Genomic DNA, 144179 nt, shown 5'->3' with positions numbered 1-144179 from the left:
TATTTTGTAGTTTTTCGTTGTGGGATATCGCTCATGCACCTTATTCAGAACCCATTGGATAGGTCATGTTCAAACAATAAGTAACATGTTTATAACAAATTTTTATGCGCAACGGATAACTAGGATGAGAACGTTCTGATAAATCTATGTGCGTGTTGGGAAGAGGGTAAATATCGTTATGAGAAGTGCGAAAATTTCTGATTTTTTATCAAATTTCCTTATAGACAGTCCTCATTCAGGGCCATATAGTATGCATCTGGGAAGAGAGGTTATGATTTACGGAAGCCCATAAATTATCAGGAGATTCATTAAGCATGACGTGAGTTAATTCACCAGTTATGAATCGTCACACAACCATGAAAATGATCGCTGGGTACAATCCCACAATGTTTTGACACAGTGAAAAGTAGTATTCTGCAGTGCTTTCTTAATGAACGCTTCTTTACGAAATACTAAGAATACGAGTACAACGATAATATAATCAAGAACAGACCGATGTTCCAGGATGGGGCTGTAATATTGCAATGGTAAGGATATGGGGATCCGGGAGTGGTAAACGACTGAGCCCAAATTCAGCAGAAAAATTTCACAAATTTATTTCTAACAAACTATTTACCTAGTACAAACGCTGATAATTTCAGCACATGTAATTATCATGTTAAGTAGTTGTAAGATAATTATTGAATTGTTTCAAAGCGCCAATAAATAAAGCTAAATTATAAACATCAAAAGGATTAAAGGTGTCAGTGACCAAATTAAACAGTCACACAGTATAGCATAAAAAAATTATCTAAAGGCGTCATAATTAAATAAGGCATAGAAAACATCAGCGTAGTGTAAGGGCCCAATAATGTAACATCAAAAAATTTAATAACTGACAGAGTTAGAGCAACAATAGTTAAATTACAACCTACTACGCAGTTAAATTACGTGTAATACGAGAAGGCAGGTCAGTAACCGACTAAGAACGTCAAGACAACATCCAGAAAAAGTTCATTCAGTATCTTATATAAACATATTTACATTCAGCACAGGTCCCGATAGGCCGTCCCACCAGTTTTAAATAGCTGCAATAAAACAATAACGTTTTACAGCTTTAAAACTGGAAAAAACAACAATATTGCCATACGTACCACGATCACAGAAGATATTAAAATTCAGTTTAATAGAGCATACCCGTCTTGCTACTTTCTCACAATTTAACAGCATAAATGAATTTATTAGAAGGGTGTTCGATAAACAGTTAACTACGTGATACCTTCAGCCGAATGGCAAACATTTAAATCGAGTGTCAGCTCAGGAAGTTCAAAACAAAAAGTGTTTATGGAAAGATGCCGTCCAGGAGATGCAATATTTACAGATAAATTTAAATAAAAGGAATACACACAAGTTACCACTGGCACTCCCTTTGGAATCTTGACTAAAAGGAACGAATAAATCTGACACCTTTTACCTCAGTGGTTAGTACTTGATTACTCAACGAGCAACGCAAACACGAACACGCAAATGATAGGGCAGCCAAGCTCCCACAAGCACTATTAAGATTGTCCCATTCAAGTAGTACGCTCACTCGTCTTGAGCACAACTGTCCTGTTAAGAAGTAATGCGACAGACGGGGCTCATCACTAACTTCAGTTGTATGGTGATGATGACTGCCACAGTGGTCTCGCAGCAGGTAAACTTCAGTGAGGTAGCTTTGTGGCAGCAGTAGGGTTTGAATTCAACTTATAAGAATGCTCCAAGGCCATCAATAAAAACGCCACGAAGGAACCGATGTCCTCATTTGTGGCTACGCACCCCGTAGCTACCTCTCTTCCACGGCAGTCTTGACGTGTTCGCTGCTGCCAGCAGATTACCCATCCAAGGTACAGCACATGCCGCTCCTTTCTGCATTGTACTTCCGCACCGTTCCAACACCGACCCATGCGGTACTTACGTGCTATCACAACGTGCGAGGGATAGTCTAGACACCCAAAGTCAAGGTACTGCCGCTTTCTTACCGAACAGCTTGGGTGAGGGTGAGGGACGATATGAACGTATCAATCTCTTCCCCTTAAACCAGAAACCAGGGTGGCCAGTCAAGTTACTTTAATTCACTATGTAGCAGCTTCTGAATCGGCATTACCTAATTTCATCTGACTTAAATGTGCTCCGATTTCCTTGGGCGTTTTAAGATCTTTGAGCAAAACACTGACAGCAGACAGACGCTTAACGACCTTACACAGCTCCGGGAAATTTGAGGAAATGTTGTCTACATGATCCTCTGCATCTATTTTGCCCTCAGAAATTCTTTACATAAACGAAGTCCCTCACCATCACTGCAGTCTCATCTCCCCCAGTTCTGCCTATGAGTCTCTCTGTGATATGTAGGAGAAATGCTATTTTTCGCGGCATCCCATTTAGCTCTGATATCCTTATGGTCAATATGCTCAGGTAACAGATCATTCAACGACCACATGCCGGGTGGCGAAGTAAAATAAAATACAAACATTAGTTTGGCAGCCGATATATAAGGTGCCTTATGGTTAGCGAGATAAAGGCATGAATAAGCCATTTCATTGATTTATCCCCACATTTCTACAAAAGCGAATGGTATATTACGAGAGATTTCGGATTCCTGTTAATACGTTCTGCAAAAGACGGGTGAGGGTGATACAGTGTAATCGTCACCTGAGAAATGCCAATACGAAAACTTTTTTTTCGAATTCAGTCTACATCTACATAATTACTCCGCAAGCCACCATACTGTGCGTGGCGGATGGTACGTGAATCACTACTGGTCATTTCCTTCCCCGTTCCACTCGCAATCAGAGCGAGGGAAAAATACTACCTATAGGCCTCTGCATGAGCTCTAATTTCTTGTATATTATCTTCGTGATTCTTGTGCGATACGTATGTTGGCGGCATTTGGATCGTTCTGCTGTCAGCTTGAAATGCCGGTTTTCTACGTTCTCTCAGTAGTGTTCCTCGAAAAGAACGTCGTCTTCCTCCACGAATTTCAGTTTGAGTTGCCCTAAGCATCTCAGTAATACTTGCGCGTTATTCTCTAACCCACCGGTAACTAATCTAGCAGCCGGCTTCTGAATTGCTTCGATGTCTTCCATTAATCCGACCTGGTGGGGATCATACTTAAGAATACGTCGCACTCAAGTCCTATATGCGGTCTCCTTTACAGATGAACCAAATTACCCGAAATTTCCCCTATGAATGGAACTTGACCATACGCCTTGTCTTCTACAATCCTCACATGATTGTTCCATTTCATATCGCTTGGCAACGACACTCCGCCGGGCGGGATTAGCCGAGCGGTCTGGGGCGCTGCAGTCATGGACTGTGCGGCTGGACCCGGCGGAGGTTGGAGTCCTCCCTCGGGCATTGGTGTTTGTGTTTGTCCTTAGGATAATTTAGGTTAAGTAGTGTTTAAGCTTAGGGACTGATGACCTTAGCAGTTAAGTCCCGTAAGATTTCACACATTTGAACATTTTTGGCAACGGTACTCCAGCTAATTAAACGTCGTAAGTTGTCAGGCATCACAATAATACTGCTGTATCCGAGTATTACGTGTTTGATTTTCCTATTCGTATGTATTAAAGTACATTTTTCTGTAGTTTGAGCCTGCTGCCACTCATGACAACAGCCAAAAATTTGGTCTAAGTCATCTTGCATCCTCTTACAGTCAATATACAGTTTTCCGTACACGAAAGCATCATCAGCAAACAGCGGCAGACTGCTGCCCACTCCGTCCACCAATCATTTATAAATGCAGAAAATAATAGTGGTCGTGCCACACTTCCGTGGGACACTCCTGTCGATGCCCTAAACTTGCAGATCCTATTACTTAAGAAATCTTCGAGCCACTCACATATCTGTGAATCTTTTCCACATTCTCGTACATTCGATAGTAGTCTGCAGTGCGGCGCCGTGTCAAATGTCTTATATGCCTTACATGGCGTAAGTGTGGAAACACTGTCACTTCTAAAACTTCTGGAGGATCAAATTAGCAAATGTACCTCTAAAGTGATGGATACTAATGGCGGTTATCATTCCTTTACCCGACATCAATTACCACTAAACTATAACTACTACCAATTTTGGTGTACGGCGGGAACTCAAATAATTAATAAATTGTTTTTCCGTAGGCTGATGTTCCTTGTTGGAGTACAAAAAAATCCTTCTTCTGTTAGTGTTAGGCTTAGCGGTCTTACATGCTTGACATTGGCCTACTAACTTCTTAAAGCTTTTCCAGTTCAGGTGTTTCTTAATTTTCATCCTGGTTTAATAAAGCCCCAGGCGCCCCTCGCTCAACGAACGATGAAAATAACAAAACACAGCAGGGAGCAAGCTTCCACCAATACATATCTTTGTTTCCAATCATAACGATTACGGTAACATAGCACCCCGTTCTCTAAGTAATAACCTGCATTCTGTTATCCGGCTCCACCGAATCTGTTACATATCTTTTATTGCATCTCCCCATAACATCAAGAATACGGTTAAGGAATCTCAGAAACAACTCCTGCGGCTACGACAAAATCCGGTGCCTTTGCTTCCTTGGCAGATTCCAGCATGTTCTACTGAAACATTCAACCAAGTTCTTCTGAGGCTTACTTTTGTGATCCCATGGATATGCGCTGCTTCAAACTGGAAATCCAATATTAGGACTGTCCAACGGGCAAGCCTTCCATTCTAACTGGGCCTAGGAAGAATTCAGCTTGTAACTTTCTCCTTCCTAATCGGTCTTCTGGATTGCAATATAATTGACCGTGATCGCATATGCCTGACTAAATTTTACAGTGAGTAAGGCTGCCGTTACCAAAGGAAAATAATACTGATTGGTAGGAGGAAAGTGTACAATAGAGCTTTCTGAAGGAAGAATTTATTCTAAATACTGATAACAATTTTGAAATGGGAGGAATTTAGTGCAACAGCTTACGAACCACACATGGGGAAAAAGGGTACCACGTAATACTTCAATACAAACAATACTGTTAAAACAAGAAGTACTGGTTAACAGAAAAAGAATAAGTAAACGGTCGCCAGTCCATTAGCGCAATGAATATCCAGAATCTTAAGAAAGGTAATGGCAAAGAACATTAAGCAAATAGTCAATGGCATGGCCACAGAAGGTTGTCACCCTTTTTCACAACACAACAGTTCACGAGTAAATAAATGAATCAGAAAGCACTGAGTTTGCAATTACTCAGTCTGAAATACTAAATTTTGAAAGTAATGTTAAATGAAGTTGCTGGTCAAATAAATGACTGATTGTAACTGAAACTTAGTGTCGTAAAAAGTTACTTTCAGTAACCTCAGCATAACATAATGGAAAATCTGGAAAATGCAAACAATTTAATTTTAATTATTGAAAGACTGAATTAAATACACTGTAGGCAAATGAGCTATCGATTTACTTTTAACATAACAGTAAGGGACGTCCCAAGTCAACAGAAGTGACTCGCTAAGCTAAATACAGAATAAATGAAATTGCGCACTCTTGATTTGTGCTATATCTTTAGTTATTACTTTTGCCAGTGAAATTTTACGTTACTTTAAGTGAATGAAGTTAATACTCAAAATTGCAAATTAGTTAACCCTCTATTTTGCAGTACAAAATTTTGGAAATTTGTGGTAAGTTCCTACGGGTCCAAACTGCTGAGGTCATCCATCTCATGGCTTACATACTACTTAAACTAACGTAAATTAACTTACGCTAAGCACAACACACACACGTCCGAGGGAGATCTCGAACCTCCGATAGGGGCAGCGACGCGAATCGTGGCAAGGCGCCCCAGACCGCCCGGCTACCCCGCGCGGCTATACAATAAAAGAATGGACTGTTACTGAGGCAGCAAAATTTAGATTGAAACTGGTCATTAGCAAACAAACAAAACTGACAGTAAGTAATAAACCATTTTTCATATTTTTGTGATACTCGGTGGTTGCATGGAAAGGAAAGGGACCCTGCTTGGCAATAATGTCCGAGGACAACAAAGACGCCTTGCAAGTTTTAACTATTTTAGATTATTAGTGACGAAAATTATTAAAGTATATGAAAGAAATGCCACTGGGTAATGCCTGAATAATATTAGTTAACGGTTGGAACGAAGTCTTTCGCGTCGGTATTTATATGTAAATCATTCTCGGTTTTTGCGGCGTCAATTCGGGATAAAATCTCAAGCTTTCGACGATATCCTCCATCGTCATCGTCAGGAGCTCCTGTTAACGGTCTTACGATGTTTTAGCCGTGTGGGTGACGAAGAATGTAGCCGACGAGAATGCTGAGCTGTGGCTGTTGCTGGTTGAGAACCACGAGTCGTCTCCAGAGGCAAGGATAATCTACATCTACATCTACATCTACATCTACATTGATACTCCGCAAGCCACCCAACGGTGTGTGGCGGAGGGCACTTTACGTGCCACTGTCATTACCTCCCTTTCCTGTTCCAGTCGCGTATGGTTCGCGGGAAGAACGACTGTCTGAAAGCCTCCGTGCGCGCTCTAATCTCTCTAATTTTACATTCGTGATCTCCTCGGGAGGTATAAGTAGGGGGAAGCAATATATTCGATACCTCATCCAGAAACGCACCCTCTCGAAACCTGGCGAGCAAGCTACACCGCGATGCAAAGCGCCTCTCTTGCAGAGTCTGCCACTTGAGTATATTAAACATCTCCGTAACGCTATCACGGTTACCAAATAACCCTGTGACGAAACGCGCCGCTCTTCTTTGGATCTTCTCTATCTCCTCCGTCAGACCGATCTGGTACGGATCCCACACTGATGAGCAATACTCAAGTATAGGTCGAGCGAGTGTTTTGTAAGCCACCTCCTTTGTTGATGGACTACATTTTCTAAGCACTCTCCCAATGAATCTCAACCTGGTACCCGCCTTACCAACAATTAATTTTATATGATCATTCCACTTCAAATCGTTCCGCACGCATACTCCCAGATATTTTACAGAAGTAACTGCTACCAGTGTTTGTTCCGCTATCATATAATCATACAATAAAAGATCCTTCTTTCTATGTATTCGCAATACATTACATTTGTCTATGTTAAGGGTCAGTTGCCACTCCCTGCACCAAGTGCCTATCCGCTGCAGATCTTCCTGCATTTCGCTGCAATTTTCTAATGCTGCAACTTCTCTGTATACTACAGCATCATCCGCGAAAAGCCGCATGGAACTTCCGACACTATCTACTAGGTCATTTATATATATTGTGAAAAGCAATGGTCCCATAACACTCCCCTGTGGCACGCCAGAGGTTACTTTAACGTCTGTAGACGTCTCTCCATTGATAACAACATGCTGTGTTCTGTTTGCTAAAAACTCTTCAATCCAGCCACACAGCTGGTCTGATATTCCGTAGGCTCTTACTTTGTTTATCACGCGACAGTGCGGAACTGTATCGAACGCCTTCCGGAAGTCAAGAAAAATAACATATTTTCTGGGTCTCATGAACAAATAAAGCGAGTTGGGTCTCACACGATCGCTGTTTCCCGAATCCATGTTGATTCCTACATAGTAGATTCTGGGTTTCCAGAAATGACATGATACGCGAGCAAAAAACATGTTCTAAAATTCTACAAGAGATCGAAGTCAGAGATATAGGTCTATAGTTTTGCGCATCTAATCGACGACCCTTCTTGAAGACTGGGACTACCTGTGCTCTTTTCCAATCATTTGGAACCCTCCGTTCCTCTAGAGACTTGCAGTACACGGCTGTTAGAAGGGGGGCAATTTTTATGATTGCAGCTTCCTCCGTCTATTCACTCCTACCGTACTCTCAGTACTCGCGGGTTAACGAATTAGGTGCGCCTACACTGACGCCATCATAGCTGCACAGCGTCTGCAGGAGCGCCCAACAAGCACTTCTGCACTCTTTCACGATTCAAGATGCTCTGCTTCCTCCCAGCTCGCAGCGCGATAGAGATTCTCCATACGCAAAGACATAAAAACGGTGCAACTACTGCTATTTCGTAGTTGTTATCGATACATTAAAATAAAGTTCCCTTGGCTGTTATACAGCAATTTACAATAATTGGTTTATAATTATAATCAGTTATGTACAGTCACGAATAAATACACTGTTACATCCATTACATGTTAACTGTAGTTCCTATACTAAATCTTACGTATTCAGGATCAGAAGTATAGTACAAGTTATTAACGTATATTAAATGGCGTAAAATTTTCGATGGTGCAGAAGGTATTTTGTCTGCATTTTCAGTGTTACAAACTCAAAACATGATTATCAGTTCATAATCTAATTTTATTATGCTCTAGGTAAAACGTGAACTTACCTATTGCAATCAAACGGCCAAAGCTTCAAGCTCATAAACACAGTAATTTATTACAGCTTCAGACATGGTTCTCTAAACATAAGCGAATGGCCACCACTTTCCATCACGTTATTGCAACAAAAAGGCAGACTTGGGCGCGTTTTTCTACACAAGAAACGGCAAATTGAAATCTATATTACCCAGTACTGGAGCTCTGCTCAGTGCGTGTTTCAAGGAAACAGAGGCTACCTGTTGAGAATTGTCCCATTGTAATATCTCATTTTTCCGCCGCAGTTGACGATCGGGACCGCATGTTGTGCTAAATCGGGAGTTAATTTTGTAAAATCATTTATCATGCCTCAGATTTGCTATGAGTTTATGCCTAGAAAGATGTCTAGTACAGTGCTCGATCCAGGAACCGATACATACGTAAATTTTCTCTCCGGTAGTAACTTCATAGATTTTAAGAATGCCCACCACCAATAACGCTGTTTCTTTGACGTATGCCCTGATTTTGATCGCTTGCTAGTTCCTGTGGAGCGTTGTGAAGATGATACCACAGCGAGTCACATCACTTTCACAAAATGGCACCCGCAGTATGTGGAGGTGTATGAATTTGTAAGCTAAAATGACTCCAGTCTCATTCATTTCGAACCATATGTTGGAGATAATCTCGGGGTAAGTGCTCTCTGAGCCTGAACAACTTGCAGTGACAATTTATGAGATTTATTGCTCGAACGTTCCAGTGACCATCTCGTAGGAGTATGAGACATTATACAAGGAGGGATTTGAATGTCACATTTGTTGGCTGCCTCTGGATAGAAAACTGGAAACTTCACGTAGTGAGCATTGTTGTCCAGCGGAGAAGTTCCGCAGTGCTGATCACAATGCGCCCAACTTTAAGTACAAACTGTCGCAACATATTCCCATCTTCTTTCACAATTTGAGCTGATATTACACTCACTTTCATGTTGAGCATTTGGGTGATTTCAGGTTGAAGAATGAAAAGGTCAGTGTCATACCTGACAGGTCCGGCCCCGGTAGCTGAGTGGTCAGCGTGACAGAATGTCAATCCTAAGGCCCCGGGTTCGATTCCCGGCTGGGTCGGAGATTTTCTCCGCTCAGGGACTGGGTGTTGTGTTGTCCTAATCATCATCATTTCATCCCCATCGATGTGCAGGTCGCCGAAGTGGCGTCAACTCGAAAGACTTGCACCAGGCGAACGGTCTACCCGACGGGAGACCCTAACCACACGACATTTCATTTTTCATACCTGACAGAGAAGAAAAATACATTTCATTTACCAAGTGATATACTTCAAGAATAGTACTCCACTTCCTCGATTCGCTACGATCAATGCATGCACGTCTTCAGAAACTTGCTAAGACAAGGTGTCAGGAGGACATGTATCTCACCAGATCCCCATATCCCGGAGATTGAAGTTTCAGATTGTGATGAAGAAGGGCGTTTTTCCATATAAATATTTGGAATCGATGGAGAGACTCCAAAAAACCATGTTTCCCAATATAACAGCATTCGGCAATAAACTAACAGGCACTGCCATAACTGATGCCGGGTATACGCATGCGGTGAATGTTCAGCAGGAGCTCAGTGTGTCTAATTTAAAGGAATATACTAAATTGCAGATGGAGACAGATAAGCACCTGCTCGCAGATGCTTTTGAGACACTCTAAGCGTGTGCCTGGACACACATTCTCTGGATGTTATCTTCTATTACAGCTCACTAGAGATTTTGTGCGACACAAGGTACAAAAGGCGTATGTCAACATTGAAGTGTTGACCGACGTAGATATGATGGCTTTTTCCGAGCGCGGGTTTCACGAGGGACTTTGCCGTGTGTCCACAGGATCCATCATGTGGCTGCTCGTGCTGGTAGGGGAAATGCCCTGGAGGCAGACGTGGAATATCCCGCCGGTTTGCTTGGCATACACGGCTACTCGCCACTGTATCCGGTGCGTTTAGTGTCGCAAAATGTTTCCGTTCCCAAGCTGATCACAAAGCTGAGGAATAGGTGGAGATATATTGCACATTACAGAAACCTCCAGGATGTCTCATATTGGTGATGAAACGTGTCGGAATCATCCGCGGTATCTCATTTGATAAGAGTCCCTATTCGAAGAAGTACATTGATCTAACTGTCGAACAGTGGGCTCTTGCGACATATCGTTTTGAAAAAGATTTTTGGAAGCTGTTGGATAATTCAGCTATCAGCAACACCAAGGAGAATATTAGAATCCGTCCTGAATTTCATCTAGCTTGCTTTTGGGATGGGCGTTTTCGAGCAAGAAGTTACGTCACCAGCCCAAATTTTAAGTGGGCTGGAACATTCGATAAAGAATTAGCCGCTGTGGAGAGGAACAAGGTTTCAGTGTTCGCAAAGCGTGTGTATATCGACATGTGTAACGGACCTCTCCGAACTCCAGGTGTACCAAAGCCACTGCAAGATTGCAAAACAAAACTTCGCTGATGTCAAGTTACTTTATATGGATGCAGACGGTTTCAACTACTGAGTGAATGACTGCGAACCTGATGAAGTAGTAAGGTACAGCCCCAAGGAATTCGATTCCTCTGGACGTGCTGCCGACAGTACAAAGTAACACCACATTGGCCTGATGAAAGAAGAGGCGAATGGCTCATAGGCCGATGTGCTTATAGGGCTCAGATCCAAAATGTATGCATGCAGTATAGATGCAGATGCCATCCAAACAAGAGTTAGGGTGTACATTATGCGGCCTCACAGGATTTCACGTTAATGAATTACAAGGGGTGTCTTCCCAGTGGCATTGCCTCTCCGCAAATGGTGCTTCAAGCTGTCTTTCGGCGGCGGGGCCATAAAGTGCATAATGCACTGCAATTTAAAGTGGGTCTGACACGCGATGATAAGCATGCTTCATGTGTGCGGATGAGATTGGGACCCTCCCTTTCTCACAGTATTAGCTCGAGAATCCTTGAGTGTGTGTATGTACGTATTTATGTATGTACATGTGTTTGTGTGTTTATGTGTATGTATGTAAATGACTACACACTGGGTGGCTGGGGGTAGGGGGAGTGGGGTATGAAGTGAACAATGCACTACAACTTACAGTCGGTCTGACACGCCATGACACGAACGCTTCATCTGTGTGGATAGAGTTTGGGACCCTCCTTTCACACAGTATTAGCTCGAAAATTCTTGAGTGTGTGTATATATGTATGTGCGTGTATGTACGTAAATGGGTACACACTATGTGTACTTGTATATAGCATTGTTATTTGCACGCTGCACATGTTTTTTCTTGTACACTATGAACTGTATTAGTGTGATGTCTGTCTCTGCATATAACAAGCAGTCTCTTTTTTTTTCGTACAAACCGGAAAAGGTATTGTTGATGATAATAAACCGTAAGTTAAATTATTGTATCGGTGCTATTCTTTACAAAAGACACTACTCCTTTCACTATGAAGGTTATTGTGACAAATAAAGTCATTTGTACACTGTTCTAGCTGATTTATACTTACACTGTGCCCACACAAATAGTCAATAAGTTTTACACTGTTTTCATTTAGCCCAACTCATCATACTGCAGACGTTGATATCTTTATCGATATTTTCGCAACCAAGTCACCAAACAGAATAATTTACGCTGATCAAATTTTTACACCTGGTTATCTGCCCATGATGTACCATTTATGAATTATTCGTTGCAATGTCCAAAGAAAAAACTGCAAGTGGTCACTTTTAGAGATTTTCAACGCTTGAATATGTCTGAGCTTACAACTGACGCTTATCATATCTCTTGGCAGGGAATGACAGGAAATAACTTTGACATAAATTATGAAGTATCTAATGTTACTGAGAGACTCAATAATTTATACGAAAGGCATACTCAGATAAAAATTGTAAGAATCAGGAGAAAACCTGCACCATGGCTTACCGATCAACTCAAACACCTTATGAGTATCAGAGGGCCAGCACACAGGAAATATAAACGGCACCCGACCTCCAACATGCTTCTCGCGAAAAGAAGACTACGCCACAAACATAGTCAATCAGTGAGAAATCCAAAACTCAGGTACGTCCGCTTTCACACCCCTTCCGTGTTGTGCAAAAATCTACGAGGCTGCGAACAGACAAACCTTAGTCTGCAGCTGAACACCTAGTATCTGTTGGAAATGTAAATGAGTATTTCGCCACGCCTACATTTCTACCTGACCAGCCCATGAGGATGAAAACCATTGAATCCCTCTAAATTTTGTCTGCAGCCGTTAAGCTATAAGACAGTCAGAAAGCCATTTACGCGAATTCGTTCTGCATCTACAGGACACAACATTACAATACAAATGGTCAATTTCTTCGTCGGTCCATTACTGCCAATATGAACTTATATTTTCAACCTTGTCTGACCTCCAGCAGCTTCCCGATGGCCTAGAAGCAGGAACTCATCAAATCCCTACTCAAAAAAGAATCTGCCAAAGACCATTCTGACTAAAAGCCCATTTGTTTCTATTAGCATTATCTAAGGCTTTAGAATGCATAGTTCACGATCAGCTGAACTCTTCCTTAATTTCAAATAACCTTCTGGATTAATAATAATCTGGCTTCCGGAAAAAAGCGCAGCATTGCTACCTCTTTTATAAAAGTAACTGACGACCTAAAACTAGCTAAGGAGAAACAAGAGACGACTATTAGGTGCTTTTTGGATTTCAGCGAAGCTTTCGACGCTGTCGACTGCTATGTTCCACATTTACTCAAGCGCTGATTGTTCCACTCGTACCCTACACATAGCGCATAATGATGCGAAGAAAAAGGTCACAATGGAAGAATGTAGTATCAGGGGTCCCATAATGATCAGTACTTGGCCTGTTAATTTTCTCATTATGTGTTAACAATGTGTCGATTATCATCTCCTATTGCCAATATCATTTGTACTTTGATGACTTGAAGTTATAGTTAAGTGCAAGTCCAACAAATCGGCGCACACTAATCCAGAACGTAAATGCTGACTTAATTGTTTTATTACAATGGGCGCAGAACGTAAGTTTGAAACTTAACCCATCTAAAAGGCTAGCATCTTACTCGCTGACAAAGGACTTATTACTCCTCAGTTCACAGAATCTCTTCCTACCTCATTCCTCAACAGCACAAAAATCACCTTTCCTTCTTCTGTGAGACATTTGGGGCTAATACAGTGCCATCACCTAGACTGGACTGGACACAAACCGCAGTCTGTAAGAAGGTACCAACATCAGTTTATTCATTACATAAATATAAAGAAGCATTTCCTCCCCAACTTAAAAGGAACCTCGACGAGTCACTAATACTCCCCATTATTGATTATGGTGAACCTATTGTCCAAGAAATTTTGTATAAGAGCTCATTTCGGCGGTATCTGGCGATGAATGCTTGTGTCCGACACCGTGGTGGTGTACGCTATTTCGACCATGTCCTGCCACCTATAACTAACTATCATAGCCATGTGCCGATAAGCGTCGAGATTATCATAAAATGTGTTTGCTTTGTCGTCTCCTCAGTCATTGCACTCCTTTCTATTTACCTGCAGCCCTTACACTATCAACAACACAGCAGAAACACACGTTCTCAGCAAAGTAAAATACTCTCTGTACCACTACACATTGTGATGCTCTGTAAATCATTTTCTGTATCAGGAACCTGACGTTGCTACAACCTTCCTCAAAATATTAGAGAAATTAAAGTCCCTTCAAACTTCAAAAACTAGCTAATGGCCCACCTTCTGTCCCAATAACTATCTCTTCTTGCATCTCATTCTCATCCATTTTCTTCTCCCCTTGTCAACAGAATTCTCTGTTAAAAGTCTCTTCCTTCCTAGCAACCACCGTCACTTTTATTTCAATTCCCTCCTATTTCATTATCACTTCCACTTCTTCTAATATCAAACAAGAATTCGAAAGTGCTAAACAAATCAATTTCATTATCAATGCCCCCAAAATTTTATTAATAATATTATTGTTATTATTACTACAAATGATTGCCTTTGATAATAATGCAAATGATAATTATTGAGTTTCTTATGTAATAACTAATTAAAATCATTCTTGATTATTTCATTATTTTATCATAGTTATTAGTGTTACTATTGTTATTATTATTCTCGTCAACTATTATTTCTATTAATAATGCAAATTATTATCATTATTATTAATATTGTGATCGTAATGTAATTTTTTTTTTAATGTGTTCTTCCTGGTCAGCTGTAAGAGAGAAACTTAAGGATCTTATCTGTTCAGGCTAAATAAGCAATAAATAAATACATAAATATGTAAGTCTAATATAAGGTTCCTGGTTTAAGGGTGCCAGTTACTCAGTCAGTAAGTTTAACTGAAAAATCTGGCAGAGGAATTTACCCAAAACAATAAGCATTTCCACAAAATTTTAATAAGTAAAGTGATTGACAATTACAGTATTTTCAAAAGGTGGTCATAAGGCAAAATTTGCCTAAAACGGTAACCATTTGCAATAAATCCACTATCACATCCTGACCGTCAACTTTAATATAATACTGCTGAGGTGAAGTGAATTCTTGAATCCCTCTCAAGCAGAAGACCAAGATCTAAAGTACAATCTACTACTAAAGTGAAAATTATTGTGAATGTGTTCTGAATTATTACAATTCCTAGTTTTAAATGCAAACGGTCTTGGATCCTATAATTTTTGGACCTGGTACTAATTGCGTACACAATTTGGAATCGGTAACTGACCAAGTAAATAGGTTTTGGGAAGCTTTGGGTACTTGTATAACCCCAGACATTCGCCTAAAACTACAGCTTCTAACTACACAGACCTGGTCTGCAAATTGCGTGTGCTCCAGTTCCACAGTAATCTCTCCTTTTGTAGACACAGTCATCACTCTGGGGGGTATTGCATATCCACCACAACTTGTTTCATATCCAAGACGCGATTGTTTGTTTCCCAATGGAACTCCAGTCAGAACCATGGAAACACAAGGTACTAGCTTCACCATGAGAGGTTCTAGCGTCGACACCAGCTGAGCTCACATGTAACAACAGCACCGCTGTCTGAAGCACTACTCTGCCCCCAAAAATCATGATGTCCAAGCATGAGGCAGACGTCACTCCGCAGGGCAGGTATGTAGGATCGGGCCCAGCTTCTCTATGCCAATACAGTTTCCTGAGCCATTGCGAGCAGTTCTGACACAGAGCAACCACCCAGGTTTATACCAGACAGTTCTAGTAGCCATCCAATCTGGAATATAGCTTACCACAAGCACTACAAGCACCCAGATGTCGTTCAGAGAACTTCACATCCTCGAACTTGGCGTGCCATGGGACCGGTGCGTCAAGACCGATATTCCTGTACGGCACTTAGACTATCAACTGTGCTCAATAGTTGCCGCCATTATGCGACTGAACGACTTCGTCTCTCAATCAATAAGTGCCAGGATTAGGATTTATTATCCCAGTAACAAACGTGTTCAGTGACTCCCGTCGTCATCACCCATTCTGTGAAACATACTATCTCGCAAGCACTTTTACATGGACAGAAACGAAATATTATTGTTTATCTACCATTAACTTGCAGATGATATGGTAATATGGGGTGATAAAGAGGTAGATGTACAGTTAAAACTTGATATGTGGAAGGAAATAATGAAAAGGTATGGATTAAAAATAAATAAAGATAAGAGTGAAGTAACGGTATTTGGAAGAGAGAAAGGGATCAACGAAAATATTACCTTGAATGGAGAATCCCTCAAAGTGGTAGAAAGTTTCACTTATTTAGGGAATGAAACATCTAGAGATGGATGAATAACTATCGAAATTAATAGGAAGTTACAGAAGGGAGGCAATTTCTACCAAACAATAAAACACCTGATTTGGAATAAGGAAGTTTCAGAAAAAGCAAAACTCCTTATGTATATGAATTATTACTTCCTTATTGTCACCTATGCTGGAGAAACATGGACAACGACAGACAGGGTCTAGAGTAGACTCCAAGCGGGGGAAATGAAATTTCTCAAAGAAGTTAAGGGAAAAACAAGAATGGGCAGAGTAAGGAATGTAGAGATTAGAAATGACCTTAAACAAGAAAGTATGAGAGAAGAAACTGAAAAAAAGAGATTAAGATGGTATGGGCATGTTAAGAGGATGCATGGGCAGAGACTTCCCAAAATTATTCAAGAACTAAAGACCTAGCGGGCGCCCAAGAACATGGTGGAAAATGGGAGTGGGAATATCTGTGGAAAGGAGAAGTGTGACCTGGCAGCAAGTGGAGGAAGAAAAGTGGTGGGAGGACCGAGCCAAATGGAGAGGACCCGTCAGCAACCAGACCCGGCAGTAGCTGGAGCGGGATCCGGATAGATAGATAATGTGTGGTAGAATTTGGTCTCTTCTGGAGTGACACAGTTAGTCAAGAAGGACAGTTTATCTGTATGCATCTTGTATTTTTGTGTGACATTAAAGTATACGGTAATTGCATATTGCCTGGTGCAAATAGTTAATGAGTGTTTGCTGCTACATAGGACACTTCAGTACTCAATTGTACAAATATGTAACTAGTACACTCATTGCAACATTCGTATGTAAAGCAATCACGACAGGGTAACCCCCACATGTACTTGTACAGCTGATTGTGATACTTTCACAGACTGACTACTACATTCATTTAATTCCTGAGAAAATTCAACTCTTGCGTCACTCTTGTCGTAATGGAGCATAGTTACATTATTCTCAAAACACCCACTCCTGACTGAAACCAGCATTCTGGTGCTTAAATGTGGTTGCTTATAGCATTCCTCGTGCGAAGTGGTAGGAAAATTATCAACTTCTTGCACCATTGTCTCTGTAATGTGCCTGTAGCATTTCTGATTTCGTGGCTGTTCCTGCCTGATATTGCTATCCACCTGAATTTTGGTAACTGGAATTCTACTGTTTATCTCGTCAGTGTAGCTACTTCTTTATCATAGTACAGTGATCTAGACACATCGCAATTGCAAGACTTGTCTGGCAGATCTGCTTGGCATCACCATGCAAATTGTGTCTTCTTTTGTCACCAATGTGAGCTTATTTATTGTTACCAACCAAAAATTTGCCAGACGTGCTGGACCCTTTCTGTCATAAAGCAAACTATTGGTTCCTCCTTTCACTTCCTGTATAGTAGAAACTAAATCCAACGGACATAACTTTCCCCAGTTTGATTATGAGGACTCTGATCCGTTTCTCCCTTAATGCAAGCAAGTATTGCAGATACACGTCTGGGACATGTTTTACTGGGTTCACCAGACCAGCAACAACAAAATAAATAGAAAGCGTGCTTTAACCTAGCACAGTTTTGCAATGGCTTCATATTAGCGAAGTTGCTAAATTTCAGGCAAAATATTTTAGTAGCCGTAACTCCGTAACTAAACATTTGCGGACCTATGTTTATATGAACTTTTTTCTTTAGTTTTACATGTGGAATAACATATTAAAATATTTGAATATCTTCGTAAATCACCCTGTATATTTTCAAGTATTTCCTCAGATTGCCTTACTTTGGACTGTATAGCTCTGGATTAGATACTTCTTCGCGAAGTTTCTTCTGATAGCCCTTTTGCGAGAAACACATGTTCAAAATTTTCGTTGCTGTTACAAGATTTTGCTGCCATTTGTGGTCCCAAAGTCGCCCTTGAGGATTACACTGGAAGGACTGGACACCAGGGTATTCATTCACCAATTGTCATTCATTAACGTTGCACACAAAATAATTTATTCATAAGCAGTTTCAGAACCAAAACTAACAACGAACTTTACATGAAATTATAAAGATTCTCTGAAGTCAAAGTTCAATAAATTACAACAAAAATTCAGCAATAGAAAGCTTTCAGACAGAAAAACTGTGATTCAATTCAAAAGAACTTCAAAATTTGTTTGAATGACGAACAGCAACCCCTTAGTGGACGAGAGATCGATAAGTAATCATGTCACATAAACCAATTAATAACTTTAGGTGAAGTCGCCAGAGGTACGAGGATTCTTGAGAGGAGGTACAATAACACGTCTTGGGATAGGGCAGCTCACGGCTGCACGGAGATGTTTCGGCAATCTGTAAAGATTTTGTGTTGCTTTGCTTCAGGCGGTACAGATGTCCGTCGTCCCGCTCACATCCAGTTGTGCTCACTCTGCGGCTTGGTCGCTCTGCTTTGCTGAGGACGCAGCCCCGTTGCCGTGGCCCAGTGGCGACAGCCACGGTGAGCCACGCTAGCCCAGCAGCGATATCTTGGATGACGGGCGCGCGCCTGCCTCTAAATGACAAGTAACACCGACCCACCCGCCGCGACGGTCGAAGGCGGATGTCCTTTGCAGTACCCGGGATGCGATCCCCCTCGACCCTGGCAGAAATCGACCGTGCGCGGGAAGCCCTGGTGTGGCTACGAGCCTCTTGCTAACTCACTCAGAAGGTCGAACTGGAACTGCGGTCCGCCATCGGAGGGCTCATGTGGCCCCCCCCGTTTAGGGCACTACTGTTGTCCAAGAAAGCTGTGATACTAAAGACACTGGTGTTAATTCATTGCCCCCTATTTATACTCAGCATGCGCATGTGTTTTGGGAATCCGCCTTTTCAAATCACGTACTGACACACCTTAGGTTAGTGACAGTGCCTTGGTTGTGATGGCGGTTTGCGGGAAGAATTACTAGCAATGCTGCTGAGCACGCCGTTTAGACAATTCTTGAGTCCATGTCGGCCCGACGTACTTTTGTGCTTCACACTGCAACGTTGTCAACGTGCATCTTGAAACAAATACTACCCAAAGCTAATTAAAGACACCGTAAAACATACAGCATGTCCAACACAAATCACCACCATCGCTGACAGCACACCAGCAAACACCACTAAGGCAAAAAGCATTGAAAGAGCCTGTGACAAAATGAAGAATAACTGCGCGTCATCCCAAAAAGATCTTAAAATATCTCCCAATCAGTGGCAACACCAAACCACAATACATTTAGTTCCACCGCAGAAACCACAAACGAATCTAGCACCAACAAGAAACAATCTTCACAACGTTACGATAATTTAGAATTTAACTTACTTTTAAGCAGACTTGAGAAAAAAAAGAGATATTGCAGGCAGCGCAGCGGATGCGACTTAGACTGCACCATCCAAAGGGAAAGGGTGATTCTCTCTGTTTCCCAGTAACTGAGCAGACAGAATCATCCTAAGGACAGAGGACATTCTTATATCAGCAGAGCTGCTGCTCGATCTAATGCTCCAGGTCAGCTGCACAGATCTGAATCATTCCACTTGCACAATACATATGCAGATCATATAAGCGCACATGATCGAACATATTTCGATTACACACAGACAGGCATTAAATGCTTTGTACACGTAAAACATCCACAGCACACGGACTCAAAATGGATATATTACAACATGGCACACAAAATAGAACCACAGTTAGTGTAGAAATCCCAAAAATAGCACAAGACCCTCAGGCAAACATCATGTGCTTACAAGAACCCTATAAAAGAAATCAGCAACTAGTATGTTTACAAATACATGCCACCATAATAACTGGTGAAAATGTCTAAGGCTGCTATAGTAATTTTAAATAGATCTTATAAATTAATTAAGGTAACACGGTTATGCAGTCAACGCTTAGTTACTTCAGAGGTAACCTGTGGGAACGTTATATGGATGACGCCACCATACACGTCCAACACAGCAATCAAATACAACTTTACACAGACCACATCAGAGACCTAACAATGTATGCCAGATGCAAAAAATAAGTGTCAAGTGCTGACATTAATTCAACATCCACCCCCTGGAAGTCAAGCAGAGCAGATAACAGAAGACGCCTAATCACCGGCCTAATACAAAACAGTTACATGTAATGAAGATAGATTTACCTATACCAACATATGAAGGGTTTGATGGTACAAGCAGTAATATCCACTTTACTCTAGCAAATAATGCAGCAATGCCATACGTAACAAACAGGTCTGTGTACGAAAGTATAAGCAGTGGTGACCACAATCTCATAACATAAATACTAGCATACTTTGAGAACACAATTACCAAAACACACAGCAGACACTTTGTGTACCAAAAAGCAGACTGGAACAAATAAACGGAAAATATACAACAACACGATCTGGAAAATATCATTAGATGTTTTGTTTACAGACCACACAAACTAACAAAGGAAATATAACATGTTGAGAACACATCAATACGAACGGCGAAGAGTACAAAACGCTCACCAATACCATGGACCAACTAACTCACGACACTCAAACAAGATGCCACACGCAAACGAAAATTATATCAAAGGGTGACTCTACAGAGAGAGAGAGAGAGAGAGAGAGAGGGAGAGAGAGAGAGAGAGACTTTAAGCTTATAGGGAGACTTATACAGACAGAACTGGCACAACATGCATAAGCAACAATGGGAACGATTTGTAACAACACAAACTCAACAAAATATATGGGTGGCGCCGAACAAAATACTGGAAGAAGACAAAAACCCCACTAGTTCAGGCGACGCTAAGACAGGATGACGGTACGATGACCAGGAGACTGAGGAATGTAGTAGAGTTTCTGCTGTATCAGCTGCTCCGTGACTACGTCATCGATATAGACACGCAATATCACACAACACTAAGAGAAGACCTACACACGACATACAACACTGCTACTGTCATCTGTCCTTTTGGGCAAGAAGAGACTGCGCCAACAATCTCACAAACGAGATTTTATTAGAAAATCAGCAGAATGGGATCCTTCAGACCCAAAGACGTACAGGCCAATATTCTTAATAAACACTCTACCATCCTAGTAAAGATTCAGTAGAAGTTACTGTGTAAGCGTTTGCAAACCCACAAATCTCTCAGAGGCATGAGCCAACACCAATTCGTTTTCAGAAGAGGGAAATCCATAGATGACGCCGTCAACCATACACATAGTTAATACAACAACACAGAACTGCGCTATGGCAATAATGATTGTCATTGCTGGGGCTTTCGATAACCTCTGGCGGCTCGCAATGTCTCAATGTTTAAGACATCTGGAGGTACCGCGATCACTGTACAGCAGTTTCCTAGAATACTGTAAAGACTGATTTTTCTAGTGGCAGATGGGCAGCCGTAAAGTAATTAAAAGAAATACCGAAGGCTGTCCTCAACGGTCGATCTGCGGCCCCATCTTGGAATATAACAACCCTCCTACAACGTCTATATGGGGATGACAGGTCAGATAGAATTTTAGCCTACACTGATAACCTATTAGTTATAGTTATTGTGAACAGCAGAGCCCAGCAAGAAGAGAGAGCCAGTGGAATACTAAAAACAGTTACACATTGGTGTCACGACAACAAACTGAAGATAGTCAAAGGCAAAACAATACACACATTTCTGAAAAGGTCGCTCCAGGTAAATCTTTCAGTTAAAATAGGGGACACAAATATCAAACGAGCACATGTTATGCGCTGTCTTGGTACACACATAAATGAGAAAATGAATCTCCACGAACACACAAGGTTAACAACAGACAAAGCAGAAAAATGCTACATAAACTGGTGAGGCTAAATTCAGAACAGTACAGACTAAGTGTACCAGTCATACGGACATAACACTGTGCATTCTTCGAATCAGTACTCAGTTCGCAGCTAGCGCGTGAACACACAGACTGAACTTTGTCACCAACAAAGCATCAGTCAGATCAAGGCAGAGAAGTGTCCTATTTAGGCTGACTGAAACATTCGGCACCATCTCAGTGGATGCACAACGTGTGGTGCTCGGAATACGCCCCATAGATATCACGATCAACTACAGAGCTAAAAGGTACTGGCTAAAGATTAGGAGACTAGAAGAGATACATTCAATAACTGCTGCACCGATGCAGACTACACGCCACCTTAAGTTGGTGTCTGCATTCATGGCAAGGTGAGTGGGATGCAAGGGATAAGGAATGTATACTGCACGACTTCCTCCCTAACATAAACGAATGCTTGAGAATGAAACCTTTTGATCCCAGCCGCGGTATGGAATGTTCCTTAATTGGACACAGACCTTATCCCACGCAACTAAGCCGCGTGGGTCTGGGACTGACACCTAAATGCACACATGCGGCGGAGAACACACTATATATATATATATATATATATATATATATATATATATATATATATATATATATATATATATACCAGTAAGAGACGAAAGAAAATGAGCTCAACTAAATGCATCCACAAAGGATGTTTCGAAAACACTTGAAGAGTACCTGCGGACACGACATAACAAACATTCCTATATGCAGCAAAACAACTATCACTAGCGGATGGAGAGTTACACCCACAGTGACAGCGAAAACAGTAATTCTGAAGAGGAATAGGAGGAGGAAGACGAGATGTAACAGTAAATAATACGCCTAGAATTATCATTCAGACGTAATTTGCGAAAATGCACTGACAAGTTATACATATCAGTTAAATAGTAGTTGTTGATGTTGTTGTTGTCTTCAGTCCTGAGACTGGTTTGATGCAGCTCTCCATGCTACTCTATCCTGTGCAAGCTTTTTCATCTCCCAGTACTTACTGCAATCTACATCCTTCTGAATCTGCTTAGTGTATTCATATCTTGGTTTCCCTCTATGATTTTTACCCTCCACGCTGCCCTCCAATACTAAATTGGTGATCCCTTGATGCCTCAGAACATGTCCTACCAACCAATCCCTTCTTCTAGTCAAGTTGTGCCACAAACTTCTCTTCTCCCCAATTCTATTCAATACCTCCTCATTAGTCATGTGATCTACCCATCTAATCTTCAGCATTCTTCTGTAGCACCACATTTCGAAAGCTTCTATTCTCTTCTTGTCCAAACTATTTATCGTCCATGTTTCACTTCCGTACATGGCTACACTCCATACAAATACTTTCAGAAGCAACTTCCTGACACTTAAATCTATACTCGATGTTAACAAATTTCTCTTCTTCAGAAACGCTTTCCTTGCCATTGCCAGTCTACATTTTATGTCCTCTCTACGTCGACCATCATCATCTATTTTGCTCCCCAAATAGCAAAACTCCTTTACTACTTTAAGTGTCTCATTTCCTAATCTAATTGCCTCATAGTTAAGGATAGCGAATGGTAGAATAAATGTAGTGTCAGCTGCTGGCGATCTAGCCATTGTTGCACGCGGATGAATACCTAACATTAATGCATGGGATTGGCAATACTGTTTCTCTACTACTACTTTTTTTTTATTACTGGCGGTCAACAGGTCGCAGGAACCATTCCGAAGTATTCACCGACACTCACAATCAGTGATAGCACTAACAAATCTCTCCTTCAGCATATCGTCTTTTTACATTCTTTTTAAAACAACTAAATTTTATTTATGTTTTGGCATTAAACTATCGCTATTTTAAAAAGGTGTTATTATTTCTCAAATCTGCAGATAAAAGCAAAACAAAAAATTACAAGAAAAGATCACAAATGAAAACTCTAAGACGCAAGAACTTTTTTTAAAACATCAGGTAACAGATCCTTAAATCTATAATATATAAAGTACTTCAATATGCACAAAGTTATTACTGATGAGCCCGCGTCTGAATTACGTGTACATTTGCAATCCACTGCCGCAAATACTGTAACTACGTTATGCGCTGACACCGCTACATATCAATTAACAAAGGTCGAAAGAATGGTACTTCCTAAATTTATGTACAACTGTTAACAAGCCGCAAGGGGTGGCAACCAAACTAATAATAATTTGCCCCTAGAAAAACAAGATATTGGCAACAAAGGGCAAGAATACAATCCAGGAAAACTAGGGGATCACAACCCCTGCTTGCTAAAATAATCTTGAACAACACATGAATCTGGCAATTAGCGGAGAGAAGAGACCCCACACATTAGTGAATACCACCGGCGGCCAGAATGTGAAACTACGACGGTAAAAGAATATACCAATATCAACATACAACACGAAGTACGGTAATATACAAAATTAAAAAACTTTTTTAAGACACAGTCCGCAGCTCGTGGTCGTGCGGTAGCGTTCTCGCTTCCCACACCCGGGTTCCCGGGTTCTATTCCCGGCGGGGTCAGAGATTTTCTCTGCCGCGTGATGACTGGGTGTTGTGTGCTGTCCTTAGGTTAGTTAGGTTTAAGTAGTTCTAAGTTTCAGGAGACTGATGACCACAGATGTTAAGTCAGTGCTCAGAGCCATTTGAACCATTTGAACCATTTAAGACAGATTTTAGTGAACGCCCGGAGAGCACGGAAATATAGAGTGCAGTCAGCAACAGACTGGATGCTTGTACTCAGAAAAGGCAAAACAACAAATACTTAGAATGATAACATGTATTCAACATCGTGTTTTCAAGGTAACAATGACGGTGAAACAACTGAAACCCTTATGCGGAAAACTTGAATTACTATTCAGTGCCACTGTGAACTTAAATTAAAATAGGAAAAAACAAATTTTGGAACTCCCCATTTCCACTTAGAATCATAATAAATTTATGGAGAGAGAAATCAGTAAGTTGACATATTCTGCTTATGCTCATTCAGTAATGTCATATGGAATAATGCTCTGCGGTAACTCATCTTTAAGAAAGAAGGTCTTCGTTGTCCAAAAACGTGCTGTAAGAATAATATGTGGTGCTCACCCACGATCATCTTGTAGACTTCTCTTTAAGGAGTTGGATATTCTGACAACTGCTTAGAAGTATATTTATTCCCACGTGAAGTTTGTTGTAAATAATCCACTACAGTTCAAAAGGAACAAATAAGGTACATAATTACAACGCTAGAAGAAAAAATTACATACATCACTCAACATTAAGGTTGTTTTTAGCACAGAAAGAGTGCACAATGCTACAACTAAAATTTTTACCGCTTACGTAGTGACAAAAAATGTCTTGCAAACAGTAAGGTAAAATTGGAAAACAAATTGAAAAAGTTGACAACTCCTTTTATTCCGTAGAAGAATTGCTATGTTTATAATATGCAAAATGTGGTGGGTAGGAATTGCTAACTCAGTCTGTGTATCTCGATTTCATTTCAGGAAAAAAGAAAAGTAATTATATATTAATGTTTAAAGTACAAACAGATGTGCAAATTAATTTGCAATATGAATGTAAAATGACTCGTTCCACATCAAGACGATTTATCGTGCAGAATGATCCATTGAACATGAAAGTAACTAACGGATAGTAACACCGACCCAAGCAATAGATCAGGAATATGAATTCAGAGTTCAAGAGCAAACTGTACTTAAAACAACTTCAAGGTAAACACACCTGCAGACGCAGAGCCAGAAAACCTGTTCAAATGAAACTAAGTAAGGCACAAAAAGCATCTTAAAACATTTCCAAGAGTCCACGTCTTGGCAGGTAAGTAAAACAGGTCCACAAAGCAACAGTCGTCACCGGGCCTGGAGCGCCTAGACTCGCTGGCCAGTCCAGAACACACCACAAGTACTGCCGACGGCGACCAAATCGACGACCACTTCGCGAGGCACTTGCTAGGCCCTTACTGCACTCGTCTCTCTCCAGCGACCCCTTTTTTCTCTGCCAGAGCACGCCACCTCATTCTCAGGTCGCAGCTGACTACCAAAGATCAAACCAAAGGGCAGTTGTAGATATCCAGAGCATCGACAACTGAATTTTTATAACCAGCATTGTACTGGATATCTTGTCATTGTAGCCACTTTCTTTCGGCAGAATGCTGTGATCTAGGCACACTGCAATTGAATTACTTGCCTGATAAGTTCCTTTGACATCGCCATGGAAATTGTGGTTTCTTGTGCCACCAATATCGGCTGATCATTACTATCACATTCCATAGTTTGCCTAGCGTACTGCGCCTTTCCTTTGAAGGGGCACACAAATGTTTCCTGCCCTCACCACTTCTAGTATAATATTAATGAAATCGATCAATGACATAAATTTCACTAGGTTGGTTCCAGTGACGTTGATCTGTTTTTTCCTTAATTCAGAAGGTAACTTCAACTTACGTAATTGTAAAATAACTCTGAGAAATGGCTCATCCCAGTACCTGGTTTTATTAATATATATTCTGAAGTATTCACATAGGTTGCCTTGCTTTAGATTGTACAGCTCTGGATTAATCACTTTCTTGCAAAGTGTTGACTGAAGATCGCTTTTGCAAGGCAAGCATGTTCAAAATCTTCGTAACTACTGCAAGATTCTGCTGACATGGTGGCCCAAAGAGAAGTTTCCCCTTGCACACACATGCTAATAAATCATATCCTTTGTATGTCTGTTAAAGGGTGTGGTAGAAGATGTCAAATTTATCGTATGAATAATACAAATAGGTGTTTGCATCCTGTATCCAGTAGAAATATCTGGAATTGTCTGAGTCATATTAGTTTTTTTTGGAACAATATTAATGTCAGAGTAGGTGCAGCCCCCATGCAATATATTTGTTCCATAGAATCCTGAGTTACTGACTTACAATGCAACTGTTTTTGTTCTGTAGTAACTGTGGGTAGAATGCCACATCATGTCAATATTATGTGCAAGTGACTGCATTTTCGCACATTTTTTTGGCACATCAGCAATTTACTTTTTAACTGATTTGGTGTCTTCAAGGATGGTATTTCACCATTTTTTTCAATATCTCGATCTATAGTTCCTTTTAAACCGATAAGTTTGGTCTGGACTTGCCCCAGATTTTCTCAGAGTGCACTTCCATCAAGACGCTAGTCACTGTTGTTGTACTTTCTGTTTTTCTCTTAATACAGGATGCCCAGCTTAAAAGTGCAGTAATATAAAATGTAATAACTTGAGAAGTAATTGAGATCTTTACTGACGGCATCTTTATACAAGTATGGTACCTTACGATTTTTTACACACGTAATACACCTTAATACACACACAAGACAGCGCGACAGATTTCTAATCTGTATTCAACTTCTCTCCAAGTGTTTTGCAGCATTGCAGGCATAACATTTATGACAGCTACACGAATCCGATGGGGCAGATGTGGTAGATCATGAACTGGCGTCTGACACACATAATTCTTAATGAACCCACACAGAAGCAGCTTGTCTCATTTCTTGACTTTAAAATAAGAGAAACGTCGTCAGGTGGTCGTTGTACCAAAGTGACAAACTTCAGCTTCGCAACAGGAAGCTCACAAAACGCCATGTGCAGCGAAGTAATGTAGATACTGTTGTTCCATATTCGCTATGATGTGAACTCTTGCAATGGACTACATCTCAGACTACATTAATTTTTAAGGTGGAAGAAATGGGTCATTAGCTAACTGAGAGAGTGATTCATAACTTCTCTCTCCCTCTGTTTCACACACGCACACACACACACACGCACACACACATACATACACACATACACACACGCGCGAGCTCTCGCGCACTATTCACTAACAAAATATAGTGTCATAATGCATCTCGCAACAACATCTACGAAACGCAATAAAACTAAAAAAAATACAATGTGCCTCATATAAAACCCGAACATTACAAAATATAATGCAACATAGGACAAACAGTACATAAAACTGGTTAACTTTATCGCAGGGGGATACTACAAGTTCTTCTGCCATAAATTTGAGACCCCCAACTCCACTCACATTAGTGCCCACTAAACGAGTGCGATATCAACAATGCAGCAAATACAGAAAGTAAAAATGATGGAGTGTGTGGTGATGTAGGTGTAGCATCGTCGATGATGTGGCGTTTGAGGGAGGAGAGATACCCTCACCAATCCCCTAAGATGTGACATCTCTTGAAGTAATAACAATGCATGTGTTGTAATAACAACCGCATCAACCATTAGTAATGAAAATACGAGTATAAACCAGGAGAAAAAGGACAAAGTCACTGTAGACGGTGACAAGATCAGCAAGGCAAGTACGCTTATGACAACATATAAAGCCATAAAAACTAAGTGCGGAAGTAAAATTAATTCTCACAATAATGACAGTAAACAAGACACAAGGGTAGAGGTGCATAAACAAATAGTAGGTAACTTGAAGGACGAACAGGTATATAATTATAAACAGGACGTAACAGATTATAGAAAGTCTGAACTGAGCAACACACAGAATGAACAAGTACCAACCAGTTGTAGAAGGCTTGAACTGAACTTAGTTGGCTCGATCATAGCTATATTCTTCAAATTGAGCAAATATTATACAAGAGAAGGAGGATTCCATTTGCTTCCCTACAACGATGTAGATGGACACGAAAATCTTTCTAATGGAGAACTTGTCCGCTGATGGAAATGAGCTTGCTGACCTCCTGAGGCAGGTCTACAGGTGGCGTTCTGAAGTTCCCAACATGTAGAAAATTTACAAAGGCCTTGTTAGGGCTCATGGGAGTGTGTACATTGACCTGCAGCAGATGAGAATGAAGCGCTACGTATATACGAGGCAGTCATAGGGAAGTTGCAGCTCAGTCTCATGAAGAGAAGTAGCGTAAGTGCAGAACTCCCCAGAGTGAATCAAGAGCTTAACTTTCGTGAGCCTTCAAGGACCATACTATAGAAATGGGAAAGTAAATGTTTGTGCTCTGCCCCACCTACACCCCCCACCCCTTCCATGGACTAAGATAAAAGGAGAGAGAGAGGCTATAGTTTCTATAGTGAAAATGGACACGAAGTAGCATACTACAGAAATGACACAGTTGTGAAATAGAATTGTGGCAGTTACCAAGGGTACAGACACATGCATACTGGCGTCATTGTATGCCAAGTACTCCTAGAGGTTTCAACCATAGAGAGACATGATTCAACAGATAGCAATTTACTCAAGAGGGAACAAGATGATCTTGAAACGTCCCCTTAAAAAAATTATAGATGACTGTGTTTAAACTGACACACAATATTTTTAGCGCAACGCAATCTGACTTTCAATAATCCCTACAAAAGAATGGCCCTGACTAACATTTACCTATACCTTTCACAAATCACTTACCTCACCAAAGATCTTCGTTACTCGAACTACTGCAATACAGCGAGCGCCACTACTGCCAGCTAAATAAAAGATTCAAACTACTGAAGGCACTAACTACTGATAGGCATAGTTAGAGAACAAACAATGTATTTACCTTACTAGTGTTCAAAAGTCATAATATATATAGCAGTTCATGACATCCAGTCTTACAAATTTCAAAACTCCGCCGTCTCTCTCCCCACATCCACCACTGCTGGCGGCTCACCTCCAACTGCTCAACGCTACGCGTTGTTCACATCCATCTGCCCAACACTACAACGGCAGACAACAATGCAAACTAGCCACAGACTGCACACAGCACAGCCAGTGATTTTTCATACAGAGCGCTACGTGGCGTTTCCAATAAGAAAACCTAAACAGTCTACTTACAATCTTTGCATCCAACATCACTGTCTGATCCATCTTGTGTCATTGTGGTCACACTGATGGACGAAGTCAGATCTTCAGTGGTATTCTAAGTGCGATCAAACCGTACATTTTTAACAGAGAGGGAAATCCTTCTACATATATGTGAAATGCAGGTGACAATAGCAATGTAGAAACAACTACATAGCTATAAATACTGAAAAAGATTGGGGTGTACATTTGAATCTAACGAAAAGCGATCATAATGCAATAATCAGTGACACAGAGACTAAAGCGGATCAGGCACCAGCATCGCAGAAATATGTATTAAGCAGGGAAAACAGGGAGAGGATTGAAAACTAACTGAGAAATAAACTTATAGATCGCATAGATGAAAGAGTATGCCTAAGGACACACGGACGTCAGCAAATATTAGAAACTGCCCAACGAAAGTACATACCAACGTTCGAGAAAGTAGACCATATTCACTCGGAAACACTGCGCCTGGTCTCACTACAGTTAACCCTATGTTCAATAAATTTAATAAATGATGCCATGTGAGTGGGACGGGCGCCAGTAGGCTGGAAAATATCTAACGCAGTAATTATTAAAAAGGCTCAGCTAGGAATCCATTATAATCAAAATTAAACCGACTAATTTCTTTGTTAAATACACTGCCAAAGGCCCATGAGAGGCTTCCATGTAACGATCTTCAGGCTCACAGGAAACTCCATGGTCTTAGTCAATATAAATTTGGCTTTACACCGAGAAAATCCATTGTCGACGCAGTTAATCGTATGGCCAGCGATGTTTGCACGATTTCGAGAACTACGGGTGCCAAGATTCCTGTATAGTAGTCCCCGAGACTATTGGCAAGAGGGAAACTGCAAGGTATCAAAAGGATTAGCAAAGAATGTCGAGAAGGTTCTATCTGCGAATCCATCTTTGGGATATCGCAAATGAACCTCTCTTGAATTTAATTGAGGGAGATGAACGTTCAAACTGGATCGTCGGGTATGTTGGTGATCTGTTAGTTGTGTGGTATTAATCAACACAAGAGCAATCTTAAAAAACAAAGCCGACAGTATGCTACACATAATACAACAATGCTGCAACCAATAAAAAAGGCTCATTATAAAGACACCCAGAAGTTAAAATCAACAACACAAACACATGTATTGGGGACGGGGGATAACACACCGTCGAACGACATAGCTTCAAGGAACACATACAACCATTGCCAAACAATGGCGGAAGTATAGTTCACGAAATAACGACATTAAATTTCACACAATGCAGACTACCACTTACAGATGTAAGAAGGTACTGCTGTGCACTTTTTGAGTCGGTATTGAGCCTTGCAGCTAGTACATAGGCAGAGAGACTCGTTCTTGTCATGAACAAGATCACTGTTGGGCAGGGGCAGAGAAGTGTGCTGCTCAGAGTATCTCGGGTGTTCCGCACCACATCAGTCCATTTTCTGTACGTTGTGCTTGGAATATACCCGATCGATATACCACTTACAGATGTAAGAAGGTACTGCTGTGCACTTTTTGAGTCGGTATTGAGCCTTGCAGCTAGTACATAGGCAGAGAGACTCGTTCTTGTCATGAACAAGATCACTGTTGGGCAGGGGCAGAGAAGTGTGCTGCTCAGAGTATCTCGGGTGTTCCGCACCACATCAGTCCATTTTCTGTACGTTGTGCTTGGAATATACCCGATCGATATAACTACCAGATATCGGGCTGCATCATACTCGCTGAAGATGGGTGGATCTGAAAGAGTGTTGCAGATCACTGGGCAGCGCATAGAAATAGACTCCAACTGAAAAACTGGCATGTGGATACTTGGAAAAAAGAGTAGGACGAAAGTGATAACGGCTGTCGAATCTACTCATTTTCTCCCAGTATCCAGAAGCGCTTACGGATGCGCCGTCAATCCCATTCTACGCATGATTAATTCTGACTGGACACTGCCCTTTACCTATGCACTTGGTGCACCTGTCGCTTTCAGAAAACAATCGCTGCACGTGTGGGGAAACTGGTTCCCAGAACAGTTTATATAAAAATGCATTAGATACAGGCAATTACATAACAATAGAGAACACATAACAGAAACAACAGTATACAAAGCACTGAGGAACGCAAATACATGGACACAACTGAAACAAACCGCTAACATCATTTCAAAAGCGGAACATGGCATGCATACAGCCTCATCAGTTCAGAAGACGTAGAAGAAAAATGTAAGCCGACATAGATAATTCGAATAGCTCCACTTCTGATAACGAAATGAGTGGCTGGAACTACACTGAAACCACATAGACACACAAAACACACCCAGCATAAAACACATAAAACATACAAAGCAAGTAACATGAACATTAGGTAAAGATGGAAACTTATATCTCAATATGCACGAATGTAAATAAAAGTAGAAGTAACTATAATAGTCAATGGATAGATATTGTTCGAGAATCCATGTTAAATTTGTACACGTCATTGTTAAGAAGTAATGCAAATAAACACATCATTGTAATTTAATAATATGAATGTAATTCATATGGACTATGAAAAAACATACAGACACGCAGAGGTAATTCAAACAGCGTTAATTTAGAACAGCGAGACATCACAGATATTATGCAGTATATACAATATTAATATGCATAATACTTAAAAAAACTAGTTTTATCATATAAATGCGTTTTTACAAGATTAATAATTAGATTACTTGTGGTTTGTTATGTCTTTTTACAGCCACCTAAGGTTTTTATATAATTTAATTGGATTACAGCCACACAAAGTTTGTTTACTTACTATACAGTACTAGTAGTACGCTTGTTTTGTATCCTAACAAATATTAAATCAGGACGTTAACAAACAACACCGACATATCTTGTGTTAGATGTGCTTGGAGTGAACAAATCGAGTTTTGCCAAGGAGTGATGTACTAACATCTGTAGCACCACATACCGTCTCTCCCCCTAGTGTGGTAACTTCCTTTGCACGCTTTGTAGTCCTCTAGCGGATACAGGAGAGGTGAGTAGATGTGATTCATGGGCAGAGAATTCAGCCATTAACTTGTTCTACATATAATATCAAATAGTAAAAGTAATACACAACTTTGCTTGCTGTAGTTATAGCGTCGGCTACTAAAAGTAGACTTAAATGTTTTATAGATAGAAAGGTTTACAATGTAGTCAGTCTTCAGTACAATGAGTATTCATTAGATAACGAGCCCTGACCTCTAAGAAAGTCTCTAAATGTTATGAAATGGCAAACACCAAAAATGGGGTCTGTGTATCAATGTTTGAAACTTAACAGACACACCGATGGACCTCGGGAGAGTGGATGCTTGCACATCACCGGCAGTACCAAAGTGTTCGTGGCTGCAACCTCGTACTGCGGTGGCGGCTGTAAGAAATGCGTCGGCGTGACTGGCGGGACGCGTTTTTTGAAGTGCGGCCGACTTGATGGTGGCCGATACCACACCCAGATATGTTGGTGAAGGGACATCTATATCTACTCTTTCGTGTCTTCTTTTCTTTTCTCTTCAAAAATTGGCACTAAATTTGTAATTCTCTACTTCCAGATCAGTGTATTTCTTCTTTAAAGAATTGGTATAACAGCTATAAGTAAATAAAAGATAATACCAAAGAGTAGGCAAAAGAAATCCACGCAGCCCCATCTCCACGTGGAGCTGTATGGGCCACAGTGCCCACAGCCTCAACTGCATAGAAAAATTCTGCTGTGCGATGGTGGCCGTGGGGTTGGCTGAGAGGCCTGTTTGGAGCACTGTGACCTGCATGAATTAATAAGGTGGCAACCCTAGTAGTCAAAATGCTGTTTGGATAAAAATGCCGCTTGTGGACTCCACATGAAAAATGATGTGCGTTTACGTGAACAAAGCAGTTACGTCCATTCACAAACAGTACCAGCTACTGCGAGCAGACACAGAATACATTCTGAATTATAATACTTGTGGAAAAACCGCCAAAAACCTCCTAGTTACGACTCAAGTTATTACATTTTATATTATTCCATGTTTAACCTGAGTATCTTGCACAGTTCAAGTTGTTTGTTAGCCTTTTCTCCCCGTTCATGTAATTTCGTGGAAATTACTTTACTATTTTGCTTTTCAGAAGTCCATTTGAAAAATTCTTCGGAGTGTTATCGTCTATGTGTGTCAAACTTCTTCATTAAAATTCTTCCCGCTCAACTTAAATATCATTTATTACCTACTTTTTGGTCAGTTTCCACTAGACCTGTCTGAACTTCAGTCATTGTAATCTGCACTGACGAAATAATTCCTTCTTGCTTTAGTACAACACTCATAGTTTGGTTCAAAAGATCTATTTTCTTAAAAAATTCTGCCTTGTTATTGACCAGTCGGTCACTTGAACCAACGGTTCTGCTCCTTTGGTACTGTACTCAAACTTACCTAATAGTTTGTTTGCATCCATCTTTTGTTGTCTGGTAAGTTTGCATAAACACAAAATAAATATGATCAAATGTCCTGTTTTTTTTTGCTCCTGTGAATTAATTAATTAATTAATCACAATTTTCGAATTTTAATTTTGCAAGCATGTACACACGATGGTGTCTCAAAATGGTGTCTAACACAATGAAACAATCTAACAGTGATCTGCGTGCAGGAAACTTCCACAGTCAGAGAGAGCCATCTTGATTTTGAAATATCTTAAATAGTTGTTTCTATTATTACTGGCCAATCAAACACTAATATAGGCCTGTTTAATTTTGCACCAACTAAACTTTCACTAAAAATAACGGTCATTTGAAAATTGGGTTTTACAATTAGCTAATTCGTTACAACATTGTCATTAGTTTTCTGCCTCTAATCTTTGGTATATACTACGACTTTGAAGATATTCTTCTCAGAATCATTGCTTCCAGTCATATGTTTCTGTGCATTAATCTTGATAGATGATTTCATGCAGGGAACTTGTCTAAACGACAGTATTACAAAAAAAATTTTAATACCAATTAACGATGGAAGATTTGTTTGGAGTTTTTGTGGTGAATAACATGGTTTTTTCTTATCACATAAAATAGAAATTCATTTCTTGGTTTGTTACCATGAGATCGTGGTGCCTATTTTTCAGTACATAACGACAAATCTGAATGAAAATCAGAAAATTCTGCCTATTTCTGATCTACTTCTGAAATGTATCCTACATCAGCATCATATTTGCTTTCTTCCACATCAAAAGTTTCAACAGTTGCTGGAGAGAGCGATACAGAAACGGACGCTGGAAGATACTGCATCATTACCCAGCTGTAAAGACTGTTCGCATCAAGATATGTAATATAAGATTTGTCAGTAGATAACTAGCTATGAAACTGTTGTTTGCCATGACAGTCTACATGACCAATGAACAATACTGGCTCTAATGCCTCCTTCAATAAAGTTGTTCATTGTCAGTAACAAGCTACTATTCTGTTCGAGTAATTTCCAGTGCAGCAACCCATGACAAGCAGATGAAATAGTGTAATGAACAAGATCCAGTTCATATGTTTTCAGACAAAGGCTATAAAAGCTTTTGAATACATCAACAAATAGTAGCACATCAATTTTTGAACACAGAGCAGAACACTCCTCTAGCGCCTTACATTTGAGCAAATGCGATACACTGCATACCCTGTGGTCCTCGCTTCTTATGTTACATTCACAGTTTAGAACACTTTCAAGTTTCGCAGTTCGAGGTAAATGATCTTCTAATAAAAAAGACTCAGTATACACTTTTATGATGGGCTAAATTAAAATCATTATCATCAGGAATACAATTCCTCATTATCCTCAGTTTGTACAAATTAAAACTACGATACACAGATCTCAAGGAAACTTGTCAAAATATGAGACGAATCCATAAATCAGAATTTTACATTTCATCTCCACTCTTCGTTAGGTTACTAAAATACAGTGCGTAAATGATTTATACTTCTCCATATCCGATGGCAGCACAGGCGAATTATGATTGGGACTGTAAAACAAGATCTATATTACAAGTTAAAGTAGGCATTTGCAGCACCCCAGTAGGCAGTAAAAAAGGTGGACCTATCTCTATGTTTAACATCCCCTTTCTTAAACAGTTGTTGGCAGATATGGCAATCCTCTGTTGAGTGAAATGCTAATTCTTCTTCAGGAATATTTGGCACTTAAAACCTACTGACTGTCTTCGTAATTACATACAGTTTTTCAGCGAACCATTTCGCAGAGTTGTTACATCTGTAAAAACTAAACTCTGAAAATTCTTTGCCGTAGCTACACCATATGTAACAAACTGTACTGGATGGTGTATGGAAATGTACTTGATGGGAATACGAACCTGAGCTATTGCTACCACGGCAAGTAGCAAATGGCTCTAGCATGTGTTCCATACACAGCATAAATTACAAATGGAAAATGTAGCATGTTGCTAAACTTTGTAAATTGTATGTACAAATTCCTGCCACCAGGCATGATACTGTGGAATGGCTTAAACTGTGTCCAGTCAGCTCACATACTGTTATGGAGGAGTGATGAAGAGTAATGCTGATATGTGGTAGAATCAAATGGTTTTTATGCGACAGAAATGTTATGTATGTGTATTAGCAACCTGCAACATTAATAGATTTACATTACTCTTGTGGAAAAGGGTTGGAATGCTCAGTTAGTGGTACAAAAATTACTCTCCACCACAGACCATTAACACGCTTGCGGAGTATTTGGTAGGTGTAGACATAGATGTAGATGTAACGTGCTTTGTGAAATTTTTTCTCATCTTTCTCGTCTACTATGACCATCCATTTGTAACCAAAATACTAGATACTAAACAAATTAACAGAGACATATTGTTCTGCTTTTAGAATATATGTATATGTTTCAGCTTGGTAGCAAATGGTTACTGAGAAAAGTTTAACTTGCTTGCATATAGTCAATATGAAGACAGAATGTGCATTCTTATTTACAGGATACAAAACAGCTGCAACTGATCACTTCAAACAGGCCTCTCATTTGAGTGATCGTTTATTACTGAGTGTTTATTTGTTATCACTTTTGGCAGTTTTCTGTATAGTCCTCCATATCACCCTTTATTTTAATTAACATTAAGTTGAATGGTTTCTTTTAATGACCAATCAGACTCTCTCTCTTCTTTAACATCTTGCCAACAACAGTAGTGAAATACCATTCATCACTGATTCTGAAAGGCATTCAACCTACATTTTTTATTATTGGGAAGATTTCCTTTATGTCACCTGACGTATTCAAGAGAGAATTGCAGACTGGTGAAAAACTGATTTTAATTGGTTGGTTGATTTGAAGCTCTCTGTTCTCATAGACGCAAAAATAGGCATTCAAGAAGTGTCACGGGTCCTTAAACCGAATTCGATCACCTATCACTCCCGTATGCTTCGACTAAATTAACATCTTCGTTGTCCATCTCGCAGTCACGTCCCCTCCCAGCCGCTTCAGATGCTGCAACATTGAATAGAAAGTACCTCTATTGTCTTCCGTTACAGAAAGTGGTAAGTAGGTGAGACATGTAAGATTGTCAACAGTAATTTCAGCCTTGCATATTGGAAAGCTGTGTGTGTGTGTGTGTGTGTGTGTGTGTGTGTGTGTGTGTGTGTGTGTGTGTGTGAGAGAGAGAGAGAGAGAGAGAGAGAGAGAGAGAGAGAGCTCAAACGAATGAACATGGCTTGTTGGAATACCTTTGGAGTTATTTACATTGAGGCGACAAATGTCATGCGATACCTCCTAATATCGTGTCAGATCTTCTTTTGCCTGACATAGTGCACCAACTCGACCTGCAGAAATACCGAGCATACAGCCTGTATAACTCCGAAAGTGTTGCCGATACAGGATTGTGTGCACCAGCTGACCTCTCGATTATGACCTGTTGATTGTTTCATGAAAAGCACGCGTGGTCCAGAGATAGCATCCTTGGTTAGTGAACAAAACGTCATTGGTCCTGAGCTCGAATCCTACTAACGCTTAAATTTTGATTAATAATCGGCATTGGCAGCCGAAGACTTCCAGCATAAGAGGTAAACCTCATTCTGCCAACGTCTTTGTCAAAGAGGATGGACGAACAGACAGAGGATCAGGGCGTACTCTTCTCCTTAGGGTGGGAAACTGGCCTTAAAGGCCGAAGAATCAGCATTGACCAATGGCAGAAGGCCATGGAAGCCACTACATTAAAGGCACATAACGTGTATCCACAGGACATGTGGCCTGTAATTGAAAAGTGTCGTGATGATCTCTTCATTGGCAAAAGATTTCGGAATAGTCTCCCATTCGGATCTCTGGGAGGGAACCGCCAAGGGGCAGATGACCATGAGAAAAAGACTGAATAATCAACGAAAGGATAACGTTCTACCAGTCGGGACGTGGAATGTCAGAGGCTTCGACATGGTAAGGATGCTAGAAAATCTGAGAAGGGAAATGCAAAGGCTTAATCTAGATATATCAGGGGTCAGTGAAATGAAATGGAAAGAAGACAAGGATTTCTGGTCAGATGAGTATAGGGTAATATCAGTGGCAGCAGAAAATGCTATAACGGATGTAGAACAATAGGAAGGTAGAGCAGAAAGTTAGTTATTGTGAACAGTTGTCGTCTGATAAGAATCGACAGCAAACCAACACTGACAACAATAGCACAGGTATACATGCGACGTCGCAAGCTGAAGTCGAAGAGATAGAGAAAGTATGTGAGTATATTGTAATGGTAAAACAGTATGTAAAAGGAGATGCAAATGTAATAGTAAAGGGGACTGGAATGCAGTTGTAGGGAAAGGAGTGGAAGAAAAGGTAACAGGAGAATACGGGCTTGGGACAAAGAATGAGAGAGGAGGAAGATTAATTGAGTTCAGTAATAAATTGCAGATAGTAATAAGAGTACTCTATGATATTTTAAAATAATAGCAAGTGGCAGCAATAAAAGTGGAAGACCATGAACGACTAATTGGTTGGTTGATTGTTTTGGAGGAGGCGACCAAACAACGAGGTCATCGGTCTCATCGGATTAGAGAAGGATGGGGAAGGAAGTCGGCCGTGCCCTTTCAAAGGAACCGTCCTGGCATTTGCCTGAAGAGATTTAGGGAAATCAAGGGAAACTTAAATCAGGATGGTCGGACGCGGGTTTGAGCCGTCGTCCTCCCGAATGCGAGTCCAATGTGCTTACCACTGCTCCACCTCGCTCGGTAACGACAAATTATTATTGAGAAGTATGAAAGGTACATTGCAGAGTATTGTCATTTTTGTTTTACATGTGTGGAGAAGTTGCAATAAAGACATAGGCGTAATCGAAGGAGCAGAGCAGGGGAGGGGATGGGTGGGGGGGGGGGTCAGGAGAGAGTGCTTGCCATCCTACCTTACAATCAGAGTACACGGTTATTAACCGTTACAGAATTCTCGTAAGTGATTTTTCTTTATTTATAACCCCCTCCCCTCCACTCCCAGATCCGTTTAGGCCAAGTACAAATGATCGGTTGTATTCTGTTGGTTAGTTTCTAGATAAGGGTGTTTATGTGGGATCCTTATCACTATCAACAGTACACAATTTTTATTCACTGCAGAGTTCTCATATTCTTCTGGAAGTCATTTCGCGTGATTCCGCTAAACATCTTGTTTAAGCAGTTTTGGCTCACGTGGCTTGCAGCGTGAGGAGACTTGAATCTGACTTTGCTCATTTATATCAAAACTGACACAACTTTAGAGTTGTGTCCTTTCACCGGAAAAATTTCTGCGGATGGTCGTGACTGAAGTTATTAAAATAAATTTAACAGAGAGGAATAACAGCATAAGGGAATAGACGTCAATGTAAAGTATTCTTACAGGACTTCCCATCTAATCAAAAGTAAAGGAAATATAGTTTTTCTTTTGTTTGGAATAATATACAGAACGCACGGCACAATATACTTATTATTGAGAAGCACATCTAAGAATAAACTGATGAATATGAGTATATAGATAATAGTACCTAACATCAAAACAAGAGAAGAGTACAAGCATTACTTCTCCACAACAAAGAGGTAACAATTAATCCACACTGTCCTTTATATACTTTCGCCAGGCGGTGTACACTGCCATCGAAGCTCTGTTTCAGACTCGCTATTGAGTGCATAGTACAACTCGTCATAAATTTTCACTCATGTTTTCTTAACTCTTCTGACGACTGCAATAATCTCCAATAAATGTGCATTAGTTTAAGAAGAATAAATGCGAGGGTAACGTGAAGAGTTCTTGAGGGTGAATTTGTTTGTTAAAAATTATAATAGTTCTGAAGCTTTTTGTGATAAATCCTCGTATAAAATTCTTTTTCTGTTCTAGATGCATAACTTTTGATGTGCACCGTCTGCAGCAGATGACAGCTGGGCTCGCCATATGTCTTTGATACACAAGCGGTGTGACGCTATAAATGGAGTGCCGTCACTTGGAGGACGCGACTTGCGTGCACAAGCAGTGAATCAGCAGTGAAAGAAACACGGTTCCTTTGTTCTTCTGGCTGGAATTATGGAGTGGAGGAAGAATAGAGACTGCCCCAAGCACCGTTTTCCCCTCTTTGACAATAACTGTTTGATGTCTTCTTTTGAAGAACGTTCCGTTCTAGCAGTTGTCGCCAGCTTTCATTAAGGTCGTAGCCATTGACCTTAATAAACGCACTGGTGCAGTTGCAAATATTTAACGTTTCGTTTAATGTAGACTCCTAGTGCTGCGGAGTGTGGAATAGGGTTTCGATAGCTTCAAAGCGAAACCCATGTCCTTTCATAAGAGTATGAAAACTTTGTGACAGTAGATCATCTGTCATTAAACACAGCATTTCTTTAGTTTTTCGTGATGGACTGAACACTGTCCTAATGCCATATTTGCCACGATACACTTTGCGAGGGGTAAATCAGTAACTAGTGATACTATGAAACTTTTAAGGACTAGTCGAATGAAAAACTACGTGAGAATTGCCGCGCGTTCAGCACACTGCACCCACCCTAATGCAGGACTTTGTGAGAAAATGAAGACTAACGTACTTACTGTAAGAATTTTCATTCTTTTCACTAGATTGTTTCGCACTTCTACTTATTTCCACACCCCATGAAATTTGTTCCTGTTTTGTATCATTTTCAGTCCAACCAAGAAGTTGTAACTAGAAATGAACGATTCCGAGCCCATTCAGAATAGTAATTCAGGGAGGGAATTACGCTCTACGCCCACATTGCATTACGATTAAATGCATTGGCTTTAAAGAGGTTTACATCGAATAAAAATTTAAATTTTTTATGTTTCCTGCTATTCATTTTTTGACATTAGGTGCTGGACTTACATCCCACTCCCAGTTGCAAAATGAGGCCTAAATATCAACTGATTGATATTTAAACCATTTTGAATGATCGAGAAAAACTGATATTGGCATTTTTCTTCGTCAGCATTCAATAATGCAGAATAAATTTTGCATAAAGCTATCTCCTATTTACTTCTTAATGTAAAATAAACATGCTTTCTTCTACACGTCTTTGTCACCAACTGGTTCATAGGCCATTAACTGTTCAACTATTGTGAAATTGAGGGACATACTTCACGTGGATTAACTTCACATTTTAGTTAGGCAATGGAAGCCTGATGTGTTGAAAAGAACGAAAAATCGTAAGTTATGTACAATCAGTAACTTTAGATGAATTTTTATCAGAGTTATGCTCCCAAAAAGGAAGAATTTTATAATGAAAATATTTCAGTTTATCGATTAGAACGAAATGCACACAACATGATTTCTTTAAATAGCTCTATAAACAGAAATATTTAGCAGATTAAATTGACGACTTAGATTTATGGACGACACATTCGAAAATATAAAAAAAAAATACTTTGCGCCACGGAGAGAAGTTTTTAAGTTTTCCTCGTATTCCTCAGTAAGTCAAAGTAGCCCAAATTTTATGGCTGTAGGTAGACATGTTTTTAGAAAAATGTGTGGACTCCTTAGAAGTGTGTAGTTTTTACACAGTATGAAACATTTCAGAATTCTGTAAAACGACAGCCCTATTCCGAGAAGTGACCACTTCACACAGTTATGGACTGCATAACAAATAAATAGTAAAACTTAATCTTTATCTACAGGGATTTAAAAAGTTATAGTAACTGCCAGTTTATACTGATGAACAAACTGTGTGAGAGTAAGCCAGTGAGTATGCATTTGCAACAAGAAGGATACTTTTTTTGTTATTGGAAATTTAGTATTTACGTAATAATTATTGCTGCTACGTGTTGACTTTCTGTAAAGGTGGACAGCTAAAATTTAATCATTGTCAATATTTGAGACATGCACAAGGAAAGAGGGAAATCAAATAAAACATGGTCAAATGTACTAGAAAATAAATATAATTATCAGTATCAAAAGCAAGCCACTAATCATTTTCAGTATCTCGTGACAAGGATATATTAAAACTGACATTTACATTACAGCTGCAAATGATACAGTTCTTTAAACAGGTACTGGTATTGTTTCACACTGACACAAACGAAACAATGATGTGCGACTTAAAGTTAGGCACTGTTAGCTTACGTAATTGCAAAGTAGAAGTAACAAATTCCGTCAACGTGGATTATATTTGGAACTGAAGACAAAAATTCTTACTAATATAAAACTGCTGTTTCATAATAGCGGCTGCAACTCATTACATTAATGCACTTATCAAAAACAGTTATGCTTGTACAAACAGAATGCACAATTGTAATCGGCCAACGTTAGTTGCACAATTTGTCGAATAATCCGTTTAATACAATTGCAGTTATATTTTCACTGCTTTTTTTTATAACAGCGTCAAATGCGTTGTCATAGACACTTCAGACAACTCCACATGATAGCTAATCACCCACACTGTAAGGAAAAAATTCGAAGACACTACTATTTATCTCCATTTGCGGCATAAGTGTATTTACGGAGAATGAAAAAATTAGTCCTACACATTGAATCAGTGGGTACAGATGTTTTCTGACAACTGCAAATTACATCTGATCTGTTTAACAAGTATATAGTTTTCTCACAATAGCACATCATCCAGTCAGCGTCACCTTTGTATTTATTGTACGCTTTGGAAACTGGTAAATATTTGTACGTCGATGTGTTGCGTGTCGAAAGTCATTGTTGTACACGGAATGTAGCAACATAAATACAGCGAGAAAACACACATACACACACACACTTCTCAAACACACGACATAAACACACTAAAAGAGCTCTGATATAGGAACTTGATTCGCAAAGTCCGTATCCACCACTTCTGTCCTTCGCAGTTCATGCATACAGTTCAACAGCTACAGTCCGGTTGAACTAGATATTCTCCTCGGCGCAGTAAATGGTCTCACGTTTAATGATCAGGAGGCGTACACGCCGGCACTACATCGGGAACATCTCTCGCGCAGACGCTACAGCAGTGGATCCAGTTTTCAGTCCACGGGTTTTCGGCTGTAGTTACATCAGTCTATACGGTGTTGATAATGTCAACAATACTAGCGTAGCAACCAGTTGCTAGGCCGAAGAGTGAAAAGGCAGCGATAAAGATGTCTTTCCACATTCTCCAGCGCTTCCAGCCGAGGCCCTCGTCCCAGAAGACGACGATCTCCAGGATGGGTGGGCAGAAGAGTCCCAACACGGACAGGAAGACAGCTCCCACCAGCGACACGATGGGTTGCAGCTTCGGGATGGCCACCGCTATTGACACTGAAACGGAAAAAAAACTGTAGTTTGCTGCATAGGCTCTCGGCAATGTGATTTCTGGTGTCAAGCGGACTTGGCATAATGCGTTATGGGATCACAGTGTTATCTATACAGGGTGAGCCAGAACGCCAGCGATAAACTTTCAGAAGTGGTGGTATGCACCAAAACTAGAAAAAAATCCCGTAAGCATGGGCTCTAAATTGCATACCTGAAGAGTTCTGAGAACTTTCCCAGTAAAAGTAATGTGTTTCACAGTATCAATGATGAAAAAATACTCATAGCTTTTAAGGTACGTATATTAGAGCACATGTTCCATGATAATTTTTTCCTTGTTTTGGTCCACACTAGCGCTTTTTAGATATGGAAATCAAAGAGCTGTCAGTAGAAACGTGTCTAACAATAGCGAAGATGAACAAGTGCTCATAGCTCTTAAGGTATTCGCTTTGGAGCTCATGTTTACTGAAAATTTTTTTCTTGTTTTGGTCCTCTGAAAGTTTGCCGGGAGTTCTGGCTTACCCTATACACGGAAACGACTACGTACTACTGACACGGTAGTGTCTTTGAGTGACTGTAGGTGAACACAGAATGATTTGGATAGAATTTATGTTTGGTGTGATGAATAGCATCTTCCTCCACCTGTGGGAAAATGTAATCAGGATGAGTTGGAAAAATCATCCTGTAATATTCGAGTACAGTATTAGTGGTGTTCTGCTTGACACAATCACTTCGATTTTAAATCTAGGTGTAACACTGCAAAGCAACAGGAAGTGGAACGAGCACCTAATTCCGGTTGTAGGGAATGCGAATGGGTGACTTCGCTTTATTTGGAGAATTCCATGTAAGTGAAAATGTCTATATATGAATGGTTCAAATGGCTCTGAGCACTATGGGACTTAACATCTGTGGTCATCAGTCCCCTAGAACTTAGAACTGCTTAAACCTTACTAACCTAAGGACATCACAAACATCCATGCCCGAAGCAGGATTCGAACCTGCGACCGTAGCAGTCGCGCGGTTCCGGACTGAGCACCTAGAACCGCTAGACCACCGCGGCCGGCTCTATATATGAATGAGACAGCATGCAAAACACTTGTAAAACCGATTCTTGTGTACTGATCCAGACTTTGGCTTCCCCACCAGGGCAGATTAATGGAAGACACCGAAGTAATTCAGGTTAGTCCTACCACATTTGTTAGCGGTTATTGATTGGCGGCTCCATGGCGTGTTGTGTGCACCACGACCAATAAGTGAATAGTGGAAGAATACGGCCAATGCTGATTTTCCTTCCAATTCTGTTAGCGGTTGGTTTTATCAACACGCGAGTATTGCGCATATATGCTGTGAACCGATGGGAATTGGAAGAAATGCATGTTTGCTGTCAGCAACAGAAAATTATTCTTTGCTTTCTACTCTTTACTGTCGTAGCGATCGTCTTCAAAGGAAGAAAGAAATACTGTTCATTATATGGATGTGCAGATCCACTTTCCATTGGTTATTTTCGTTACCACCTTAATGATCGTTCTTTTTTATCATAGAGAAGTCAGTTTTGTGTGGTTTTCAAGTTATTTTCTAAACATTTTATGGCTGATGGTTTTAAATTTATCCAGTGGAAAGTGGAATTACATACCCGTCTGATATACATCTTCTTTCCTCCTGTGAAGCTGGTCATTACGACGGATACCAGTAAAAAATACAAAATAGACCTGTGCATCTGATGGCCACCATGCAATTCGTCAAATTCCCGACAGCCGTGTCAAGTTATCTCATTAAACTGACAGCTACATGGAAATCTCCTGATGGAGGATGGCGCTCATTTCACGAAACACTGCTGAGAAAGTTTAGCGAACCAGCATTTGTGACAGACTGCAGAATAATCCTACTGTCCCCAACAAACGTCTTACATACGTAGTGCGGACCCTAGTTGAAGATATCAGGGCTTGTACAGAAGTAAGTCAGTTGCTTTCCGTCCCTGCATTTGCTAATGGCAGGAAGGGGTATAACAGGGAGAGAAAGTACCCTCACTCATGTACCGTATGATGGCTTTCGGAGTGTGTATGTAAATGGGGAAGTAGAGACGGTATCATTACTGGCTCTGAATTTTTACTAAATCATCAGACGTTTTGAAATAGTTACGTAGTAACAAGTCAACAAAAGAGAAAAGAAGTGTTTTATTGTATCTGACTAAAGTAAACTTAAGAGGAAGACGAGAGCATTAGAGGTGTACATGGACTGTCAATAGTTTGGTAGTTTGTTGCTAAATCTTTTTCTCCTCGTTAGAATCACGATTTACGAGAAGTATTAACAAGAGCATTATGCGACTTGTTTAATGGAGTGACCAGCAATTTTCCTTACCTGAAGCGAGGACGACGAAGATGCGAAAGACGTACTGGACGATCTCGGCCCTCTTAGGAGAGACCTTCTCCAGGATCATGGAGAGGGCGATGTTGTTGGGCACCATCACCGCCAGCCCGAACGTCACTAGCGTAGCCAGCGCGATCAACACGTTCACCGACTGCGCCAGGCTGCGGTCACAAGAGAGGGAAACACGTCAGCAAAGCACAGGTATACTCACAAGTCTCGAAGAAAAAGTAGAAACGGAGCCGACGTGTGAGTTCCTGAGCTGTCTTATCTCTCCTGCAGTGTGTATGTAACAGGTACTGGAAAGTGCCTGTCTTGCATCCAATCAGATACTACTGTGAGTCTACCAGACAGTCGCATCTGTCTTGCAAGCCTTAAATTAAGGACGATCAGCGATCGCGTCGTTGCCCAAGAACACCAGCTTATTTATTTGTGAGCAAACCTTTACTTGTAATTAATATGAATGCTCTGAATGTGACTGAAAGTTCTAAAATTTCTTTATTTAAAAAATGTTATAATATGTTAGTTCAGTATGGGAAGTGATGAATTGAATCAGATCATGTCTGCAGAAGTTAATAACGATGTAATTTTGGTGGGAACGGCCTTCAGCCAAAGAAAAAGCAGACAGTGGCGGAACACTGCGGGAGTCAAGTGGAAACTGGGACTTTTCGAGTGAAGAGACCAAGGAAGCGATCTGATACTTTGTGTCGTTGCTGGAGGTAGGCAGACCTGCCTATGGTAATCTGCGTGATTTAGTCTTACAGGTGATTGGCTCGGGGCGGTGAATGCCCCCTACAATACTCCAACTTTTGAAGGCATTCTAACTTACGAGAGATCCGAATATGCCACAGAGTAGGATTCTAATTTTTTCCGCTTGTATTACGGAACCGAGGACAGGCAGAATATTAGTTACTGTTCTTCGTATCGCGTGTGATAATTTATAAATCGTCATGTTCAACTCTGAACTATTTGAACTAGTCAGTCATTCACGTATTGTGAGCATGAAATGGATTTAGTTTTCCGGACTCTTCGATGACTTTTTAGTTTGAAGATTTTGTTACCGTTATCGAAAAGTTCTAGACGTAACTTTAATGCATTTCATAAAGATATTTTCTGTCTGTCTTCCCGTTTATTTCAGATGTCTTTTCTTGAATAAATATTGTTCGACATAATTCTCTGTCGTCTAAACCAAATACGGTTGTTGGAATAGAACCCTACTCATTAGATTATTCACTTAACTTTTATTTCGTATTTCTGTATATTTTATTAAGTCCGATTTTAGCCAATGGAAGGACTGTTTGTCTGCGGGATCACAGATACTGTTTACTATTTGCAGTGAGTTCGATGTGGCTCGACGCCGGCCGGTGTGGCCGAGCGGTTCTAGGCGCTTCAGTCTGGAACCGCGCTACCGCTACGGTCGCAGGTTCGAATCCTGCCTCGGGCATGGATGTGTGTGATGTCCTTAGGTTAGTTAGGTTTAAGTAGTTCTAAGTTCTAGGGCACTGATGACCTCAGATGTTAAGTCCCATAGTCTTCAGAGGCATTTGAACCTTTTGTGGCTCGACCCTATGACTACATCGAGCTATTCTTTTTAAATAGAGCAGCGCGTAGCCCGACAATCAAAGGTACGAACAGTATGAGGGAAAGTCGCAACTGGTTTACTCGTCTGGACTGCTATTTGGAAGAGCAACTATTCAGCATCAACTGTTAGGTACCGTCGCAGTGAAGAACTGTCGTATTTTACAACCGAGGAATAAAAGAATGTCTATTAACTCTTCACGCACAGTTTACGAGTACATATTCACAGTGTGGTGTGCACGATGCACGTCTGCTTCAGGACACCGCTCGTTTTTGTTGCAACAATTTTTGTTGATGAAAATATAATTTTGCAACAACTCTGTATCATTTGCCCACCCCTTTAGCTGAGTGTTTAGCGCGTCTGACTGCCATACAGAGGGCCAGGATTCGATTCCCAATAGGGCAGGAGATTTTCTTTCTCTGGGAGTGGTGTTGTCTTTATTATCATTTCATTTATTATGAACACGCAAGTCGCCCAACGTGGCGTCAACGGAAAAGACTTGCAACTCGCCGGCCAAACTCCGCCAGGTGGAAACTTCCGACCATCAATGCCATACCATCGTTACAATTTGTATCGTTCGAAGGTAATGATTTTTTTCCATATTGTAATACCGAATCCGCTAGATGCTCTGACTTTGGTAAGACTTTTTTGTTATTCTTGTAGTGCAATTCTGTATCGTAAGAACTATGAAATTTGAGTATATGTAGCATGGATGTCCTTGTGTTGTTCATAATATCATATACGCTTAAGCCTGTCAATACGTGTATCTATGAGCTGAGCTGAATATGTATTGAAAGCTACTTTAAAAAAAAAAGGACTTGGCTAGCACTTTGATGGGTCACCGCGTGATGACAAGTGGGGTGCACTCAGCCCTTGTGAGGTCAGTTAAGGAGCTACCTAACTGAGAAGGGTACCGGGCATGACAAGTGGGGTGCACTCAGCCCTTCTGAGGTCAGTTAAGGAGCTACCTAACTGAGAAGGGTACCGGGCACGAAAACTGACAACGGCTGGGAGAGCGGTTTGCTGACCACATACCCCTCCGTGTCCGCTTCCAGTAACGCCTAAAGGCTGTGAGGATGACTCGCCGACCGGTCTGTTCCGTTGGGCCTTAAGGCCGATGTTTGTTTTTGAGACGTTTGAATAACATCCTCTCGTAATCGCCGGTCTTCTATAATTATTCGCCAGAGACGAAATTTTTACATTTAACAAGATGGTGCAGTAGCTTGATCTGTTGGAAACGCCACTCCTGCATGCAGAATGGCGTTAATAGGAAGCCGTCATCCCTGCATACGGAGACATTTGAAGCAATTTTCAAACATGCAGTGCTAAAAAAATGTGTTGGGAAAATTTATATACACGGGCAAATCTTGCCTGAATGTGTTTTCATGTGTTTCAGAAGACTGTGTTTTCACAGACCATTCATCCACCAACACTTCCAGTTACTTAATATATTCTAGCAAAGAAACAGAATTCCTATCACTACATCACAATGTTGCGCAAGACAGTTTTTTCTTTTTTGCTTCATTAGTCTTATGGGGCTGTTCTGACTAGACAATCGCTTTGATTAAAAGCACTGGTATAAACTTTTCTGATTCCAGAAGCGCTAAAACGCAAACAGTAAAAACAGATACTAAATTCCATCACAGTGTTTGTCGATTGTCTGTATCTTCACACAAACTAATGTAACCGAATGATTACTGTGAACTCAACCTTCGACATGAAAATGTGTGTATGTTAATGGTTTTAATGTTTTAACTTACATTTAGTGTACTGATGATGGTCACACAGTGACCGCAATCTGGATTTTGCTATAAATGTTATTTGCCCACCCTTTACTACTTTAGTTACTGATGAGTTACGTTACAGTTACCAACTATTGTTACGAGTTCTTAGAGGGCTCAGGATACACTTACATCTCATTTAGCGGCAGGTTTAGAGTGATGCTATCCATGGTGTCCTCGCCATACTTCCAGTAACCGACGAAGCCCATCATGGCGTACAAGCCGACGACGATGGAGAAACCGATGTTGAGCACTCCAGGGCAACCTAGGAAATGGCTCGGTTTCTTCATGCTGTTTTCTACCGGCAAGACCTGTAAAAGATACAATGAGATTTCTGCACTGATGCAGCAGCCAAGATTCATTAAGATATTTTCACTTGTATTTTATACAAAGTGGTCAGAAACAGTGTGAAAAGATGGTGAAGGTGTTGCAGGGTAGGTTATACTGAGAAATAAATGTTTAAAAATTTCGATACGTTGCGTCGTTTATGAGTTAATTAGCAGGCTGTCGATGGCGCAAATTTTAGCGTCCCGCCAGATATAAGTAGTGTCAATTGTTCTCATAGCGAAGACGATTGCGTACGAGACTGCTCAGCATTTGACTCGGGTTCCATTCTTACTTCCGTCCCATGTCAAACTATTGTACCGCTCTCTTGTTCGGTTTTGGGAAACCAAACGAAGAACGCGCTAATTTCAGTGCTAATTAACAAGGAAACGACGCAACGTATCGGATTTTTTCTTAACAACTTATTCTCAGCACAATCTACGCTGAAACACCCTTACAACTTTTCAGATTGTTTCTGACGACACTCTGTAATGCCTTTGGAATAACATTTCCAAACAAAAGACAAGTCGTTACCAGACGTACGTAATACCCGTAAGCACTGCCTATGTTGTGTAGACATCTGCAGAGTGTTAAACTATTATTTCAGATTCTTGAACACCATATTTTCACACAGAAGACTCTTGTTACTTTGTAATGGACTTACAACAGTTAGATAAGTAGGTGAACCATATTTACAAGTGACAGGGCTCTGCAAGCAGACAATAAAAGCTTCCAAAAACGAACGCAGTGAGTGACAGGAAATGCAGACTGAGAAAAATTTAGAAGTCAGTTGTCCAAGAGAAGGCTTAAATGCTCTTTTGTCTAAGAACTGAGACTTCACGAGACGGTTTTAAAAACTAAATCTGTTGATATCATGTATCTTTCTATAAAAGACAAGATTCCTGAACATATGTATTTGAAGTGTAACAATATCTTACTCGTTCACTATCCTCATATACTTCCTCTATCTCTTCATCTTCTGCTTGCGACGTCGGTGTTGATTTGCTTTCGATTCTGATGAGAATAACTCTACCACTAAACTGCTCACAGTAACCCACTGTCTGCCCTTACTTCCTATTCATAGCAAATTTCACTCCCGTTATGCCTTTTTTCGCAGCTACTGATATTAACCTATACTCGTCTCACCACAAGTTCTTGTCTCCTTTCGATTTCACTTCACTGACCTCCACTATATCTAGAGTCAACCTTATTATTTCGCTTCTCAGATTTTCTAGCTTTTCTACTACGTTAAAACTCCTGACTCACCCCACTCAGACACACAGAACGTTAACTTTTCTTTGGTTATTCAATATTTTTCTCATGGTCACCTCTCCTTGGCAGTACCCTCCTGGAGATCCGAATGGTGTACTATTCCTGAATCTGTTTTCAATGGAGACTTCATCATGCCACTTTTTCAATTACAGGCCACATGTCCTGTGGATACAGCCGGCCGGAGTGGCCGAGCGGTTAAAGGCGCTACAGTCTGGAACCGCACGACCGCTACGGTCGCAGGTTCGAATCCTGCCTCGGGCATGGATGTGTGTGATGTCCTTAGGTTGGTTAGGTTTAAGTAGTTCTAAGTTCTAGGGGACTTATGACCACAGCAGTTGAGTCCCATAGTGCTCAGAGCCATCATGTGGATACACACTGTGTCTGTAATGCAGTGGTTTCCAGTGCCTTCTGCATTCTCAAGCCGTTCATCATCGCTGAGTCTTCCCCTCTTAGGGTCAGTTTCCCGTCTGAAGGCAAGAGAGTCCCGTAAACCTCTATACGGTCCTGTGACCCTCTTTGACAAGGCCGTTGGATGAATGAGGATGACTTCTTATACCGGAAGTCTTTGGCCGCCATTGCTGGTGATTTTTATTCAACATTTAAGCAGTGCCGGGGTTCGAACCCGGGACCGAGGAGGTTTCGGTTATGAATGAAAGACTCTACGTCTATACCATGGGCGCGTTACACTTAGTTCTTAACCATTGAAATCTAGCCAGGCCACGGTTTTCCAGTCGGCTAGGGTCCAACGGATATGATCACGAGCCCGAGAAAGAGACGCTGCAGGCGATGTCGTGCTATTAACAAAGGCACTAGCGTCGGCCGTCTGCTGCCATAGCACATTAACGCAAAATTCTGTCGGACTGTTCTAACGGATATGTTTGTCATATATCCCACATTATTTCATTCAGTGTTGCTTATCTATTAGCGCTTACAACTCTACGCAACTGCCGCTCCTCTCAGTCACTAAATGAAGGCCGGCGCCCAGTGTATTGTCCGTGGTGAGAGGGAAAGCCTGAAATTTGGTGTTCTAGGCACGCTCTTGGCTCTGTGGATCTCTGAATACTGAATTCCCTGAAGATTTCCGAAATCGATTGTCCCATGCGTCTTGCTCCAACGACCACTCGGCATTTAAAATCTTTAAACTCCCGTCGTGTGACCATAATCACGTCGGAAACCATTTTACGGAAATCGCCTGAATACAAATGACAGCTCCACCAATGCACTGCCCTTTTATGGTTTGTGTACGTGATACGGCCGCCGTTTGTATATGTGCTTATAGCCGTCCCGTGTCCTTATTACTTCAGTGTATGCAATACATGCACAATAAGTAAAATTTCTTTATTTACTGTGTTTCTGGTGTTGCAATCTTAAGGGCCAGGAGGGTTGAGTCTGTTTCGCGAACCCCTTCTCAAAAATTGTTAGCTTTAGGACGGAAGACTTCGACTCACCACGCCGATGCACTCCATGGCGAAGATTGCAATGCTGAAGAAGATGGGCAGCTGTGCGACAGTTGCGAAGTTCTTGCGCTCAGCGATGTCCGGCAGGTCGCAGAACATGTAGTAGAGCGTGATGCCGCAGCTGATGCCCACGGCCACGTTGGCCGCGTGCGAGAAGGGCACCAGGTACTTGAGCTCGCGCAGCACCCCCAGCACAAGCAGGATGGGCAGCGGCATCAGCAGGTAGTAGCGGATGTCCAGCTCCGCCATCGCGGGCACGTAGTACCTGCACACCTGCCACGCAAACACCCGTTCAGCACCAACGGATTCGCCAATAGACGAGTACACAGGAAATACAGGGAGAAAAACGTCATCTACAAACTGTGCAGAACTCATATTGCAATTATAATAGTAAGAGTGGGCATAAAGCGGAAGCAATAGTCGGGAAGACGGCAAAAGAATTACAGCCATTCCACAGTGTTACTCGGTCTGTGGATTGAACAAGAAGCAAAGAAATCTAGGGAGTTTAAGTTCAGGAGCAGGAATAAAAACACTGATGAGTCGAATCAAATCAGGTGATGCTGAGGGAATTAGATTAGGAAATGACACACTTAAAGTAGTAGATGAGTTTTGCTATTTGGGAACCAAAATAACTGATGATGGTCGAAGTAGAAAGGATATAAGCTGTAGACTGCCAATGGCAAGGAACGTGTTTCTGAAGAAATTTGTTAACATCGAGTATAGATTTAATTGTCAGCAAGTCTTTTCTGAAAGTGTTTGTCTGGACTGTAACCATGTATGAAAGCGAAACGTGGATAATATATTGCTTACGCAAGAGGAGAAGAGAAGCTTCGAAATGTGATGCTACAGAAGAATGCTGAAGATTATATGGGTAGATCACGTAACTTGTGAGGAGGTACTGAATAGAATTGGGGAGAAGAGGAATTTGAGGCACAACTTGACTAGAAGAAGGGATCGGTTGGTAGGACACGTTCTGAGGCATTAAGGGATCATCAGTTTAGTACCGGAGGGAAGCGCGGAGGGCAAAAAATTGTAGAGGGAGACCAAGACATGAATACACTAAACAGATTCAGTAGGATGTAGGTTGCAGTAGTTCGTCGGAGATTAAGAAGCATGCACAGGATTCAGCAGCATGGAGAGCTGCATCAGACCAGTCTCTGGGCTGAAGACCACAGCAACAGCAAAAACAACAACTATCCTTGATGACTTGGTAATTCTGACAGACACGGCAAATGGATGGAAAATTAGTTGAAACTTCAGACAGAAAGAGGCAAGAAGCTTTTGATTTTCGATGCTACAGAAGAATACTGAAGAGTGGATGGATAGATCGAATTACTCATGAGGAATTGGCAAGGAAACTATAGCACAACGTGATAACAAGAAGTGGTCGGCTAATAGAAAACATCCAGAAACATTAAGGAAATGTCAGTTTGGTAATAGAGGAAAAGTGGAAAGAAAAAGAATTAATTAGGAAGGTCAAGTACTCAGGTTCTATTGGATATTGGTTGAAGTAATAGTAACGTCGAAATGAACAGGCTTGCACAGGATAGACTAGCATGGTGAGTTGCTCAGACTAGTCTTTGGAGTGAAGACAACAAAAACAGTAACAACACCAGTAACAAGTCAATATTCTCGTTAAGTCAGTGACCTTTCTACTTTTCTTGTACTAAGTTCTTCATTTCTACATAAACTGAGGTAATGGTTTCACATCAGTGTCTACAGGATGTTTTCCAGCAGCAGAGCAAACTTTTCACTATCAAAAAAGAAGTCGCCTGTTAGTAAAATGATCAAGAGGTGTTTTGTTTGTATCGCTCCAACCCTCCCCGTGCCTGCACTGTTTAAGGTTATCTCTAAGATAATTCATCAGGTTACCTTCCATTCCGAATGCTGTTGCACGCAGCGACTGTTATATTGATTGTAAATAATAGATTTCAGCTATCAGTCGTCCTTTTGAAATTTTATTGACAGATCTAGATTTCAGCTAGAAACTTGCCATTCCCAATGCACTATCATTTTTGATCAATGCATGTAATGCCTATTGGTCAAAAATGGTAGTGCATTTGGAATGGCTAGTTTCCAGCTGAAATCTAGACCTGCCAATAAAATTTCAAAACGACGACTGAGAGCTGAAATCTATTATTTACCGTCTAAGACAGTTGATCACTGTCAATAAGACTAGAAGTAATCAGATAGAAAGACAAGGAAAGGAGAGACAGGCTGATAGTGACGAAATTACAAATTATGTTTTCACTGTTCCTCTCGGAATCTTACTTCAAGAAGCCAGCTATTTTTAAAGCAGCTTAGATATGTGTCATCTTCTGCATCATTTTTGTCAACATCGTTGTGATGATTAAGGACGGACCGTCAGCAGTTTCTAAGCACATCATTATATCAGCGTGGCTTTGATAGTACCGCAGCCCTTGAAATCCGTACTTATTGTTTCTCTGCTTGTTTATTAATAACAACCTTTCGAGGTATTTCTTTCACAAGAGCAGCTCCCTTTAAATGGCCTCCTTAGTGACGACATCGAAATCTTAGAGACAACAAAATTCTTAACAGATATTTGGACAAGATAAACGTTACTCAACCGGTCATATGAGTCTCAGAAGCATTTCGATTGGGACGAGTACTTTCCTTGTATGATAGTACCAGTTCATGATACAGAAATAGGTTACCTCTTCTTATCGAGGCAGTTGCTATGTCTCAATCGATCATGATATCAACGTATTGCTCAGTACTAATGTTTACCTGTCACTTGCTGTTTGAAAACACCAGAGAGGTATGTATCTCTGAGTATCTCAAAACAGTTTGCTAATTTTCTGCTTTAGATGATTCGAATATTTTGCTCTAAGTAACCACGAACGAGAACATTTGAAAGCAGCGAATATTAATATGTGCTTTATATATTAAAAAAAGCGTTCTATGAGTGATGTAATATGTTTCATTGTGCAGAAACTCTTTTAATCTTCTGGTAAACATGAGATGATTTTCTATGCGTTGTGTACAAAGTTCCGCGTAGTCAGCGCGTACACAACTTTCCCAACAGAGCGCGCCCCGCTAAGCGGAACAGCGCAGGCGCAGCGCTCGTCCGTCTCCGCACTACGAGATGGCACTGTCTTAGAGACGGACCAAATTCTGCTTCCGCCGATCCGCGTATTAATATGTAACGCAGCCAATGAGATTGCTGGTAACGTAGAACCTTTTCTCCAAGTGGATCACACTCGCGCAGTGATACCTGAACGCTCGAGGTATTATAACGAGTGTACAGTCCTCTGATTAGTCAGTCTGCATTAGTTTGCCCCAGTCTGCATTAGTCTGCATTTGTCTGTACCAGTCTATAGTCAAGTTTCAGGCTGCGCCTAATAAGATTATCATATTCCTGTACATAGCCAAGAAGAAAAATGTATAGACACTTTGTCAAGTATCAGAGATATGTGAGAATAAGATTAACGTACCAAGACCAAAGGATCTTCGATTGTCAATTGTAAATAGCATCCAGAATCAAGTTAAGTAAGGTTTATGATTATTATTATTTTAATAATTGTGTGTGAAAATTAATCAAGTTCTGTTTAAAGTTGGTCACTATCAATCTGCTACTCTAAGCGTGCAAGTGGCATTTCTATCGTCTGACCTAACGGCAGAAGATGAACACGCCACAATAAAACCACGATACACATTGCTGACACTCGCCTACTTCATTAGAGCGACAAGTCAAATAATCTGATGGTGTGTGTACCGAAGGTCTTACAGAACGTGCACCACACTATGGTTACTGAGTACGATGCATCTTAAGAAGCCACAGAGACCACAATGGCTCCTTGCGTGTACAATTTCGCCCTTAAATAACGAATACAGCTCGAATTTTCACATTTCACTGATCACGATGTCAGTATGTGGGGGAAACGTTATCATAGCGTCAAATCGTGCCAGCAGAAAATATAATATGCAGTGTCGAACAGGACAGTTCTATATAACTTCTGTTTTCAGTACATGCAGTCGTCTAATTTCCTTCCAATGTCATTATGAACTACGAATGTAGATGATTAAGAGGGTATGGCGCCACAGAAGTTCAGTGTCGAACCAGCTTCCCTTTTCAATCCGGAAACAATAAACCTTAGCAAGAGGAGGGACCATTCGAAATAGAGTTGTTCCAACATGAGTCAGTCGTGAAATATGCGAGTCGGAACGATGGAGACACAAATCATCAATCAATCTGATTGATTTCCGTAAAGTGATTGTGGAGAAAGCGGGTGAAATCCACCTTCTGGAAATGAATTTTTTTGGAGAAGGGGCAATTTTGTGACCGAATGCGCTACAACAAGACTCGTGCAAATTTTCGCCGAATCTACCACGCCCGGACTAAGTTACAGGTAATAAAACAAGTGCTAATTTATGACAGAAACGCAGTTAAGTCTCAGCGCGTAGAGAAACAGAAATTTTGCAGTTATTTTCCGTTAATGATAGTTTATTTCCTACGTATTGTTGCAGGACTTTCGTTTATTGCTCTTGTAATTTGCTTTGCATGGTACATAAATTTTATTTCTATCTGCTATAACGATTTGTGTGCTGGATCTAGAGTTTTAGTCTTATGCTTCTAAATTTTTAAAAGCATGTACGCTTATTCATTTCTATTGCAAGATTGAGCTAGGTAGCGCAGTGGTTAGCCCACTGGACTCGCATTCGGGAGCAGGACAGCTCAAATTCGCGCCCGACATTCCAGATTTAGATTTCCCCTGACTTTCCTAAATCGCTGAAGGCAAATGCCGGGATGGTTCCTTTAAAGGACAAAGCCGATTTCCTTCTTCATCCTTCCCTAATCCGAGCTTGTGTTCCGTGTGTAATGACCTCATTGTCTATGGGGCCTTAAACATTAACCTCCTCCTCGTCCTGTTATGTTGCTAGGTTTGCGGTCCAACCGAACGCACACACACACACACACACACACACACACACGACTTCCCCCTCCTCTCCCCCCCTCGTCCACGCCCACTCAACTTAAATCAGAGTCAGTCATACAAGTGTCGATATCAGGAGCTTGGAAACATGGAAAATAGTTTTTACGTGTAGCAGTTGTGTTTACAAAATGCAATTGTCGTGTGGTATCAGTCATTAGCTCTCTAACAAGTTGATATTCTAAGCCGGAGGTCTCGCGCTCATTTTACGTAGAATGTTGTGTTCCTGAGTGGTGTAAGAGAGTCTTCATATTTGGATTACGACAGCAGACTCACCTGCTGTACCGAAGTGGCGAGCAGCAGCAGGTACACGGACGACGCTCCGTAGTAAGATGACAGGATCCCGACGTTCACGAAATTCCTGTGAAGAGGACTGCGTGAGTAAATCGAATACCAAAATAAGAGCTGCGGCTGACAAGCAACGTAATTATTCGGAGTAAGTACGTTTAGCGTCGCTTGAGTAAATGAAACACCTGTAACTAATACTAAAATCACAATTAAATGACTGAGATCGTTAGTGGTTAGGGCATGGCACTTACGGGAGGTGAGGGTGTAAAGCGCGTCCTCCCATCCAGATTTATGTTTGTCGTGGTTTGCCTACTTGGATAAGACTGATGCTGGGATGGTTCCTTTCAAAACCACGCTGCCGATTTCTTTCCCTATTCTGGACCTATCTGTGATTGTGCTCCGACTTTAATGGCCCCTTCCTCCACGGGTTGCTGAAGCTTAAGATTCTGTCTTCAAGGGAATGAAGAAGTAAGGAAATAATTTGAAAGTGAATTTTACAAAGCAGAGAATATACACTGATGAGCCAAAACATTATCACCACCTGCTTAATAGCCTGTTTGTCCGTCTTTGGAGCAAAATACACACTGATTCTGCGCATCAGGGATCCGACAGTTTGCTGGTAGGTTCGTAGATATATATTATATTTCAGTGCACAGGTCATGTAATTCGCTTAAATAAAGGGCCGCTGGTTTGCGTATGCGGTGATGGCGCCCAATAGCGACCCAGATGAATTCTATAGGATTTACGTCAGGCGAATTTTGTCGCAGAGGCGTCATCGTGAGTTTACTGTAATGCTCCTCAAACCACTGAATAACTGTTATCGCTCCGAGGCACGGACAATTATACTGATGAAAGATGACGTCGCCCTCGGGGAAGACATCAAGCTTGAAGGAATGCAAGTGTTTCGCAGCTGTCAGCGTGTCTTCGATTACTGACACAGGTCCCATGAAAGCACATGATAATGTCTCCCATAGCATAATTCAGCTCGCACCAGCCTGCGTCCGAAGTGCGCTGCACATCTTGAGCCACCGTTCACTTCGATGACGTCTTCTGTGGACACGACCATCTCCCTCGTGTGTCAAAAATGTGATTCAATGGAGGAGCCGACACGTTTCCTTCGATCAGCGACAGAATCCGGATGGTCCCGTGCCCATTGCAATCGCAACCGCCGATGTCGCTGGGTCAACGTGTGAACACGTAGGTATTGTCTGCTGCGGAGTTCCATTTTCAACAATGTACGATGAATGATGTGCTCTGAAACACTTGAGCGTGCACCAGCATTGTGCTCCTTCAGGAGAGATGCCACAGATCACCATCTGTCCCACTTTGCAGAGCAGATAAGCTTCCAGACAGTGCTAATGAACAATTAAAATCGTGTCTGTTAACATTGTTCATCTGATGATACGCTGCTGGGCACTTACGTTCGCACGACACAGAAAACTTTTCGTTTAAGTCCCTCTATTCTGCTGGATATGGCATGGATGACGGAGTCAACGCTGAGTGAAGAATTTGTCCACTCCACCCTAAAGTGCTTTTTGTATGACCTGTTGCGACAGAGCCCTTCATAACTCTGCATCTATAAGGAATGGCTAACTTTTGCATTGTAGTGAAATTTGTCAATTTAATGTTGTGGGGGTATACGAAACTCTATAACTGAACCTTCTAAGCATTAAATGTTATATCGTATGTGTATCTCCTTGAAACACGTTACCATGTCGGGAAGACGTTTAATCCTAAATGCAGAAGGCGCCGCTGATCACTATTTTTAAATTTTTACGTGAAACGTCTTACCGATTTGCTCACGAAACGAGACACTGCAAATGTAGTTCGCAGCCGGGCGGGGTGGCCGTGCGGTTCTAGGCGCTACAGTCTGGAACCGCGTGACCGCTATGGTCGCAGGTTCGAATCCTGCCACGGGCATGGATGTGTGTGATGTCCTTAGGTTAGTTAGGATTAAGTAGTTCTAAGTTCTAGGGGACTGATGACCTCAGAAGTTAAATCCCATAGCGCTCAGAGCCATTTTTTATTGTAGTTCGCAGAAGTATAAAATGAAAAGACACGCGCAACAAAGATAGTCGCGAAAGTGTGTAGAGTACAGATGAGAACTACAAGACATTAGTTGTTACTAAACTACTACGATATTCTCTTCGGAAGAAAAGGGCTATGCTTTAAAGAAGACTTTCAGATATTCTCTTTATCTTTGTATGAAACATGTAACCGGGTGGACATATCAGTTACCAGAAAGCTGTGCGTTTGCTCTTTGCCCAAACAGCGTGTGTCGTCTGAACCGTTTACTGTTCATGTTTCAATTCTATATAAGGATACACACCAGTAAAGTACCGTCTGAATGATTTCCTAATTATATTTCCGAATCTAAAACCCTCAGGGTCTCCTGATTTAATAAGACGAGTGTTTAATTGCGAGAGATGTCTCTCCTTCTTATACGAGACATGAAATCATCTTCTCACACACAAACACTATACAGATGCCATTTCTGAATGGAGGAACCAACAGCTTACATATTCCTTACAGGCGGAATGTAGAGAGCGTTACTTCTACCCGTAACATGTTGTGCCAGATTCAAAAGGAGACCTTCGGTGTAGCGCCATTGTATATAATCCCAGTGAGGGAATGTTTTTACCGAGTGGTGTTGTGATGGTATTCGCAGTTGCATAAGCAGAGTTAAAGGCTTTGCAACAAGTTCGTCATTTCTAAAGAACGGTTTCCGCAGTTCGTTCCATGATGGATTTCTCCTGATCAGTACAAAGAGCGGTTACCCAGTTTCTTTTTGCAGAAGGGGAGCATGCTTCACATATTTATCGCAAGATGAAAGTAGTGTACGGAGAGCAGTGTTTCATATGGTGTACAGTATTCTCGAGGGATCAGCGTTATGAACATCTTCAGTAATGAGTCCCGCCTCTAACTAAGGCCCGGTGACCAACGAAGACATCTATGGAGATGCCCCGGACGGCGGTGGGTAACGAACCTCACAGTCGCCCGCAGTTCGGCCCGACAACCAAGTGTGATGCTATTTCATTCGATATCAGGACTCTTTCCGTTGTCATCCGCGGCGCCTTAACAGGACAGAGGTACAATGCGATACTCTATGAGTCCCGTTTTGTTGCCCTTAAAGGCAAACCATTCTGTGCTTGCATTTCGGCAAGAGACTAACCGTCGAAAGACGGCGAGAGCTTGTCTTCGTGCTTGCCAAACCCTACCTTGGACAGCAAGATCGCCGGATCTCTCCTCAGTTGATAACGTTTGGCGCATTATAGGCAGGGCCATCCAACCATCTTGGAATTTTGAGATCTAACGCACCAGTAGGGCAGAATTTGGCACGATGGTCCTCAAATAGAATTCCAAAAATTGTCATCACTCCAAGCTGCATAACTGTTTGGCTAAGGACCGGAGGTGGACCAACACGTTGTAGACTCACTCAGTTTGTGTGGATCTTCTTCTAGAATAAATCATACAATTTTTCTGCGGTAGTAATCATTTGTTTGTCTGTACATGTACATCACATCTATTGCTTTCCGTCCCATTCGGATAATTCCTACATGACGCGTCGGTTTTCCTTCTCTTTTTTTTTAACATTTTGTTCACTTCATGACAACCAGAAGTTCGTTACATATCGACTTCTTTGTGTTATAATTTTATTAGTCAGCAGTTTATACACTTTCGAGAAGAAGAATTCATGAAACGGAAACATCACAGTTGAGTTAAATGCTACAGGTTTCTTTAGAATCACTATGCAGCGGTAGTTGCATTATTAATAGTTATTAAAATTATTCTCGGTTCGATACGATTACTCACTTTGCGAACGTAGAGTAGGAGCGGAGGACTGGAAATCTCGAGGTCTTGAAGGCCGCCTCCGCGGTCTCAGCGAAAGCGAGCACTGGCACGCGCTCCCGCCGGCACAGCTCCTGGGAGCACCGCACCTGCAAAGCAACGGACCCTGGTTCAAATCCAATTGGTGGCACCACCGCGAGAGACCGCAAACGGTGCACCGACGATTAACGACTACTGACATTCTAATGTCGTCAAGTTCGACCCAGGCCTGTTAGCTACCCATTTTTATCTATCGGAACCTGAGCTACATGCAGCTGAAATGCTAGCATCGTAGTCCGTCACATAGAATGTCTATCAGCAAGACGCGTTTGAAAGAACATTTGGCTTGTGAGTAGCAGTTTCCTCACTCGCACATCTGCTACAAATCCGAAAGCTGTAAAATTAAGTGTGACCCTCGCTGTAAAGAACACTGCTTACTGCTTTTTTATCACTACTGTATCCTCAAAGCAAACCAAGTTCTCCTACGAGGTTCTGCAGAGATTATTTGACAGACCTACAAGCTTCACACTCCTCGAGATGTATGTTAGTACTACACAGCGCAGGATATTCCGCATAGCCCTCGTCGTCATTAATTTATTTCTCAGTTCTAAATCTTACGTCAGATTTTCCAGTTATTAGTTTCTTCCCATTATACGTACCTACTGCATGTTTAGAAATTTGCTGAGTTCACTTATCTTTTCCATCACAATTCTTTAGCATTGTAAGTAAGCTGTTTAGGTTTTTTTTATTGGTAACGCCACGTAGCTTTCTGTATGAAAATCACTGGCTGTGCTGTGTGCAGTCTGTGGCTGGTTTGCATTGTTGTTGGCCATTGTAGTGTTGGGCAGTTGGCTGTAAACAGTGCGTAGCGTTGCGCAGTTGGAGGTGAGCCGCCAGCAGTGGTGGATATGGGGAGAGAAATGGCGGAGTTTTGAAATTTGTAAGACTGGATGTCATGAACTGCTATATTTATTATGACTTTTGAACACTATTAAGGTAAATACATTGATTGTTCTCTATCAAAATCTTTAATTTGCTAATTATGCCTATCAGTAGTTAGTGCCTTCAGTAGTTTGAATTTTTTATTTAGCTGGCAGTAGTGGCGCTCGCTGTTTTGCAGTAATTCGAGTAACGAAACTTTTTGGTGAGGTAAGTGATTTGTGAATGGTATAGGTTAATGTTAGTCAGGGCCATTCTTTTGTAGGGATTTTTGAAAGTCAGATTGTGTAGCGCTAAAAATATTGTGTGTCGGTTTAGTGTCGATCAGAATAGCTAAAGAGCGAAATGTCTGAGTGCGTTCAGTTCTGCTCAGCTGTTTGAAACTCAAATAATGTAAAAGATTTATCAGCACAGTAATTAATTAATTTTTCTAAGGCGACGTTTCAGATGTCGATCCTTAGCCGAGGATACCTCACTGAAATCTTCTGATTCTTTTCTTGTAGTTTGTGTAATTAGTGTAGCTATTGTTTATTGCTAGCGCATAATCATAGAGAGAATTTCCTTTGTAGTTGTAGTTTTTCATTGTTGTACAGTAAAACAGTTGTGGCATGCATGTAGATTTGCACCTAGTATTTCGCAGCTGCGCTTGCAATTAACTACACTCCTGGAAATTGAAATAAGAACACCGTGAATTCATTGTCCCAGGAAGGGGAAACTTTATTGACACATTCCTGGGGTCAGATACATCACATGATCACACTGACAGAACCACAGGCACATAGACACAGGCAACAGAGCATGCACAATGTCGGCACTAGTACAGTGTATATCCACCTTTCGCAGCAATGCAGGCTGCTATTCTCCCATGGAGACGATCGTAGAGATGCTGGATGTAGTCCTGTGGAACGGCTTGCCATGCCATTTCCACCTGGCGCCTCAGTTGGACCAGCGTTCGTGCTGGACGTGCAGACCGCGTGAGACGACGCTTCATCCAGTCCCAAACATGCTCAATGGGGGACAGATTCGGAGATCTTGCTGGCCAGGGTAGTTGACTTACACCTTCTAGAGCACGTTGGGTGGCACGGGATACATGCGGACGTGCATTGTCCTGTTGGAACAGCAAGTTCCCTTGCCGGTCTAGGAATGGTAGAACGATGGGTTCGATGACGGTTTGGATGTACCGTGCACTATTCAGTGTCCCCTCGACGATCACCAGTGGTGTACGGCCAGTGTAGGAGATCGCTCCCCACACCATGATGCCGGGTGTTGGCCCTGTGTGCCTCGGTCGTATGCAGTCCTGATTGTGGCGCTCACCTGCACGGCGCCAAACACGCATACGACCATCATTGGCACCAAGGCAGAAGCGACTCTCATCGCTGAAGACGACACGTCTCCATTCGTCCCTCTATTCACGCCTGTCGCAACACCACTGGAGGCGGGCTGCACGATGTTGGGGCGTGAGCGGAAGACGGCCTAACGGTCTGCTGGTCCGTAGCCCAGCTTCATAGAGACGGTTGCGAATGGTCCTCGCCGATACCCCAGGAGCAACAGTGTCCCTAATTTGCTGGGAAGTGGCGGTGCGGTCCCCTACGGCACTGCGTAGGATCCTACGGTCTTGGCGTGCATCCGTGCGTCGCTGCGGTCCGGTCCCAGGTCGACGGGCACGTGCACCTTCCGCCGATCACTGGCGACAACATCGATGTACTGTGGAGACCTCACGCCCCACGTGTTGAGCAATTCGGCGGTACGTCCACCCGGCCTCCCGCATGCCCACTATACGCCCTCGCTCAAAGTCCGTCAACTGCACATACGGTTCACGTCCACGCTGTCGCGGCATGCTACCAGTGTTAAAGACTGCGATGGAGCTCCGTATGCCACGGCAAACTGGCTGACACTGACGGTGGCGGTGCACAAATGCTGCGCAGCTAGCGCCATTCGACGGCCAACACCGCGGTTCCTGGTGTGTCCGCTGTGCCGTGCGTGTGATCATTGCTTGTACAGCCCTCTCGCAGTGTCCGGAGAAAGTATGGTGGGTCTGACACACCGGTGTCAATGTGTTCTTTTTTCCATTTCCAGGAGTGTAGATATTATTTTCAGTGCTATGTTAATGTGTTCTCTTATTTTTGCTCTTCAAATTGTGTTTTTCTGTGTTATCGTGTGAAATACTGTGACAATAATGGCGTGTGAAAAACGTAACACTAGGTTCCAAAGTAAACTGAGAAATAACAGTGAAGACAAAAGCAGCGTGTTGGCGCCACCATGTAATGAATTAACTAATGTACAAAGTGGTAATTTGATAATTGTGCATAGCGAAATGGAGCAGGCTGCAAATAATGGTGCAGGCAGTGAAAAAATTAGTGAACAGGGAAGCATTATCGATCGATCGGTAGGCAACTGCTTGCCTCAGGAATCCGAAATGACAGGACACAATCTTGCAAATACCGTATATTCAGGTTTTGCGTCCTCGCCGTTTTCTCAAATAAGTCAAGACACATTTTCTGCTTTTCAAAATGCGAATATAGCCGGTTCAAATGCATTGCCGAATAGCACTGAGGAACATGTTTCAGACACCAGTGCATTTTTATTACAATTAATGCAACAAATGGAACAAAATCTTGAAAAGTTAGACACAATGGAACAACACCCGAAACAAACACAGCAACAGTTAGACACAATTGAACAAAATCAGAGACAAACACAGCAAAAGCTTCAAAAGTTAGACACCACACTTGAACAAACACGCGAAGATTTAACTACTGAGTTACATAACATTGAATCTAAATGTCAAAATGTCTGTAATGACGTAAAAACACAAATTTGTGATCATTTTAAACCTATTTTTTCGCGGCATGAAAATGCATTACAGAATCACGAATCAGCCATAAAAGAACTGCAATTTATTGATCATAAAAATCATGAGACCTAGCAAGCTAAAATTGACTCAGTTGCACCTACCGATTCGGTTACGCAACTTGCAAAAACTCAGGAAAACTTAGAGGACACTTTAGATACGATTTCAACACAAATGGACACTCTGAAACTTGGTTCAGAAAAACACACTGAGGAAATAAGTTCACTATCGGAGAAAGTAGCCGAACTTTCAGATCAGTTCACTAACTTATCTACAAAGGTGGATGATGATCTGAATGACACAAGACCTGCAGCCTTCACTGACACAGAAGAGTACGAACAAATTACGAAATTCAAACAAAATCAGAATCAAATTCATACGCAACACCAAAGAGAAATCCGGGAAGTACAAGATCAGTTGATACAGGTAAAACAAGAATTACATATTTCAGAGGACACTCGCATTCCAATAGGGGAAGAGGGACATAGAAATACGGAACAGCCACAAAATAATAACACAGGGCACTTCGGAAATTATGAAAGAAATTGGCAAGGTACACCGATTTTTGAGATGGAACCGCCGAAACGACGTAACAATGACCGATATGCGACTCGCCGACACGATGATTTTGACTATAAGCTGTTCATTACTACATGTAAGTTCAAAACATTTAAGAATTCTGGCAACGGCATTCATCCACAAGCGTGGCTTCATCAATTCTCTCATTGTTTTCCTCCCAACTGGTCATTGGAGCACAGATTAGAATTTATGTGTGGCTACTTAGAGAATGAACCAGCTGTAAGAATGAGATCGGTCATTCACGATTGTCACAGTGAAGGAGAATTTTATCATGCCTTCCTCTCATCATATTGGTCTCAAGCTACACAAGACCAAGTAAAACATAGCATCATAATGATGAAACATTTCAAACAATCGGAATTTTCTAGTGTTGTCAAATATTTTGAAGACATGTGGCACAAGAATCAGTACCTGTCAAACCCATACAGCCCCTCAGAACTCATCCGCATTTGCTTAATCAAATTTCCTGAACATTTGCGACATATTATTTTGGCAGGACGTTGCAATGACAACATTGAAGCTTTTCAGGGACTCTTACAAGAATTGGAAATTGTTACTGACAATCGCGGAACGCGAAAAAAGGAGCACGACAATTACAGGTCACATCCGTCACTATTCCGCAATGACAGAAATAATACATGGACACGACAAGGCTAATCTTACAACGTAAATCGTGACCAAAACAGACACCACCCGTACGACAACCGTTGGCAGAGTAGTAATAATTACAGGGAAAGATCACCTCTCCACAGTAATGAGTATCACATAGACAATCAGAGAAACTGACAATATGGGAACCAAAATAATTATTATCAAGGGAGACAGAATAGCTTCAGACCAACGGTCCACCACGCAGTTACGATTTCGGGAGAAATTCTCCACCACATGACCGACAAACAAGAAACTATGTAAACTACCGACAAAATGACAGACCTGAATTCCATCAGAATTGGCGAGCTTCAAACATGGCAGGGCCTTCTCGTCAAGGTGAATTTGTAGAAGTTAGGTCTCCTAATCCCAATAACGACGCACGCCAACAAAGAGATAGCAGACAATGACTCGCACCGCAGGCAGCCACGTGCGCCGGCTGGCTCAAAGAAAATTAATGTAGACGCTAACCTTGAGAAAAATTTTAGCATTCCTTACCGACGTATACAACATGATAATTGCATTGAAGTTGAAACTCTGCATACTTGGAAGAGTAAAGGATTGCACCACATTTCACATGTAAAACCGTTTATTGAGAGATAATCTGCTTTTTAACTTTGTCTTTGCCATAAAATTTTTCACTTCACGCTACTAGTACTCTTTGTCAGACTTAGAAACTGTTATCATGCAACAATGTTTTGAAGTTAACTATCCAGTCTAGAACCTAGCGAACATATTCAGACAGTAATTACGAATGCATTATTATAGTGAACAGATGACACAGTGTTATTGTGTGTGTACATTCTTGCTTGTTAGTTTCATGATTGTGTAATGAATATAAGGCTCACATACTTAGAACGTTTACCAGTAATGGTAATGAGATTTTACTGCAACATTTTGGTTTACTTGAAAATACATAATGGATTTAAAGTGCTTTCTGAGAGATATCAGATGACTCAGTGGTTAGTTTATTTGACAGCTACACCATTATATCACGACGCTACTAATGTGTGACACAATTTACATTGTTGCTTTTGTGGTGTATCTGTTTTATATCTGCACAGTTTTTCATTATTCTTCTGGAATGGAATACATGTTTTAATAGTAACTTTTGTGATATAGCTAAAATGAGACAGCCTTTTTCGTAGCACAACAATACGTTACAGTATAGTACTTTCTTGATATGGTACTGTACGTAATAACCACGATATCTATACTCATAGCATTTCGCATTTGTTTATTACGAGGTAAGTACATTGACTTCTACGGAACTTTGCTTACGGACGACGACAATTACGACACTTGGCACGTTTTTTACCCTTAAATAATGACAGAGATTATCTTACAACAAGATGCACAGTTTAGTGCTACAGTACACGTATTTGAGTGATTAAGGTTGTACTTAAACATTAATTTTTAAAGGTTTTTGAATTACAATGATACAAAGGTTTTCCGTGATACATTTCATTCTATTGCTGTAACCTGTAACACCTGAGGGTATAATTACATTAATCCTCAGGGGGGTACACGCCTACTTTGTGTACCATGTGTTTGGCAAGCACAAGGAGCCCTAGCTAATATGGTATTTGCTTATACAACTTTACACATCGGTACCATATTCCTCTAACACAGAATTACACAGCTATCTGATTATTTAACAGAGAAAGAAACATTTTTTTTTACTACGTCAGTGACAGATGTTTACGCAATTACACAGTTGGATAACTTCACACTTATGAAACTGTATTTTGTATGTACTTTGTGAACTGTTCATATTTTTTCAGAACCATTGTGATACTATGAGAGCTTTGAATAATGTATTTGGTATGAGATCATGATTCTTAAAGTACGTTTGAGGTAGATGACACTATTGAAACGAGCAGTGAATATTTTTTAGGGTTTGAAATTATTGCAGAAAGCTACGACGTTTCTGAGATTTGGCTGAGATTTTATGATGTTATTATTACGATGACAATATGTATTATGCTGTTGAGGTATGTTTATGATCAATAAACTGATGCTATATGAGGAATTTGATTATGCTACGTATTTATTATGACGAAATATTGAAGAAGTGTCGACGAATATGTATATGTGTAATAAGGTAAGGAATAATGAGTAGTGGTTAGGGACTCTGATTTATGAAAAGGATGTTGGAAACCAAGATTCGTACTTTAAGAGTTATGAAATGTGTGTAAATGTGTGAATGTATCACAATGCTGGCGAAAATTTTTTGGACACTGTTATATTTATAGGATTTTGTTTCTATACATTTGTAACTTTTCGACCTGTGAAATTTTTATATGAGACTGTCACTGTAGCGGAAACTGCTGTCGTAAATATTTCGGTAAGAAAGGTAAGTGACCGTGACGTAATGCGTTGTGAGCGGCCAGGTGTGCCAGCTGCCTTGAGTAAAAGCCATTAGGTGGAGAAGAAAGAGGCTATTATCCTAGCTATTGACGTTTCTTTGTAGAAAGCATCGCAAATACGACACACTCAAACTTGAAAACATATGATTATACTGTGGAGCTCTTAATTTATGATATTTACTAAAATGCCTAATGAAATGATGAGAAACATTTTACATCTATTGTCTTTCTAGTTGAGAGAATTTTTTTGCCTTTGGAGACACCATTTGCCTAGTGAATGACGTTTCATATGTTGCTTTATATATATATTTGCTCATTTTGTTTAATATCTACTTTCTAGCTGCACTGCAGCATTGGTTAAAATAAAATTTTATGGATGTACTAATATAAATATTTTACGCCTACAGATCCAGTAAATAATAACTTTATGACGTACTTAAAAAAATAACGATGGAGCACAAAAAGACATTTCCCTTCACAGGAACTGCATACAGAATTTTCTTTTCAAGTACTTTGTAATTTCTTTTGTAGAATAAGTTGTGGTGCACCACTTTAATTACATAGACATTAAGATGTGAATAGACATTTCCCTTATCTGCATTGTTGTCTTTAGTATACCATTTTTTTCTTTTTTTTTTTGCTTGTGGGTTTCTCATGATTAGATATACGTTATTGCATTTGCTGCTGCTGTTTGTCAGGTATAGTGTTACTGAATTTCACTTTGTATTATTCTGTTAAGCCAGTTTTACTGCACATTGCCTTATATTAGTTGTAATATTGCAATTGCTTTGCTAATTTAGATATACTGCTGCTTGCTTTGCCAATTTGCAATTTTTTGTATATTGCTGTTTGTGTTAATATGTTATGTATTGCTGCATTGACTTGTCCCTTAGTTTATGCATCTGAGCTTAGTCGATTTAAGTTAGCCTAAGATGGGGTAGGCTATATAAGAGAACGAATTGTGATGAATTGGAAGAAATGCATTGAGAAGCTATAAGAAAACAGTTTGGCCAAAAAAGTATTTTGAAAGAGGATATGAACAGAAAAGTAGGGCTTAGGGACAACAGGTTTAGATAGGATTTTCTTAGAAATAAATTATGAGGTAAGATAATGGAAAATAAATGAGGTAAGAAATATGTGAACATATAAATACAGAAAGCATGCTTGGATAGGATTTTTTTGGTGGAAACAAATGTTGAAATAAGACGGAAGATCTATGGAATGAAGTTTTGGGTTGGACTGCACTTCCAAATGTTACACTGGAAACAAACCCTGTCCTTTCCTCCTGCATTATTCTGCTATGTGTTTGTGTAATCTTGTGTATTTGTATTTTTCCTGTCTTTATGTGTTTAGCTAATACGACTTATGTTGTAGAATTTTTCTAGTACTAAGCTACATTCACTATGATGAAGAACACTGTTATCCTCAAATATAATTTGCATTAATAATATGTTATTTTCTTTGTAAAGATGTTTATAGACATTATTAATTCTGTTCTGTTTCAATGCTCATGTGTGAAATTAATGTTTCGAAAACTATTCTCATTATTTTATATATTTACTTATGTCATAATTCCAGTAACACTGATGTATATGTTTATTTCTATTCTTTTGTAAAGCCTGTGTTACTACAAATGTTATCTGTACTGTTATGTTCTTTAATTATGTATTTTGTACCTTTGTTATTGTATTCTTATGTTATAAAATTGTAATTGACACCAGTTCACCAAATTAAGTAACTTGTAAGCATTCATTTCACTGCACATATTTCTGCTGGTCATAGTATATGCACAAGATGTGAAAAAAAAGAGGACGGTTAGTGTTTGGATGTGTGTTAATAATTCAGCAAGGGACTGATTAACAGCATTGCTGGTTCTAAGGACAATTCCAAAAACTTGGTGAGTGCACAAGTGCTGGTTTATGGACTTGCTATATTGTCTGCATGACTTTCTAAGGACAATTCCAAAAACTTTGTGCGTGCAAAAATCATGGTTTATGGACTTGCTATATTTTCTGCAAGACTCTTCGATGGTGATTGTGCACCCGCACAGTCGCAACAGATGGCTGCTAGCCGTCTCTACAAGGACTACAGTGGGTCAGCATCTTTGATGGCCCACCAATACCATTATTTCTACAAGGACTGCAGTGGGTCTGCACCTCTGGTGGGCCACCAATGCCATACTCTCTACCAGGACTACAGTGGGTCTGCTCTTTGATGACCTACCTACCAATATCCTTCAAAACTTCGACTGACTCTGCTGTGGGTTTGCTCTGTTGTGGCCCATCACCTGTCTGCATATCAAGAGTCAGCACTGTCTTCCCGTTGGAAGGACAACACTACTTCTTCAAGATTGCATGGAAATCCACTACTTCCATGTGCATTCTCTTTTACTGCTCAGACTTTGAGGAAAAAAAACACTGCAATTTTACTGTGATGAACGATCAGCACTGTCTTTATGGACTGTGAGAAAATTTTAGCTTTGATTTCTTTATTATTGTAATTGTGAAAAAATTTTAACGTATATGTGTTGGCCAGTGCCCACAACAATTTGTAAAATTTTTTGTGGGGAGCATGGGGGCTATGTAAATAAGCTGTTTAGGTTTTTTTATTGGTAACGCCATGTAGCTTTCTGCATGAAAATCACTGGCTGTGCTGTGTGCAGTCTGTGGCTGGTTTGCATTATTGTTGGCCATTGTAGTGTTGACGTTTCAGTGTGATCATAGATAAAGGAGAAGGCTGTTCGCTCTTAAGCCTCGCAGTACTGTACATGAGGGGGTGGGGTGGTGGTGGGGGGGGGCGATAATTAATGCCCACCTTCTGAAAACATTGTAATCTGGTCAGTTACTTAATATTTTAAAATTTTCGAAAAACTAATTATTTTTTGCAATTAATACTTGTACAGTATTCCATAAATGTTTAAAATTTTTCAGTTACACCTAACCCAGAAATTTAAGTGATAGTAGCAGATGCCACTTTCCACTGAATTTAATGCTCAATATCTTCAAGTTCAGGACCATGTTGTGAGTAAAAGTCGCAACAGCTGACAACATTTGCATTTTTTAATTTTTTTCTTGGTAGTCATGATCCCAACTGGGGTACAAGATGTTACTGAAAATGCACTGGATTTGCTGTGAACGTGCCAAAAGATATTTTCAGGTTCTGGCCGATACATACACATCAGTACCTTTTAAAATGTATGTTATTAACATAACTCAACAACAATCATCAAATCTTCTTTTTTTAAATTTGTTGTGTGGGGTGAAGTATTACCCCCTTTCCTTTTTAATATATGGACTCACGTAATATACGCTATCGGAGAAACTTAAACAGCGTAGTAAATACACTATGAAATGTCACTTTTAGTATACTCTTTCTGCAAGTCTCAACACCCCGCCAGTTCAGCGTCATATACATCCTACCATCTGATCACATACACAAAAATCAAGCCCAGGTATTCGTAGGACAAAATTGAGCTTCTTCGGTTACGAAGACGATGAGAAGTTTCTCTTGACGGAAGGTTCTGGCGAATATTGTCAAAACTGAATATGCGTCACATCCTTAACGTAAAACTGGTGTGTTGCTAAGTACGTCGTTAGTTGAAATAAATGAGTGACTAGGAACATAGTCAGACGCTATCTGCCCGTTACGTCTTTGTGCTAGAGCTACCAATAAGGTTTGCCACTGCAGACCGAATCTAGGGCGGTGCACCTGTTTTTGTCCTTCGGTTTGGATTGTCAATAAAACAAGAAGGAGAGGACGTTACTGACTGCTCTGCAGAAAATGAGGCAGAAGTTTGACAAGTTGCGACTGATTCACTTTCACAAACGAAGCTAAAAGTTTTCGCTTCAAGAAAGAAAAGAGGAACAGAGAGAAAAATAGAAAAGAGGGACAAACAGCAAAAAGGTGGAGCGGAACTACAGAAAAACCTTTAGATACATGGGCTCGAGAAGGCTACACAATAACAAGGACAAGAACTCTCGGCCTTGCAGAGGCATGGTGCTTTATTTTTTGTTATTAGGGGTGAAGCGTTAAATTAGTTTGTTGTATTTAGTTTCTAGTACACGACATTACGAAGTGGGCCTACTTTCTAGTACACAACATTACGAAGTGAGCACGTTCTGCGAGTTTCACTTCAGTCGATGACCTGAAAAGTTGGATTTTCTCACTTAGAGATTGGTTTTAATTGTAAAAAAACCGTTCAATAGCCAAGATCGCACACAACATTTCTTTATTTAAAACAACCGGTTGCAACAGACTTTGCTGTCATTTTCAGGTCTTAAAATCTTTTTATTGTAAAACATGTTCATTTTACTCTGAACCTCACACATAAGATGCCATATCGATTAAAATCAGCACATTATAAAAGGCTTCTCATCGCTAAAATAATTATTGAAAAACATAAAGCACCTTGTTCAAAAGGCCACGTCCATATGCATATTACTCACCGATGCTTGTTACATCATACAGACACGGTATGCAGAACCACATCTGTTTACATATGGTGGACGTTTTTTAAACAGTGCAAATCCACTTTAAATTGCGTAAGGTACGCAGTAGCTAGCATCATAGACGTATCAGAAGGAAAAGGTGTCATACAATTCACTCGAAAAATTAGCTATGGGAATGCTTTGTGCAAAGCGTGCGCCGGATTTAATGAATACCAACCGAAAGAAAATGCGTAAAATTATTTCTCAGCATTGTATAGTGATTTTAGAATGTAACAGAATGTATTCACGTATTTGTCACTGTGGATAAAATACAGGTTCATTACTTGACGTTGGAAATTAAATAGCAATCATGCAGTAGTTAGAAACTATTAGACTTCTACCGAAATATGCCAAATCGATTTAGTCAGCCGGGAAAACTGCAGACACTGCCAGCATTTTACTCTTAGCTGCTTTGCGAAGGCTGAAAAAAATCACTATTATTTTGCCAATGGGAGGTACACTTCGCAGATCGTGGCCACAAAGAACCGGTGACAAAGAGTACTCATAATATCCTACGTCTTCCAGGAAGCGTTGCGACAGCTTCTTCGCCACCGTTTCCTGGAAGTATCTGTCCGTACCTGGGCATATGATGCGCACCTTCTAGCCTTGAGACTGTAAGAGCCAAGGAAAGTCCCCCCCTCCCCTCCAATTACGTAAGGACTGTAACAAGAAAAACAATATCTCAAGAATCGTCTTGCGCATGGTCCGTGCTTCACGAATAAACGATCAACAGTAGTTGTGTCCTTTATTTTTTCTTTTCTTTTCTTGTCGCCGTTCTTGAAAATGGAATCCTGTTGACTACGAGGACAGAGGATTTTTTTTTTCGTAACAGGGATCATTATATTTGCAACAGACGCATCCACCCAAGCTCTGGCGAGTGGCGTTGAATAAAGTTCAGTAGTTTCAGAGTGTTAAGGTAGGTTCAGACGGACTGCTGCGATATTGTGTATCTCGTGTACCTCTTTGATCAAACAAATGAATAACTCCAAAGTTTACTTATCAATCCCTGGATGATAAAATACAGTTTTTTTTCTTTAACAGACACCTAATTTCTTCTCGCTAGAAATTAATGCTGAACCCTCTTCGATAGACTTACTCGCGGCGGAAGGAGTTACGATAGTTACTTGTAAAGTTCTGTGTCTTTGGTTTCTCGTAGATGACTTCATGATTGCTTTCCTTCATCCTATAAATTTAGATATGCGTCATTACTGGCGGACACTACACTACAATTAAGTCCGCGTGTTTCTGTTTACGGAGAGTTTTGGTTATTCAGCCATATTAAATTGCTGTCAGACACATTTTTGTATAGTACCATTTTATTAATAGAAATTGTGTTTTATTATTTGCGCATTGACCTAAAAACGAGAAATATTTTGCTGTCTAGGAACTGGTTAAGACATAGTAAAACTGTGCTCTTAGATTGCTGTTTCCTAGCTAGTCCCTTACCGTCTAGAAATACACTGAGGTGCCAAAAGTCATGGGAACCGATACGCACAAACACAGGTGGCCGTTGTATCGTATATACAAGGCATAAAAGGGCACTGCATTGGCGGAACTGTCATTTGTATTCAAGTAATTCATGCGAAAAGGTTACTGACGTGTCTATGGCCTCCTGACAGGAATTAACAGACTTTGAACGCGAAACGGTTGTTCGAGCTAGTCGCATGGAACATTCCATTTTCGGAATTAGTGAACTCCATATTCCGAGGTCACAGTGTCAAGAGAGTGCAGAGAATAAATAACGCATTTCAGGCATTACCTGCTGCCACGCATAACGCAGTGGCTGATGGTCCTCATTTAACGACTAAAAGCAGCGGCTTTTGCTTTGAGATGTCAATACTACCAGAAATAATCGTAAAAATCAACGTTACACGTACGACGGACGTATCCGGGAACCACCTTCTTAATAAGGCGCTGTGCAAGCTGATGGAGGCTCATAATGGTGTGTGCTGTATTTACGTGAAATAGACTGGGCCCTCTGGTTCAACTGAACCGACAACTTCAAATGGCTCTGAGCACTATGGGACTTAACTTCTGAGGTCATCAGTCCCCTAGAACTTAGAACTACTTAAACCTAACTAACCTAAGGACATCACACACATCCATGCCCGAGGCAGGATTCGAACCTGCGACCGTAGCGGTCGCGCGGTTTCAGACTGTAGCGCGTAGAACCGCTCGGCCACCCCGGCCGGCGAACCGACAACTGATTGGACGGCTGCTTGGACGTCCAAACAACGATGGAATTAGTGTGGATGGCAATACGCCATGTCACCGGGCCGGAGATTGGTTTGAAGAACATTCTGCACTCAGATCGCCCGACATGAGTCCAATCGAACATTTATGGGACCTAATCGAGAGGTCAGTTCGTGCACAGAATCCTTCACTGGCAATACGGTTAAAGAGGCAACATGGCTAACAATTTCTGCAGAGGAGATCCAACGCCTTGTTGAGTCCATGCCGCCACATCTAGTCACTGCACTACACCGGTCAAAAGAAATCTGACACGATACGAAGCGGTATCTCATGACTTTTCTCACCTTTATGCATAATTTATGCACCGTCTTTTGTGACAGTAATAAAAGTCTTGTTTGGCCTTACGTATTTCGTCATCCAGTGTTATGTGAAGCCCAAATCATGGAAAACATTTGCTGAACTGTTTTCACAAATGTTTTAGATTTTAATTGTTATGGAAAACCTCCAGCTAAGTTTACAATGGATACAATGGATAACAAAGTGGCAAAATGGCGCGAGAAGCGCTGCGTAGCGAATAAAAATGGTAGCTATATGTAACGATCTCGAACAGCAGACTACATTGGTCGAGTGAAAGAATGCCTCGAACACGATACGACGCAATCTCAATATTGTTTCACTGTGCAACTGGAAATCTTGTGATCATAGCATCGAAATGTTACTAAAAAGGACCTTCATGTAAGTCCTTACCAGTTTACTGTTCTCCTTGAATTAAAGCGTATAGGTGAACTTGAGACCTTGAGTTCTTCCGGTGGTTTCCAAGTGAACTGGAATTAGGACTTTTGGATCCGCATTTTAATTTCTTTATATGAGTCTGAGTTCAGCCTGTCAGAGTGTGTAAACTCATATAACATGCGTCATTACGCAAGAACTCTGAAAAGCTGTAGGGTGTCAGGCAAATCCAACACCTTCCATGAAAACCCTGACATGATAAGCAAATCCAGTAGTATGTCACATAGCTCCGAATAAATCGTGACATTAAATTTGCCAAAGTAATACGAGTAACGAGTGAGCAAATGGAATACCATACACTAACACAAGAATGCCTAAATGCATGTCATACCTTCCCACTGTGACACAGATGCAGTTCCGAGGGGAGAAACGAGAACAGAAGCCGAGAGCAGAACTGTGTTAAGCTAGGATGCCCTACGATAAGGGACGGAATGGACACTCACGTCTCCAGCTAACCACTAGGACCACCCCAGCTGCAAGTTTTAGCATGAGACTTTTTCGCGTCTCTGTTACGCTAGGACCACCCCCCCCAGCCCATATTAAAAGCTACAGCCCTCCAGAAGAACAGTATAGATCTTACGATAACACTAAAAAGGACCACACCAGCTGCAAGTTTTAGGGTGAGATTTTTTCGCATCTCTGTTACGATGCAAACCTTAAAAACTTGCCCCACCACGAAAAGTAACTTTCAGTACAAGTTTGAAGATTAATTTTATTACCTGTAAATAATCAGCACAATATTTCAGGATTATGTTGCAGATAAGACCGTCAGGAGGAAGAAGAATGAAGAGAGAGGAAGGTGGGAAAACGAAAGTAGTTTCAATAATAACAAAAACAAAATAACACCATTGGTACCATAGATTAAGATGATGGGATATAGCATAGATAGTCTAACAGCATGAAATGCTAAAATGCTATACACCACGACACTACACAAAAATAAAAAACGAATTTGAGGATTCTGGTAGACATTAAGACTCAAAATATCTTAGAATTGTAACATGTGTAAGTAGGCTGTTTATGTTTTCTCTATGTAAGTAGTTTAGGTTTTTTATTGGTAACGCCACCTCTGTATGACAATCACTGGCTGTGCTGTGGGCAGTCTGTGTCTGCTTTGCATTGTTGTCTGCCATTGTAGTGTTGGGCAGCGGCAGCTGGCTGTGAACAGCGCGTAGCGTTGCGCAGTTGGAGGTGAGCCGCCAGCAGTGGTGGATGTGGGGAGAGAGATGGCGGAGATTTGTAATTTGTCATGAACTGGTATATTTATACATGATGATATCAAGGTAAATACATTGTTTGTTCTCTATTAATATCTTTCATTTGCTAACTATCCCTATCAGTAGTTAGTGCCTTCCATAGTTTGAATCTTTTATTTAGCTGGCAGTAGTGGCGCTCGCTGTATTGCAGTAGCTTGAGCAGCGGAGATTTTTGTGAGGTAAGTGATTTGCGAAAGGTATAGTTTAACGTTAGTCGGGGCCATTCTTTAGTAGGGAATTTTGAAAGTCAGATTGCGTTGCGCTAAAAATATTGTGTGTCAGGTTAAGCACAGTCTTGTATAATTGTTGAAAGGGGACGTTTCATATGTCGACCCTTAGCCTAGGATACCTCACTGGAATCTTCTGATTTTTTGTTGTAGTTTGTGTATTTAGTGTAGCTTTTGTTTATTGCTAGCGCGTAATTGTAGAGAGAATCTCCTTTGTAGTTGTAGCCTTTCATTGTTGTACAGTAAAACAGTTGTGGCATGCATATAGATTTGCACCAAGTATTTCGCAGCTATGCTTGCAATTAACTAGATATTATTTTCAGTGCTATGTTAATGTGTTCTCTTATTTTTGATCTTCAAATTGTGCTTTTCTGCGTTGTCGTGTGAAATATTGTGACAATTATGGCGTGTGAAAAACGTAATACTAGGCTCCAAAGTAAACTGAGAAATGACAGTGAAGACGAAAGCAGTGTGTTAGCGCCACCGAGTAGTGAATTAACTGATGTTCAAAGTAGTAATTTGGTAATTGTGAATAGGGAAATGGAGCGGGCTGCAAACAATGGTGTAGACAGTGAAACAGGTAGTGAACAGGGAAGCATTATCGATCGATCGGTCGGCAACAGCTCGCCTCAGGAATCCGAAATGACAGGACACAATTTCGCAAATACTGTAGATTCAGGTTTTGGGTCATCACCGTTTTCTCAAATAAGTCAAGACACATTTTCTGCTTGTCAAAATGTGAATGTTTCCGGTGCAAATGCACTGCCGAAAAGCGTAGAGAAACAGATTCCAGACACTAATACATTATTATTGCAATTAATGCAACAAATGGAACAAAATCAGAGACAAACACAGCAAAAGCTTAAAAAGTTAGACACAGTGGAACAAAATCTTAAAAAGTTAGACACAATGGAACAAAATCTTCAAAAGTTAGACACCACACTTGAACAAACACGTGAAGATTTAACTACTGAGTTACATAAAATCGAATCGAAATGTCAAAAAGTCTGTAACGACGTAAAAACACAAATTTGTGAGCATTTTCAACCTATTTTTTCGCGGCATGAAAATGCATTACAGAATCACGAAGCAGCCATAAAAGAACTGCAAATTATTGTTCATGAAAATCATGAGACCTTGCAAGCTAAATTTGACTCAGTTGCATCTACCGATTCGGTTACGCAACTTGCAAAAACTCAGGAAAACTTAAAGGACACAGTAGAAAGACACATGGAGGAAATTAGTTCATTATCAGAGAAAGTAGTTGAACTTTCGGATCAGCTAAATAATTTATCTACGAAGGTAGATGATAATCTGAATGACGCAAAACCGGTATTCTTTAATGACACAGAACAGAGCGAACAAATTAGGAAACTGAAACAAAATCTGAATCAAATTGATACGCAACACCAAAGAGAAATCTGGGAAGTACAAGATCAGCTGACACAGGTAATACAAGAATTACGTATTTCAGAAGACACTTGCGCTCCAACACGGGAAGAGGGACTTAGAAACACGGAAAAGCTGCAAAATAATAACACAGGGCATTTCGGAAGTAATGAAAGAAATTGGGAATGTGCACCGAATTTTGAGATGGAACGACCGACACGACCTAATAATGACCGATATGCGACTCGCCGACATGATGACTTTGACTATAAGCTGTTCATTACTACACGTAAATTCAAAACATTTAAGAATTCTGGCAACGACATTCATCCACAAGCATGGCTCCTCCCAACTGGTCGTTGGAACACAGATTAGAATTTATGTGTGGCTACTTGGAGAATGAACCAGCTGTAAGAATGCGATCGGTCATTCACGATTGCCACAGTGAAGGAGAGTTTTACCATGCCTTCCTCTCAGCATATTGGTCTCAAGCCACACAAGACCGTGTAAAACATAGCATCATAATGATGAAACGTTTCGAACAATCTGAATTTTCCAGTCTTATGAAATATTTTGAAGACATGTTGCACAAGAATCAATATCTTTCAAACCCATACAGCCCCTCAGAACTCATCCGCATTTGCTTACTCAAATTGTCTGAACATTTATGACATATTATTTTAGCAGGACGTTGCAAAGATGACATTGAAGCTTTTCAGGGACTGTTACAAGAACTGGAAAGTGACACTGACAATCGCGGAAAGCGGAAACAGGAACATAACAATTACAGGTCACATCCGTGGCAATTCCGCGATGAAAGAAGTAATAACTTGACACGACAAGGCTATTCTCACAACACAAATCGTGACCAAAACAGACACCACCCTTATGACAACCGCTGGCAGAAAAATAGTTACAGAGAAAGATCGCATTTCCGTAGAAATGAATATGACAGAGATAACCATAGAAATAGACAATATGGTAACCAGAACTATTATTATCAAGGGAGGCAGAATAACTTCAGACGCAACAGTTCGGCGCAGAGTTACGATTCAGGGAGAAATTCTCCACCACATGACCGACAAACAAGAAATTATGTAAACTACCGACAAAACGACAGACGTGAATTTCATCAGAACTGGCGGGATTCTAACAGAGCAGGGCCTTCTCGTCAGAGTGAATTTGTGGAATTTAGGCCTCCTAATCCCAATAACGACGCGCGGCAACAAAGAGGCAGACAATGACTCGCACGGCAGGCATACACGTGCGCCGGCTGGCTCCGAGAAAAATAACATTATATCTGGTACTGCTAATGAGATTTTAATGCAACATTTTGGTTTACTTGAAAATACATTCCGGATTTAAAGTACTTTCTGTGAGATACCAGATGAGACAATAGTTAGTTTATGTGACAGCTACACGGTTTTATCACGACGCTACTAATGAGTGACAATTTACAATGTTGCTTTTGCAGTGTATCTGTTTTATATCTGCACAGTTTTTCTGAATTCTTCTGGAAAGTAAAACATGTTTTAGTAGTAACTTTTGTGGTACAGCAACAATGAGATTGTCTTTTCCGTAGCACAACAATACGTTACAGCACAGTACTTTCTTCATCACGGCAATAAGCATAATAACTACGATATCTATACGCAAAGCATTTCACTTTTGTTTATCATGAGGTAAGTACATTGGCTTCTGCAGAACTTAGCTTTCGGAGGAAAATAACTACGACACTTCCACAGAGATTATCTTACAACAAGATGCACATTTAGCGCTACAGGACACGCATTTCAGTGATCAATTTTATACTTAAAACATTTAATTTTAAAGATTTTTGAATTACAAAGAAAGTTTTCCGTGATATATTTCATTTCATTGCTGTAATCTGTAACACCTGAGGGTATAATTACATAAATCCTCAGGGGGGTACACACTTACTTTGTGTACCATGTGTGTGGCAACCACAAGGAACCCTAGCTAATATGGTATTTGCTTATACAACTTTACACATCGGTACCTTATTTCTCTAACACACAAATTACACAGCTATCTGATCATTTAACTGGGAGAGACAAACATTTATTTTACTACATCAGTGACACATGTTTACGCAATTACACAGTTGGATAACTTCACACTTATGAAACTGTATTTTGTCTGTACTTTGTAAACTGTTCATATTTTTTCGGAATCATTGTGATACTATGAGAGCTTTGAATGATGTATTTGGTATGAGATCATGATTTTTAAAATACGTTTGAGGCAGATGACACTTTTGACATGAGCAGAGAATTTTTTTAATTATTGGAGGAAGTTACGACGATTTTGAGATTTGACTGAGGTGTTATGATGTTATTTTTACGACGACGATGTGTATTATGCTGCTGAGGTATGTTTACGATTAATAGCCTGAGGCTATATGAGTTATTTGATTATGCTTCATATTTATAATGACGAAATATTGACGAGTGTCGATGGATACGTATATGTGTAATAAGGTAAGGAGTAATGAATAGTGGGTAGGGACTCTTGACTTGTGAAAAAGGATGTTGGAAACCAAGAATCGTACTTTAAGAGTTATGACATGTGTGAATCATGTGTGAATGTATCACAATGCCACTGAACATTTTTTGGACACTGTTATATCAATAGCATTTTGTTTCTACAGATTTGCAACGCTAATTCTTGACCTGTGAAATATTTTTATGTGAGGCTGTCACTGTAGCGGTAAATATTTCCGTAAGAAAGTTAAGTGACCACCTGCACGTAATGCGTCGCGGGCACCCAGCTGTGTCAGACGCCTGGAGAAAAAACCATTATTGCGAGCCCTTTTCAGCGGCACAGGTAGAAAAAAAAGGGGACGTGGGACGTGTCAAACACCTGGAGAACAAGCCATTAGGGTGTGCCTTTCATCGCTAATGCGACACCCTCGTTACTTGAAAACATATGATTACTCGCACTTTGTGCTAATTACTGAAATGCTTATGAATTGATGGGAAATATTCGTACATCTGCACACCTGATTATGACAAGTGTCTTTCTACGAGAGTTGAGAGAATTTCTACTAACTTATGAAATGTCACATGACTACTGAATGATATTTTTATGCTTTGCTTTTCATAGTTGCTTATTTCATTTGATACCTGTTTTCCAGCTGTGTTGCAGCATTGCTTTTATAAAATAAAATGCATTTGCTAATGTGAACACTTTCTGTCAACAGATCTATTAAATAATTATTTTATGATCCACATTCTTTAAAAAAGGAGCACTTGGAAAGGAAAGAACAATAAGAAGGAACTAGTAACTGCATTCATAATTTTCTTTTCAAGTAATTGGTAACTTTTTGGTAGAATAACTTCTTGTGGTGCACCACTTTAATTACATAGACATTAAGATGTGAATATACATTTCCCTTATCTGCATTGTTGTTTTTACTGTAATATTTTTTCTGCTTGCGCTATGTCATGTTTAGGTATAAGTTGCTGCTGTTTGCCAGGCATAGTGTTATTGAATTTGACTTTTGCTCATTTATGCTGCTAGCTTTGCCAATTTGCATTTTTTTTTTGCATTGCTGTTTGTGTTGATTTGTTATGTGATGCTGCATTGCCTCGTCCCTTAGTTTAGCATCTGAGCTCAGTAGATTTAAGTTAGCTTAAGAGGGGGTAGCCTCTAAGAGAATGAGTTGCGATGAATTGGAAGAAATGCATTGAGAAAACAGGTTTAGGTAGGATTTTCTTGGAAATAAATGTTGAGGTAAGAAATGTGTGAACATATAAATACAGAAAGCATGCTTAGATAGAATTTTTTTGGTGGAAACAAAGGATGAAATAAGAGGAAAGATATATGAAGTTTTGGGTTGGACTGCAGTACCAAATGTTACACTGAAAACGAACCCTGTCCTTTCCTATTGGTGTTATCCCACTATGTGTTTGTGTACCCTTGTGTATTTGTTTTCTTCCTGTCTCTGTGTACTGTTTCATAGAATTTTTTTCTCTTCTAATACTAAGCTATATTCACTATGAGGAGGAATACTGTTGTCCTCAAATATAAGTTGCATTAACAATATGTTATTTTCTTTGTAAAGTTGTTTACAATTCTGTTCTGTTTCAATGTTCATGTGTGAAATTAATGTTTAGAAAACTATTCTCATTATTTTATGTATGTACTTATGTCACTATTTTTGTAACACTGATGTATATGTTTATTTCTATTCTTTCGTAAAGCCTGTACTACAAATGTTATCTGTATTATTATGTTTTAATGATGTATTTTGTACCTTTGTTATTGTATTCTTATGTTATAAAATTGTAATTGTCACCAGTTCATGACATTATTAACTTGTTAGTTACATTTCACTGCACACGTTTCTGTTGGTCATAGTATGTGGACAATATTTGAGAAGTAGGGACTGATAGTGTTTGCACGTGTGTTAATGATTCAGCAAGGGACTGGATAACAGCATTGCTGGTTCTAAGGACAATTCCAAAAACTTTGTGAGCGCACAAGTGGTGGTTATGGACTTGCTATATTGTCTGCAAGACTCTTTGATGGTGATTGTGCACCTGCACAATCGCAACAGATGGCTGCTGGCCATCTCTACAAGGACTACAGTGGGTCTACATCTTTGATGACCCACCATGCCATTATTTCTACAAGGACTGCAGTGAGTCTGCACCTCTGGTGGCCCACCAATACCACAATCTCTACCAGGACTCCAGTGGGTCTGCTCTGTGATGACCTACCTACCAATATTCGTCAGAACTTCGAATGACTCTGCTGTGGGTTTGCTCTGTTGTGGCCCATTACCTGTATGCATATCAAGAGTCAGCACTGTCTTTCCATTGGAAGGACAACACTACTTCTTCAAGACTGCATGGAAATCCACTACTTCCGTGTGCATTTTCTTTTACTGCTCAGACTTTGAGAAAAAACACTGCTATTCTAATGTGATGAACAATGTGGACTGTCTTTATGGACTGTGAGAAAATTTGAGCTTTTGACCAACATAATATTAATAAGTGTGTGCATTTTATATCTTTGTTACTGTAATTGTGAAAAATTTTTGTCAAATCTGTATTGGCCAGTGCCCAACACCATTTGTAAAAATTTTTGTGGGGAGCATGGGGGCTATGTAAGTAGGCTGTTTATGTTTTCTCTATGTAAGTAGTTTAGGTTTTTTATTGGTAACGCCACCTCTGTATGACAATCACTGGCTGTGCTGTGGGCAGTCTGTGTCTGCTTTGCATTGTTGTCTGCCATTGTAGTGTTGGGCAGCGGCAGCTGGCTGTGAACAGCGCGTAGCGTTGCGCAGTTGGAGGTGAGCCGCCAGCAGTGGTGGATGTGGGGAGAGAGATGGCGGAGATTTGTAATTTGTCATGAACTGGTATATTTATACATGATGATATCAAGGTAAATACATTGTTTGTTCTCTATTAATATCTTTCATTTGCTAACTATCCCTATCAGTAGTTAGTGCCTTCCATAGTTTGAATCTTTTATTTAGCTGGCAGTAGTGGCGCTCGCTGTATTGCAGTAGCTTGAGCAGCGGAGATTTTTGTGAGGTAAGTGATTTGCGAAAGGTATAGTTTAACGTTAGTCGGGGCCATTCTTTAGTAGGGAATTTTGAAAGTCAGATTGCGTTGCGCTAAAAACATTGTGTGTCAGGTTAAGCACAATCGTGTAGAATTGTTCAAAGGGGACGTTTCACATGGAAAGGGCGCCAAAATTTGTAAAGCTTTTAAGAAGGCGTAAAACAACGTAGGTACTAGACATATGTTAGATGATTATAAGTAAAACTTTTTGTAAGAACCATTGTAAAAACTCCAGCAAGGACGAGATGCAATGACCCACTAGTTGCAATGAGAGAAGTATCAAGAAAGAAAAGGACGTAATTAGCAAGACACGATTCCTACAAGGCAGTAGCGTCGAGAGAAAGGAAAGGACTGTGAGACCAACAGAAGACCCTTGTATTGAAAGTGGGCAATAAATCTGCCCGCTAGGTGGAACCCTGCTGGGACGGAACACGGAGCCGCACAGTGGCGGAGCCCTGCAGTGACACGATGGGACGCCGAATGCCGGAAGGGTCTCCGAGCACCCAGACTCGGCGGAGCGAGCAAAAAACTGCCCGACTAGAAGACCGCTTCAGCAAGCCACCACTGGCAAAAAAATATGTGTAAAAGTCACACTACTGCTATTAAACAGCACGCTGATGCACGGAACTGAAGGAAACTTCCACAAAGTAAAAATGAGACGCCCAAACAATTTATCAAACTGTTACTAAGAGGAGAACTTCAAAGCGACTAGTTATCAATAAATACTTCCATATCCTGCCCAGAGAAGGACCAAGAAGCAAGTAAGAAGCAGAGAAAAAGCAGGAAGAACAGAAGTTGAAGATTCGCAAGATTGAGACCAAGAAAGAAGATGGGTGAAGAATAGACGACATACCTTCCCAAATCCCAATCCTATTGTAAACTAGTCGTCTGCGAAGTATTAATGACCGCTTTCAGCGACACATAACGATGACTTTAATGCATACAAAGCCAGTAAACCACGAGATTCTGCACTCACAGCTCTATTCCATTATGGGATGTCCACAACAGCAACACACACTTGCAAAGCCAACAAGGAACGACAAACGAAGCTGTACATCAAATACTTGCCCACATCCATCTCGCTCAAGTCCATCACCTTCGTGCAAAAGCATTCGCCAACCTCATGCTTAAACATTCATAGGATTGTGTGAATGTGTGAAATCAAATTATGTGATGTAGGAATTGTGCAAAAGAAATGTGTGAAAAACTAAATAAGTTAAGCACACCAAACAGCTAATAAACTAAAAAATAACAGTCATTGACTATGGAATTAAGTAAAAAATAGACTATCAGTAAAAATAAATCATTAGTTCTGAAATGGACAGTATATAAAGAACAAACGTAAGGCATATTAAACACTAAAACTATATGGCACTTATTTTCTCCTCATAAAAAATAAAAGAATAACTATATTTTACTTATTTTCTCCTTATAAAAACAAAGAATAAAAAATTATCTTGTTGGATGTTTTCCCTTTTTTTTAACATTTGTACCATTTGTTAGGATAATATCTCAATACTTGTGTATGTATATTTCTTTGTCAAAGCAATTCTTGGAAATAATTCTTATTTGTTACTGTAACAATGTTGAAATGAGTGTCTAGAAACAAAACCATTTTACTTGTACATGATATTTAGAAAATGTGTTAGGAATAGATTTTACTTAATTACTACATTTATAAAAAAAATATATTTCTAAGAAAATCGATGTGAAAGACTCCTCACTTTCGATGACAAACTTCTTAAAAAACAAACTTCACACTTAAATAAAGAAAGAAAATAACTAAAAATTAATAATAGCATAAAAATAATCTTCTCTTGTCATTTTTGAGAAACGAGAACAGAAGCCGAGAGCAGAACCGTGTTATGCTAGAAGGCCCTGCGATAATGGATGGACTGGACACCCATGTCTCCAGCTAACTACTAGGACCACCCCAGCTGCATGTTTTAGCATGAGACTTTTTCGCGTCTCTGTTACGCTAGGACCACTCCCCAGCCCATGTTAAAAGCTAGAGCCCTCCATAAGAACAGTATAGATCTTACGATAACACAAAAAGGGCCACCCCCCCCCCCCAGCTGCAAGTTTTAGTGTGAGACTTTTTCGCGTCTCTGTTACGTCAGGACCACCCCCCAGCCCATGTTAAAAGATATATCCTTCCAGAAGAACAGTATAGATCTTACGATAACAATAAAAAGGACCACACCAGCTGCAAGTTTTAGCGTGAGACTTTTTCGCGTCTCTGTTACATTGCAAACTTTAAAAACATTGCCCCACCACGAAAAGTATAACATTTCTCATTGGATAGACAGAATTTTTGTAGGCGGAGCTTAAGGTTAACATTGAGACCCTGATTGGTCAGATGAGAACACAGCCAGATAGTATTTTTAAACCAACTTCGGTAAATTGCAGTAAGGTGAAGTTAGGAGAGAGTTGCTTCCGAGACGGCGAGGTGAGCGGAGCTGTGCTGCTCGCCGCCCCCTGACGAACACCGACAACGTAATGAACGCACGCGATGCCGCACAACAGCGCATAAAGCTTCACTCAGAACTGCAGAAGTCTCATCTGTTACACCCCCTTTTTGCGTAATACTAGTGTCGATCGTCAATTAAAGCTCATGGTGTTCACATTTGCCACTTGAAGTAAAAATCTGAAACACGATGAATTTTCTGTTATATAGTTATTGAGAAGCCACATCAGCCACTGTAATTTACGACAAGTTAGATAAGTAATTAAAGATAATAGAGGGTCACTGTAGACCATTTTGATAGTTTTCGCTTTTGTGAAACTTAATTTAAACCTAGATTATAGATGTGATATGGCATAGGTCATCCTTCGATCCATTGTAGAACTTGGAAACCCACTCAGGGAATATTCGTTCACATTTTTGTTGAACGCAGTTGGTTTTTACCATCCTGTATTAAAACATTTCCTTTTATCAATAGTGCAATTTATAAACAGTGTTTTGTGAGCAGAATCAAATTTCCAGTGGTAAACTTAACTGCTTTTTCGACGTTATTTTACCATCTAACTAAAAATAGGAAAGCCTTGAACCCCTTCCACTAAATTTAGTTGGTATTAAGATTCTTTTACAGGGAGTGCAGTGGAGCTGACGCTGAAACCATTAAGTATTTGATTATATCATCGCTAGTCTCACTGAACTCTTCTGAACTCTACATGTCATGTGTGGTCTGGCGTCTCCTTACCAGCAACAGGTCCCAGGTTCAAACTAGTTAATTCCCTAAAAAACACGCTCAGAGCGTCGTTGCGCGAAAGTGGTAGGGATACACGATATAGAACAGACAGACACCACGCAGAATGTTAGAAAGCCGTTGCATAATCTGGAGATTGGTGTTTGGTGCGCAATGTCCGGTGTCCGCATCGTAACAGTATTCTCCCATCTAGCTGTTAATGCTAAACAGTAGGTCCAGAAGCTGCTTAATCAATATGGTTATCAACTCACGGAAGAAGAACGACTGTGTGGATATTTTGAGTAAGACAAGAAAACAGCAAGCACCTTTATGACAATTCTGTCACGAGTGCAAGAGCTGTTCGCTGATGATAGGACAGTCAGTGTCTTTGTGATTTCTACCTGTGAAGTAAATTGAAGGGGCAGGTGAACATAAGTAATCTTCACACACTGAAAAAGCCGTTGCTGCTATCCGTTAGCCAGAGTTTGATAAATCGAGCACAACGCTGCCTCGTTAACGGTAGCCAGTACCTTCTATGTTTTTCATTAACAAAGGTCAGTCCTGTGTCAGTCTTACTGTAGGCATTTACCGGGTTAGCTTTATTTTTCCCACCCTGTATTAACAATATCACTACAAGTTTTAAGCAGACTGATGGAAAAAAATGCTGAGAAGCTCTTACCAGCAATTGTATTGTGTGGTTGAAGATGAAGGCTATGACGAAGGTAGAAACTAGTCCAAACCCGAGCCCGGCGTTCTTGAAAGCATTCGGCATCACCAGGAAGCCGCTGCTCAGAGCCGACTTCAGCAAGTGCGCCAGGGCACCGTAGTCGCTGCAAAAGGTGAGAAAGGTTAAGGGACTCAGTGGCCATATTCAGCGAGATGCGTTGGTAATCCGTCAGTTCTCTCTCTCTCTCTCTCTACTTATCTGTGTGTGCGTGTGTGTGTATGAGGAGGCGAGAGTGGACTTGCGCGTCTCTGTATGTAAGTTGTTGCGCCTGTGTGGAGCCGTTTCTGACAGGCCGGTTATTTAAGTAGTTAATATTATTGTAACAATAGTGTTGCAGGAACTAAATTTTGGATACCGCTATCACATTGAACTATAACGGTTTCCAGAATGAATCTCAGGCAAGGGAACTCGGCATGCACAGGTTTGTTACAGTTAGAATTATCTAACAAATCAAGTTACACTGGAACACCAGAACTCGGCAGAATTTGTCTTAAACTAGATTAAACCGGCTGTTGTTTACCACAAAGACAATGAAAAACACAAAAATTCAGATGCGTCCTCTCTACAGACTATTACAAAGACGGAACCAAATGTTTCAGTTGTTGAATATATATTTCTTTGTAGCTGTACTGAAGACAATACACGCCAAATAAATGTCGATGAAACGTATTTTAACTGGATTAAAGCTTCCGTATGGGAATCTTAGCAAGAAGTGTTTTACTCCATCATCCTCGGCCGACTTCAGCGCCCCAAGTGAGAGGACTAAGTGCGCAGAAAGAAGAGATTCTACAGTGATCTCCATTCTAATAGATAATGAGCTGTAGGCGAGTATTTAAAAGCACTTTAAATTTTTCTGTCGTTAAAAGCACGTTATTTTTCTTTTCACGAAATGCATTCTAACCAATTCGAAAAACTTATATTTAGTTGCCTATAGTTGCGAGAATTTTAGTGAGAAAAGAAGAGCAGCAGAACGCTATACATTGAGTCAAATCCTTCTAACAGACGTAACGAATATATGAAAGTGAAGTCATAAGATTAAGATAAGTTTCACACGAGATAAATAGAAACTTGCGCTGCACGAAATACTCGAAATCAAGGGGAACCGCAAGAAAAATGTTGAACAGGTAGGAGAATGAACAAACAGACAAGTTTCTCTCCGTTCCTGAATGATTACCCAGTCCATTATAATTAATTCGTGCCTCAATGAAAGTGTATTTTACAGTAATTCGTTTCACTGTTCTACTATTTTAAACCGATTAAATCGTTTATTTAATATTAGTAGTTAATTATTTTGAAGATAGTGTTTTTTTTTGTTCTCTCAGTGTGTATAACAACATCTTTGCCTGTAACGCTAGAGGAGGAGCTAATAACTCAAAATTTGGGCCGGAAAAAATGAAACAGTGGTAAAATAATGATTTTTTCCCCTGTAATCATGTTTTTCCCCATGCCGATAGTGAAATCAATAAAATTTAATCAAATATAAAACGTTCATCGTGAGTGACTATAGTATACCCAGAATACTTACGAGTAGGCATTTTCGCGGTTCCTTTCGGCGAAAGGATCGTAGTCAGCTGCAGCTGCGGGTGCCGAACCATTCTGCCCACCGCTCTTTAAATCCGTCACGTTAACCCTGTGGAAGAGGAAAGCAGCATACACTAAGCGTAAGATGTCGTTCACATTCTGCCCTGGCTCTTTACGTACCATAATGCATTTGACACATCGTCATTCTGCAGTACTGAAATTTGTTACGTAACTGAACAGCTTTGTTTTTTACAATTTTTTAACTGGTATATTCCGTTGAAAGACTGTTAAAGACGAGAAAGCATGTAGTTATTCCGAACGTTTCATCCAAATAAATTTTGGTGATATCATCAAAATTTGAAAAGCACACTTACGTAGGATAATTACGTGTACAATTAGTTACTAAGATCATAATTGTTGCAGATGTTCTATACAGCAGATTTCCATAGATTAAGAGCTTACTGAAAGACAGTAACAAATGGAGTTCTCACTGGAACGAAAGGCATTGGAGGGGATCTAAGACTAGGTTAAGTTCGGTAATCTGAAGGAATTTTTTTTTATATTCACTAACTTCATGTTCTTCTATACCATCTCCGCAACAAGCTCTGATTTTAAGATTAAAGGAGAAATTTATTCAAGCATTCTTGTGATCTCAGGTGTGGTAGGCCACGATCTGAGTCTGAAAAATAAGTAGAGACTGCATTTCATCATGTGGCTTGTTAATATCCGATTTCCAGGTTACTTTTCCTCCTGAATAGTGTTTTTCAACATAAATCATGAAAGTATACAGAATTTGTGCATGATGACGTAGCCCATTGCATAAAAACAAGGATGTATTTCTGATGTCACGGACATCACATTGATAACAGCAGGCACACTCTAAGTGCATACGACATGGAAAACAATTGCCAAACAGGGCTACATAGCACCAACAAGTGAAAGAAGAACCAGAGTTCTCGTAAACATTACGTGTCACCAGCCCTTGATTTAACAGTAATTGAAACAACGTTTCTGAGAAACACCTGAGAATATAGAAAAAATGGTTCAAATGGCTCCGAGCACTATGGGACTTAACATCTGAGGTCATCATTCCCCTAGAACTTAGAACTACTTAAACCTAACTAACCTAAGGACATCACACACATGTATGACCGAGGCAGGATTCGAACCTCGACCGTAGAGGTCGCGCGGTTCCAGACTGAAGCGCCTAGAACCGCTCGGCCACACCGGCCGGCTGAGAATATAGAAGCCCTAACCAAGAATTAAGTATTTTTCCTGAATGGCGTCACACGATTCACCTTCAGACGAAGTAAGTTTGATAATGACAATATGATAATGTACCTAGTACCCAATGAGTGCACAGTAATTTTAGATTAATAAATAAGCTTAGTCCCACTGAATTTCATTGTTCAATTTCACACTAATTGCTAATATATTTGCAGTGATCAGAAACGTTGTTCATTGTGAGATATTATTAACCGAAAATTTTAAGGCACTTATTTAGTGAGAAGTAGGAAAAATATTTCGGCATATTAACGGCTATCATTTGGATGTACATATCTCCAAATTTTCAGTAAGGCACCTAAAATTGTCTGAGACTAATTACCTTCCGCATTAATTAACATTAAAGGTTTAGATTACTGTTAATTTCAGTTACAAATTACGTCAAAATTAGTGTTAGATTGTGAACTTCGGCATTATAATTTTGTTGATATATTTTATATTTTCCAACTGACGTTCACCATTGGTTAATTAACTAACTAATTAGAAAGTTCAATATTTTGAGTGTAATAAAATATTTTATTTAGTGTGGCTGAAATCAATAATGAGTAGCGTAAAACATATTGTTCGTAGACGAAACAGTATGTAAACCTAGCATGTCTGAGGTCAGGCAGTATGCGGCTGAGAATAAAGGGAGCAACGCCTACGTCTCTTGTTGTGAGCAGTATGCCGCAGTCCGAAAGCTAACATTCTGAAATATTCGAAAATATTGCTTACAGTTCGTTTTCTTCACTCGTGGGTTTAATTCATGACTTCTGTGACAGTAATTACTCATTAATCCTCAGTAAATGTCGTGTGACTAGGGCCTCCCGTCGGGTAGACCGCTCGCTGGGTGCAAGTCTTTCGATTTAACGCCACTTCGGCGACTTTCGCGTCGACGGGGATAAAATGATGATGATTAGGACAGCACGATATCCAGTCCCTGAGCGGAGAAAATTTCCGAGCCAGCCGCGTATCGAACCCGGGCCCTTAGGATGAACATTCGGTCACGCTGACCACTTTTTTTTGTTGATTTCGTTTTTTGTTTGGCGGACGTCCAAAGACACCCTTTCAGGTTGTTCGTTGATCCGTTCAGTCAGTTTTTTTTATTACAGAGGGTAGCTAAACCCTCTGACCGAACACGCTGAGCTACCGTGCCGGTGCCACTCGGCTACCGGGGGGTGGACATTAATCCTCAGTGAGAACGTATTAGAGGAACGCAGTGATTACTGAGTCCTAAGCACAATGACTGGTTAGCGGGGAAGTATTGATGGACTTACTGATTATTTTTGTGCACTATCTTAATTTTTTCGTATTCCTTAAATGAGTTTGAGGACAGGGATACGGGGGAGTGATACTTCACATTTTTTGCAATGTGTAAATCGTTTTGAACCACTGAACTGTGTTATATGATTACCGCACTAGAACAATTTCAGAATCTATGACATAATGTATTAGGTAACAAGCAGCTTTCCTAGAGCACTTGCCCGCAAAAGGCAAAGGTCCCGAGCTCGAGTCTCGGTCGGGCACACAGTTTTAATCTGCCAGGAAGTTTCATATCAGCGCACACTCCGCTGCAGAGTGAAAAATGTCATTCTGGAAGCTTTCCTTTAATTTGAGATATATGTGAGACTCGAAAATGACATCAGTGAATACTTTACACCTAGAGTGTAACTGAGGTGTTTTAAATCCACCTCTGGTGTCGACCACAATATTGCTGTAACCCGTAACCAGAACCAACACCTCTATTCTAGTTTTGGAGCCTGTGCAGGTACCGAGAAGAACAGACGAGACTTACGCAAAAGGAAGCAGGTATGTCGGAACCTGTAAGCGTTAGAAAGTTGATGACATGATATTGATGTCACTATCGGTTAAAAGATGTATCAAAACATTATGACAGAGACACTTGTGTTTTGTGTTTTCTATATCAAAGTCAAAGTGTCGTTACTTACGGAGGATTGAATACGCTCAGGGTGATGACTGTGTCGCTTTCACGAGCGACAACGTTTTTCTCCCGCCGCATCTGCAACAGAGTAAGCAAACGTAACACATAAGCCACACATAAAGCTGTATGATGACCAGTGAAGAGGAAGAAAACTTATTAAAATCGCTTTTAACAGGGTGACAGTTGTTGAGAAGATAAATAATCTACAATTTACAGGGAATGGGAGAAAAGGAAAGAGTTTGGAATTAACAATGAAATAATGTGAATAACGTGGATAAATTATATCACTGCTGTATAAAAAATATTACAAGGCTCATTCGAAATAAACAGACCTAATAAGACAGTCCTTCTTTCGTTGTTCTTTCTTCATTCTTGTACATCAATAGTAATTTCTACGTAGGTATTATAGAAATAAGAAGAAAGCAGTTACTACATATACATCGCTTCAGAGTGAAGTTTGTGACGACAAGGAGGTAAGAAGAAACGAAAAGAACTTCAAACATACATTTCAAAACATCCCACCGTATGAAATACATGAGTATCCATCAATTCCCTTAATGTAAAAAGAGAAGAAAAGAGTATTTAAAGCAAATCACAGAATGTCTATCAGAAAGGTAAACAATGCATCGATGATGGAAAAGTTCCAATAATGTATAACTGAGTCCGCTATCTTTATATCTAGTTGCGTTGTACAGAAAAAATCACATGCAGATGCTTATGTTTTTTCAGAACATATTAACTGTCAGCAGCAACAAACATGGTTCCATACGGCAGCATGGTTACCTTGAGCCACATTACTCGAGGTCAGACGGAAATTCAACTGACTAGCAAGCTGCTGATGGAAGCTTTGAGATTCAAAACAAAATTAATCAGTAAACACGCTGTCTGGCACGACTACATATTGGCGTAACCAGGCTATCGCCTCACCAACAACTGAAATACTTATATTGTACAGTTTTTCAGGATAATTATCTTTGCACTGAATCAGCCGCACAACTTTCCTTAAATATTTTCTAAGTGACCCAAATTTTATAAACGTTTCCATGTGGAGCATAGAAAACGAAGACTGTACTGAAATATGAAGTCGTGACTCAGTATACAGCACTTTCTATTCTACGAAAATAATTTCAAACTGGATCTCCGTGCTTGGAGATAAAGGTTTTACCGTCGTTCCCACAATTCTATGAAGCAAATGCCGTATTGGTTCCTCTGAAAAGGGCACAATCCATTTCTTGTCCTCCTCCATTCTCGATGATACACTAATTCGTGTTCTTGCTTTTGTTCAAAAGTCAAACGTCTTACAAGGGGCAATGTGAACTCGGCTATATGTAGCATGGGTTCAAAAGCTTTCACAAATATTATGGAATATGAAATCGATTATTCAGCCAGACGCCCGAAAACTTATTATACGAGGAACAGTAGATTTTCTTTCAAATAAACCAGATACTTCAACTTAATAACCGGAACCCTGCAAATAGTAATACACTACTGGCCATTAAAATGGTTACACCACGAAGATGACGTGCTACAGAGGCGAAATTTAACCGACACGAAGGATATTCTGTGATATGCAAACGATTAGCTTTTCAGAGAATTCACACCTACAACGCGCTGACGTGAGGAAATTTTCCAACCGATTTCTTATACACAAACAGCAGTTGGCCGGCGTTGCCTGATGAAACGTTGTTGTGATGCCTCGTGTAAGGAGGAGAAATGCGTACCATCACGTTTCCGACTTTGATAAAGGTCGGATTGTAGCCGGCCGCGATTGCGGTTTATCGTATCGCGACATTGCTGCTCGCGTTGATCGAGATCCAATGACTGTTAGCAGAATATGGAATCGGTGGGTTCAGGAGGGTAATACGGAACGCCGTGCTGGATCCCAACGATCCCGTACCACTAGCAGTCGAGATGACAGGCATCTTATCCACATGGCTGTAACGGATCGTGCAGCCACGTCTCGATCCCAGAGTTAACTGATAGGGACGTTTGCAAGAAAACAACCATCTGCACGAACAGTTCGACGACGTTTGCATGAGCATGGACTATCAGCTCGGAGACCGTGGCTGCGGCTACCCTTGATGGTGCATCACAGACAGGAACGGCTGTGATAGTGTACTCGACGACGAACATGGGTGCACGAATGGCAAAACGTCATTTTTTCGGATGAATCTAGGTTCTGTTTACAGCATCACGATGGCCGCATCCGTGTTTGGCGACATCGCGGTAAACGCACGTTGGAAGCCTGTGTTCGTCATCGCCATACTGGTGTATCACCCGGCGTGATGGTATGGGGTGCCATTGGTAACACGTCTCGGTCACCTCTTGTTCGCATTGACGGCACGTTGAACAGTGGACGTTACATTTCAGATGTGTTACGACCCGTGGCTCCACCTTTCATTCGATCGCTTCGAAATCCTTCATTTCAACAGGATAATGCACGACTGCATGTTGCAGGTCCTGTACGGGCCTTTCTGGATACAGAAAATTTTCAACTGCTGCCCTGGGCAGCACATTCTCCAGATCTCTCATCAATTGAAAACGTCTGGTCAATGGTGGCCGAGCAACTGGCTTGTCACAATACGCCAGTCACTACTCTTGATGAACTGTGGTATCGTGTCGAAGCTGCATGGGCAGCTGTACCTGTACACGCCATGCAAGCACTGTTTGACTCAATGCCCAGGCGTATCAAGGCCGTTATTACGGCCAGAGGTGGTTGTTGTGGGTACTGATTTCCCAGGATCTATGCACTCAAATTGCGTGAAAATGTAATCACATGTCAGTTCTAGTATAATATATCTTTCCAATGAATCCCCGTTTATCATCGCATTTCTTCTTGGTATAGCAATTTTAATGGCCAGTAGTGGACGTTTTTAGTTCCGATGACAGTTTATTTGGTTAGGAAATGCTTTCCCGTGTTATAAGTTGATCAGTGGCTTCTGCGGGACTGGCTTCCGTCACGTTGCAGCTACCTGTGCGCTCCACCACGTGTTACCGCAGGACGACGTGCAGCTGGGTGACGGTCTGACACCCCGGCCGTACAGTCTCCCAGGTCCCGACGTGCAACAGCGCAGCAGGTCTTCCGGCCGCAGCGCGACCTCGGCTGACGTGGATTCTGCCACGTGACGGATAAGGGTCAGGGTCACGGCCACGGCCGCCGGCACAACTCGGCCGCTAATTCTTTGTGTGCAGAGACCGACCACGCACTGTCAGACGCCGTGTGCGAGTCTGCAGCTTCTTCAGGGTTGCGTTACGAGGAACTTATTGTTTGTGCCCAGAGGTGCCACAAAAAGGTAGGAGGCTCACAACCACTGAACTTCGGCGTATTTGAAGAAACGGAATGCAGGTTTTGTTGAACAAAGATTCGGAGCGACTTTTACCTTGTACAGACCAGCACAGCATTTGCCTAAAGTGATTAAGTAAATCATGTTGCCGTTTTTGTTGCGGTCTTGAGACCGAAGGCTAGTTTAATACTGCTCTATCCCGTGCAATCCAGTGAAGCTTACGTCTTTCTGAATCTGCTTACTATATTTATCTCTTGGTCTCCCACTACAACATTTACCCTTCCTACTTACCTTCGGTACTCAAGTGGTAATCCCTTAATGTCTTAGAATGTGTCCTATCAACTGAGCCTTTCTTCTGGACAGGTTATGCCACAAATTTCTTTTCGCTCCATTTTATTCAGTATCTCTTCATTAGTTACAAGATCTATCCATCTAATCTTTAGCAGTCTAATGATTCTTGTATAAACTGTTTCTCGTATATGTTTCACTTCCATATATGGTAACAATCCAGACAAATACCTTCAGAAAAGATCTAACATTTAAGTCGATATTCGATGGCAATAAATTTGTTATCTTCTGAAACGTTTCCCTTTCCACTGTCAGTCTACATTTTTTATCCTCTCTAATTCTGCCATCATTAGTTATTTTGCTGCCCAAATAACACAACTCATGTACTACTACAAGTGTCTTGTTCCCGGCTGTAATTTCCCGCATCACCTGATTTAATTCGGCTACATTCGACTCTCCCTCTATTACTTTTGTTGATGTTCGTCTTATATGCTACTTAGAAGACACGGTCCATTACATTCAACTACTCTTCCAAGTCATTTCCTGTCTGTGACAGAATCACAATGTCAACGGCGAACCTCAAAGTTTTTATTTCTTGTTCCTCAACTTCAATTTCTACTCCAAATTTCTCTTTGTTGCTCAGTGTACAGATTGAGTAACATAGGAGATAGGCTACAATTCCTTTGATTCCTCTCGACTCTTGTAAGTGCTTTCTGGTTACTCTATGATTTGTAAACAGACTTTTGATTGCTGTGTTTTATCCCTTCAGATTTTCAAAGAGAGTACTTCAGCCAACATTGTAAAAAGAGAAATCATCGAAAACCTAATTCATGATGGGCGGTCGGAAATCTGGGTCACGGAAGCAGATTAACCATAGTGCCAACGAATTCGCTAACAGAAGGCGGTACAGAAGGCGGTAAAATGAAACAGCATGCAGTAGGGAATATGCCTTTCGTACTGACCGCTCCTACGTATCATATTTTACCAAATGCAGACGAGTGAGGAACTCAGTGGACTTGGGAGGCCAGTTGACAGTACATGTATAACTGCAGTTGCGTCAAAATAATTGCGATGTCCTTCCGTGACTCTCCAATTACACTGAGAGTCAGAACTCCAACGTTCTCCCGTGTATCACAGAATGTCACTTTTGATCCTGACCCCGGCATTACATTGGAATTTTAACACGGTCGGCCCACCAAATGTTATTCCAGTAAAGAAGGCTATACAAGGTGAATCAGAACTCTGCCGACAAAATGTAGGCCTTTTTTGGGGGGGGGGGGGGTGGGGAGGGGGGGAAGGGGGTTTCTGAGTGTATTGGTCTTCAATGAATCGTTACAGAGTAATTACATTTCTGTGACGTGTACATGCAGACAGAAGCGGTGACAAAATTTGTAGCAGCACCAGAATTCAAACCCAGGTCTCCTGTTCTCTAGGCTAAGTCGCTAACCATTACGCCACTCTGGCAAAGTTACTTGGCACAACAGCAGGGACTGCCCTGGTACACCTCCCTCCTCAATCAAAATTCCCGTCCACCCTCAGGCCACTTTGTGCTCCACTTGAACTCAAACAGCATTGCAGATCTCCAACTGTACTGGAATAGCACCTAGCACCGAAAGAAACAGTGGATCGTACCTGAAACCTAGGCATAGGTCTTTGAAAACACACAGTTTCATTCGATTAAAGCACCTATGCCTGTGTTTCAGGCAGGATCCACCGTTTCGTTCGATACTGACGTGCTATTGCAATACAGTCGGAGAGGTACAGCAATGCTGTTCGAAGTAAATGGGAATACCAAGTGGGCTTAGGCATGGATGGGAACTTTGATTGAGGAGGGAGGCGTGCTGGGTAGACTCCGCAGTTGTGAAAGGCACTGTGCCAGGGTGGCGTACTGGTAAGAGCATCTGCATAGTGAGCAGGAGACCTGAGTTCGAATCCCCGCCCTGTTACAAATTTTCGTTCGTCGCTTGAGTTTGCATATAGATGTTTGAGGCTTGAAAAGGTCTCTAAAAACGTACTGTTTGATTTAACTGAATTTAGTTTGATTTCTTAGCCACATTTCCCTTTGTGTTGCACTGGAAGTATATACAGGGTGTTACAAAAAGGTACGGCCAAACTTTCAGGAAACATTCTTCACACACAAATAAAGAAAAGATGTTATGTGGACATGTGTCCGGAAACGCTTAATTTCCATGTTAGAGCTATTTTAGTTTCGTCAGTATGTACTGTACTTCCTCGATTCACCGCCAGTTGTCCCAATAGAAGGAAGGTAATGTTGGCTTCGGTGCTTGTGTTGACATGCGACTCATTGGGCAGGCATTGTTGGTGATGTCTTGATTGGGCCCCATGTTCTTCCACCTATGCTCAATGGAGCACTTATCATGATTTCATACGGGATACTCTATCTGTGCTGTTAGAACATGTGCCTTTACAAGTACGACACAACATGTGGTTCATGCACGATGGAGCTCCTGCACATTTCAGTCAAAGTGTTCGTACGCTTCTCAACAAAAGATTCGGTGAGCGATGGATTGGTAGAGGCGGACCAATTCCATGGCCTCCACGCTCTCCTGACCTCAATCCTCTTGACTTTCATTTATGGGGGCATTTGAAAGGTCTGGTCTACGCAACCCCGGTACCAAATGTAGAGACTCTTCGTGCTCGTATTGTGGACGGCTGTGATACAATACGCCATTCTCCAGGGCTGCATCAGCGCATGAGGGGAATGCGACGGAGGGTGGATACATGTATCCTCGCTAACGGAGGACATTTAGAACATTTCCTGTAACAAAGTGTCTGAAGTCACGCTGGAACGTTCTGTTGCTGTGTGTTTCCATTCCATGATTAATGTGATTTGAAGTAATAAAATGAGCTCTAAAATAGAAAGTAAGCGTTTCCGGACACATGTCCACATAACATTTTTCTGTCTTTGTGTGTGAGGAATGTTTCCTGAAAGTTTGGCCGTACCTTTTTGTAACACCCTGTATACAATTGCGGCAAATGTCGCACTGTGTGCTTTGCTTGGAAACACACTTGTCCCATTCACTCACGATCTTTCCCGCTGACAACAGTAACACCCTCAAGCTTGCATTCAGTATTACAGGGTTCTGCCTCTGAATTGTTTTTCCAGCAGTGTTTGTTGTACATTAACAGTGAAAAGCAGCGTGGAAAGCTTTACCAGTGAAGATTTAGCCAGTAGGTACGTTGTGTATGGTTCCACTGTATGTAATTGAAAAACTGTGCAATGACGCTGTTCTGAGTTGTTCCAGCTGCGACGGCAACAACATCACAGCAGTGTCGCATCTACAAAATGTTCAAATGTGTGTGAAATCTTATGGGACTAAACTGCTAAGGTCATCAGCCCCTAAGCTTACACACTACTTAACCTAAATTATCCTAAGGACAACACACACACCCATGCCCGAGGGAGAGCTCGAACCTCCGCTGGGACCAGCCGCACAGTCCATGACTGCGGCGGCTGAGACCGCTCGGCAAATCCCGCGCGGCAGTCTCGCATCTACATAAAGGCGGTTATTCAGTGTATTTCATGCACCTTTTAATCATTGCATATTACATGCTTTTTCAGTATTGTAACGGTAATTTCAGAGGAACAAAGATAATTAGGAGTAACAAAGGGAATAAATCGTAATTATATTGTTACTCCTTAAACCAAAAACTCAGAAGATATCCCTGAAAAACCTCTGAAACTTAGTCGATGGAGTTCGCGCCCATCCAGTATGCTGGTCAAATACTCGCAGATTGTTGCTTCCTCACGAAGTCCGACAGTTTAACGGCGTTTGGCAGCACACAACTTTATGCAACCGAAGTCCTTTCTGTCTGTAGACCTATAGTATAATTTACTGTATAGTACAATACTATAGTATAATTTGCTGTAACTATACCCAGCGATGAATACAAGCGTGAAACTAATAACACAGCACGAAATTGGTCATCACCTACTGCCAGACATTGAATACTGTCTCAGAGCACTGGAATAACGTATGACTTTGGCCTAGTGTAACTTTCTTTTTCTCTTTTAGGTAACTGTTTAACAATATGTTCAGCAAAATTCATTTTCTGACGGATAAGCGGATCTGCACTCACCACTGGGTCTGATCTATTGGAAGACATCGCCTTGTTGGTCAATGCAACCGAAACTTAAATCGATAGTGTATCATGATATGTCTGATGACATGATAGAAGAAGAAACAGGAGTCGTCAGGGAAGAGACAGAGGATTCAGTAATAGGATGGCTTTGGACGATTTAAGATCAAGCAAGGCGTAAGGGATACATAACTTTCCATCAGAATTTGTGAAGTCGTTTCGGCAAGTGGCAACAAAGCGACTATTTAGCTGGTGTGTTTAATGTATGAGGTTGGAGATATATCATCAGACTTTCGGGAAACATTATCCACACAATTCCGAAGAAAGCAAGGGCCGACAAGTGTGAGAATTGTAGCAAAATCAGCTTAACAGTTCATGCATTCAGGTTGCTGACAAGCATAATATGTAGAAGAATGCAAAAAATTTCGGGACGTGTTAGACGACATCAGTTTGGTTTTAGAACAGCTAAAAGCACAAGCGAGGCAGTTCTGACGTTTCGGTTGATAATGGAAGAAAGAATGAAGAGAATTCGAAACACGTTCAATGGATTTTCGACCTGGAAAAAAGGCGTTCCACAATATAAAGTGAAGTAAGACGTACGAAATTCTGAGAAAAATAGGGGTTAGCTAGAGCTAGAGCAATAAGACTGATAGACCAAGACGAAGTGCTCGAATTAAAAAGGGTAAGACAGGCACGTAGTCTTTCGCCCGTACTGTTCAGTCTATACATCGAAGAAGCAATAACGGATGTAAATGAAAAGTTCGAGAGTGGGAATAAAATTCACGGTGAAAGGATAACGGTGACAAGAGGAATTACAAGACCTGTTGAATGCAATGCAGTCTTATAAGTACAGAGTATGTAATGAGAGTAAATCGAAGGAAGACGAAAGTAATGATAAGTAGAAGAAATGAGAATTGCGAGAGAAATAGCAGAAATGAGAATTGCGGGAAACTTAACATCAGAATTTTAGAAGAAGTTAAGGAATTTGCTACCTAGATAGCAAAATAGCCGATGACGAACGGAGCAAGGAGGACATAAAAAGCAATGTCGTTCTGGCAAAGAGGGTATTCCTAGCCAGGAGAAGTCTACTAATATCAAACATAGGCCGTAAATTCGAGGAAGAAATCTCAGTGAATAATGGAGCACAGTATTGTATGGTAGTGAAGCACGGACTATGGGAAACCGGAACAGATGAGAATCGAAGCCTTTGAGATGTAGCGATACAGAAAAATATTGCAAATCAGGTAGACTGATAAAGTAAGAAATGAGGTGGTCTCTGCAGAATCGGTGAGGAAACGAATGTATGGAAAACACTGAAAAGAAGAAGCGACAAGACATCTGTTAAGACAACAGGGAGTAACTTCTATGGCACTAGAGGAAGCTGTAGAGGGTAAAACCTGTAAAGGAAACACAGATTGCAATACATCCAGCAGATCCTAGAAGACATAGATTGCAAGTGCTACTATGATATCAAAAGGTCGGCACAGGAGAGGAATTTGTGACTAGTCACATCAAACCCATCAGAAGAATGTTGTTGTTGTGGTCTTCAGTCCTGAGACTGGTTTGATGCAGCTCTCCATGCTACTCTATCCTGTGCAAGCTTCTTCATCTCCCAGTACCTACTCCAACCTACATCCTTCTAAATCTGCTTGTTGTATTCATCTCTTGGTCTCCCTCTACGTTTTTTACCCTCCACGCTGCCCTCCAATACTAAATTGCTGACCCCTTGATGCCTCAAAACATGTCCTACCAATCGATCCCTTCTTCTAGTCAAGTTGTGCCACTAACTTCTCTTCTCCCCTTCTCCCCAATCCTATTCAATACCTCCTCATTAGTTATGTGATCTACCCATATAATCTTCAGCATTCTTTTGTAGCACCACATTTCAAAAGCTTCTATACTCTTCTTGTCCAAACTAGTTATCGTCCATGTTTCACTTCCATACATGGCTACACTCCATACAAATACTTTCAGAAACGACTTTCTGACACTTAAATCTATACTCTATGTTATCAAATTTCTCTTCTTCAGAAACGCTTTCCTTGCCATTGCCAGTCTACATATTATATCCTCTCTACTTCGACCATCATCAGTTATTTTGCTCCCCAAATAGAAAAACTACTTTAAGTGTCTTATTTCCTAATCTAATTCCCTCAGCATCACTCGAATTAATTCGACTACATTCCATTATCCTCGTTTTGCTTTTGTTGATGTTCATCTTATATCCTCCTTTCAAGACACTATCCATTCCGTTCAAATGCTCTTCCAAGTCCTCTGCTGTCTCTGACAGAATTACAATGTTATCGGCGAACCTCAAAGTTTTTATTTCTTCTCCATGGATTTTAACACCTACTCCGAATTTTTCTTTTGTTTCCTTCACTGTCTGCTCAATATACAGATTGAATAACATCGGGGAGAGGCTACAACCCTGTCTCACTCCCTTCCCAATCACTGCTTCCCTTTCATGCCCCTCAACTCTCATAACTGCCATTTGGTTTGTATACAAATTGTAAATAGCCTTTCGTTCCCTGTATTTTACCCCTGCCACCTTCAGAATTTGAAAGAGAGTATTCCAGTCAACATTGTCAAAAGCTTTCTCTAAGTCTACAAATGCCAGAAACGTAGGTTTGCCCTTCCTTAATCTTTTTTCTAAGTCGTAAGGTCAGTTTTGCCTCACGTGTTCCAATATTGCTACGGAATCCAAACTGATCTTTCCCGAGGTCGGCTTCTACTAGTTTTTCCATTCGTCTGTAAAGAATTCGCGTTAGAATTTTGCAGCCGTGACTTATTAAACTGACAGTTCGGTAATTTTCACATCTGTCAACACCTGCTTTCTTTGGGATTGGAATTATTATATTCTTCTTGAAGTCTGATGGTATTTCGCTTGTCTCATACATCTTGTTCACCAGATGGTAGAGTTTTGTCACGACAGGCTCTCCCAAGGCCGTCAGTAGTACTAATGGAATGTTATCTATTCCCAGGGCCTTGTTTCGACTCAGGTCTTTCAGTGCTCTGTCAAACTCTTCACGCAGTATCATATCTCCCATTTCATCTTCATCTACATCCTCTTCCATTTCCATAATATTGTCCTCAAGAACATCGCCCTTGTATAGACCCTCTATATACTCCTTCCACCTTTCTGCTTTCCCTTCTTTGCTTAGAACTGGGTTTACATCTGAGCTTGTGATATTCATACAAGTAGTTCTCTTTTCTCCAAAGGTCTCTTTAATTTTTCTGTAGGCAGTATCTATCTTACCCCTAGTGAGATGAGCCTCTACATCCTTACATTTGTCCTCTAGCCATCCCTGCTTAACCATTTTGCACTTCCTGTCGATCTCATTTTTGAGACATTTGTGTTCCTTTTTGCCTGCTTCGTTTACTGCATTTTTATATTTTCTCCTTTCATCAATTAAATTCAATATTTCTTCTGTTACCCAAGGATTTCTATTAGCCCTCGTCTTTTTACGTACTTGATCCTCTGCTGCCTTCACTATTTCATCCCTCAAAGCTACACATTCTTCTTCTACTGTATTTCTTTCCCCCATTCCTGTCAATTGTTCCCTTATGCTCTCCCTGAAACTCTGTACAACCTCTGGTTCTTTCAGTTTATCCAGGTCCCATCTCCTTAAATTCCCACCTTTTTGCAGTTTCTTCAGTTTTAATCTACAGTTCATAACCAATAGATTGTGGTCAGGGTCCACATCTGCCTCTGGAAATGTCTTACAATTTAAAACCTTGTTCCTAAATCTCTGTCTTACCATTATATAATCTATCTGAAACCTCTCAGTATCTCCAGGCTTCTTCCATGTATACAACCTTCTTTTATGATTCTTGAACCAAGTGTTGGCTATGATTAAGTTGTGCTCTGTGCAGAATTCTACCAGGCGGCTTCCTCTTTCATTTCTTAGCCCCAATCCATATTCACGTACAACGTTTCCTTCTCTCCCTTTTCATACTAGCGAATTCCAGTCACCCATAACTATTAAATTTTCGTCTCCCTTCACTATCTGACTAATTTCTTTTATTTCATCATACATTTCTTCAATTTCTTCGTCATCTGCAGAGCTAGTTGGCATATAAACTTGCATTACTGTAGTAGGCGTGGGCTTCGTGTCTATCGTGGCCACAATAATGTGTTCACTATGCTGTTTGTAGTAGCTTACCCGCATTCCTATTTTTTTATTCATTATTAAACCTACTCCTGCATTACCCCTATTTGACTTTGTATTTATGACCCTGTATTCGACTGACGAAAAGTCTTGTTCCTCCTGCCACCGAACTTCACTAATTCCCACTACATCTAACTTTAACCTATCCATTTCCCTTTTTAAATTACCTGCCCGATTAAGAGATCTGACATTCCACGCTCCTACCCGTAGAACGCCAGTTTTCTTTCTCCTGATAACGAAGAGAAGAATATTGGGTCAGATAAAATGTCTTGGTCATCAAAGGCCCTGAGCAGCAATTTTTCAGAGAGCAATGTGTGGGCGTCACCTGCTGCGGGACATTCCCTGCGCCATACTTCCACCACTGCTGCGTCCGGAAGTGATGCAGTGAGGCAGCTGATTGCAGAAACGTGATGATACGCGGTTTCTTACATCGGAGTGTTGCGGTCACCACTTGTCGTAAATGTCCCTGAGAAATGTGTGGTTTTGCAGGAACTACGGGAAAGGATTGCAATACGCCACAACACCAAACACGATGTTTTCAATTGGCCATACAGTAATCATCAGAATAAGTACCTGCAATGTGATCGTCGAAATATAGTTACATAATAGATTCTATATGAATAACAGGGCAGTCTGTAGGCTATTGAGCATGAAATTGTCATGTCTGTCCGATCTTCTAGAGAACACTAACGTTAATCTATAAAGTGAGCGTGGAGCATGTTTCTGTTGGAGCTACAAGTCTTTGTCGTCATAGGCAATATCTTTTATGTGTGGGGATAACTTATGAAAAAATTGTGTGAGAAGATGCGGCACTTATAAACTATTCGCACGTTGCTGATTGTGCTTCATCTTGTTCTACGCAAAGCGTTCACTTCAGTTAATTCATCCTCGCTACCGAAATAGACAAACCTAGAATGGTAATTGCTCATTTTGTATACACTCTTCAAAATGTCTTTACGGCCTTTCGTAGTTACACCAGAATATTTTGTAGTTTTGGTAGGAACAGTGCTGTGGGATATTTCTTTATACATTTTTATTGAATTTCTCTTAATCGCACAAACTGGTAACAAGTTTGACCGTTTTCAACTGCTAAGCAGTCTTCGTTATAACAGGTACAATAAAGAAACTCTACCGCAATGAAACACAAAATAAAAACGTAATATGTTCATTTGCTGTAGAAAACAGTAGAAGTTGTGATTATTACCAATTATAGAAATTAGAGGACATTAAGTACTCAAACTTTTGATCTGCCTATGTGATTCTATATAATGCGCCAAATCATTTCACCCATTGGCATGTCAGTGACGCTGTTTTGTAAAAAAGGACCATTTTTTAGTTATCCTCGGGAAAATAAACTGAAATAGATGTATCACAAATTTCAAGACTCAGTACTTGTCTTAGGCAGGTGTGATGCGGCAGTAGAAATCCCGTTTTCAATTTCAATTATCTACTAAGATATACATCCGGTGAAGTGGTGCAGCCTCTTGGGCAATCATATCGCACCGCGGCAAAAAAAGTGACACTAGTCGAAAAAACGACAACTTGTAGTTTGTCAATGAAAAGTGCGTGTGAAGTGCACCAATTTGCACAAGAAACTTCACTCTGTCTCGCAAGTTGTCCAGTACAGGGCATTTCTGTCAGTTTTGTTGTCGGTTACTTCATGATTCACCGCGGGAAGGACAGCGTCGGTTCAGTGTTGCTAACGGCAGGTGTGCGTGGCGCAGTCAAGAAGAGCGGATCAGTCTGCGTTGTGACATTTTTCTGTATAATATAAGTTGAATGTAATTTTTAGCATTATTGATTTTTAGACTGTCTCTGATTATACAGTGTCTGCATCTCACATTACAATGTATGCATGTATGTCTAAAGGAACATTGTTTTAACGATAACAGCTGTTGTAAATATTACGAAACTTCGTGTGTTGCAGTATACAAGAAAAAAGGGGAAATTTCTGCTATAAAGAAAGTTCGTATTACATCCCTTTTCTCAGCGGAAAGTATTGCCACGTTACAAAAACCCATTTACGATTTCATGTTCTCGTAAATCGTTTTTTTAAGCTTTAACTATTTGATGTTCATTATTAAATTGTATTAATTTTCATGAATTATAATATTGCCTTTTGTATTTTCTTAAAAAGACACTACCAACTTTCAAATTAAGTACAAATTTTGCCGCAGGGAGATTAGAATGTCATATTATATTACAGGAAGTAAAAAAAAGTTATGTCATTTGGGGTAGAAAAGTGGCATTTTGTATTAGATGAGGGTCATAATAAAACAAAAAAGTTTTTAGAAAACCAAGGAAAGTGACAACTCAGAGAACTAATTAATAGTCACCTGGTAACACTTTACATTCGGTGAGAACAGAAGTACATTTCCGTATTACTGTTGCCTAGAACACAATGAAATTTACTGCCAAAAATTCTTACTTGAACTTTTAACGAAGTTATAGCATTTTTATATAAGTTTTAAAGAATTCTTCATGTCGACTTTTCTCAAGTATTGCACTTTTGAGTTGTGTCACTGTTCTGGACGTGGTGCGATACGTATAATTATTATATCATATCTAAAAATCAAATGCTCTATATTTGGGGTACGACTCTCCCAATGTCTCCTACAGACCTAAACAATCGTGTAGGATAAGAGATGGCAGCGTCGCGTGGATGCTGATTCAGGTTCATAGAGCCTATGGAAACCGGAAAAGACGCTTTTCGTAGTAATCGGCAGTGCTGAGTGTGCAATGGGCTATGCTGAGATAACAGGAGATAGGCCGTGCTGTTAGTTATCATGGTTGCCCGGCGGCCCCTGTCCAGCCAGTTTCCTCGTATTTAGCGCCACTGATAACAGAGGCCAGGTCGTTCAGTCTTAACATTCCTTCTCAGAAGATTACCATGAAAGAGAAGTATCACATCTCACTGACAGATCTCATTTTTCAACTTCGTACGAAGTCCAAACAAAGTAGCTTGTTGCCACATTCAAGACTCCCTCGACAGCTTCTGTACAGTTAGTCTTAAATTACATAAACATTGGCGGAATGAAAAAATAGAAAATAAGAGAACCGTTTCATAATTAGTTTCATCAGAATACAGAATAACGCTAGGCAAAAGAAAGAGAAGATGGTCTGTGGAAATACTCAAGCATTTCTCTTCTTAAGAAGCAATGGATATTACCCAAGTTGTCTTTAATCAAAGAAAAGTGCACAGTCATTTAGCCTTACCTCCAGGGTCATCGCATAACTTTCAACTTCCGACAGTTTCATGTAAGGGTGTCTGCATATCATATTCGAGGCCTCAGGCTCTAAACCTTATTACAGTTTAGTAACCGTTAAAGTATGGGTACATATTGTTGGAAACTTCAGTTTCACTATTATTCTGAAAATGTATTAGATAAAAAAGTTACTTTTTTTCGGAAAGCATCGCTTTACCTGAATCGTTTTTAACAAATCGCACTCCGAGAACCAGTTAAATCGAAAGTGACCTGACTTCCACAGAATTTTTCTGACTGCGAACTGAAATTATGGGACACACTTACGCGTGTGTAAATGGTCCTCAGAGACGTCGTTGTCGTTCACACGTCATTAAATTTTCCACCGCTAGCAACGCTTCTTAAGTCGAATACCATAATTTCTTCACGCCACAAACAACGGCCACGTAAATGGTAAGTTAGCATTCCTCGCGACAGGGATATGCGTGTGCGTTTCTTATGAAGAATTGCTACTGAAATAACCAATTCGATTCGGTTTAATTTTTTTTCGAACGAAGCATTAACACCATGAACATAGTCTCCCGTTCTCTTCAGCACATGTGCGGAATAACACGTTCGATTACGAAAAGTTACTTTATTGTTACAGTTGCAAAGTCGAGATGAGCTGAGATTGCTGACCTTGTGTATCTGTCCCGACAGCTCCGCAAAAGACCTTCGCATTTTGCAAGCGTTGTAAATCAGTGGAGAGCTATCCAGTGAAGACATACCAACTTGTTTTTTTTATCTGACTGTTTTTTGTGATTATCAGCTCGTCACGAAACACATTCATTTCTGCCGCAATGCTTGCAGGTTTCTACATTGAAGCGCCAAAGAAACGGATGTAGGCATACGTATTCAAATACAGAGATATGTAAACAGATAGAAAGTGTCAGGTGCAGTTGTTAGATCGGTTACTGCTTTTACAGTGGCAGGTTATCAACATTTAAGTGAGTTTGAACTTAGTGTTATAGCTGGCGCACGACCGATGGGACACAGCATCGCCGGTAGCGATGAAGTTGTCTTTCCCGTACGACCATTTCATGAGTGTACCGTAAATATCAGGAATACGGTAAAACATCAGATCTCCGACACCGCTGCTGCCGGAAAAAGAGCCTGCAAGAAGGAAACCAACGGCGACTGAAGAGAATCATTCAGCGTGACAGAAGTGCAACCCTTCCGCAAACTGCTGCAGATTTCAATGCCGGGCCATCAAATGGCAGCTTGCGAACCGTTCAACGATCATCATCGATATGGGCTTTCGGAGCCGAAGTCCCACTCCTGTGCCCTTGATGACTGCTCGACACAAAGCTTTAAACCTCGCCTGGGCCAGTCAACACCGACATTGGACTGCTGACTGCAAAGATGTTGCCTGGTCGGACGAGTTTCATTTCAAATTATATCGAGCATATGGACGTGTACGGCTATGGAGACAACCTAATGAATCCATGGACCTTCGTGTCAGCAGGGAACTATTCTGTCTGGTGGAGGCTCTGTAATGGTGTGGGGCGTGTGCAGTTGGAGTGACACGGGACCCATGATACGCCTAGGTACGACTCTGACAGGTGACACGTACGTAAGCATCCTGTTTGATCACCTGCACCAATTCATGTCTATTGGACATTCCGACGGACCTGGGCAATTCCAGCAGAACACTGCGACACCCCACAGGTCTAGAATGGCTACAGAGTGGCTCCAAGAACACTCATCTGAGTCTAAACACTTCCGCTGGCCAGCAAACTCCCCAGACATGAACATTATAGAGCATTTCTGGGATGCCTTACAACGTGCTATTCAGAAGAGTTCTCCATCCCTTCGTACTATTACAGATTTATGGACAGCCCTGCAGGATTCATGTTATCACTTCCCTCCAGCATTACTTCAGACGTTAGTCGAGTTCATGCCGCGCGGGATTAGCCGAACGGTCTGAGGCGCTGCAGTCATGGACTCTGCGGCTGGTCCCGGCGGAGGTTCGAGTCCTCCCTCAGGTATGGGTGTGTGTGTTTGTCCTTAGGATAATTTAGGTTAAGTAGTGTGTAAGCTTAGCGACTGATGACCTTAGCAGTTAAGTCCCATAAGATTTCACACACTACTAACTTCTTCGAGTTCGCGCCACACCATGTTGCGGCACTTCTGAGTGCTCAAGGGGCCCTACACGATGTTAAGAAGGTGTCCCAGTTTCTTTGGCTCTTCAGCGTATAAGCTCTTAAGTACCTTGACATTAGTTGGTCCAAGGAATTTAGACCAATCGGAATCCGATTTTTAGTTTTACTAAATTTCTCTTATTTTAGGTATCAAAATCAACATGTGCCCGTTCACGAGTGACGACAGCATTCCTGGTAACAGAGATTAATGACAAATCAGATCTTTATATACGGAATCCAAACAATACTTTGAGAAGACAACGACCTGTCTATGGTATTTTATACAGAACCATTGATGATAATGTAGAGGAAAAGGCATTATTAGGACGACCGTAAAATATTTTGTGTAGAATTTCCAACTAATAAACCGATGGTTTCCCAATACGACGTACATGAGCACCTTATAGCATAGTCCTCGAAGATCGAAACTATAGACGAGAAACACTTTCCAACATGTGTTCCACACTGTCAACGCTTATGTGAAGGCAGGCTACAGCGTATGCCCATACACGTTCGGAAATACCAGGCGTGTTCCGAGAAGCATATACAACCATCCCCAGTGGTTTCCCGAATTTCCTCTACACTACCAGCATGGATGGAATACACCAAAGCTTTTGAATATTTATTAATGTAGGAAGTGAATTTCCTCTGTGAGTCCGCTATCATTGCATTGTGAATGCTTATTAAAATTTCTTTATTTATTACGACGTTTCGCCTCCTAGGAACATGAGATATCTGCAGTCTGACGATCTAGCTGATTTTATTCATAAGCTTTTAAATATTCCCGTACAAAAAATTTCAGCGCGTTCAAGTCGGGAACTGGGAGGTCATGGTATGGGCGAGCCAAGATAGATACACTAGCTGTCACAACGCTATTAACGGTACTTGTGTATCCGGAATTATATTCATCTGAAACTAAGTTGACATATTACTTAGCAACTTACGCCTCACTTGCAGTGTTTCAAAATGGACGTAGCCTTAGACATTAACACTGTTGTAATATATGCATCACAGCACTTGCGAATACGTCGTATCGGGGAAACGATTAATTTTGTGACCTATGATTATCCGCGTTATTTGCTTGTTTCACCGTCTCCTACACGCTCATTTCATTTGTACGTGTAATATATACCCTGCAGATACAGTTGAAGACGCACGTAATAGGGTATTTCAGTATTTTGTAGAATGTCGCTGTTTATGCCGTTTAAAGTTTTTATCAACTCATAGAAAATATCGGAGCTACGTACAGCGTGATCAGATTTATTTTAAATTATTCTTCCTTTTTCGTCTGGAATATAACACCTCTCAGCAGCTGGGTTACCGATGTCTAACGCAGACTCATTTTGAAGAGAGATAAGAAGTATCATGGTCTTTCTAGGTAATGATTATCGCGTCCTACTGACTTGTACAAACACGACACTAAAGCAGGGAACGTGGAGAGAAATTAAAAGACGACTGAACCAGAGAAGACATCGGAAACAGATTACTGCAGACAAAGAAAGCCATATTTACCAAATAAGGTTGACGGTTATCAAGTTCCGACATGGAAATTGCGCGTCTGGAGTACAATCTAAAAAAAAAAAAAAAAAAACGCCAGAACTGAAGGAAAATGGTCTGATAGTGTAGTTTTGTAACGCGATGTTAAAAATTATGGGGTCAGCAGGAACCGAGGGGGAGAAGAAAAAATTGTTGGAAATGTTCACTAGAAAAGAGCCATGTTAGTGGAAAATTTGATAATTTAGTACTGAAATGTGCGTCATTGGGGAAATACTGTAGGGGAAGTTTGTCGATCATGTTGGGTGTGGTAAATAGTGTCGAAACGAGAGACATATGGTAGAATGAAATGGAGAACAGTATCAAATGATATGAAATAAAAGAAATGATTGATCATCTCACAGTAACGTGTCCGACATGATAAATATGCGTAATAATGTTTACACCGGTCGTGTATACACATGGCATCAAACTCTTACCTTTCTTAGAGTCGAGGTTTCAGGTGGCGTTGCAACATACTTTGATCACAGTCAAAGTTGAGTATAGAAGTACTAGAAGAAGAACAAAGCCTCAGACAGCAAAATAACACAGTGAAATATACTCTAAGGCTCTGACGAAATGTTCACACGATATTTGGGTCTATTGTTAGAAACTAACTTTCCAGCCGTTGGAGATGAAACCAGCATTGCAATGAAATTATATTCGCTCATAGTTTTTAATCCAAACTAAGTGTGCCATAGCCTTCTATTGGGCGACTTGGTCAGATGTTTTGCCGAAAAGCTGCTTACCTTATACAATACGAGGAGCTCTGAGTGGGAACCCCCTGCCGTCGGCTATGCGACTTTTACAGCAGCGGCGTCTGTCACGGAACGGCCTGAGTTGTCGGCTGCGGCAGGCTGCTTTCGGAGGAGCCCAGTAGAGTGGCAGCCCTGTTGGTCGCAGGTTATGGTAGAACAGTGGTCGGCGTGCCCCGGCCGTCACTTTTATACGTGGGACCGCTAGCCGGCCGACGCCGCCTCCTACTCCTCAGGGTCGGGGACCGCGCGCCGTCGTCGTCGGCGTGACGTACGTGGCGCTCGGGAGTGGGGGCAGTGCGTACTACGTTCTACCTCCAATAGAGGGGGAAGCCGCGAGGGAGGGGGCAGGGGAACTGTTCAGATGAACTGCGCGGGGAACCCCGGCGCCACCTGCGAAAACCACCGCTCTGAGGTCTCGCAGCCCTTCCCAGAGGCGAGAACTGGCCCGGCTTTCTCCCTAGAGATCCCGTGCAGCTACTTCTCCAGGTATTGATCTACCACCAGAATCAGACCGAGTGGCTCATATCTGTCTTCATTGCTATCTCTCACCTGCCTGTACCACTCTCTCCTTTCCCACATTTTAAGTCAAAAATAGAAAAGATACAAGAAGTCACTTTTTTTCAATTCGTCAAGTTTGGAAGCCTACACTCCATTAAAAGGCTATGCAAATCGTATAGCTGATACATTTTCCTACCATGTTTCTTTCTCTTCATCCTTTCTCGTTTCCATCTTCCTCCTCCAATCTTCATCCTCCCTGCTCCAACCTCGACTCTCCACACTCCAACCTACATCTATCCTACTGAAACCTCGATCCTCCCTACTCCGGTATCCTCCCTACTATAGCCAGCACCCTTTCTCCCTATTCTATTCAGCACCCTTCCTTCTCATTTCGTGCACCCCACTTCGCCCACCTTCCCTCTCGCCAACTCATGTTCTTATCTACGTTATTAGAATAATACACATCCACGTACATGCACACACCCATTCAACCCCACAACATACGTACTGTTTAATTTTTGTAAGACCCAAGAACAGACCTGGACGATTCCGCGCTGCTAACAGACTATCTTATCGTCCATTACCATTCTGCGCCATTTATATTCGGTGGGGAGGGATACGCGGTCTTCCAGGTGTTGTCAGCTTTCCTAATATTGGAGCCGTTACTTCTCATTCAAGTTTCACTTCAACCAGCATAGAGCTATAGTGATTGTATGTTGGTATTAATGCGCAAAACCACAAAACTAGCAGGAAAACAAGAACGTAAGCTACAGAAAAGGCAAAATTTCAAATTATATAATTGTTGTGTTTCTTTTACTTTATTTTTAGCACGATGGTTTCCTGCATTAGTGCCAACATACAATCAATACAGCTCTTCGGTCAGCGTGTGTGACTGCCGTGTGGAGATCTCTCATATAATTACCCGTAACGTCAGTAATAAATGCTTCACGGAGATCTTGCCGCCTCGAACTTATCACTCTCAACTTTCGTCATTGTCAACAGAGTGACAAACATGACGTGGAATGATCTCTGTGAAGAGTATGTTCCATAATGTCGCAAACCATGTGCTGTTTAGAAAAACAGGATTCCGAATTACCAAGAAGAACTTGAAACAGTGAACGAGACCAGTGTAACGCCAATTGCAGCATTTGCTGAGGAAAAATCAGCAGAAACAGTAATTATCATAGCAAAAAATTAACTAAAACGTTGTAAGTAACTTTTACGATATATCTTTGGCACTAACTAGTCTTGGTCGAGAAACCATAAAGTTCGGGTTCAGAGCTCTCTTGTGTGACGAACTGTCTTAGATCTGGAGTTAAGTCTCCTATCGGTTACAATTTTTTGGTTGTTGTTTAAAAGAACGAAACATGACAGTTGGATAAAAATTTCTGTAGCCAGTACGTTTAACAAAAAAAATATTTTTTCAAGTTTTCTTCTTTAGTCTTTGTCACCATTATCTGATTATGTTTAAGACGGGAACTGACTGTAGTTAATGTCGTAGGAGATTTTCTCATACTTAAATAAAACACTTAATTCTCGTGGCTATAAAACTCTTCAGAGACAATTCGCATCCTTGGCACGATTTTGCACTTTCAGCGATTCGTAATCCAATTACACTACTGGCCATTAAAACTGCTACACCAAGAAGAAATGTAGATGATAAACGGGTACTCATTCGACAAATATACGAGGGCGGTTCAGAAAGTAACCTCCGATTGGTCACAGTGCGGGTTGTGGGGGGAGTAGCGACGCCATCTGTGCGTTCACGCACTCAACAGGTCAGTCGGCATCAAGCCGTGGTCGAGTGAACGTCGTACCTGCGCTAGTTTAGTTTTTGTGGCAGTTTGAAATGTGTGCTGCAATAGAAAACCCCGCCAAATGTGAAGTGCGTGCTGTCATAAGGTTTTTTACAGCCAAAGGATATTCTGCAGCAGCTATTCATCGTGAGCTTTGTGCTGTGTATGGACCAAGAGTTATGAGTGAAGGAGTTGTCCGTGAATGGGTACGTTTATTTAAAAGTGGACGAGAAAACGTTCATGATGAAGAGAGGAGTGGTAGACCATCATTGGTGACTGACGAACTCGTTCAGACAGTTGATGCAAAAGTTCGTGAAAATCGACGTTTCTCAATGTCGGAGTTGTCTACTGGTTTTCCACAGATTTCTAAGACTCTCTTGTACAAGATAGTGACAGCAAGATTGGGTTACCGTAAGTTCTGTGCACGATGGGTGCCCAAAATTCTTACCGACCACCACAAAACTCAAAGAATGGCCTCTGCATTAGACTTTCTGTCACGTTATGAGGACGAAGGAGAACCATTGTTAAACAGAATCGTGACCGGTGACGAAACCTGGATTAAGTACGTCAACCCCGAGACAAAAGAACAATCAAAGATGTGGGCACATTCAAATTCGCCTACCAAACCAAGAAAAGCCTCGCAAGATTTTTCTGCCAGAAAACTGATGGCAACGGTGTTTTGGGATGCCAAAGGGGTGTTGTTGGTTGAATTCATGGAACGTGGTACGACCATTAATCAAGACGTGTACTGTGAAACAATAAAAAAGTTACGACGGGCTATACAGAACAAATGCCGTGGCATGCTGACTTCCGGTATCGTTTTTTTGCACGATAACGCCCGTCCTCACTCTGCTCGCAGAACAACGGCCCTTCTTGAGTCCTTCAAGTGGGACGTTATCAACCATCCACCTTACAGCCCAGACCTGGCGCCAAGTGATTATCACCTCTTCATGCATTTGAAGAAATGGCTCGGGTCACAGCGGTTTGATGACGACGAAGAGCTCAAAGATGCGGTCACAGGCTGGCTCCAGGCACAAGCGGGTGATTTTTATGCAGAAGGAATTTCAAAGCTTGTGAAGAGATACGATAAGTGCCTCAATCGCTATGGAGACTATGTAGAAAAATAGTGCAAAGATGTAGTTGTAAGATGTATATATTAAAATATTTTTATTTAACTTGGTGTATTTTTTTAAATCAACCGGATGTTACTTTCTGAACGGCCCTCGTATTATACTAGGACTGACATGTGACTACATTTCCACGCAATTTGGGTGCATAGATCCTGAGAAATCAGTACCCAGAACAACCACCTCTGGCCGTAATAACGGCCTTGATACGCCTGGGCATTGAGTCAAACAGACCTTTCATGGCGTGTACAGGTACAGCTGCCCATGTAGCTTCAACACAATACCACAGATCATCAAGAGTAGTGACTGGCGTATTGTGACGAGCCAGTTGCTCGGCCACCATTGACCAGACGTTTTCAATTGGTGAGAGATCTGGAGAATGTGCTGGCCAGGGCAGCAGTCGGACATTTTCTGTATCCAGAAAGGCCTGCCAGGACTTGCAACATTTGGTCGTGCGTTATCCTGCTGAAATGTAGGGTGTCGCAGAGATCGAATGAAGGGTAGAGCTACTAGTCGTAACACATCTGAAATGTAACGTCCACTGTTCAAAGCGCCGTAAATGCGAACAAGAGGTGACCGAGACGTGTAACCAATGGCACCCCATACCATCAAGCCGGGTGATACGCCAGTATGGCGATAACGAGGGCACGCTTCCATTATGCGTACACCGCGATGTCGCCAACCACCGCTGCGACCATCATGATGCTGTAAACAGAACCTGGAGTAATCCGAAAAAATGACATGTTGTCATGCGTGCACCCAGGTTCGTCGTCGAGTACACCATTGCAGGCGCTCCTGTCTGTGATGCAGCGTCAAGGGTAACCGCAGCCACGGTCTCCGAGCTGATAGTCTATGCTGCTGCAAACGTCGTCGAACAGTTAATGCAGATGGTGGTTGTCTCGCAAACGTCCCCATCTGTTGACTCAGGGATCGAGACGTGGCTGCACGATCCATTACAGCCATGCGGATAACATGCCTGTCATCTCGACTGCTAATGATATGAGGCGGCCGGCCGCGGTGGCCGTGCGGTTCTGGCACTGCAGTCCGGAACCGCGCGACTGCTACGGTCGCAGGTTCGAATCCTGCCTCGGGCATGGGTGTGTGTGGTGTCCTTAGGTTAGTTATGTTTAAGTAGTTCTAAGTTCTAGGGGACTTATGACCTAAGGTGTTGAGTCCCATAGTGCTCAGAGCCATTTGAACCATTTGATACGAGGCGTTGGGATCCAGCACGGCGTTCCGTATTACCCTCCTGAACCCACTGATTCCATAGTCTTCTAACAGTCATTGGATCTCGACCAACGCGAGCAGCAATGTCGCGAGACGATAAATCGCAATCGCGATAGGCTACAATCCGACCTTTATCAAAGTCGGAAACGTGATGGTACGCATTTCTCCTCCTTACACGAGTCATCACAACGTTTCACCAGGCAACGCCGGTTAACTGCTGTTTGTGTATGAGAAATCGGTTGGAAACTTTCCTCATATCAGCACGTTGTACCGAACGAGGTGGCTAGCACACTGGACTCGCATTCGGGAGGACTACGGTTCAACCCCGTGTCCGGCCATCCTGATTTAGGTTTTCCGTGATTTCCCTAAATCTCTCCAGGTAAATGCCGGGATGGTTCCTTCGAAAGGGCACGGCCGACTTCCTTTCCTAATCTGATGAGACCGATGACATCGCTGTCTGGTCTCCTCCCCCAACACAACCCAACCCAGCACGTTGTAGGTGTCGCCACCGGCGCCATCCTTGTTTGAATGCTCTGAAAAGCTAATCATTTCCATATCACAGCATCTTCTTCCTGTCGGTTAAATTTCGCGTCTGTAGCACGTCATCTTCGTGGTGTAGCAATTATAATGGCCGCTAGTGTACATTCCTACTTAAAAGGCTTTCTCGGTGGCGGTATAATGGCCGTTGGTGTTGATGTACTGCCTTCAAATGGCAGACACATAAACAGTAGTGCTGAAGATCATTTTACAGTACTGATTATCTTTTCTTGTCTTGGGTCCCCAGTAATGAAACTTTTTAAAACACGTCACTACCTCCTTTGACTGGTACAATTACTTTATTTACAACCTACACAACTGCAATTACTCTTATAGCGCTTTTCAAGTGGAACAATTTCTGAGAAATAAGATCTACGGAACATTTTCGTTTAGTAGAAGTGGAAATACAAAACTACCAGACGGAGTCATCGTCACATACTGCATAATCGGTAAATACGTTCATAATAAAATGACAGGAAAAAAAACTGCAACACCAAAAAGCAATTAATGTAGAGTAATTAAATTCAGTGAATACATCTGTCTAGGCCACATATATAAGTGGCTGACATTGCAAGGTCAGAGGTTGATGTAAGAACGAGATAAGGCATTACAAATGTGAAATGGTGGTACATTAATATCCGATGTACCCGCCGAAATATTGAATGCAAGCATGCATTCATTAAGTACTCCATTCAAACAATGGAACAGAAAACTGAGAATGTGGTGTTTAGCTATAGGAAAAGTAAAGACACCAAGAAGCAAGACTGTAGAAAAATCAAGAGATTTTCGTAGGACTCGTCTACCTGGAAAAAGAGTTCGACAATGTAAAACTGTCCAAGATGTTCTAAATTCTGAGAAAAATGGGGTAAGCTATAGCGAGAGACGGATAATTTACAATATGTACAAGAGCCAAGAGGAATAATAAGAATGGACGCTCAAGAACGAAGTTCTCGGATTAAAAAGGGTGTAAGTCTTTCACCCCTATTGTTCAATCTGTATAACGAAGAAGCAGTGAAGGAAATAAAGAAAGGTTCAGAAGTGGGATTAAATTTCAAGGTGAAAGGGTACCAATGATACAATTCGGTGATGACGTTGTTATCCACAGTGAAAATGAAGAAGAATTACAGATCTGCTGAATGGAATGAACACGCTAATGAGTGAACAATATGGATTGAGAATAAATCGAAGAAAGACGAAAGTAATGAGAAGTAGCAGAAATGAGGACAGTGAGAAACCGAACATCAGGACTGATGGTCACGATGTAGATGAAATTAAGGAATTCTACTACATAGGCCGCAAAATAACCAATGACGGGCGGAGCAAGGACATCAAAAGCTTACTAGCACTGCCAAAAAGAGCATCCCTGGCCAAGAGAAGTCTACTAGTATCAAACACAGGCATTAATTTGAGAAAGAAATTTCTGACACTGTACGTCTGCAGCACAGGACTGTATGGCAGTGAAACATGGAATGTGAGAAAATCTGAACAGACAAGCGAAGCATTTGAAATGTGGTGCTACAGACGATTGTTGGAAATAGGTGGACTGATAAGGAAAGGAATGAGGAGGTTCTGTGAAGAATCGGAGAGGAAAGGAATATGTGGAAAACACTGACAGGAAGAAGGGACCGGATGATAGGGCATCTGTTAAGACATCAGGGAATGACTTCAGTGGTACTAGAGGGAGGTGCACAGGGCAGAAACTATAGAGGAAGAGAGATATTAGAATACATCTAGTAAATAATTGAGGACGTAGGTTGCAAATACTACTCTGAAATGAAGAGGTTGACACAGCAGAGGAATTCAGAAGACTGACGAATAAAGAAGGAAAAAAAAAGAAGAAGAAGCTCCTACATTCGTCTGTTGTAGTCTGCTGTGTCCAATACAATGGTAGCATTGCCCTTGTCTGCCTGTGCCATTACTAACTGAGGGTTCTTCTTCAGCTCCACGACAGCACGTCGTTACTCCCTGCTTATGTTTTCTTTGTACGGCTTTACATCAGTCAGGACTCGTACCGTTTCTTGTCGGATATTCTCTGCTTTAACTCGTGGTAGATGACGTAGTCACGGTCAGTGATAATGTCGCTCCATCTTGTGGCTTGTTGAAAGGTTAACCTGCCGACATTGTCCCAGTCTCCCATCTCCAGCTTTCTTGTCAGGAAGAGGTGTGGTTCACACAGTTTCCTGTTGTTGTTGTTGTTGATGATGTCGATTCTAATACGAATGTGCCGGATCCTCTTTCTCAATAAAGCCTTATTCGCTTGTAAACAGATATTCTTAGCCTTGTTCGATTTTATACAGAATGTCAGCTGTAGGAGTTCTGGAGCTACATTGGTGTCGCTACATCTTTTCAAGAAGGCAGAATCATTCAGCAGTTTACCTCTTTTTAGTCGCAGCGATTAAAGCTGCCTCATGTTTCTGTATACTTCCCGCCCACACAGGTTAGTTAAATTAAGCGTAGGCTTCCGCGGCCTCCTCCCACCATCATCCACACAGAAGTTCCCCGTTCGCACTTAATCCATGAAAGCCCACAAGATCAGCGATGGCGGACACCTGAAGGCGAAACTATGACACCTTAGATCCGTTTCTGCAGCCCTCGGTTGTGGCAAGAATATGACAGATGAAACAATGAAGATAAAGTATGAAGCCAATACCGAATAGCAGAAGGAAGCACAGAACATAGACCTATTACTATATGTACAAGGGGTCACTGAACGTGTGGGCAAAATTCTCCGCCGAGAGAGCACGAAGCCAATCTTTCGGAGCAAAAATAAAATTAAAGATGTTACAGGTCCAATGAAAGATGCTGCCGAGAAGCTAAACACCGCAGGAGTCTACGACATCGGTTGCGAATGTGGGCTAGGACGTGTAGGCGAGACGGGGCGGCCGATAGCACAGGAGCTGTAGCTCATGAAAGATATATCCGCCAGGGACAAGGCACACGGGCAGCGGTGGCGGAACACTAGGATGAAGGCGATGGCCGTTAAAATTTCTACACCACGAAGATGACGTGCTACAGATGGGAAATTTAACCGACAGGAAGAAGATGCTGTGATATGCAAATGATTAGCTTTTCAGAGCATTCACACAAGGTTGGCTCCGGTGGCGACACCTACAACGTGCTGACATGAGGAAAGTTTCCAACCGATTTCTCATACACAAACAGCAGTTGACTGGCGTTGTTGTGATGCCTCGTGTAAGGAGGAGAAATGCGTACCATCACGTTTCCGACTTTGATAAAGGCCTGATTGTAGCCTATCGCGATTGAGGTTCATTGTATCACGACATTGCTGCTCGCGTTGGTCGGGATCCAGTGACTGGAATCGGTGGATTCAGGAGGGTAATACGGAACGCCGTGCTGGATCCCAACGGCCTCGTATCACTAGCAGTCGAGATGACAGGCATCTTATCCGCATGGCTGGAACGGATCGTGCAGCCACTTCTCGATCCCTGAGTCAACAGATGGGGACGTCTGCAAGACAACAACCATCTGCACGAACAGTTCGACGACGTTTGCAGCAGCATGGACTATCAGCTCGGAGACCGTGGCTGCGGTTACCCTTGACGCTGCATCACAGACAGGAGCGCCTGAGATGGTGTACTCAACGACGAACCTGGGTGCAAGAATGGCATAACGTCATTTTTTCGGATGAATCCAGGTTCTGTTAGCAACATCATGATGGTCGCATCCATGTTTGGCGACATCGTGGTAAACGCACATTGGAAGCGTGTATTCGTCATCGCCATACTGGCGTATCACGCGGCGCGATGGTATGGGGTGCCATTAGTTACACGTCTCGGTCACCTCTGGTTCGCATTTACGGCACTTTGAACAATGGATGTTACATTTCAGATGTGTTACGACCAGTAGCTCTACCCTTCATTCGATCTCTGCGACACCCTACATTTCAGCAGGATAATGCACGACCAAATGTTGCTGGTCCTGTACGGGCTTTTCTGGATACAAAAAATGTTCGACTGCTGCCCTGTCCAGCACATTCTCCAGATCTCTCACCAACTGAAAACGTCTGGTCAATGGTGGCCGAGCAACTGGCTCGTCGCAATACGCCAGTCACTACTCTTGATGAACTGTGGTATCGTTTTGAAGCTGCATGGACAGCTGTACATGTACACGGCATACAAGCTCTGTTTGAATCAATGCGCAGACGTATCAAGGCCGCTATTACGGCCAGAAGGGGTTGTTCTGGATACTGATTTCCCGGGATCTATGCACCGAAATTGCGTGAAAATGTAATCACAAGTCTGTTCTAGCAAAATATATTTGTTCAATGAATACCCGTTTATCATCTGCATTGTTTCTTGGTGTAGCAATTTTAATGGCCAGTAGTGTAATAATTCGTGAAGCCCGCTTACAGGCGGAACAGCCATTTACATTGATGACGAAAATCAAGGGAGGAGATAGGAACGGCCAAGCGACCCGCCAAGATGAACAGAGAGGACGGCGTCGTGGTTGCCAGCAGTGACAACGCTATGTTACAGGACAGCGCGCAAGGCAGCTCACACAGGCGTGCCGAAGACAGCGGTGGCCGTACATATTAACAGAGCGCAGTGTCGCCGCAGCCCGCACCTGCCAACAAGAAAACAGCACTGAGGCACAGCTACCGCCTGTTTCTAACTCGCCTGTATCCACCAATGGCAAGAAATAATGTAAACACCAACCAGCCGCTTCTTTATCCGCCAGTGACAAAGATTAATATAATGACCAATAATCCTCGCACAAACGGAAAAATGTCTGACATCGAAATAAGTGTCCAAGGAATACAAAAGCAACTGGAATCACTCAACAGAGGAAAGCCCACTGAACCCGACGGGATACCAATTCGATTCTGCACAGAGTAGGCGGAAGAACTTGCCCCCTTCTAACAGCCGTGTACCGCAAGTCTATAGAGAAACGGAAGGTTCCAAATGATTGGAAAAGAGCATAGGCAGTCTCAGTCTTCAACTAGGTTAAAAAAAATGGTTCAAATGGCTCTTGGCACTATGCGACTTAACTTCTGAGGTCGTCAGTCACCTAGAACTTAGAACTAATTAAACCTAACTAACCTAAGGACATCACACACATCCATGCCCGAGGCATTATTCGAACCTGTGACCGTAGCGGTTGCTCGGTTCCAGACTGCAGCGCCTAGAACCGCACGGCCTCTCCGGCCGGCCTTCAACAAGGGTCGTCGAGCAGATGCGCAAAACTATAGACCTATATCTCTGACGTCGATCTGTTGTAGAATTTTAGAACGTGTTTTTAGCTCGTGTATCATATCGTTTCTGGAAACCTAGAATCTACTCTGCAGGAATCATCATGGATTCCGGAAACAGCGATCGGGTGAGACCCAACTCGCTTTATTTGTTCATGAGACCCAGAAAATATTAGATACAGGCTCCCAAGTAGATGCCATTTTCCTTGACTTCCGGAAGGCGTTCGATACAGTTCCACACTGTCGCCTGATAAAGTGAGAGCTTACGGAATATAGGACCAGCTGTGTGGCTGGATTGAAGAGTTTTTAGCAAACAGAACACAGCATGTTGTTCTCAATGGTGAGACGTCTACAGACGTCAAAGTAACCTCTGGCGTGCCACAGGCGAGTATTATGGGACCACTGCTTTTCACAATATATATAAATGACCTAGTAAATAGTGTCGGAAGTTCCATGCGGCTTTTCGCGGATGTTGCTGTAGTATACAGAGAAGTTGCAGCATTAGAAAATTGCAGCGAAATGCAAGAAGATCTGCAGCGGATAGGCACTTGGTGCAGGGAGTGGCAACTGACCCTTAGCATAGACAAACGTGATGTATTGCGAATACATAGAAAGAAGGATCCTTTATTGTATGGTTATATGATAGCGGAACAAACACTGGTGGCAGTTACTTCTGTAAAATATCTGGAAGTACGCGTGCGGAACGATTTGAAGTGGAATGATCATATAAAATTAATTGTTGGTAAGGCGGGTACCAGGTTGAGATTGATTGGGAGAGTCCTTAGAAAATGTAGTCCATCAACAAAGGAGGTGGCTTACAAAACACTCGTTCGACCTATACTTGAGTATTGCTCATCAGTGTGGGATCCGTACCAGGTCGGGTTGTCGGAGGAGATAGAGAAGATCCAAAGAAGAGCGGTGCGTTTCGTCGCAGGGTTATTTGGTAAGCGTGATAGCGTCACGGAGATGTTTAGCAAACTCAAGTGGCAGACTCGGCAAGAGAGGCGATCTGCCCAGCTTTCTGGATAAGGTATCGAATATATTGCTTCCCCTTACTTATACCTCCAGAGGACATCACGAATGTAAAATTAGAGAGATTCGAGCGCGGTTTCCGGCAGTTGTTCTTCCCGCGAACCATACGCGAATGGAACAGGAAAGGGAAGTAATGACAGTGGCACGTAAAGTGCCCTCCGCCACACACCGTTGGGTGGCTTGCGGGGTATAAATGTAAATGTAGATGTAGATGTAGCATAAAGAACGCCTAACACCCCTCCTCCTATCCTCAAGTACACTATGAAAGCACGCAAACAGTTTCCTCCGATACTATACAAAATCCGTTATTCAGCTCAGCACAAAGCCCTGAGAGGGGCCCGAAATTGAAACGTCGGACAATTTTATATACTGTCAATTCGATCAACAGCGCATAAGAATTATACTGATAAAGATATTCGCAAACAGCCATAATGGACATTGACAATACTTAATCCGCTGTACCAATCACGAATGGGAACAGAAGTGGGGAGAATACCACTGACATACTCCGCGCAACCTTTCCCTGTCTGCTCCCCTCCCTCCACATAATTTCTACCCACGCCGTGCTGCGACTTGCGGGATACAAACAGTACAAACAGATATAGACTGCTTAGGCGTTTCTGTTTTACTCTGCAGCGTCGCTAGGATTAAGGCCCTCCTCACACAGAGCAACTGAATTGAGGCTCGTTGACGGCGCAAGTTAATAGCTGGTAGTTTGCGAATCATTTCCTGTATAGTTGAGTATGACTCTGCAGATACCGCGACTGTAGAGTAACACACCAACAAATCGTTTGCAACGTGTTACTATCCAGTTATCAGCGTCTTAGAGTCCACGATACGAAGGATGTGAGTTGCGTCACCTCCTCCATAACAGCTCTGTATTGTTTTATTTAGAAAATGGAGGATCAGCTTTTGAATACCATCTTTGTACGCGAGACACAAAGACATGCCGTTGTATACAACTGTTAATCTTCTAGGCTACTGCAGGAGAGATTTGAGAAAAACAGTGCAGTGGGACGAGTATGTGGTGTTCCGTGTTTCATGTACTGTGCGGCAGTGGGAGCAAATAGCAAGAAAGAAATAAATCATACGGGTAGTTTTATTTTCTGTGACTAGCAGCGCCACTGTCGCCCAGTAAAATTAAATTATAGTGTGGAAACTAACAGCGAAAGCGACAGAAAAGTCACAAATTTCCGTTAACTGTAAATATGTTAACATACTCTCGATTGTATAAAAACAATTAATTTCGATTTAGTTTGTTGTAGCTCATTCACTGGTGCAAACAACCCGCAGTGCATGCCATTAGGCAGACAGTTGTCAATTTAAGTCTTCAGTTCGTCCCGTAACCTTTGAGTCACACCTCTCAGCAACTTCGCAACGATTATCGCAAAGCGGTACTCGACGGGAAGGGAAGTCGCGTGGAAACGAAACTGCAGGGCGAAATTCACTAGTGATACAGATGGACTACATGTACGAATATATGCGACATATGTTACATATATGTGACATGGGCGTGCAAGAGAAAGGCCACACACGTGTAAAACGCTCCTCCTAAATCCCTAAACGTCTTCAGTCAAATTTGGTACACGTACTACTCGCTATTTGGATAGAAATATTATTGGGGGTAACGACAAGCAACTTCCTATTGGAATGGGGACGATAACAAGGACAAAGAAGCGGATACGAGGAGATGGACGGAAAGTGAGGGACAAGGAGGGGATGGAAACAGATAGGTGAGAGGAGTAGAAACTATTCCTTAACTAATTTCTACTGATATGTTTATCAGAACGTTATATAGCATAATGCAGTGATCCTCTAACAGAAATTCTCTGTTCAAGCAACCTACGAATCCAGAATCTCTTTTGCGATTTTGTCAGCTCTTCTTCTGACGATAGCTAACAGAGTTAACGCAGCTGTTTTACGCGTGTCCATTTTCGTAAACTGTATGCACGGTCATGCATCTAAACAACAAGGAAGCGAGAGGGGAACTGCGCCTGGTTATAAGTGGTAAAGCTGTCAGCCACGAGAATTTCCCAAAATATCTCGGTATTAAGCTATATCGCTGCATGACTTTCAGACAACACCTAACTGATACTGCCCAAAAGCTAAAGACGAGAAATAACCTGCTCAACAGACTGGTAGTCACCACTTGGGGTTGTGATGCTGCCACTCTACAAACTGCTGCACTGACACACGTGTATAGCGCTGCAGAATACCGTGCCCCAGTCTGGAGCAGAAGCCCGCACGCCTAAAAAGTGGATGTATAACTAAATGCCACTCTGAGAACCGTCACCGGCACTCTCAGGCCAGCCCCCGTTGAGTGGCTGCCGGTGCTGGCAAACATCGCTCCTGCTTCCATACGTAGAGAGAAAGCAACCCAGGACATAGTAGAAAAATTGAAGCAAACCCAAGACTACCCATACATGCCGACATGGGAGGACCCACGGGACTCAAGTCCAGGAAACCCATCGTCTGGAACAGAAATGGTTCAAATGGCTCTGAGCACTATGGGACTCAACTGCTGTGGTCATCAGTCCCCTAGAACTTAGAACTACTTAAACCTAACTAACCTAAGGACATCACACACATCCATGCCCGAGGTAGGATTCGAACCTGCGACCGTAGCAGTCGCACGGTTCCGGACTGCGCGCCTAGAACCGCGAGACCACCGCGGCCGGCGTCTGGAACAGAACATTGGGCACAAAGGGTCTCGATGCTGAATGGAAGAAAGCATGGTAGGGTCTGAGAAGCGGCGTCGTGGAAAACCATCACCTAATCCACGACCCAACCAGAAGGAACGAATGCTTCAATCTCAACAGGAAACACTAGTCGGCTCTAAACAGATTTCGCACGGGAGTTGGATGATGCAGACAGCAAACAACCAAACGGGGCCATACAGACGATTCGTGTTGTGACTGTGGCGAGGTACAAACAATGGACCATCTTCTGGTTTGTAACATTCATGGTTTCAGAGACGGCTCTCTGATGTCACTCTATAAGTTAACGGACAATGCCAGGAAATGGCTCCATAATCTTAATGTTACTGAGTAATTGATTGTCTTCAATTTATGTGATTTTTGTTCCATTTAATGTAATAATGTAGTTTCCCTGACATAATTGTAATGTAATAACTGACATAATTTGTTTCCACAATGTAAGTTCCAAACGTTTATTGTGATTTATATTAATCTTATCTGTTCTTTGTAAAATGTATCTGGCAGATAGAACGAGAAATAAATAATTCCTTAACCCAATGAAAGTTTCATCCCATTGTCGGTTTTAAACGAAATATGGTTAAGATATAGTCTCTAACGGCAGTTTTCGCATGCGTAATTTCCATATTCTCGATGTTTCATTCACCACTAACACTCTGAAATAACATATTTCATTACATAGATTTGAAGATCGAGTTTCCTTTCGTAATTTCACTTGAATCGAAGAAGAGATTTTTTCGAAGGTGCATACCATCACTGAAGAAGATATTTACCTTGAAGACACCAAATATGGGCCAGTCCACAAACCCAGAGATGAGTATGTATATTTTACAGAAAGTTTCATAACAGCAAAAACCTACAGTGAGTAAAGTTACCTTCACACATTCTGGGAGCTGGCGAAACATTCCAATCGTTGGCCTCTGCAACTGGAATTGCTGCAAATTAGTTATAACAGGTAACACCGACTTTTGAGATAATACTTGTAAATGAATAAAAACGACGCAGAATAATATATAGAAAAATACATTAAAAAATGCCGGAGGCGGCTGGACGCAAACTCGCTACCTTGTTCATCGCACCTCAGTGGCCCACGACCCTATCAATTCTGCTTTCCAGAGCTTCAACACAGCTACCTGGCTACCGCACATGGCAAACACTATTGTAAAGATCGTAACTATAAATGTTACTTCCTAATACTTAGTATGCAAACTGTACCAGAGAGACATACTTTGATAAATGTTGTGCCGTAGCACTGAAATGTACACTTTCGTAGTATATAAGTTATAACACTAAAATTAACTACACGATGCGTTTACCTACTGATATGTAATTACTTGACATCTTATTATAACACACCGTAGCTAAAACGACGCATTTTGTAGAGATCTTCATTTTGCTGATGCTTCGAAACAGCTTATATTAATTGTACGTACTCTATGAAAGAAGAGACACACAGACACGTTGTTTAACGCCATGCAATATGGCGGCTGCTACGTTCTGCTGGCAACGTACAACGATGTCGCATCTCTTCGGCCACATTCTGCTTCATGAAGCAAAAATCTGATATGCCAGATTCATTTCAGGCTCCGCATTGTAGTGGTACGCAGAATTCCACACTTTGATGTCACCAGCTCCTCGTTCACGTACTTTTTCAAGTTCCGTGAGAGGATGGCTGAAGGGCAGACGCAAAACCGTGTGGCACTGTGTTCCGGACTGACGCAGGGGAAGACATAGGGCGCTGCTGCAGACTGACTTACATACAAGCGACGCCACCTGCGCTGCCTTTCAATGGCAGGTGCCACGTTAATCGACACTGCAGATACCCCTCCGCTTGCATTCATCTAGATATTGCTAAAAACGTCATATATTCTTTGTCAGTAGAACTGCAGATTGCGCTATAAGCATGCTGCTCTTTCCACTCATCGTACTCCAAGGACAGAATTCAATAATTTTATTGACAACGATAACAACTTACCGACACAGAACTAGTATACAGGACGTATAATACCGAACTGACGCCAGCGAGTCCTGTGACGTCATCTTCTAACTCGCCACCTCCGCGCCTCTCCGCCGCAGCCGACACGTCATTTGAGTCTGCTCTCGGGAGTCGACTCACTCAGAGACGCGAGCGAGAACACGAGTTAGCAAATATAACAGCGAACCCATGACTTTCCCGCTACGTATGCAAACGTTTTGAAAGAAATTTACAACTGTTAAACTGTAAATTAATATTAACTTAATTCACACAATCATGATTTCGGCTTTATAGCCATTCTTGATTGCAGGTTGAAATGTCACAAAATGACCGACCCTACTAAAAGATAGAAACACTTCATATGTCAATATGACTGACTGGTTAGAAGCTAATATTGTTCTCTTTATACATATATTTATAAAGATATACCTTTTTTGAGCACAGCTGTAGATTTACTTCAGTATTTAATATCTATTCAAACGAAGTCTAACGATTATGTAGACATGCACACATTTTCGAGGCGTTAACGAGCCCGACAGTACCAGAAAACGTGACGGAAGGGCGGAGTGAAACCCCTAAATGGTGATTAATTGTTAAAATAAATTACTGAAATGAATGTTAAACTACACAACTCGCTATTAGCCCATAAAGGACATGTGATGCCGACGGTCGGCCACTTCGCCTTCTCGGTGCTACATTACAGCAGGAAGATCACGTACTTCTGTCTCGTACAAGCAGTAAGTTACGACTAGCCGTACACTCCAGTATGCTTCAGTAAAAGAGAACGAGTCGACAGGTATGAAGCAACCGCAGCGCCCAGTTCTCAGAATCGCCGTACCCGCTGAACTACCAGCGGGAACGAAAGTTTCCCGTTAGCACTGATGTAACAGCTGCGCCTTGATTTGTGACGCGCGCAAACCGACCAACAGGCGAATACTCTCTCCGTTTCTGATCTCTAGAAAGAATAGGCTAACTGAAACTAAAACTTACAATAAACATTGGTCTGAAAACGAATCGTTCGCGAGACAACTGTGGAAATGTGGCTAGGGAGCCGCAACTCACTTCAGTGTCAAGTATTGTCCTAGTTAGTTCTAGCGTACGTGAAAGGTAAACTTCTCGATCAAGTCCACATGGAAGTGTATCGCTTTCGGCACAAAGCACGAGTGATTGAAACATTACTTGAATGAGTACAGAGAGTGCGTGCTTAAGTCGCGTCGGACAAATCGCTGGACGTACCTCGCTAACCAGATCCATGTTGAGAGAAACGTCCTGGCTCCAGTGAAGCAGACACCATCAGGTGTGATCCAGTGACCGTATCCAGTTGTGCAGTTGTCAACAATCCGGCCCCCGAGCGCACGTGACCACCTGGCCTGAGGCGGAGATACCAAGCAGACTGCGCTGCTCACGCGTGGCCTGCCGTGTATATACTGGCGGTTTTTGGCTCGCGGCGCGGCGTGCGACGTTCCGAGTGAAGCTGCGAATAGACCAGCTGATGCAACGTAAATACTACCGGGAAATCGCCCACCACCCGACTTACCATTGCTGGCATCATTTGCCAAGTGGGCAACTTAGAACTGTTTACCGTAGGCCCAGTACTATTGACTTCTGGCTGTACTATTACATTCAAAAAGATCTACATGGTTTGGTTTGGTAGGAATTTAAATAAATTATGTCATGCTTATTAGGTGTACGGACTAGGAAAAAGGCGCTGCTTCAGTCCACGTTCTTTTAAATTTTGCACTACCTATTACAAACATATTGCGCCGTTTCGATGGCGACATATAGTTGTCTTGCCTACGCGATTTTACCTTTGTTGACTTCCATCGGAAAATCAATAAACATTGTAAAAATGGATGTGTGTATGTGTCTATGTTCCATGTCTCCTACTAAATCACTGGAATGGCTTTAATTAAACTTGGAACAGGTCACCCTTGCTGTCAGGCAACAAGCGCTGTGGGGTTAAGAATCACCTCTTTGTCATACTTCGAGAGATATGATGTCATAAACAATGAGCTGCATGAAAAACTGCCGCAGTCACTTCTTTGATATTAACTCTATTCGCAACATACTTCGGTGACATGGTCCACATATTCCGCTGAATGTACCTACAAAAATATATCAATGTACGACACATATTTCAAGAGGTACAACGTCACAAACACTAAAATACGAGGAAAAAACCCGCATCGTGCATTAAGGTTTAATACATTTATTCTTTTTATAAGACACTCCTACTGTCGAGTCAATTAAGGAAATCCCTGACGCCTGGCAATGATTTTGATAGCTGTCAACCGCGAAGCGCAAACGGCGTTAGGCGAAAGCGACAGTTCCCTACCGAGGTATGAAGAGACATTGCCGTAGGCAAGTGACATAATCCAGATGTAGACACGTGAAGCAGCTGCACCCAACGGACGGAAACTGTCTGCGATCATGTTTCTTAACCTGCAGACCAATATATTACTACCGGGAGGTTATAACTGATGTTCAGATACTTACAGAGGTCAGCTGTGGGCAGTAATTATCGCATGGCAGCAGAACTCTGGAGATTTTCTAATGTGTTAATGAGGGAAGTAATTAGTCCCAATTTTAGGCATCAGTTGTAAATCTGACTCTGTGGATGCAAGGAAGTCGTATAGAAATATTTCTGTATGTGATGGGTTGCGAAAGGGAGGTGGGCAGGAAAGGTGAAATAAGTGACAAAGGCGTAATGTTGATATTATTAACAAAGACATAATTTTGATACTATTAACCATCGCTTAGGTAATTTGTTCAATATGTGCACCGGATGCGTCGACGAGATTCCGCACGGCGCCAGATTAGCACCTGCTGGTCAAAATTTGAACTAATATTTTCCAGAATAAATCGATTCCTCATCAACGCGTTACAATACCTACCAAGTTTTTCTGTCATACGATGATTACAGCCCACACTGGGCCTCTGTGAATATCTCCACTTTAATTATAACCACCTGGTACATTATGCACATTTCTTTGTACGACTGATTCATAATTTCAAAGGTGTTTTCACGAACAGATGGAAGTGAAATTTTTTAGGGACCTCAGCAACAATCATCTAATTTTTTGTTTTCGTTTCTAACATAAAATTGGCAAAATGAATACTGGGGAATGCCGGGTTCGTCAGCTAGTAAGAAATAAAAGATTTCTCCGATTAAGAAAGCAAGAATGCAAAAAATTACAGAAGCAAATGTGACATCATGAACATAGCGATGCAGGTAACGATAGATTTTTTCAATCGGAAGGCACTACTGGTATTGAATTCGAATATGGAATTGAAAATGTCATATAATACAAGTGTGTATGTATTGAACTGGGGACCTAGAAACGACGGAGAGGCTTCGTCCCCGCCGTAGCCGCACCCGTCAACAGGCTACAGCAGTCCACTCACCCCACCGCCGCCCCACACCGAACCGAGGGTTGTTTTGCTGTTCGGCCCCTAGTGGATTTCCCCGGAAACGTCTCATTATAGATGAGTGTAACCCCAATGTTTGCGTGGTAGAGTAATTATGGTGTACGCATACGTGGAGACAATGTTTGCGCAGCAATCGCCGACGTAGTGTACCTGAGGCGGAATAAGGGGAACCAGTCCGCATTCGCCGAGGCAGATGGAAAACCACCTTAAAACCCATCCACAGGCTGGCCCGCGCACCAGACCTCGACACTAATCCGCCGGGCAGATTCGTGCAGGGGACCGGCACGCTTTCCCGCTCAGGAAGCAGTGCATTAGACCGCACGTCCGCTAAACTCATTTCTGGAAGTGCGAGTTAATCTATATCAGGTTGCGAGTTACACCTATTTCTGTATACACTGTCCTCTGTCCTAAAGATGGAATGTATCTTCAGGTAATAAAACCATGATATTTGGTTAAGAATTACAAGACTGACTGAAGCGAAGACGTAAATAATGAGCGCAGAGGTACGTAGAGACACATCCGTCTTCCCAAAAACAGAAGAGTGAAAGTCCGTCTACAGGATCCGCACAAAATCAGCGGGAACCGGTATCAGTGAGACCTCTGCTAGTAGTACTCCTGCTCGTAATATTTGGAGGCGGAGATCAGGTAAGGTCGGGCTGTAGAAGACATTGCTGCAGTTCCAGAAATTAATCGAAAACTAAAAAAGAAACGTCAGACTTTTTTAGTAAAACTTACGCTGCAAGCCGCACCTAATATTTTATTGATTCTATTAGTGAATATAGTTAACCAATATTTGTTATAGTTTGCCTAGTTGGGAAAATTAGGCATCGGATATTAATAAGTAGCCAGCTATAGACATACGTGCGCTGATAACTCAAGTTCTGACCGCGAGGCTAAAACACATGCCCTGTCAGTTCTCCCACATTATGATTCTGTTCCTTCCAAAACATTATATTAATGATGAAGAGGTTTTAATAGGTTAACACTTTTGTACGTTCAGTTATTTTGTTACACTTTAAAATCCAGAAACACGTCTCTGCTGATTCTGGCTGCACTCTACAAATGCAGTCACTGATTTATCACAAGCTGTATGAGTTTACCATTGTCTTATCATTAATATCGTCTTTTCGTTACACCGGTTTGAAACCTTCCCGTCGAATAAATAAAAGAATAAATGATTGAACTTAATGCGTTTAGACGATAATCTTCCTGTCTAGAATAAAATAATTTAACTTACTTTCCGTCTAAGGAAAGAAAGAAAGATAATTGAACTTTTGTGCCTTGCAGGTTTCCTGTCTGCACTTGCTTTTGACAACGTGTCTGATCTGATAGTCTTTAGCGTACACAATGTAGTACGCCTTGTGTCTTTATTGACGACAATATTAATGTGGCTGATCAAAAGAAGACTGTTTCGACGCGAACACATAAGCTTACGGCGTGGCCCTTAGTACTGGTTGTCTATGCAGTGAGCCTGAAAACATACTTGTATATTTACCTTACCGTTTATTTTACTGGGTCGCCTGTGGATAACGTCAGCTGACTGCGTGTCTGAATGCACTCACTCTGATCTGTTGTTGATAATTATCTGGGTTGGCATTCATTTACTGGGATTGCAAATACGTGAGCTAAAACTGTACTTATTATTGATTTGCTTTTTTCATTGAAGTTACCGGTGAAAAATTCAATGTTATTATTAACTAAAAAAAATTGAGAAAATTCAACAAAAGTTAAAGCCTGTGGATACTGGGTTGAATGAATAATAATACCATATTGACTGAGATAAACTGATCTATTCTGAAAACGAAGGAATATAAGTTTTTAAGTCTTTGTAATGATTCAATTTATAAAACTTTAGTTTGGGGATCGTTTACATAAAACGCATTAAAAAATGTTACAAATAACTTACAATATGCAGTTAGTGCTTAAATACCCTATATGTCTTCATGACGTCGATTTTAATAATTCTTGAATAATTAACAATTATATAATTATAGTATTCTTCAAGTAATATATAGCTGTTGTCGAACAGGCACACCGCTCTCTCTCTCTACACACAACTTCACTGCAGAAAGGTTGGCTCAAGAGTATTCTATCGACAATGCTGCGCGCTTCTCGCCGCGCTCCCTATGTATCAATGCGCGGGCTCTCCCGCCAACAAAGAGCTTGGTACGGATACTTCACTGTCACCATCGATATGCAAAAAGCTTAAATAAATTTTACAAAACATTTTTCTTAACTTTTATCTCACACTCTGCAATTGTTATTTACATATTTGTTAGCTTATAAATATTTCTCATCAGTTTATTACTTTGATTTATTTATGTTTTGGCCTGCTTGACTTTCTATTGACATATTTCAAGTTTCCCGCAAATAAAATATAAATCTGAGCTTCAAAATTCTAGCTTTGCTCACACACACAAATACGAATTCTACACGCATTTTAACTCTGGCACGACTCTCAGTAAAATCTATGACTTTTACGCACGATCACGAGAAGCGCAGGCACTTATGATCTGCCCTGTAATCATGCTCCGGCTCCGCTGACAATATCCCGCAATATCGAAAAACTAGCTCACTCTTCTACGCTCCATGCGAGGGGTACGAGCTTCCGAACCTGCCCTGCGGGCTTGCTCAGGCTCGACTGACTCTCTCCTAAACCTCCATACGATCTCCAGGCACCAGTCTCTCCGTCTGTGATGTCACTGCTCGGTAGTAAAGGAACGTGAGGGTAATTCGATCCTAGCAGTATGGAATCGATATCTATACGCTTACAACACAGTATTTGTTGAAGGAAACCGTCATTTCTGCAGTGCTCTTCATTAAGTCAACAAATTATTTTTATTCACGAATGGCCAATTATTGACCTTTATTTTCACTTTCAAGTGGAGCACAAGGCCAAAGAAACAGGTACTTGATAACTTGAAACTGGGAGGCGTTATAACATAAGGAAACGATTTGCAAACCAACACTGAACAGCATATTTCCAGGATTCTATTAATCCTACTTAAAATTCTACAAGAGCTTCTTCAGGAAAAAACGAGCTACATATGTTGGATATCGTAGAATTCTCCAAATCTCTACACTGCAACCGACAATGTAATACAGTGGTCAGCACACTGGACTCTCTTTCGGGAGAACGGTGGTTCAAACCCGCATCCGGCCTTCCACATTTGGATTTCCCGTGATTTCCCTAAATCTCTCCATGCAAATGCCGGGATGGTTCCTTTGAAATAGTACGGCCAATTGCCTACCCCAGCCTCCAAAAAAAAGAAGGTTCTGCTCTGTCCCTAATGAACACGATGTCGACAGAACGTTAAACCCTAATCATCCTTACTTCTTGTTCGATGTGAGCCGTGCGTGGCTCGTGTTCCCGCCATCTTTAACGTACATCCACCTCATTACGTTAATTTAAATTACTACCGTCACTGTGTTGCTGCTTTTCCTGACCGTGAGCGGCTTTAGCAGCGCGTATCGATATATCCCCTCTCGTAGTATCTTTGTTCGAGTGCTATTACTTCCCGGTCGTTGTCTACCGTAGGCCGAGTTCGGGTCTCGAGTTCGGGCTGCCAGTGAGTTGGAACGCGTCTGGAGCTCAGTCCGGATGTGCCAGTTGGGGAGTTTCAATGCGGCACTAGTGCAGTCTGGTTGGAGCAGCAGTGAGGTTTGCGTCGACATGGCTCGCCCGACCATTGCCGCCACGCATCACATGAGCTAGGCCACGGTCTTGGTGGATCGTCGGTCGGTCGTCCTGCATGCTTAGTTACTGTTGGGTATCGTTCAGGTCTTGGTGTAAGTGTTTGTCAGGTTGTGTGTGTAGTTGGCGTTATTTCCACTGACAACTATTTTAGATGTTGTCGGCATTCTGAGAGGATTCAGGCGGTTGCTGCGGACCAGGGAATTTATCTCCGTGTGGTGCAGTCGGCTGGGTCCGTTGGTGGTCCCAGTGCAGTGTCGGTGCGTGTGTGGAGCTGTCCGATCGTTACGAGCTTCGTGGTTCACCGACCCAGGACGTCAAAGTTGAGTAGTGGTTTTAAGTACCCAAGCCATGTCCATTCATGTTGTGTGGTTCGTTTTGGTGGTTCGCTGTTGGGGAGATTTTCCTGTGGGCAACACAGAGTGCTTGTACTGCCGAAATTTAGCCGCCATGCAGTGGAATTAACTATATTGGTTGACTACAATTCAAGTGCACCAGCGGAATTTTCTGCCTTGTGGCCATTAGTGTTCCGGTTACCTGCCCTGGCCACTAACGTAATTTAAGGCAATGTCCTTTCTTCACCTGTTGTCTCTGTCCAACACGGTGTGTAGTTTTGACAGCTTAATAAATATACATATTTGAATGTGGATAATCACGCCTGTAACATTTTGTGTTTGAATTCGCATGTACCGATTGGTGGCAAGCAAGTCGTTTGTCGGTCGGTCTGTGGCAGTCCCTTGGTTGGGTTCCGACAGATCAAGTATAGTTGGGCTCACCACCTGTCTCACCTAAGTGAACGAGGGCGACCGACCCCCTGGAGGTTCCTGAGTGCTGTTGTCTTTACTGTCTTTCTCTTTATTTGTCTGTTGTTTAATTGTCTGTTTATAATCTATGATAGCCAATGATGAAAAAATTCTTGGTTTTACTGTGTTTTATGCAAGTAAGTTTGAGTTCTAGCAAGTGGATATTTGCTGAAAGGTTATTGCCGTTGTGTTGTCTTATCTTTTAGTTTGGTTTCAGCTACTTAGCGCTTAAGGCTTATGGTTATTTCTTTTTTAAATTCTGGAAAATTGTGGGCCTACAGCCTTGGAACCTTATTCTTAAAATTACCTTTCAAGCTTAAACATTGCAGCCATCTGCCTTTGAAAGGTTATGTTAATTTATTTTAAAATCTTGAAAATTTTACTGTGGATCATCAGCCGTTTGTATTGCATCATGTTTGTGTTTGTCTACCCACCCTTGCCTTGAGGCTTTCAGCCTAGCTGTGATATATATATATATATATATATATATATATATATATATATATATATATATATATAATTTTTTTATTTGTAATTGTAACTACGTGTTTTCAGTCACTTGAAATTCACTTTGTTGATTTTTAACATTTCTTGTTTGGAAGCCTTCAGCCGTGAAAGATTTGGAGTTTGAAATTCGTAGCTGTAAAAGTTCGGCTATGTGCCGCTTTGGTTGTAAATGTGTTATTAAATTACAATTTTAAGGTGAAAGTGACCCCAACCTTATTTCGCAATCCAAATCACCCGTTCTGCCCAGCGGGTTTAGCGGGCGGTGCCGTTTACGACATTAAACGTCGGTTCCATAAATGAAAAATTGCAACCATGTCTTTCCTTATATGATTTTTTATGATTCCAGTAGGTATGGCTATCGTCTTCGAGACTTCAACGGCCTTTTATTTATAATAATAATGCCTTTCATCAAACTATGAGGCAAAAATGAATTAAGATACCAGAAACAAGCATCAATTCAAGACTTCATTGTTTATCGTACCAAAATGCTTTACCAATTGCGTTATTCAAAGCAACCATAATTTACGACTGAATTCGTTTCTTCAATAGTGGTATTTGATTTATGACCCTAACGTAGGATATAAGTCGTGGGACGCATAATTTTCCGCCGTTTATATCATTCTTTCGGATGACAAATCGAATACATTGTTGTTTTCAGCCTTGTGAAGTTAGCCACGTTTGATTTAGTCTAATTAACAGATAATTTCTTAACTGGAAAAATATTTTTGTACGTAAGAACGGGAAGTTTTTAAAATGCTGATCGTTAACGTTTCTCCACAGACTCTGTACATTACGTTGCATGACATTTCGGGAGAACTGCAGATAGCTGATGAATTACTGCCGAAATGTCTAAGTACAGTCTTCAAGCTTCTTTAGGTGTATACATTAGATTACATAAGACAAATATGTTTCTGACGCAAAGTATTGGCTGCTCTAATTTTAGCAGCTAAAGCTGTTTTAAAGTGAAATTTGAGAATGTCGTCGCTGTTCTGTGTCAGCGAACAGATCAGTACGGACCAGAATAACAAACGAGACGCTTTGAAGCATCCATGATAAGTATGAAATCTTGTGGACCAATACTACATCTCATGTGGGCAGTATGGCGACTTCGTGTCGCAGTGTGACCAGATTGTTCGGCGTTTCGTATCGGAACAGCTTATTCCTCACAGTTCAAGTATAGCAAACGTGATATTTGTGTTATGAGAACCAAATTGCGTCTCATTTCTAAAGTTGCAAGCTTTAAAATGTAATACCACCACGCCATCACTCACGAAACGAAAGCAGATAACCTGATACGTGGCTGCAGCAGCATGTTACAGAAACTGACTGTAAAAGGATCAGCACTTTGTTCAGAAAACAGCAATTATTGTGGGTGCTGCCAAGTAGGCAATTAACATGTATTAGAGCAAAGAAAGTGAGCTTACGGGGACCGACTGAGGTGGCGCAGACCTGAAGTTGGTTGGTTGGACCATTTAAGGGAATAAACTACTAGGTCATCAGCCCCTAGAGTTAAGGCACTGGACTCTTACTCAAGATAAGGTCACTAACTTATATTTCTCCGGTATTTCCATAAATCAATTAAACTGAATGTTGGATGTGGATGGTCCCTTTGAAACGGACATGGCCGACTACCTTTTCCATTGCTTTCCTAACCGAGTTTATCCGCCTTCTCTAATGACATCGTCATCGACCAGAAGTTAAACGCAGATCTTTCTTCTGTTTATAACGAATTTAATGTTTGATTTCGTGTAGGAGTCTAAATGGAGCCAACTTACAAGAACATGCTCGGGCGCCAATTGTTCACGAACAACCTACACACCATCGCCTCATTCACGCTTCCTGTATCGTATGTTGTGCACCTAGACATTACCATATTGTGTACGACTGACGATCTTTTAGATTGCTCGAATGAAAGAGGAAGTGCAGATGCCTTCCCACATTCTTCAGTTTTAACCCCGTTAGACGTTTAGCTAAGAGAATCCTTACAAGATACTGCGCGTCACAGAAATTCGTCTGTACTATAAGAGCTCCTGCAAGAAATCGAAGCAGCATGTTTAGTGGTCTTAGTGGGCTATTTAATGAACATTGGCCAAGCAGCATATCACCGTAATAAAAAATCTGACGACGTTCTGGTGCTCGCTTAAACAACTTCCTAAAATGGCTAATATTCTTTACAGTTTTTTGGAGTGAATGTTTGTACGTCGCACTGGCACTCTTTGTATAAAATACATTATGTTTTCAGTCTACATATAACAGTTCAGGCTTTAGTGAGCCACATACACTTTCGATGATACGGCAAAAAATATAGCACATCTTACCGAGCTCGTACAATCATAAAAACATTTCGCCTGAGGAACTACGAATCCGTTTTCAAAATACATCGATAGCAAAATTAAATACGTCGATTGAAAATGAAGCTCTGTGCATCGGCTGGCCGGAGTGGCCGTGCGGTTCTAGGCGCTACAGTCTGGAACCGCGCGACCGCCACGGTCGCAGGTTCTAATCCTGCCTCGGGCATGGATGTGTGTGATGTCCTTAGGCTAGTTAGGTTTAATTAGTTCTAAGTTCTAGGCAACTGATGATCTCAGAAGTTAAGTCGCATATTGCTCAGAGCCATTTCAACCATTCTGTGCATCGGTGTGCCAATGTGGTTCCCCCGTCAAGTCTGTTTGTGTATAGTGCATACAGCACATACACTGGCATGATATAGTAGCTCAGAACGACACACCGAGGAAAAGAACTACAGAGTAGTTCACAAAAACGTGTAAGGATCAATGGAGTGGAATGGACGCAAGCTAAACACTGCTTACACAGCATAAACTGGCAACAACAACGATGCTAAAGTTTAAAAGCGTGCTTTATGTAGATTGACAAATACGATTTTGTGCAATGTTTTTGATGTAGCGATGCCGATTTCTCGTGATTCTCAGCAAACTTCGTAGCTTCGCGCTCACAGTGTGGCACGATTCCAGTGAGGACCGATGTTACCTGAGCGCCCGCTGGACTTCCAGAAGGCGTCGCTGCCTGATACTCTCGAGTGCAGGCCTTGGCGAGAGATTGAGGAGTAACATTTGTATTGTCATTTACCTTACACACGAATATCTTTAACGCGGAGTAAAGGTGTTCGTGTTTAAGGTAAATGAGTAATTACTCACGTGGTTCATAATTTTACGATGTCTCAACGGCATAAACAGCTTTAAAAGTTCGTAATAAACATGGCATATGTATGGAATCGTAAACAACCTAGTTCGTTGAGTATCGTAGTGTAGAGCGCAGAGGGCATGAATATCCAAGCAGGGCAACGCCCGTGTCAATGTGCACTCCTATCCACAACTTACCCGCTCAGAAATGGTTCAAATGGCTCTGAGCATTATGGGACTTAACATCTGAGGTCATCAGTCCCCTAGAACTACTTAAACCTAACTAACCTAAGGACATCACATACATCTATGGCCGAGGCAGGATTCGAACGTACGAACGTAGCAGTCGCGCAGTTCCGGACTGAAGCGCCTAGAACCGCTCGGCCACCGCGGCCGGACCAATTTACCCGCTCGCAGTTTCCAAGAGAAGGGGATACAACTACACCTGAATGATGCGTTGCAGTTAAGGTGATACGTTGCATACGGCGTATCAGTATGCACCTGTGTAACAGCAATAAGTGACTAACAGGATGCCCTAATATGCAAACGTCTTTTGTTCATAAATGATAAATCTGTTTGGAATATGGTTGGTTACTGCGATACGGTTAACATTTACAAAGCTAGCAAAATGCACAGCCAGTCCCAGAAACATTAGCTTTCCACAATCAATGAAACAACGTTCGAAAGGCGATAGTTGATTGCATGTTGGACGAATAGAAGAATGTTCGTGATTTACAACATAACAATCTTGCACGAAAGAATAGGGGCATACACTTAAATAGTTCGTTTCATGTCAGCACAAGAGTTGGCCTTCAAAGGGCGTGATAAATCACGTGGGTCTCTGAATAAAGGCAGTTCGTTGACCCATACAGGTCGTCTGTGAATAGGACGAAAAGCGGAAACATCATTTAGAATACTCTACTGTGTTCTAACACTGAACGATTTAATTGTTTACGTTTCAAACACGCTCATGAGTGAAGTAGGGAAGGAGATATGTGAAACGAACTTTTCTTCGGTTATTCTGGACGAAACAACTGATGTGAATAGCTTCTCACAGGTCACCTCAGCCTTTCGCTTCATTACAGCTCATGGCCGAGACCCTGTAAGATTTTTAAAATTGATTAACATTTCTGACGGCAGAACAGCCGAGGTCCCGTATCATACTGCGGTACAACTGATAGCCAGATATGGGTGCAATCAAAAACTAAACGCTCGTAGTTACGAAGGAGCTGCAATCAAGGCTGGTTATTTGAATGGATTGCAGTCTTCTGTGAAATACACGTTTCGTACTGCAATGTCCGTTCTCTTTCGTTCACCGACTGAATTTAGCGCTATCGCAAGGTGTATCAAAGATCAAAAAGCGCAGAAGTTTTCTCCTCACTTTGAATGGTCTTTCTATTTATTTCCCACGTCAGCCAATAGAACCAGGGCTCCAAATGAGAAAGTAAAGAAACGGTTGCATAAAGTGTCTGCCACGCGGCGGAGTTCTCCAGTTCGTTAAGCGAAAAGCGTATATGAGTACATTAGTTAACTGGTTTCACTTCTTAATGTAATAATAGATTCAAATGAGATATGGGAGGATGGTGCCGATACCGCTGCTCGTAGAGTTGAAATCATGATGCAAGATGTGTTTAAACCCAATTCTACATGCTTTTTCGGATAATTTCTCCCTCATTGACGCGTTATTCGATACATTTCAAGCCAGAGCTTACAATGGTTGTGTAACAAAAACTTACGTTTTTTTCTGTTTGGGAACTTCAGAAGAATCTATTGCAAAATTTAGGACACAGTGCTCGAGCAATTGCAACACAGATTCAGTAACTGATTCTGTTTTACTTTTTTAACTTTTAAACGTGAATAATTTTGATCGGTATAAACAGTGTCTCGTTGATCTTTGATTTTAGTTGCAAAAAGATTGCTATGGATCATTTTTATTTTCCCACTTAAGATCGCAGCTAGTAGTAACGCATAGTTTAGGAGAACTGCTTCATAATGGCGTTGGTAATATGGCAGTTGTATTTCGAAGAGCACCCTGCGGTGAGATTCTATGAACGTATTTTAACTATTCCGCGTCCAGAGCCTCAGTTAAGAGAAGTTTTTCGGTCAGAAATTTCGCGAAGGTTTACTGACTTAACTATGTTGTCAATTGAAAAGGAACTCCTGAGGGTGCATGACCGACGCCTCCCGCCGTCGGGAAAGTGGGACCAACGCCTCTCGGGGTCAGAGATCGGACACAGTCCTTCTGTTCAAAGCAAGTAGCTACAAATATACTTCTACTCGAAGGTCTAAAATATTTTTCGCATAAGTCGTAACAAAAAAAGCGACTCTGTACGTTGAGATCAAAAGAAAATGAGCTTCTAATGCTTAAATGTTAATTAATGGCTTTTCTACCAATTCGTTCAGTGTTACGCAGAGTGCATCACGGGGAGACAAACTTTTTCAAAGCACAGAATTTTCTACAAATTTTCACTTTTTATATTCTTAAATAAATGTACAAATTTATTGTCAACCTAGTCAATTTATATACCCATCTTAACAACTGTCTGCCTCCGTAGCTGAGTAGTCCGCATGGCTGACTGTCATGCAGCGGCCCGGTGTTAAATTCCCGGACGCGTCGGAGATTTTAGCCGATCGGGGACTGGCTGGTGTTCTATGTTGTGCTTATCATCATTTCATCAACGTCGACGCGTAATTCGCCGAACTGGCGTCAAATAATGTGACTCATACTATGCGGCCAGACGACACCACAGGGGTCTCCAGACAATAACGCCATTCGATCATTTCATTTCAGTTTGATCATTGAAACTGGCACTCTTATTCATTTTAGTTTGCACTTCCATGTTTTCTTCTATACGAAACTAATTTTCCCATGTGGCATTCTAGAAATTTCTACAGCTTATAAGTTCGCCACTTGTTGCGTTACGAATTTTGAAGCCAGCCAAGATGCCTGTCTCTCTCTCTCTCTCTCTCTCCCTCTCTTTCTCTCTCTCTCTCTTTGTCTCTTTTTCTTTTCATGGATGGAAAAAAGAGTGCGTTTTAGTCTACATAATACTGCACTATGTAACTGCGGAAAGTTGGTGTTGTTCAGACACAGGCATCGCAGACATTAAGTCCTCAACAGAACAATCACGAATCATATCACTAGCAAAGCAAATATATAACAAAAATATTTTCCGATTTCATTTCTAGAATATTACTGTGCAAGCCCAAATGTTTACATCTTCCACTACCAGCACTTTTTGATGAAATTTACATCCTTAGATTCTTATATCAGTCCACATTTCACACCCAGCTTGCATAATACTTTCAAGAAAGTATTCTCCAAGAAACATACTTCAGGGATACAATTTCAGACCGAGATTATTCCATTTCTCAACAGCTGCTGAAAATACAAGCTGAAAAATGAAATTTTCTTATCGTTGAACAAGAAAAACAATTGGAATGTAATGTTCAACAACACCATAGATCGTACACTGATCAACACAATTTAAGGGTCACCTCTTTGAAACCCAGTGACTGTCTCCCAATGCGACGCAGGAGTTCGAAATTCGGTTCAAAGGTATCCACAAAAGTCCTTGTAACAGTGGGAAAAAATTGCACTCTTAGATGTCACACTCGCACTTGGCGATGCTTCAAACAGCAGTGTCGACACATGCAAAATAAAGGACAGGGCTTAGAAGCTCGTGTAGGCTGTAAGGTAGATTAATGATGCCACATTGCCAGCAAATTTCACCACAGTTCTGCCCAAAGCCACCAAGGGCGTATCACAGAACGAGAAGGTCGTCACACTCCCTATTAGCAAACGTTTCACCCCTTCTTTTGACGCCTCTACGATGGAGATAAAAAT

At 41.4% G+C, this 144179-nt stretch overlaps 1 protein-coding gene across 2 annotated transcripts; it reads right to left on the bottom strand.

Moving 5' to 3' along the window:
• Positions 1-41970: 41970 nt before the first annotated feature.
• Positions 41971-130164, bottom strand: LOC124788342 (proton-coupled amino acid transporter-like protein pathetic). Of its 2 annotated transcripts, none has more exons than XM_047255602.1 (10): positions 129996-130164; positions 93136-93206; positions 89928-90032; positions 88355-88505; positions 61152-61276; positions 57327-57411; positions 52090-52371; positions 49178-49356; positions 45680-45849; positions 41971-43330 (listed from the first exon to the last, which is right to left on the bottom strand). In XM_047255602.1, the coding sequence occupies exons 1-10, from the start codon at positions 130011-130013 to the stop codon at positions 43092-43094; spliced, it is 1425 nt and encodes a 474-aa protein (XP_047111558.1). In that variant the 5' UTR covers positions 130014-130164; the 3' UTR covers positions 41971-43091. The 2 variants fall into 2 exon arrangements, with proteins under 2 accessions (XP_047111558.1, XP_047111559.1); XM_047255603.1 differs by lacking the exon at positions 129996-130164 and adding an exon at positions 112636-112790.
• Between the last annotated feature and the right edge of the window lie 14015 nt (positions 130165-144179).

Source organism: Schistocerca piceifrons, chromosome 3, assembly GCF_021461385.2.
Source record: "Schistocerca piceifrons isolate TAMUIC-IGC-003096 chromosome 3, iqSchPice1.1, whole genome shotgun sequence".
NCBI lineage: Eukaryota > Metazoa > Arthropoda > Insecta > Orthoptera > Acrididae > Schistocerca > Schistocerca piceifrons.
Note: the sequence above shows the minus strand (reverse complement) of the source record. Positions and strands in the feature narration are given on the sequence as shown.

Coding starts and splice junctions, on each gene's coding strand:
- LOC124788342 (XM_047255602.1), bottom strand. Junction 52,372..57,326: donor TCGCCACTTCGGTACAGCAG/GTGAGTCTGCTG, acceptor TTTGCGTGGCAG/GTGTGCAGGTACTACGTGCC. Junction 45,850..49,177: donor AACCTGCCGCTAAATGAGAT/GTAAGTGTATCC, acceptor TTGTGACCGCAG/CCTGGCGCAGTCGGTGAACG.